This window comes from Neolamprologus brichardi, chromosome 16 (genome assembly GCF_056152115.1).
Source record: "Neolamprologus brichardi isolate AB-2024 chromosome 16, ASM5615211v1, whole genome shotgun sequence".
Lineage (NCBI taxonomy): Eukaryota > Metazoa > Chordata > Actinopteri > Cichliformes > Cichlidae > Neolamprologus > Neolamprologus brichardi.
Window position 1 is genome coordinate 36,579,201 of NC_142119.1, and position 144,179 is coordinate 36,723,379.

The window sequence follows — 144,179 nt, forward strand, 5'->3', positions numbered from 1 at the left end:
AGTTTTAATAAAGCTCTCATTTCCATGTGCTCTATAAATTACCTATAGGCTTCTCTTGAAGAAGCTGAAGGCTTCTGCTTAAATACCCTTGGATGTTCTAATAGGGTGATATGGTACTACAAGGTCATTAAGATAAGATGGGGCCTGATTATTTAAGACCTTGTATGTGAGGAGCAGGATTTTGAATTCTGGATTTAACAGGAAGCCAAAACAGGAGAAATCTGCTCTCTCTTTCTAGTCCCTGTCAGGACTCTTGCTGCAGCATTTTGGATTAGCTGAAGGCTTTTCAGTGAGTTTTTTGGACTTCCTGATAATAATGAATTGCAGTAGTCCAGCCTGGAAGTAATAAATGCATGAACTAGTTTTTCAGCGTCACTCTGAGACAGGATATTTCTAACTTTATGCAGACTGCACAAATTTAAGAAAACCCACATTTGTTTAATATGTGCAATAAAGGACATCTGATCTATGTTGTATGGCATTCAATGCAACTGAAAGTCTGCATCCTCATCGACAGACAAACCCTGAAAAACTCCATTAAAACAGATTTTTCTTCAGACTAATACAACAGCCTTATACATGTGTAGTAGTGACTAACCTGTGCTCTAAAACCCTCAACTGCAAGTTGAAAAAGAGCATTATTCTATTGTTTTTCTCAAAGCGCTAATTAGCCGATGCTCCTGGTAGACACGTCTGTAGCCTAAACAGGGTTAAATCCAGATCTGCTGCAGGTACTTTTTCTGGATACTAATCTGTACTATCAACAAAAACAAACAGAGGAACCGTGCATGTCTCTGTGGTTTATGTCGCACACACATGTGCACAAGACTTCCAGTAGCAACTTTTCAGCAACTGTCAGCAGCTCTAAAATGTTTTCTCATCATTTACAGCTCTAACTAGCACCATCTACAGTCCGAAGCACTATATTACATGCTGTCACACTCTGTCAAAAAATGCTTTCATAATTCTGATTTAACCATTGTGGCAACATGTTATGTAATGAGGTGCTCAAATAAAGGTTCTGGGCTTGTAGCTTCAGCAGAAAATAAATATGCTTTGCACATTTCGTTTGATGTTGAGACAAAACTGAGAGAGTCTCCTTTATTTCAAAAAGTTTCATTTTCATTGTTGTTGTTGTTCTTCTTCTTCTTCTTCTTCTTCTTCTTCTTTTGGCTGCTCTGTGACCAGCTGTGACCATGACAGGCCACCCAAGGATTTTCAGACCACGTTTAAGGGGAAAAAACAGCAAACCTTTATATTTATATGCAGTTTTTATGCACCAATAATTTTGAGAGCCAGCAGCAGACAAACAATATTTCAGTCTTCATCCTAGTGTATCAAGGCTTGGTTGGGCTGTCAAGTGATCAGTGGCGTCCGAAGCTTCAATCAGCACATTGCTGCTGCAGTATTCAGTGGTTTATACAGAAGTGAATCTTTAGTGGGATTTGTGCTGTTGTGGTGATGTTGTGTGAGAGATCGTAAACCCATGTGGGATATACTGAGAGACATGGAGCGAGCAAGAAAGAGAGGATGCTCTGCTGTATAAAAAATAAATAGAATAACCTTAAGTGTTGTTATTATGATATTAAACAGAAGCTGTCATTTCAAGTTGTAGATGCAAGCTGCTCTTCACGCAACTTTTGCTTTTGGCCACAAGATGGCACCAAAGAGGACTAACACAAGCTTCAGTGCTTCAGACGGCTTCATTTGGCCGTCACTAGATGCTGACACTATAGAAATAAACTGGAAATGAACTGAACTGAAAGAGGCAGTTTTACTGCAGTAAGAAAACACTTCAGTGATCTTAAAAGAAACCATGGCTCTGCAATGATTCAGACTATATACTGTAAACACAGAAAAGGGGAGAGAGGACATTCCTGGGGAACACTGCTGACGGATGAGACAGGGGAAGCAAAAATCGTCAGTCAACCTGCATCTTACATGGCCCCCACCTGCCACCCCTGCTGCACATGCAAGCTGTTTTCACCTTGGATCCATTTTTACCTTGTTAGCCTCTTTATTACTGTTGACTCATGACCACTGACCCTAACCGAGGCAGGTGAGGCCTGGAGTTCTTTTATGAAAAGAGATGACTGAAACAAGCTCCATATATCATACATATGATACATACTAAGTCAGCTGATCAAGCCCCAACTTTAAGCTGTATCAAAAAAAAGTTTGAAGCCTAACCTTAAAAGTAAAGAAGGGGCCTGTCTCCCAAACCCAAACTGGGAGCTGGTTCGGCTCTGCCTCCCATTCTACTTTAGGAACAACAACAGGTCAGTAAGCAGGGCTCCAACACCTTTGATGAGCCATAGTTTATGCACTGAGACACATGATAAATATGCTATATGTGTCGTTATTGTCTGTGCCATGTGGACGTCATCTTGTCAGTATTTATCTTCTCTGTTATTTGACATAACAGCAAAGAGCCCATTTGTACACAGCGAGACTTATTCTGACTCTAAAGGACTTTTAGAAAGTCCTGAAAACTATTAAAAAGTGTTTTCCAAAAATGTCTCCTGTTGCAACAACACATATTTATATTTTTCAAATAACAAAAGTACAATTTAAAGTCAAAAAACTTTATTTTGTGTTAATATCCAACATGAATACATGAATATTTGCTTTGCATTACAACAATAACAATAGTTGCAGTAAAAGACAGCTATCATTGTACTCGTTTAATTATCCCAAGCATTGCATTTTAAGTTGCATTTAAGCTGATTTTACATCTAAACTCAATGGAAAATCAAAGCTACAGCTTTTTACCATCATTTGAGTTTACAAGAATGTAAACATTATTTTTTCACTTAAAAAGTAAAATTTTGGTGTTTTTCATCAGTCAAAGAGGTGAAAATGATCATCCCCACCCCGCTCACTACGTAGAAGCAATAATATCATTCGAACGCTTCTAAGCCAAAGAAAACTGCCCCGCACACGACAGCTCCACCACCAACATTCACATGTTACACACGATGTTTTCACACGGACCTGAAGCTCCGTCCACCTTATGAAGCGTGCCCGGCCACGGCCTCAACATTTCTCTCCTCCCCCGTTCACACTGGACAGTCTGAAAATGGAAACCATGCAGAAGTTAATGGAGTGAATAATTATCATTGTATGCAGCAGAGCCTGACAGCTACGTGGAAGGAAAAGATCACATGATTCGTCTGTGACACGAGAGGCTTATGGAAAGATTTGACCTTTAAAGGATAAAGATCTCTGTCAGCCTGACATGTTGTGTTTCTGTTGTTGATCTTGAAGAATCCTTTACACCACTAAGACTTCTAATGATACAGTCTCGTGCCATTAGTACTCTTGGACTGTTAACCATGAATATATGCATAAATATACTACTACTACCGATAAACAGGCTAAAACACTGAGAAGTGGTTGGAAAGAAATAAGTGGAGCAAACTGAGGTCAAGGTTGCTGTGAGGCTGTCAAAGTGGAGAAAAAACCCTACAAAGTGAAAGAGTTCTCTTTACAGTTGTTACAGTATCAACAAGAGAACAACTTTCTGGAAACCAGCTGAGCCTGGACGGCACGTGGAGGATCCAGCACGCAACAGAGTTTCCTGCACAGCCACAATAATCTGTAGCTTGTTAGCTACTTAACATGTTAGAAACAATTTTAGAAACATCAATTTTGTTTGTGCAGAGGGTAGAATACCCCATGGAGAGCCCGAGCACACAGGAAATGATTTTCCTAAATAGCATGGTAGAAAAAAGCTTCCCTGTCTCTGAAACTGTTCTGGACGAGGAGCGAAACATCAGTGACTCGCAGCTGATCAATGCTTCGAGGCTAAAAACACAAAACTGCTTTCAAACAACCCGTGCAACTTCATGGTTCAGTGTTTGCTCTTTCATAAGTGAAACTGCAATATTCCACGTGAAAACCAGTTACCTTCTGCAAGCCAGTTAGCCAATGACTGCTGATTCACACTCTTAGCATCAGAAACAGTTAACTGTGTTGGACTCAGGTCGCTGTAACGCTACTAATCAGAAATAAATACTAATCAAATCCTGATAAAGACAAAATCAATTAATAATGTTCTGACCTGAAAGTAGATGATGATGATTAAGACACAAATGACTGCGATCACCAGGACGACCACAGGAACACTGACAGGTGCCGTGTTATCATCATCTCCCTCCTCTTCACCCTGGTGGTGACTTTGCCTCTGAGCTTCCTGCACGGGGCAGCTGGAGCTGTCTGTGGACGCAGAGAGGAAACGTAAGACTAAAGATTTCAGCTTTGTGGATAAACAGGGCCGTGCGGTCGCCTCACCGAGGACATGAATGAGTGTGCCGTTGCCAATAAGCCGCAGGAACGGTGGCGGGTAGACGATCTGTATTTCACAGCGATACATATCTGTGTCAGTGACATTCAGGCCAGAGAGCGTCACCTCCACAGTGTCGTGCGTGGTCTCAGCAGTGCACTCCACCTGAAACGTACAGGACACCATTGTACCTCAACACTGTGCACAAGTTTTTGTATTTCAGTCTAATGTTTATGCCATTTGTAAGAGTGCAATCTTCAGTTTAATGCATCATATAATGAAGAAAACGAATATTTATGGAGGAAGAAAAATGCATTTATAGGACGGATCTGGATTCTTAATGTTTGAGACCTTATTCACTCATGCATGCAGTTTGCTGAGCACATGAACCCCCTTCATTTGCTAACTGAGGGTGAATTAAGGGTGTAATGAAAGTGGGCTTCTTCAGTTGTGAGCCATGATATAAATATTTTGATATAGCGCTTTTCCACCAATGGATGCATCGGAGGGCAACATGGGGTTTGGTACCTCGCCCAACGATGTTTGGCTGGAACAGAAGGAGGTGGAACCACCAACCTTCCCATTAGTAGGTGACCTGCTCTCCCACCTGAGTTTTTAAGTGTTATGTTGTGTCACTAGCAGGAAAGAACAAGTCGCAGTGGCAGATTCCTGAAGAAAACTCAACCTCAACAGGCAAAAAAGCACAAAAACAATAATTACCTGTTCTTTTTGCTCCATACGTGTCTCTCTCGGGTCCGTGAAGTTAAGGATGGAGAAGCAGAGTTCTTGTTGGCCATGGAGGCCCTTCAGCACAGCGACTCTGACCTCCTCAGGGTATGGGTATCTCAGGCTTTGTGGATGAATAGCACACTGAATCTGTGCCACACCATTGGTGCTGACCACTCTGTAGGGCTGGGTCACTTTCGGAGCTGGCATGAGAAAAGGTATAAGTGACTATTAGTAGCAGCAATGAAGAAGCAAATACTATCAGCTAAAACCATTTACATATCAGAGTCCAGTTCCAGTGGAAGAAAAACAACAACACCAAGTCTCCCAGGCAAACATGCTTAAACTCATTTTCATTGAGCACTCAAAGAAAGAAATGTATATATAGATCTGTTCATATAACGACAAATGAGCTAACACAAGAAAATAATACAATTATGGGAGCAAATTCTTGGTTTTGTAAGCTTTGTATGGATTAAACAGACAGGACACAACTTTGGAAAACCTCACAGGAGCTAAGACACCGATGCTGAGGGTAAAGTGTGGATGAGTGTGGATGAGTGTTTGGATTCTGACTCCTCCAGTTCAAAAGTTATCAGATTTGAATTGTTGTTTCATTGGTTTTCCTCCAAGCCAAGTGTTTGAATGTCTATCGAGCTGATAGTTAGATTCAGCACCTACCTACTGAAGGCCTGCTGAACAGTGTCATTTAATATACCTGAATTGTTTAATCCTACATTTGAAATTCCATTACTCTTTTACGTTTTTCATCAGACGATGGAACGGTTCATGATGTGCTTGTTGAAAATTAATTGGAATACATTAAATTTCCTGGCTAGCACTTTAAAAGCTAAAACCACATTACAATGCCTTATAATACAGTCAGCTGAATTCACAAGGAGCAGTAAACTTCAGCTAAGGACAGCTGAACATCTATCAAAAACAAATATTGCTGAAGATTCATGATCAGTTTTGTCATTCTGGTGGCAAAACGTCTGGATCCATGGGTCACTCCACCTGTCAGATTAATGCTGTGATTACATCCTGCAAACTAAAGGTTTCAGCACTCTTCACATGTATTTCATATTTTCCATGTATCGCGTCTGAAATGATGACTTCTTTTAAATACAGAAAATACCAAGGACATGGTTCTCTCCTCTTCCACCTGACACCTGAAAACCATGTTTGACATCACTGATGCTGGGCTTGGTCCCAGTTTGAAGTCAACAGTAAGTCTTAAACTTGCTCATGTAGGAGCAAAGTTTGTCTACACAGCTCCACCGTTAAATATGGAAATGTAGTCACTGTGGTGCATGGTCCAGCAGCTAGTTAACATATCTTTGGTGTCCCAACTAATCCTGTCAGAGCTGCCCTCAGGCTCTTCAACGGTTTTGCATGACTGTGGCACCATTATCTTTATCTGTAGTTTAATGTGAATCTCATTCGCTTTTCTTGTTCGTAATGAACTTAAAAATAATGGTTTTTAAAGTGTTACAGAAATCATCAGTAAAAGGTTGTTTATACTCACTGCTCCACACAGGCAGGCAGAAGCTAAGAGCTGCCAACACAATCCATCCCATCATACAGTGCGTCAGGAACATCCTGCTGTATTTCACACTGCTCCACAAAGCCACAGGCACTTAAAATGATCTTTACGCCGGCGATCACTCACACTGAGCAAATTTGACCGAAACACATGAAAACGAGTGAAACTCATCTTTATATTTCCTTACGTGCTGTCATGGAAACTGTGTAGCAGCACAGGAAATGATGATGAGGTTTTGCCGGTAAGAGAGATGGCAGCGTGGTTGTGGTTCTGCTGGAACACTGAGAAAAACATGAATTTCATTTTTCTATGATTTTAATGAACTAGTTTAATCTGAGCAGCATCCTCAGAAGAAAAAAGAAGAAGCTGCTCAAAACTCATGAAAAACAAAGAAAGGAGATCGTGGTAAAATATGACAGCAGTCAATTAAAATCTAAAGAAAACTTCAATATTAATGAGACAGAAAAATAAACATGATGCTGTTTATGTTCTTTAAAGGATGTGAAAAGCGTAAGAATGTTCCAGAACAGCTACTAGAAACAAAGTAACACCTGCTGGCTCGGGAATTTTTACATCTTTCAACTCTGTCAATAATTTCAGATCTTTTGCATTTGCTCATACAGCAAGTTAAATAAAAGCAAAAGTCAGTGATTTATTCAAATATACACTAAACTCTCTTCACTGAAGCTTTTGTGTCTAATCCCAAAATCTGATTGTTTTGAGAGTTTTGTTGATTTTACATGAAGCGTGTGAGCGAGTCTCTGAGGCGCAGTCGCTGATCGAGGCTTTGGCAGGTGAAGCTTGGGTGGAAACTAACGTGCACAAATGACTTGTTCGTGTGGAAACTTTTGCTGGGTGAATATTTAGTTTGAATTCCTGTGACTGTTGAATTTTCCTTCCAAGTTTTAGATAACAGTGCAAAATCTGTAAAACATAAAAAACAAACTGTTATTTTTCACTGAACCATTGTTAACATGATTTTCTGTCCATGACTCAAGTTAATGAATATTCCTGAATACTTGTGATTGTTTTTTTGTCTTTAGTTGTAGTTTAACTTCTTTTTATACAATTATCTCCAGTTTGAAACAGGAAAACTGGAGGATCAGAACTTACTGGGCTTCACCTCAGATGGACCATTGTGTCGTTTCTGAAAAACAAAAGCCCGGGGAGTCGCTTGTGAACTTGTGGCATCAAGAGGTTAATTCATCTTTATATGCTTTTAGACAAACAAAAACAAAACAAGGCAGGCTAACCCCAAACAACACAGAACACTGAACGTTGTAGGGGAGTAGAGTGACTACACAAAGCTGTGAGTGGGATGTACAGTAGAAACTGTTTTTGTTTTCCAAAACTGTGTTGCCTCATCACAGCAGGATGGTTTTCTGCAAAAACACACGCAAACGTTAGGCGGGTCCATGCAGATCCAAAATAACACCGTAGTCTAGTCCAGGTTAGCACAAGTATATGTTTACGTTTACTTTTTTAACCTGTGATTGAAGCAGAGATCAACTCTAAACCGTAATAACTCAAAAGCAAACTGTGTCACTAATTTGTCACATTTGTTCCTGTAAAGCTTTTAAAAGACTTTTAAAACAGCATTCAAGTCCTGCTTGCAGTATAATGCAGCGCATGATGCAATCAGCACCCACATGTTGTGTTTTAATTATCGCTGAATTGCTCTTTCTCTCTGGAATATAACAATCATTTTTGTAGTTTCATTTATGCATTCCTCTCAGGCCTGCTGCACCTAATATGCAACGATAAGGTGCAAACAGTGGAAAACAGCTAATTTTGCAAGTGCGTTTTCAGATAGTTCACTGTGAAAGTGCTGATGTTGTGACATTCGGTGGCCTGACGTCACATCTGTTTTGCCTGGAAACACTCTGTGGGGTTAAACCCCGTTTTTGACAAAGCTGACTGAAGTTACAGTCAGCACTACAGTCACCCGGAAAATGGTGGTTTATTTCTGCTGCTGTCATTGTTTCAGGACGGTTTACTATGAAGCGCATGCATGTAATGAGAAGCCGTCAGCCCCTGCATGTGCAAAAAGCTATTGAAAGGAGGTTTCACTGTTTAGTTTTGCAAAAAGGCCAAAGTTGCAAAAGCACGTGCTCATCTGATGTTCCTACTCTGTGCTCAGCTTCAGTAGATTGTGTTGATGCAGCAATTGTAACATGAAGCAAATGCAAAACTATCGAAAGCAGTTTAACAGCTGCAAAATCACATTTGGTTACATTTATCCAGTTTTTCGTTAAATGCACAAACGTCTCAGTGATATAAACAATAAACAGAAAACGTCCTCCTGTCAAAGCTGCAGCCCAAAACTGAGATGCGAGACACGGTTGTGCTTGAAGCTCCAAACTTGCACTTTGCAGCATCTCTGACTGCAACCTTCAACGGTTAAACCGTTCTCTTTCAAATGTAAGAACGTGTTAGCAGCTCAGTCTGTTGCAGCGCTGCTTCTCAAAAGAAAATCTGTTTTTGTTATTCAAGATCTACAGCTGCCATTTGAGTGCATGCATGTATTTCTACTACTTTAGATGTGATTCTACACTTCTCCATCACTATACTTGTTTTATCTTAAACACATATTTGAGATGGTGATGCACTGCTTATCATGACAGCAACATGAATCCAGAGTACAGTGTGTATGTTGGAGAGTTCATTGATCCTGGGTGTGAGAGTGGAGGTAATGTAGCTTGTTTTAAGTGCTTTGAGAGGTAAGTAGAAAATTGATGCCAATAAGTGGGTCTATCCCTGCCTTCCATCTGAAGACATGCGACTGTTTGTTTCAGTTTTTTTGAATTTGTAGAGTTCGTTAACGACTAACGGACGACTGGATCCAAACAAAGAAGCGTACCCAAGCCTCTTTGCCTCCAGCTCTCCACAGCTTTAAATCTTGTGTTCATTTTCACCAGTGTAACAGCTCAGAGTATGCAGTTGCTTTCTCCCTTCTTGTCTTTGATTCCTACCGCCATAGTTATACTTACAGGATATAATATTTGCTCTTCTTGCACCGTGATATGTTTGCATGATTGTACATGAGCGATTTAGAACAGTTTGCACCAAATACAAAAGTGCAGAACTGCTTTGAATGTAAGATAAGATAAGATAAGATAAGATAAGATAAGATGAGATGAGATGAGATGAGATAAGTAGAACTTTATTTATCCCGAGGGAATTTTATTGTCGTACACATGCTCAATGTAGCAGGAGAGACAGAGGAGCAGAGGAATAAGATATACAACATATACAATAAGAATAGTAATATACAGTAATATACAGTAATACAAATATAATATCAAATAACTCTAACAAAGTAACAATATAACTATATCCTGAAAAATAAATAACTTAACTATCAGTGCAGGTGATTCTTGACAGTATTGTGCAGCTGAATAAAAGAGCGTGTGATGGGGAGATGAAACAAACATTCGATGAAATACTGCTGGGTGATGTTGCAGGAGTGCTGGGAGTGGTGCACAACAACCCTGAAGAGGAGAGCTGTTAATTGTACTATGGCTTTGAGTTCAGTAGCAACACAGAGCAACACAGTGCTGCCTCTTGTTGTTTCCTGGTGGCTGATTTGTTTTCCTTAAATGAAGCTGTGACTGATGGAGACAGTCTGTGAGCCAGTTCCAACTGTTGTTGCTCATCCGTCTTTATCTACTGAGCCAAAGAGTGTTTTAGACTTCAGCCCATCAGCATTATTGAGTTGCTTTTTTTTTTTTTTTTTTTTTTTGCCTGTCCCATTTGGTTCTTTAGCCGTCAGAATTGTTGTCTGAAGACCAACAAGGATACCCAATGGATTTATTTTGCCAAATGGATCATCATGGCATTGCCGTATTGGTCCATTTGATCGACCTTTGTTTTTATTTTTTATTTTATTTTATTTTCAGTTGTTACAGACGGGACAGACATGAGTGAGGGATAGGAAAGGGAGAAAGAAAGAGGAAGGAGAAGAAAAACAGAAGGGGAGAGGGACAGTGAGAAAGGGGGAAAAATCTCCTGGATCACCTGTTGAGAGAAAAAGAAGAGAAAACAAGCAAAAAAAAACAAAGCAACATACTAAACAACACCATCACGTTAATCTAGCTAAGTGTAAACAGCAGTAAATACTAAATATTGAATGTTGTTGTGCAGCACGCAGGACAGACAGCGCACAATGTGCTTTGAAGTAGCAGCCAAGAAAGGTGTGATTTAAGTCTACAAACAGTGAACACCTGTGTGCACACCTGTGTGGATCAGCACGCTTGTATTCAAATGGTTTCCCCATGTAATGGTCTGCAAGAGGATGTAGAGAGCCATAGCCCCGCCCCCCAGGGAATGAAGCAGGCATGGAGGAGATCCAGGCCCCAGACATCCAGAGGCCCCAGAGTGCAAGAGCCCAAGGAGGACCACCGGAGGGGCATCCGTGCCACCTTCATGGGAAGGGCTGAGGATCCCCAGACGAGGGGTCACCCAGTAGCCACCGGGCAGAAGCTAGAGGGGGCTGCACCGGCGTGCCCGCCGGCTCCGCCGGCAGCCAGCTGTGCCTGAGTGAACCGAGCCGCAGGCCCAGAGGCCGGAGGCCCGAGGGCCCTCCGCGCCCCGGAAGAGGCCTGACTGAGCAACAGTTGCTTTACTTTTTAAATAGATGTCTGCAATGAGAGAGAGAAATTCTAAATTACTGTACAGAAACATTTTTAGGTGAGACCCATGGAACATGACGATGTTTTCATAGGTTTCCATTAAATACCAATCAGTTCTTTTAGAGTCTCATAGAGAATGTAAAATATAATTATCTGATGATGATAATAATAATAATAATAATAACAATAACAATAATAATAATAATAATAATAATAATAATAATAATAACAATAATAATAATAATAATAATAATAATAATATGCCTTGCTATGTGGTGAGTCCGTGATCTGGTGAGTGAATGAGGTGATATCTGTGATTACCTTTTGGATGAGCTGCAGTGTGATCTGAGTGTGTCCACTCTGGATAATGAAATGTTATAAAACTGGAAGAGGAACAAAGGGAAGACATGAGAGCTCCACACACAGAGCTATAGCTATCTAACCACGTAACACTGTGGCTTTTATATATTCTGTCTTTCCCAAACATAATGAAAATTAAACCGTGGTTTACGACATCTCAATATGCCTGTGACCCAGTTAGAGCCGCCTCCGTGCTGTGGAAGACTGATCTCAGAAGTATGAATCAAATTTTCGATTCTCTCTTTGCGACTATTAGTTGACGTTATGAGAACTTGGGAAACTAAAAATGGATCTAAAAAGATGCGAAACTGCTTTATTTTCAGTGAAATTAGAACCTTTGATTCCTTTATGACAGAAAAAGTACTCGTATAACCGTCTGTGTGTAATGCATCCTTGTATTGCAGCTTGTATTGGAGAGGAAAATATAAAAGCAAGAGACAACATAGTAATTGTTACTCCTAATTATGATTGTATTGAACTGTATGTCTCACACGTTGTTTTAAAGATCAGTCTTCTGAGAGCACTTCTTATGTTCTTGCTACCTGCAGGTCATCTGATTTCTCATAAACCTGGGAAGAATAGGAAACATTTAAAAATACTTGTTCACCTGTTAGAAACAGCTGAAACTAAGCTGCACTGTGATTATTGTGCCTTTCACTCGGTTCTCTGAGCAGAGGAACTAAGTTAATTGCTACTCTGAGCAACAAGCAACTTATTCAGCGACCCTGCAGACTGTATAGAAAAGATGGACACAGTCATCAATCCCAGTGGGACTGATGACTGTGTCCTGTTTCAAAGTACCGAGCTCAGCGTGTTTGTGCTGCGATGGCCTTTTGAAACTGGTTGTGAAGATGGAGTGAGGAGTGAATCTTGTCAGTCACGAGCTAGTCCCAGCCTAAACCTGCTCTGACATTTGTGATTATTACAAAGCAGACATCCTGTTGTATTCATTAAGACTCGACAGAGCTCATCAGGACTGTCTTTTCTTGAAGCTGGGGGTCATTTTTTATTCAGAAGTAAGAAATCTGGGCCCCTTTTGAAAGCAGTGAGGTCGCCCCCTGCTGGCTCTTGCAAAGAATGCAGGCTGAAGGTCTGTGTCTGCCTGTGTCTGCCTGTATCTGTGTTTCATGTTTGTTGTTCTGTAAAACACTTCAGGTAAACTGGTGCTTTGCTAAGTTAGACATTTAAAGCCTAAATGTAATAATTACTTTAGATTTTGTTTGAATGGGATACTGGATCTGTACGTGTGTTTAAGGTTTCTGGATGTTTCTAAATATTGTTATAAAGCAGATGAAGTGATGACGGCTCCATGCTATTCAAAGTTTATACTGGGCAGTAAGTGCAGGCTAGGCTGGGTAGTTAGTCTACCATGATAAACTATAGTGCCGTGAAGACTTCAACCCTTTCTCAGTGCTGAAAGTTTGATTAAACACATTTTAACATTAGATAAGGATTCTCAAGTAAATGCAATTCTCTTCTTTGAAATTCAGCCACACTGAAAGGCTTTTAGACGTGAACCCTACCAGGGCCGGTTCCCACGCTCAGCTCTCACCTGTCACATTCAGCTGTGTCAGTTTTACAACAGATGCAAGAAACGCAGTCTTTCCAAATGTTCAGCTTTTGTCTTGTTGACCTACAGAATGTTTTCTCTGAAGTCTTGGAGACGATGAAGATGATTTCTAGCTCATCCAGTGCCCTGGAGTAAGTCCACGAAGTGTCGGAGGGGATTTCAGGTCATCACGTGGTTTTAAAGGTAACAGTTGGCAGTTAGATTGTGTGAATACACAGTTTGGGTAATTAGTAATCATACAGTAATAGTGTGTATACCACAGTGAGGTACATGAATTTAAATCTTTGTATATTCAGTCAAATATTCAAGAATTAGTTTTAAGCCTGCTGCCCTCTGCACGTATTCCAGACTTTTCCTGCTTCCTAACAATACTTGCTAATCAACAACAGTCAGATCCAAATATTTATTACTACATATTAATAGAGCAGAATAAATATTTTCAATCTGCCCCAATTTTTCTTCAGTGTTAGGATAACTCAGTGTTTCAGGAGGGTGCTTTATTAGTCCCTAAGGACCCCAAAGCACTTTACACATCCAGTCATCCACACATTCACACACTGGTGATGGCAGCTACATTGTAGCCACAGCCATCCTGGGGCGCACTGACAGAGGCGAGGCTGCCGGACACTGGCGCCACCGGGCCCTCTGACCGCACTGTCTCTGTGAATACAGTGAGACTGGACACAAGTGCAGTGACAGAGATCGCAGTTCTTTCTTGGAGGCTAAGCTAGTGGCAGGAAGCTCTCTGAGGCCGCCTCTGAAACCCGAGGCACACAAACTCAGTCATGATGACATGAGAGAGCGACAGAGGGGAGGGGGGTAGAGGAGAGGGAAAGGGCGAGGGTCCTGCAGGACTGTGACACGCTGCACACTTAATCACTAAAACGAAACGTTTTCGTCTACTTTTTGTGAAACACAGTCAGAAATGTCTCTGTTTTGTCTCTGTTAAAACACATTCCTGCCCAACATGTCAGCTTCCTTCTTGATATACGGCAGCAAGGCACCTTTGTGGTTTTAATGGGTGTTTAAACCTTTTTGCATGTTTTGGTCCATTCACATATAAATACATTTGTTTTCTGTGTTTTTGAATGTTATCGAGTTCCTCATTGATTGTAATTGTGTAATGATGAAGAGTATGTCACCGTTTCCTTTGTTGTCCACAGTGTCCACTGTGGCAGGTGTCTGCTCACTCAGACGTTACACGTGTACAGTCATTATGGATTGGTATAAATAACATACAGTAATACTGCCAAGATGTTGTTGATGAATATGATACAGTTTTTACTGCAATTACTCGTTTAGCCCATTTTTTCAAAGCTGACTATTTGCTGCTTTTTTACTCTCAGTTCTGTCTGAATCTATTCTAACAGCCAAATGTAACAAAACATGTTACAGTATTAATTTGATCATATTCCCAGTAGATACACTGACACAGGCTGATAAACTACATCCCATAATGTCACTAATGGTCAACACCATCTAACCAAGTTATCTGTAATAAACAAGACTTCTGTCTGTTGTATCTCTATGACACGGTTAGCCTTTGTTGCTAACTTTCGAGTGAAACTGGTGTGAAAACTCGTAAAAACATGACCTGGCTGACTGACTGATAGGCTCTGAGCTCATCATGACGTGTATTTTGGACATATCCATCTTTAATCATTCATAATAAAAATATGTTTTATGAAATTCAAAATAAATGCTGTAAATCTTTCCTGGTGTTCTCACACTTTTTGTTGGTTCCACTTAACTAAAGCTCAGAGTCCAGCTGAAAGATTCATTCATTTATTTTCAACAGAGACAAACTAAAAAATAAATGAATTAATAACATTTAAATGTTAGTGAGTGATGAGAAAAATATGCAAGATTATATTGAGACTTGAGACGTGTCGGTTTCCTGCAGAGCCACGAGCGCAGTTATTCTGAGTAATAAGACATTTGTCATCTTCATCAAAGAAAAAAGATGCAGTCACTTCTGAGTAAATCCACACACGCGTGAGGCATCTCTGAACTCACGACAGCGTAATGTAGCTGAATATGAAGGAAAATTACTCATATATCAACCAAACAAGAGGAGGAAATTGATTTTCAGCACATCAGTCCCAGAAGTGAACACAGTCATTACATAATGGCAAAATATTCTAAAAATACACATTCTTTCTATTTTAAAACATCTCATGTTTATAGCAAAGGTGTTTATTGTACAACATGTAATGTACATACAGCAGTGGGACAGACTTTATCATTAATTAAACAACATACAATAATAATAATAATAATAATAATAATAATAATACATAAGAAAAAAGTAAAGATCAAACAAAATGTTTTAAACTGTTCTTAAATATTTAAACTTTTAACAACCACCAGTGCTCTGCTGAACCACTCAGGGTTGCACTTAGCCACATATTAAGCAAAGCCTAGGTAAAGGACAACACTTACATACATTTACACACTTACGTACATTTACACACTTACCTACATTTACACTCTTACGTACATTTACACACTTACCTACATTTACACACTTACGTACATTTACACACTTACGTACATTTACACACTTACGTACATTTACACTCTTACGTACATTTACACACTTACGTACATTTACACTCTTACGTACATTTACACTCTTACGTACATTTACACTCTTACGTACATTTACACACTTACGTACATTTACACTCTTACGTACATTTACACACTTACGTACATTTACACTCTTACGTACATTTACACACTTACGTACATTTACACTCTTACGTACATTTACACTCTTACGTACATTTACACACTTACCTACATTTACACTCTTACGTACATTTACACACTTACCTACATTTACACTCTTACGTACATTTACACTCTTACGTACATTTACACACTTACGTACATTTACACTCTTACGTACATTTACACACTTACGTACATTTACACTCTTACGTACATTTACACTCTTACGTACATTTACACACTTACGTACATTTACACACTTACGTACATTTACACTCTTACGTACATTTACACTCTTACGTACATTTACACTCTTACGTACATTTACACACTTACGTACATTTACACTCTTACGTACATTTACACTCTTACGTACATTTACACACTTACCTACATTTACACTCTTACGTACATTTACACACTTACCTACATTTACACTCTTACGTACATTTACACACTTACCTACATTTACATACTTACGTACTTTTACACTCTTACGTACATTTACACTCTTACGTACATTTACACACTTACGTACATTTACACTCTTACGTACATTTACACACTTACGTACATTTACACTCTTACGTACATTTACACACTTACGTACATTTACACTCTTACGTACATTTACACTCTTACGTACATTTACACACTTACCTACAGTTACACTCTTACGTACATTTACACACTTACCTACATTTACACTCTTACGTACATTTACACTCTTACGTACATTTACACTCTTACGTACATTTACACACTTACGTACATTTACACTCTTACGTACATTTACACACTTACGTACATTTACACTCTTACGTACATTTACACTCTTACGTACATTTACACACTTACCTACATTTACACACTTACGTACATTTACACTCTTACATACATTTACACTCTTACGTACATTTACACTCTTACGTACATTTACACACTTACGTACATTTACACTCTTACGTACATTTACACTCTTACGTACATTTACACACTTACCTACATTTACACTCTTACGTACATTTACACTCTTACGTACATTTACACTCTTACGTACATTTACACACTTACGTACATTTACACTCTTACGTACATTTACACACTTACGTACATTTACACTCTTACGTACATTTACACACTTACGTACATTTACACTCTTACGTACATTTACACACTTACGTACATTTACACTCTTACGTACATTTACACTCTTACGTACATTTACACACTTACATACATTTACACTCTTACGTACATTTACACTCTTACGTACATTTACACACTTACGTACATTTACACTCTTACGTACATTTACACTCTTACGTACATTTATACACTTACATACATTTACACTCTTACATACATTTACACTCTTACGTACATTTACACACTTGCGTACATTTACACACTTACGTACATTTACACACTTACATACATTTACACACTTACGTACATTTATACACTTACGTACATTTACACTCTTACGTACATTTACACACTTACAGGATATTCATCAAACTGCCAATAAAATCCACAGAAATGTCCACACTTTTAACACAAGTTAAAATGATGCAATGAGACTGAGTCAGTGGATACCATTAAATGTGTTGTGCATGTCTACGCCGTTTAGACTAACCATCAGAAAACATACAAACAACATCAAAAAACAACTTGGTAAAGACCCCAACAGGCGAACCTTTTCCATACCTACGCAGTAGTCCTCTGACTTGTACTAAAAGGTGTTGGCAGCATTCGTAGGTTTAATACTCGTGATATTTATGGATGAGTGCCATAAGCAGCAGTTAAAGTTTGGGAGATTTCCTGGGTCTGGTGTTTTCATACACAACACTTTCCATCTCTTCTTTCTTCTGCTTTTTCTAAGGACAGACACATTGTTGTTGTGTGTTTTTAGATGAATACAGAACACTATACACAGAGTTGCTGCCATGGGTGGCTTATTAGATATTTGCATCAACAGGCAGCTTAACAGGTGTACCTTAAAAAGCGTATAGACACACCTACCCTCTGTGGTTACTTTGATATGAATGGCTCTTATTTACTGCATGACTCCTAATTATTATACACAAATTATTGTAATTATTGTATTGTAAATCATTATTATCAGGATGTCCAAAAAACTCACTGAAAAGCCTTCAGCTAATCCAAAATGCTGCAGCAAGAGTCCTGACAGGGACTAGAAAGAGAGAGCATATTTCTCCTGTTTTGGCTTCCCTTCATTGGCTTCCTGTTAAATCCAGAATTGAATTCAAAATCCTGCTCCTCACATACAAGGTCTTAAATAATCAGGCCCCATCTTATCTTAATGACCTTGTAGTACCATATCACCCTATTAGAGCACTTCGCTCCCGCTCTGCAGGCCTACTTGTTGTTCCTAGAGTATTTAAAAGTAGAATGGGAGGGAGAGCCTTCAGTTTTCAGGCCCCTCTTCTGTGGAACCAGCTTCCAGTTTGGATTCGGGAGACAGACACTATCTCTACTTTTAAGATTAGGCTTAAAACTTTCCTTTTTGCTAAAGCATATAGTTAGGGCTGGACCAGGTGACCCTGAATCCTCCCTTAGTTATGCTGCAATAGATGTAGGCTGCCGGGGGATTCCCATGATGCATTGAGTTTTTCCTTTCCAGTCACCTTTCTCACTCACTATGTGTTAACAGACCTCTCTGCATTGAATCATATCTGTTATTAACCTCTGTCTCTCTTCCACAGCATGTCTTTATCATGTCTTCCTTCTTTCACCCCAACCAATCACAGCAGATGGCCCCGCCCCTCCCTGAGCCTGGTTCTGCCGGAGGTTTCTTCCTGTTAAAAGGGAGTTTTTCCTTCCCACTGTCGCCAAAGTGCTTGCTCATAGGGGGTCATATGATTGTTGGGCTTTTCTCTGTATCTATGAAGCGCCTTGAGGCGACATTTGTTGTGATTTGGCGCTATATAAATAAAATTGAATTGAATTGAATTGAAATTACACACTGTTAGCAGAAATCATAGACAGTATAAAACATGGATGTAGCTCCTGATTTGGAAAAATGAAGTCAGTGAAGTGGCTTAAAGCTGCATTCTATCTGAAGACCACCAGGGGGCCGTAGCTGTGGTTGCAAACAGACTTCCAGTCCTGTGGAGGAACAGCTGACCTCTGTAAACACTTTCCTGCTGAGCTTCTGGGCCCACTCGATCTGGGTCATGTCTGCTTGTAGATATTATTAATATTATGTTTGAAAGTGGAGGGTTGTCTTTGGTGTGCACCTAGAGCTACACGCTGTCAGTCTCATCAGTGTGCAGTTTCATCATGACCGTTTTTTGTGACCAAATGGAAATGACAGAAATCCTCACATCAAGGCTTCATGTGCTGTTTTTACACGAGGAAGAAGGGGGTGGGTTATCTCACACTGAGTGTGCTATACAAAAAACCTCAACCGCATAAAAACTGCTTTGGTTTAGTTGTTTTGCGAGCATCAGCTATCTCAGTCATATTTCAGTGAATTAGCATCTACAAACTGATATCAGCTGAAAATGTCTGAACTGATAAAATCAGCTACGTCTGCTAAAAACCCAGCGAGAAAGCTTTCCGTCTTCTTGGTAATGCATCTGGTTTCTTCTTCATTACCTCTACCGTTGATGAGTTAAAGCTGATGAGCTCGCTATTTTGAATATTACTGCCTGCAAACATGTGCAGAGAGACACGGTGTCGTTTGCAGATAGATTTGACCTCTGCACAGGAGCTGAGGTTCAGCTAATGGCTCTTACAGAATGATGCTCAAAGTTCACTGAAGTTAACAAGAACCAGTGTTGGTCAAGTTACTTGAAAAAAGTAATCAGTAATTAATTACTGATTACTTCCCCAAAAAAGTAATCCCGTTACTTTACTGATTACTTATTTTCAAAAGTAATTAATTACTTAGTTACTTAGTTACTTAGTTACTTTTTAAAAACATGATTTACAACCTGAATAGGTGATAAAGCGATAGATCTTTCAGCCCAATTCTACTTTTTCTACATAATCCATCATACAAAATGTAATCAAATGGAAAAGTCTCTTTTTAAAACTTGTTTTGTTAGTTTTAATCTTTTAACTTTATGCATGAAGCAAAATTTTAATTATATGCACCATTCTCTGACTGGAAGAAATTAGTTCAACATTTAAACCTATTTTCTGCACATTCCAGCACATAAAATATATATATATATATATATATATATATATATATATATATATATATATATATTTGTGTGTGTGTTTACACTCACTCTTTCTGATGCAAATAAAACACAGCAGAAAATAAATAAAGTCAAAGACTAGCGGTCCTTTTGCTCTATTTTCACCTGTAAAGCAGGAGTAGAGTAGGCGGAGGTTTATCCTGGTGCAGGTGTGCCGCAGCGGTCAGTGGAAGGATACCGCAGTTTCTCTGTGAGTTTCTCTTTACGTCGTAGCTACTCGGTGCTTGCTTGGAAGTTTAGGGGGGGGGGTTTTCGCTGTAAAAAGAAGTTTTCTTCCCACGCACGGCGGACACTAATGTTTTTGTCACTTTTTACGGAATCAAACTCAAAATAAGGTCAGTACTTCCACGCTTTAAACGCTGCACGCTCATACTCTCTCCCGCACTCGATATATGATCCATTGTTGATCTGCACACAGCTGTTGTCACTAACATCGCACTCGCTTACGTCACTGTCATGAGACATTCTCGCAAGAAAATCACGGTTTTAGTAACGCAGTAACGCAGCGTTCCTACGGGAAAGTAACGGTAATCTAATTACCGTTTTTGCAATAGTAATCCCTTACTTTACTCGTTACTTGAAAAAAGTAATCGGATTACAGTAACGCGTTACAAGTAACACGTTACTGCCCATCTCTGACAAGAACTAATATCTGTACTACACCACTGAATTTTGCATTCAAGCCCAATAGAGTGATTTGTATTCATGTATACTGAGATAAAATTAAAAATGCTCTTTCCCCAGACAACTCACAACTGCTGAGCTGAGAATGTTCAATTATAGCTTACAATGTCTGTGAAGGTTCTCAGTCATCCAGGTCATCGTAGTCGAAGGAGCTTGCAAAGAAAAGCGTCTGGACTTCTTTAAGTTACTTGAAGACGTTTCACCTCTCATCCGAGAGGCTTCTTCAGTTCTGTTCGGATCAGAACTGAAGAAGCCTCTCGGTGGCATCATTGTCACATTTTGTTACATTTTATAACTTACTTAGTTTTAAGAGTTTCAATCATTGGTGTTATCTTAAATTAGTTTTTAAATGTATAAATAGGATGGCCCCAGAGTGTCTCAATAGATACATTCAGAGACAAGACAGTAATCGTGTTACTAGGAGTAAGGTGAACGGCAACTGCAAGATATTATATCACAGATCTACATTCAGTCAGTCAGCTTTTTCCATACAGGCCTGACGTCTGTGGAACTTCCAACCGATATCAAACTGATCACAGACATTAGATCGTTTACATTGAAGGTTAAAGTTTGGTTAAAGGGAAACCAAAGTTGTAGTCATTTTATCTGATGATTTAAATTTTATTTTAAATTATTGTCTATCAATTGTAATATGTATTTATTTAGATTGTAAGCCCAACAAGGGACAATTGTTGAAAATTAGCAGTAGCTATAAACCTGTGCGGTACATCAGTCTCATGTCTTGCACTTGAACTATGTTTAACTGCACTGTCCCTTTTAAATAAATAAATTCACAATTCAAAATTCAATCAGACACATATGGACAGTAAACTGTGTCTAATTTTCATCCCTAATGCCGTCTGCAGTTTATGAAGTTTCTCGTGACTCCAGCTGTGACATGAAGCTGTCGGACATGATGTGACAATTTGGTTTTAAAATGTTGAATTAATGATATGAAACAAACTTATGAGGAAAGTAACCCCCTGAACCAGATCAGTGATGAGAATAAAAAGGCAGAAACCATCTTTCTGAAGTGAATTCCTGATCCAGTAACGTGGATAACCTCACCGTGTTTTCTACTGTCAGTCACATATAACTCTGAAGTGAATGTTCTCCATTTCTATTTTGTGTCGTATGTTTTCTACTTTCACTAACACTGAACGAGAGAAGCAGGCCCAGGAGGCGGATCTCTATGGTTACCCTACTTTGATCCTTTTACCTGCTTTGGCTACTTTTATGTGGACAAATGAGGGAAATCCATCTTTTTATTCTTACCCATAGAGCAATGGTTATGCAGGTGATTGTCAGGCTGTAGACCAATAAAGCACAAGATCCCGCCCACATCACCACCTCTGGGATTAATGGAGGATTGCATGGACAGTCCTTAACAGGTATGATGCTGTCGTTGATCGATGTCAAAGTCTTCCCATCTGAAATTCCATAAGAGTACAGTTTATATCATTATTATTAAATATTATATTTCACATTCATGTGGGAAAAGTACCTCTGAAATCCTTGATGTCCCCACCTAAACCTCACTGTTGGTGTGGTACTTTGTGACCTCCAAACATGGCATGCATGATGGCATCCAAAGAGTTTTCCAGTTTTCATCTGACACGACTACATTTCCCAGTATTGCACAGGCTTGTCTAAATGTTGTTCAGCAAACTTTAAATTCACTTTAACATGTTTGTTTTAGAGTCTGAATATGGGTTAGGGTTAGAGTGCATTACTTATTGTTTTCAAAGGAGCTTGCAAAGAAAAGCATCTGGACTTCTTTGAGTTGCTTGAAGACGTTTCACCTCTCATCCAAGAAGCTTCTTCAGTTCATGTTTTCTTTGAAACGATCATACCTGCTGATCACAGGTCAGATGCTCCTTGGCTCTCCTCATCATTCTGTTCCTTCTGTTTATGTTTATGGTGAAATTATGTTCTTTCCACTTGCAGATTATGGCTCCAACAATGCTCACTGGACCCTTCAGTGTTTTAGGAAGCAACAACAACTGCTGGGGAGCAGCAGGGAGTGGGCTAAGTAGCAGGGCTGCTTTCACATGACTGGTTTCAGCTGTCGTGACATCCCATGCCTTTCACACCTCCGTTTCTGCATGTGTTCAAAACTTTTTCAATGTCATTTCTGATTATTCCTCATAATCTCATTTGTGAGCATCTATGGTTTCATTTGTTTGTTTGTGTGGAGATGTGGTCAGAATTCAAAGTTAGCATTAAATTAGCACCTTTAGAAATATATGTACTTAAAACTGGGGACGTGTTTCATATTTACTTTACCCGCTGTGAACCTGGTCCTATCTAGGTGCGATCTACCAGCTGCAGGGACTCTGCATATGATCGAATAACCTAATTAAGCAGGGAGTCAAAGACTGAGAGTGAAAAAGTCTCTTTATCTGAGTGATGTGCAAAGAGCTTAACCAGACTCCAGGAGGCTGCAACTCACCAGCACTTGTTTTTTTAAGCTTTGTGAGACTCTGCAAGAGGTATTTTAAAGGTTTTTGGATGCATTCCTCATTCAGCCTCACATAATTCTATGTGGTTGTATGTAGATAATAAACAGAACACGTAAATTATTGAAACACCAGGTTCATAACTGCTGGATTCATTTTTACTGTTTTTTGCACTTAATGTCACTATTTGGCATGTGTGGTAGGTGGAAGGTGTACCCGAACGCAGCAAACTCGGTCATATAAGAAACTAGACATGGAACAAACAGAGCGCACAGCATCAGGTGATCACACGACACTGAGGAAAACTGACATACATGAGGTGAAAGGACAGAGAAGAGACACCTGGGTAACACACAGACTGAGACATACAAACATAGAGAAAAGGTCAAACACAGAATGGAAAGGAATGGTTTGTGTGTAGGAGTTTTACCGGTCACATTGACTTGGATTCTCTGGCAGCTCCGTTTGTATGGTGGAGGATAAATCTTCTCAGTGATGCAGGAGTACACCCCACTCTCACTCACTGTGACTTCAAACTGTGCAGTATGGTTCTGTATAAAGAAAACAAGCAATCATTCACCATCATTTCAACTGAATTCATTGAATGCAGTGAGTCCAGGTGTTTCCGGCATCTGGCTGGGATGTCACTCAGGCCGAGGAGGCATGTCCTACCACGTGGAGACCCTGAGGCCCTGAGGAACGTCCAGGAGATGATTTTTTGGCCAGCTTGGGAACACCGCAGTGTCCCACCAGCAGTGTTGGTCAAGTTACTTGAAAAAAGTAATCAGTAATTAATTACTGATTACTTCCCCAAAAAAGTAATCCTGTTTCTTTACTGATTACTTATTTTCAAAAGTAATTAGTTACTTAGTTACTTTTTAAAACATGATTTAGCCCCTAAATAGGCGATAACGTCTTGGATCTTTCAGCCCAGTTCTACTTTTTCTGCATAATCATCATACAAAATGTAATCAAATGGAAAAGTCTCTTTTTAAAACTTGTTTTATTAGTTTTAATCTTTTAACTTTATGCATCAAGCAAACATTTAATTATCTGCAACATTCTCTGACTGGAAGAAATTAGTTTAACATTTAAACCTATTTTCTGCACATTCCAGCACATAAAATAAAATATTTTTTGTGTTTACACTCAGTCTTTCAAATAGATGCAAGTAAAACACAGCAGAAAATAAATAAAGTCAAAGACTAGCGGTCCTGTTGCTCTATTTTCACCTGTAAAGCAGGAGTGGGGTAGGCGGAGGGTTACCCTTTTTATATGTGTTTAATTCAAAGGAGCAAGTTTGAAAGAAGCAGAGCTCATTAAGGTTCACACATGGATTAAACATAGATGTTGTCATGTCCAAACCATCTCAGCCTCGCCTCTCCAAACTGCTCAACCTGAACCTGCGATGTTCTCATTTCTAATCCATTCTGGACTCTCCCAGTGAAAATCTTGAAAACTCTGCCACTTCCAGTCCAGTATCCTGTCTCTTTTGTCAATGCCCCCATCTCCAAACCATACATCAAAGCTGGTCTCACTAACATCTGGTAAACCTCCCCTTTCACTCTTGCTACTATTGTTCTGTCACCCTGCCTGCTCTCTCCTCTTCACCACTCTTGTGCACTGTCCTGGATGGCTGACTTCAGGTATGTAAACTCATCTACCACATGTCTCATTTATCAGGCTTTACACAGGCTTTTTCCAAAATATTAGAGAAAATACAAGAGGAAAGAGTAATCAATAATTACTGCAGTTTGCATTAAGTATATATATATATAGATATATAGATATAGATATATAGATATTAGGGGTGCAACGATACTCGTATCGATATTGAACCGTTCGATACAGTGCTTTCGGTTCGGTACGCATATGTATCGAACAATACAACATTTTTAATTTATTTTATCAACTTTTCTTCTGACGATGCTGTCTGTGCTGAGCGCTCAGTGGATCTGCGTTCGACTTCTCCGCCTAGGCTGCACTGTCGAGTGCAGATTCACTGAGTGCAGCGCAAGCTAGCAAGACAGAAGCTAAGCTCGTTGCAACATGGCAAATTGAACCTCCCCCACCCTCATTCAGATCTGGCGTTTGGAACTATTTTGGTCTTCATGTGTCGTATGACCCTGAAGGTAAGCGCGTCATGGACTAAAGTAAAACAGTATGTTGGATGTGCCAGCAATGCTCAATTACATTGGTGGGAACTAGTGTGTTAGCTCGTTAGCGCAGTTAGCTCGTTAGCGCAGTTAGCTCATTAACGTGTTGGCCGTTCAGCCCCACGCACGGGGCAATCCGCGGTTGCTCGTTAACGGAGATTTGCCGTGTTGTGGCGTTAACGTCATTTCAGATTAACGCTGACAGCACTAGTGGGAACACAACGAATATGACTGCACATTTACTCCGACATCATCCTCGTGCAAAGACAAGTGGAAGCAGACAAAAACAACAAGCAGGCATGCTACAAACTTTACCCGAGTCATTTAGACAGCCGTTAGCACATGATTCTCCTTATGGGGACCTGATATGTTTAATATGCTGCTGAGAATATAGCCCAGAAGAAGCGTATAGTAGAGCTTTTATTTTGGAAAGAGACGTTTCTCTGTAATAAACTCTCTTTTCCAAAGATAAGTGATTTCTCCATCAGATTTATTTTTTATTACTTTGTTGTTTCAGCAACATCAAATTTAAAAACTGTACTTTTGAGTTAAAATATCTATTTATAATTTTAATAAATGACAAATTAAAAAGGCATGAACATTTTTTTTTGTATCGAAAAAATATCGAACCGTGACACCAAAGTATCGAACCGAACCATAAATTTGTGTATTGTTGCACCTCTAATGTATATATAGATAGATATAATATTGTGACACATTAATGAAATAAAATTAAATTTAATGTAAAACGTTACTTAAATGTCTTTCTGCCCATACTGTTGTGGATCTTTTGCATGAATTTTCAGATGTTTTTTTCAAACTGGTTACATCAATCAGTTGAATTTGAAGCTCATATGTGGTTTTGGGGGTCTGTGGGGGAGGTATGATGTGAAGCAACCACATAAATCGGTTTAACAGTCAGTGAAACTGTAATACAGCTTTCTAAAGAAGTCAGCCTGACATTTAGTTAAAGGAATATTATACCAACAGCCACTGATTCATCCATATGCTGACATATGATGTCAGCAAGAGCCTTTGACTCTCAACATGAAATAGTAACCAAACACAGGTGCAGCTTCTCCCTCCTCATTTTGTAATTTCCCATCATTTCTTTCAGGATTAATAAAGTATTTCTGATTTTGATTCTTTTCACTTGCACTGAACTTGCATACAGTTGTCATTGTTCTTAAAACACAATGACAATAAAGATTGTGATGCTAAGGCCATCACAGTCCCCAGATCTGAGCCCAGCTCATACACCTATGGGACAAGTCTTAGACAGAGCTCTCGATTTCTGTCATCAAAACTCCAAATGACAAAGTGTCTTTTTGAAGAACGACCAAAGATGTTCTGCACAAAGTAATACCTTACAAAAACAGATATAGATCCATGCAGCAATTTTAATTGTCAGCTTGCCATCACATGTCGATGTCATGGCCTTGATTGCTCACAGCTTTCTAAATTCAGTGCATCTGCTTTGTGATACTGCACACTGTGAACAGATAGAAACCAACTTGCATGGACTCTCAGTGCAGAGGTGAGCCTGTGGTTTCCCCGTGTGGCAGAGATCAGCAGGTCTTGCAATCTGACTTTCATTTCATCAGTTTTCTCTGAGACATAAAAGCAGAATGAATACTACGACTTCAACATAAACTGTTTACATAACTGTGGTGCATACTGGCTAGGTGTACTGCACTGTACTCCAGTGCCTATGACACAGAAATTCAACATATTTGAATGATACAAAAATCTATACTGAAAGTTTTTTAATGAATGTCCTTAGTAAGGAAACAGCTAAAGAAAGCTACAAGCTCACACACTGACCTTATCCAGTCTGACTTTACTGATGGGTTTGTCATTGAAGATTAATTGATATTTCATCTCTGAGGCTTGGATACGTGGACATGGAAACATCACTTTACTGGATTCGGTCACTGAGACGACAGGTCCACCTGATGGACAAAAACAGAGTCCAAGCAACAAAGGATGAGCTTGTGCAGAGGCTACCTGTATAATCGACAAACAGCAATGCTCAGCGTGGTGCACGCTCCCAGGACCTGGAAGACTGTAAATCTGAATACATGTAAGCAGTACATTTAACCCATGCCAACGTGAACTGTTGCACTTTTCTCTGCTTTTATGAAATGTTCTGCTCAAAGTTAGTATGAACACAAAACAAATAGTCAGTCAAAATATTTATGAAGCACTTTTAGGCACAGCTTTCACTGACACAGCTCTACTGTGCAAAGTACACCCCACTACTTCAGTATTCACCAGTAAACAGCTGTATCCTGGCAACAACAGCCAGAGAACAGCAGGTTACTAATGTAGGTATAGTGAATTATAGTAACACACACAGGGGAGGTCCTAAAGATAAGGCTGCATCGGTCCAGAGCTGTGTCCTTAAAGACTCCCAGTGTTCAGGATGAGCCACAATCAGCGGTCACTTCAAAGATTTAAAGTGTTTTTGTTCCTGGTGTAGAAATAAAACTCCTGGAATGAAAATGAACAAAACAGAGCATTCAGCCTTCTTTGATGTTATTGACACAACCTGTAGTATTATCACTGGTTCTGCTGCTTTTACTACCAAAGAGCATCTGCAGACGTGCTGGAACATGCTGCTCTGACACAATGCTGATGGCCAGCTTAGGTTTGCCGCTCCAGGCTCAAATCCATCCCTGCAGGCACACTCTGATCTGTGGTCGGACTGGGATTTCTGTCAGTTGTTGTCAAACATGAACTGAAACATGAACCAAAACATTTTCAGCTGCTTACCTGGAATGCCCCAGTTTACAATTTTTCAGTCAACAAGTAAAATATGATCCAGAAAATCAGGGTTAACACAAGAGCATAAACTCCAAACTGCTGAGATGGATCCTTCTGATGGAAGCTGGACTGTTTGGACTGCCTCCACCAGTGTGTGAATGAATAGTGGAATTGTAAAGCGCTTTTAGGGGACTAGTAAAAGCGCTATACAAATACAGGCCATTTACCAAAAAGTCGATCTCATTGAATCGTTAGTTGTGGCCGCTCGTCACTAGAGAGGTCGTGCTGCTGTACCCCTGACAGACACTTTTTCACACCACTGTATTTTCTTTTAAACTGTGAGTCCTGGACATCAGACTTGATCCTCTCATGACTGTTTTTAACCTAAATATGACGGCACATGGAGCTTCTATCCACGGTGTTAACCTCAGTGTCTTTATACTGTTGGAAGAAACCAGACAGCCCAGCATGGAAAGGGCAACCAGGAATGGAAGAAACCAGAAAATTGAAGCACCACTGACACACTGAATGAAACGTGTCAGAATGTGTAAAAAGGCTCTTTGATTGAAACCTACGAGTATAATCCTGTTGTTACCAAGTTTGTTTTCTTTATTTGTCCAAACGCAGATTGTACTGGGATCACTCAGCAGCCAGTTTCTTAGGTACGCTTCATTAGCACTGGTTGGACTTGACTTGATTCTTTGTTGGATTCAACAAGCTGCTGGAAACAGTCCTTGGAGATTTTGGTCCATATTCCCGTGATCACATCGTGCAGTTGCAGCTGCAGGTTTATCAGCTGTGCATCTGTCATACAAAGCTCCCATTTCAGCAAAGGTTCACCAGGCTGACACCTGGTGACTGTGAAGGCCATCTGAGTCATTTCTACAGTGTACATACACATCAGTGCAAGAATCACTGATTTATCCATGTTTTCAAATCTGAATTTGTTCTTTAAGTGCTGCTGACATCATCATCATTATTATTATTATTTAAGTGTTTATGATTTGTCACACTCTTGTGACCATAAAAGAAGAATCTTCTGTTTATTATTAAGAGCTTTTCAACAGTTTTCTTTGTGTTGTATGAAACAATAAAGTAAATGTTGGATGCCGTCATTCACAGTCAGGGTGTTCTTGGTTTACTCTTCTTTGTTGCTAGCATCTCTGGTTTTGTATTCTGGACGGTCTTTGTTTTAAGAAAGGATTTCTGTTCATATGTTTATCTGTTTGTGCTTCAGTCCTTCGCCCTGCTGTGCTGATTGTACTTTTCTTCGTTACCTTTTGTCTCCATGTCTGCTCTCAGTCAGGTTTCTGCTTTAAATAGCTCGAACATGTCTGACATTCTCCTCTAAACTCTCAAATTAAAAAGGCAATGTCGCCCAGAGATATTGTCTCATTTTCAGGGCTGTTCTTTCTGTGGTGCAGCACAGTGTAAAAGTGTAGTTATTCACAGTTTTACTGCTATTAAAACCGGCGTTCCTGTGATTGTGTGTGTGGCATAACATGACCAACCCAAAGCATTAATGTTGATAAACATCTGGGTCATTCATTCTGTCATTAACTGAGGTTATGTACCTCACATCTGGTTTATTTAGTATCATGTCAAAGAGCTGCACTGAAGAATAACTCACTCTTTAGTTTTTCTCATTTTTTGAGCGGGTCAGTTTGCATAGTTTTCCGAGTCAAGCCAGCTTCTCAGACTTTCCCGTGTGAGTGTTTATGTCAGTGTAGATTCTCAGAGTGTACATATTGTGTACTAAAAGTTATTTGTGAGCCATGTATTAGTATTTAATTTGTTGTCCCACAGTATGCAGTACCACGAAACTGCTACCAGCACACAAGAAAGAACATTTTGAGGACTGTCCTTAACAAACTCACTTTATACCTGCTGCAAAGTCAAAGCACAAGAATCCGACAGGCGACAGCTCTGTCATTCTGAAAGTCGCCACATTGATTAATACACTCACTCATACAAATTCACTGGTCTTACCGAAGCATTCTGTGGCTTCTCCATCACTGAAGCACACCATCACCACCATCCACAGAGCCCTCAGCCTCATGTTGCTCCCCTCTGAAGCGAAGCTGCCCGTGTTTGATGCTGTGATGAGGACGGATTTTGTTTCCTGTACGGTGTGAGGGGGTGATCACAGTCCTCACTACGTGAAAGCTCTCTGCCACGTGCTAACAAACACCACGTTCAGTAAAGAGAAGTGTGTGACTGTCAGAGAGGAACATTTCCTGTGTGAAGCTATGAAACCATAGAAAACGAATACCCACGTGTCCCCCCCCCCCCCACACACACACACAGTTTACAGGTAAGTCTGCAGCAACATGTACACCCATATAAACAAACATATCCAGTCTGAAAATGTGCATTTGCACATACAATGGATTTTTCACACACACGCGTGCGAGACAAACAAAACACACATGCAGTCAGTGGGAGAACTACAGACCACACAGATGGGTGAAAGTGGATCAAAAGTCTCTGTTTTGTTCTTTTTTGTTACTCTGTGAATAAAAGCTGACTGACGCCCAGATGTTTATACGTACAACAACAAACTGCAGGTTTAGTTTCAGTGCCCAACAAAAGCAACTGTAACTGGTCAAAATTCAAGAAGAGTTTACGTGTGTGTGTGTGTGTGTGTGTGTGTGTGTGTGTGTGTGTGTAGAAGAGTTTTGAGGGTGTTCACATGTTTCACTTTCACACATTTTTTTCATTCTTTCCAAAGAAGAAATTAAAATAAAGTGGAAAATCTGTGGGTTTTGAAAACCAGCTTCAATGAAAGGTGGTAAATTAATGAAACTGACACAAATGAAAAGGGTGGCCCATATGAATCTATCTCTCTCACCCTCTGTGATAGATAGATAGATAGATAGATAGATAGATAGATAGATAGATAGATAGATAGATAGATAGATAGATAGATAGATAGATAGATAGATAGATAGATAGAGTCACGGCTGGGGTGGCAGTCGTGTGGAGGGTGAGACAGGAGGATCCAATGGCAGACAATGGTGGAGGTGCAAGTGGGTTTTATTTACAGTGCAAATAACAGAAGTGAGGGCAGGACAGAACATAAACCTAAACTGGGTGAAACTAACAAACAAACCTGGAACATAAGGTCAGCGGGAGAAACTCGGAGATAGCAGATGAGGACGGCAGAACAGAGAGACGTAGAGAAACATAGGGAATGAACACAGACGACGCGACGAGAAGCACAGGCAGACACCAACTATAAATACACACACCAGGTAATCAGGAAATGGCACACAGGAGGGGACACAGCTGGAACTAATGGGCATAACGAGACACAGACCTACAAAGTAAAACAGGAAACACACAGACTGTTTTACAACACAAAACTCGGGGACCTGTACAGAGCACAAGGGAGACACAGGTAGGGAAAATAAACACTACAAACCCCAACCACCAATACAAAAACAGAATAAACTAGAAAATACTAATAACAAACTCAAAGCGCTGGGTCACCGACCCAGGACCATGACAGATAGATAGATGGATGGATGGATGGATGGATGGATAGATGGATAGATGGATGGATGGATGGATGGATGGATATATGGATGGATGGATGGATAGATGGATGGATGGATGGATATATGGATGGATGGATGGATAGATGGATGGATGGATGGATGGATATATGGATGGATGGATGGATGGATGGATGGATATATGGATGGATGGATGGATAGATGGATAGATGGATGGATGGATGGATGGATGGATATATGGATGGATGGATGGATAGATGGATGGATGGATGGATATATGGATGGATGGATGGATAGATGGATGGATGGATATATGGATGGATGGATGGATAGATATATGGATGGATGGATATATGGATGGATGGATGGATAGATGGATGGATGGATGGATGGATATATGGATGGATGGATGGATGGATGGATGGATGGATGGATGGATAGATGGATGGATAGATGGATGGATATATGGATGGATGGATGGATAGATGGATGGATGATGGATGGATGGATGGATGGATGGATGGATAGATGGATGGATAGATGGATGGATATATGGATGGATGGATGGATAGATGGATGGATGGATGGATGGATGGATGGATAGATAGATAGATAGATCCCATTCAGCTGACTCCTCAGGACTTTCCTTACTCTGTGCAGATATTTGGAGGTTGCAGCTTTGCTTGTGGACTCTTCATGGTCGCCCAGGTACTTGCAGCTGCCCTCAGTGTCTGCAATGCTGGCTTCTGGTAGTCTCAGTTCTGACTATCTTTGTCTCTTTGTTGCCATCCAGCTCTCCAGTCCCATTGACATTCCTGTGACACTGAGCTAATAGTTGTTTTGCTGTTGGTTTAGATGCAGAGTATCAAAACCTCCATCGGTCTCACATCCTTTTTATGTAACCCCTTCCACTGGGATTACTCGCGTAGTAGTATCAACAACCTGCCAGCCTCTCACGTGATCTGGACATGGAAGCCCTCATGATCCTTTATGAGGAACTGGAAAACACAGCATCTGGAACAGCCCACACACAGCAGCTTAGCTTTGGATAGATATGGATGGATTGATCAATGCATTTAAAAATATGTTGATTATCTTTAAAACTGCTCAAATCAACACTTCTAAAAGCTAACGTTTGGTGCACCGATGACACATACATTATCCTGGAAGGATGTGCTTCTGCTTTTGTGCTGCTATAACTACAGACTTTTTCGTTAGTTTTCATGTGAACGACGAGTTCTTTCTCATGCCACGCTGTTTGGACGAGCAGTTCTCAGGAAAGCTTCAACCCACATCTGCCACAATTCTGAGCAGCTGCACACAGCATAATCTTCCTCGTGCTCTCACACACACTTTCAGTGACACATCCTTACAGAAACAGTAAGCTATTAACAGGTTTCATGGCACAGGAGATACTGGTATATTTACAACAAAACAGAAGCATCTCTTACTGTGACAGACCCACAAACTCCCCTTTAAACATTTCCCAGTTTCTCCTTTGCTGGCCACAGCGGCTGTAACATGCGCTCACAAATCTTTACATTTGTGTTATAAGACAGACACACATATACAATGTAAGATTCTGACTAGACAAACATACACACTATAAAAACACACAAAAGTGCTCCATAAAACACCAATCAGCTTTGATAACATAAAATTTGCACATATACAATGTTTTGAATTCATGTTACCATTTTTAACAGTCAGACCAAATGAATAATGTTTTAGTTGTTGTATTTGTAGCTGTACTGGTAACAAAGTCTGTACACAACTGTGCTTTTGATTGAGCTGTTCTTGCTCTGCCGGTCTAATCTTCATGTCTATACACACTGAAAAACAATTTCTTATGCAACACGATTGGTGTCTTTGTGACAATAATATTTCTAATAAATACAAGTAAAGGATAAGTCAGTTTATAATTAACAATGAACCAGTTAAGACGTTATATCCACAACAGTGAAATCCATTTGGTGAGCAGTTGGCCTTTATGTTAGTGCATGGTAACTTCCTGTACTAACATACATGTCTGTAAGGGTGTAACAAAGTTACCTCGTGAAGAATTAACACATAATGTTAAAACATTCAGAATTTACATGAATGTTTAAGTAATGTGGATTCAGTTCAGCTACATAAATTCACACTGTGCCAGTTTACAGCAAGACTCACTTCAACAGGCTTTGTTGAGTCGGATCCCTGAGCAAGCACCACCCGCAGGTGTGGGGAGGAAGATGTCTGCTCTGTGGAAAGGTTAATATTGTGGTTATGCTTCCATTTCATGTGTTGAGTTGATATTTAAAATATGCATCTTCATAGACACACACGCACACACACACACACTGTGTGTACATGTGCAGCCATTAACCTTCCCTTGGTCCTCCAGTGACGAGCTCACAGCTTTGTGCAAGAGGATGAAAATAAAATGTCCCGACATTTCAAACGAGCAGCGTGGGCTGTGAGTTGGAAAGCTCGTCAAAGTACTGAGATACGTAATGCACATTTAAAAAATATACATATATGTAATAAGTGGGTGGAAATCTTTGATTGCTTTTTCCATTGTCTTTCTATTATAAGTCAACAGAGGAAGCCAGCAGGGGACGTCCCGCTCCCGCTGAGCGCACCGCCAGGTTAACGTTCCACTGCCTGCTTGTCTCTGTTTGTCTGCGGCTCTTTGTTGGTTCTGGCTTTGGAAAATTGGTGTTCTTGTTTGGCATGCAGTCTCTTTGCACCCCACAAGTGCAGGGTTGAGCTCTAAAGTTTGAGCAACAATAAAAAAGTTAACCCCATCAGAGATTTATAGCAATGGCTCTCTACAACTGTGCCAAACACAGCATGCAAGTCTGTGGCTTAGAGCTGCAGCTTGTACCTCCTCCTCTTCCTTCCTCTCTGCAGCAGCCCCAAGTGTTCTGCTGTAAAAGAAAAATCAACAGTCTTATTGAACCCATCAGCTTTCCCATTTAAAATGGTTTAATTCCATTATTGTAACACTGACAGGTGGATTCTTGGGATTAGACAAAGTTTCATTAGAAAATGAAATACAGCTGCTACATTGTTAAACTCGGTGTGTGTGTGTGTGTGTGTGTGTGTGAGAGAGAGAGAGAGAGAGAGAGAAAAGCTAATTTAGCATCTTTTCCCCAGCTCGAGATCACAGCATAGTCGTGTCCGACCAGTTCTAATGTTCAGCTGGGCAGCACTTTTTTTTGGGTGCAGTGATGATAATAGTCCAGATGTGACTTTGTGTTCACAGGTTTCTTCGTGAGGCGCAATGAGGACATTTTCACTGTCCACTGGTTGGACCTGGCTGAAGCTCAGGAGGTAGAGTGGGTCATCCATTGACTGGAAGACTGGTGGATTGATCCCTGGCTGCTCCAGTTTGCATACCAAATATGCAAATATCAATGGACAAGAATCCTCTTAAGCACAGGAAAACATGCGGCCTGTTGTATAAAGTGCTCTGTGTGCTCCGGGAGAAAAGAAAACCATCAGTATATAACAATCAGTCCATTTAACGTTCAAGTCATGTGTGAGGGCGCTCATAAGGGACAGGTGTGCGAGTCTTTCCCATCGTCTCGTGGACCATAACTATGATTTGACATATCACATGGAGAAGGTTGTGCTCTTTGAAGCAAGCTGGTAGCTAGAAAATAATAATAATACTAGTAATATTTTCATATTGGCTCTTGATGGGACTTAGCTGATAGTCCATTGTGAAAAATGCACCATGTTTGACTATGATGATGATGCTTGGCAGTACAAACAGAAAAAATAGTAACTAATAACTTTCTGTCACACATTGTCAGAGTCAAAAGGAAGAGTAGACTGTGATACAGGTGTTACAGCACCCTCTGCACTCTGGCCTTTCTTTACTTTTCACACAGATCTTTGAATTTTGCTGCGCAGAACGACGTGTCAGCGCAGTCTGACAGTCTGACACTAGAGGGAACTCTCTGGAAACTCATTTCACTCAATGCTGACGTACGTCCTGCGGACCATGCTTTGAAGAAAGCATAATATTTTTTCTTTTGTACATATAATGATTGATTATAAGAGTGTGCTAGGTGTTAGACGCTTTAAAATAACAACAACAACAACAATAATAATAATAATAATAATAATAATAATAATAATAATAATAATTGTTGGGTTGTGTTAATATGAGCTACCAGACACACTTGCTTTTATTTATAGACAAAACAAAACAAACAAACAAAAATATAACGTATTATATTTGATCCTGTCGGGGTCTCCTTTTAGTAAATTAAAATATGAAGCTTGTGTGGATGTGGATACATCACTGCGTGCACACATGCACACAGTGATGTATCCAAGTCTGACCACGTGGTCAGACTTGGATGTAAAAATCGGACCAGGTGCCTATTTTGTGTGTGTGTGGTACATATTGGCCCATTATATTATATTATATTATATTATATTATATTATATTATATTATATTATATTATATTATAAACCTTTCACACAGATGACATGAGGATAGAATAGAATAGAATAGAATAGAATGAACTCATCAGCACCGATTGGTTAAGGCTGATTTAAGGGTTGGGCAGGACAGGAAATGAGACACCGGGAACGCGCAGGGTGAGGATACGCGCTCCCACAAGTTTTTTTGGGATCCGGTGTAGCGTCAAGTCAAACTGCAGGATACCGGAAGTGAGGCGTTTTCGGCTTCACAGTAAAAGCTTAATTCCTATTTGTATGGTCCTTGTATGCACTTTATTCTCAATCCTTAAATCTAAAATTTGATATACAGAGAAAAAACAAAAACTTGCTTTTTTATATAATATACACTGGTCTGTGTGGGGTATGGAACTGGATTATTTCCCTCAGTTTAACTTGTACAATGACAAAAATAAAATAAAAAATCCAATCTAAATTGAGATAAATAAAAAATAGAACCTAAAAGTGTTTAATATTGTGTAGCCTAGCCAAATAAACATGAGAAATGGCATTCTCAAATGTCAGTACTAATAATAATGCTTTTTTTTTTCTTAAGGCAAATGAGCTACAATTAAAATACAAGAGAGTAGCCTGCTACCACAAAGTTATCATTATAATGCAAACACGACATAAATATGTTATCATCATTTATTGTCCGTTATTAAATAATAATAATAATAATAATAATAATAATAATAATAATAATAAAATAAGGCTCATCTTTCTAGTTTTATTGTGAAAGTCACGCCGGAAGTGATCCGAGTGCCAGCCTCCAGTATCAGCAGCGCTGTTGGGATTCAGTGTGGCAGCAAGGGAAATCAGTGGAATCTGGGCTATCTGGGAAAAGGGCAGTCGGTGAAAACCGGCACTAAACCGGCAAGAATCCCGGCGAAGTGTCCACCGTGACGCCGCAGAAGCTCCCGGCGGACTCCTCGGTCCCGTCTCCCGCTGCTGGCTGCGGTTTTTCCTCCCTGGATCCGCACAGTAAGTAGCCCGATTCCTCGCTCACCTAAACGCATCTTCATCACACCGCATTCACCCTTTTTCTCTCTCTCGGTAACCTTTGTGGATCAAGCACTAAAGCTGCTGAAACACCGGAGCTTTTTCGTTTTGTGACAAATGCATCACGATTTCCATTCGCTAACATCCGCTGCAATAAAAGCTAATTAATTCCGTTAGAAGCTGCATGTGTGTGCAAAGAAAGGAGGATGTGAGGGGGGGGGGGGGGGGGGGGGTGACAGAAAAAAGGCACTGGGTGTCTGCATGTGCACACACGGGCTCGCTGCTCGTAGTGTCAGACTGCGCAGCGGCCTGCAGCGCACACACCCGGCCTGTATGCGCAGGGTCGCCGGGGAGCAGCAGCCGGCTTGCATCGCCTTTCCAGGCGGAATATCGGCGCAGCTCCGAGGCCAGGCATGCCGGGCTGACACGAGCTAGGCGTGGCCTTCATATAGCATTACACAGATATGGGCGTGTCCCCCGCAGCTGCCTCACAACTCACTGCTGTCCGGTTAAATCACATCCACGTATTACGCGCATTGATGTGATTTGAGCATCAGTTTCCATTTTCGTGATGTTTGGTGTAATAAGCTGACGAAGGCTCGTCCCGAGGCTTCTTTAAAAGTCCTTTCAGATGCAGCATTATTAGACATGCAGGCCTGCCATCTGTCTGTCTGTCCTCCCGTCAGGGTCTAACTTCCTCTGTGTCTGTCTGTCCTGCTCACACTCCTGTCCGTCTACATTGACGGACCCCAGCAGGGTTAGAAGTGGTGGTCAGCCATTTTTATGTGTGCTGCTGTAAGCTGTCAGGTGTTTAAATGACGTGATTCCACTGTGTATATACACAACATATTTATAAACATTATATTTCTTTGATGCCATCCATTTGTTTTGATGCCTCAGTGTTGGTGGTTACGTGTGTGCAGTGTTGTTGGTTTCTGAGTCCATAGAGATGTGCAGTGCTATTAGGAAATGCTAGCAGGGCGGTTAGCTGAACCCTGAACTGTACAACACACAGATTCACAACCGAAGCCTGTCCTACACAGCCAGCTGTATTATTAACACTAAATATGGGGGCGTGGTTTAGTTGTGTTACAGCCATTAGAGGTGTGGCTTAGCAGGCGCTGCTGTGACACAGCTCCCAACAGGCCATGTTAATAACAATGCTAAAATTACACAAAATTATCTTATTTTTTAATATAATATGCAGACACACAATATTTCTGCCAAACCACAGTTATTGTGATTAGTTCATTGTTGTTTTTATAACCAAGAAGAATATCATCAGTACTTCTTATCACGTGCTGGTGTTACTATTTGAATCGTATGTTCCACGCTGCTGTGCATGGGTGAATGCGTGTCGTATAAAGTGCTGTGAGTGCTCAGGTAGAATAAAGTGCTGTATATGAACAGTCTGTTTATCATGACCACTTCAAAAAGCAGTAAGATGGCAATGACGAAAAATCTTCCTTTTGAAGGCTCCAATGGTTATGTCCGTCTTTTATATACAGTCTATGAGAGAGAGAAGTTTCTCACATGATTAACGTGGTTACAGTTCATCTTAAACACCTGAGTGAAAACCAGACCGAACAGGCAAACCTGCAGCTCCACATGGGAGATTGTTCCAGGAGCTTTGCTGGGAAGATTTCAGGTATGAACATCCTGACGCGTTCACTTGCCGTGCTCGTCTCTAAGCTTCTTCGACAGGCTTCCTCCTTGCGTTTCAGAGCGTCCGTGTCGAAGCATGTTGGTTTTTGCTGCTCATGTCTCAGTGGACCTGCTGCTACAGCTGCACACGTCTTTATCATCAAGTCTCTCCACAACTACAAGATCTAAACTTCTCACTCACCATCGTAGTAACAGGAAGGCTATCACAGAACTGTGGCACACTGAAGATGACTGAAGATGTAGGAGCAGTGTAGTGTGTTTGTCTCTGCTAGCATACTGATGTAAGTGTACTGATGTAAGTGTACTGATGTAGTGCAACATGAAGTTGATTTTGTGGGACTGAGACTGTGATCACAAACTCTTCTTTAGTTAAGGAGTTAATCGCGTCCACTGGTGACATAAGACAGGAAATGATATATAAAGTATTCAGAATGATTTCACCACACTAACAGTTTTAAACGTTTCATTCAAATGTGTGATGCCTCATTTCCACCGAATGTTCTTAAAACCACTCTTAAAGGCGTAAACGTCTGTAACTGGGCTCGTCAGAGCTCCAGTCTAATCGTTCTGGCAGTTTTGAGAAGTCCCGCCTCGATAACGCGGTCGCGTGCGGCAAAGTGGGGCAGGATCCCGTGTCTCGGGGTAGTGCTGAGAGTGAACTGGAGTATAAAAATCTCAGATGCCCTAATTCCACTCAAGGCTTCCCCAGCTATGTGTGACCAGCCCCTGGACTACACTGTCCACTGTGCCCTCACTAACATGCTGATTTAGTCGCCTTTAAACAGCGTGACACCATTTTTGATGGTTGTAGCATTGATGCAGTACGAGTTGCTGCTTATTGCTGGCAAGGTGTGGATTACATGTTTAAGTTGTTTAAATATTAAATTCAATTCAATTCAATTTTATTTATATAGCGCCAAATCACAACAAAAGTCGCCTCAAGGAGCTTCATAGATACAGAGAAAAACCCAACAATCATATGACCCCCTATGAGCAGCACTTTGGCGACAGTGGGAAGGAAAAACTCCCTTTTAACAGGAAGAAACCTCCAGCAGAACCAGGCTCAGGGAGGGGCGGGGCCATCTGCTGTGATTGGTTGGGGTGAGAGAAGGAAGACAGGATAAATTGACAGGATAAATATTGTGAACATCATTTGGCCAACCATTGCAGTTAAACTCACCTAATGACCAAGCGCATCAACATTATAAACAATAATATATTGTTGAGTAATCATTGCTGCTAACAAGTATACTGGTTGCTTTCCTTGGCGAACCAGAACATGAACAGGCTTCAGACGGTTCGCTGATTTGGTGAAAGGAGCGTTTTGCATAAAGCACTTAATGCTGAGCTCACACTGAGCGATTTTTGGCCCATTTTGAGCCGATTTTTGAGTCGTGCGACCGTTTTGGTGATCAGTCCGATTTTGGCCTTCACCAGGCTTCTTGGGACATTGGCTGCCTTACCCACCTCAGCTCACCAAGGCAGTACAGGCACTGCCTTTTAACCCAGCCCTTGTACCCATGAGTCATCCAAGCATAAAACACCTAACTAGGGGCGATCATGGCTCAAGAGTTGGGAGTTCGCCTTGTAATCGGAAGGTTGCCGGTTCGAGCCCCGGCTTGGACAGTCTCGGTCGTTGTGTCCTTGGGCAAGACACTTCACCTGTTGCCTATTGGTGGTGGTCAGAGGGCCCGGTGGCGCCAGTGTCCGGCAGCCTCGCCTCTGTCAGTGCGCCCCAGGGTGGCTGTGGCTACATTGTAGCTGCCATCACCAGTGTGTGAATGTGTGTGTGAATGGGTGGATGACTGGATATGTAAAGCGCTTTGGGGTCCTTAGGGACTAGTAAAGCGCTGTATAAATACAGGCCATTTAACTAGAGAGAGGTGAGTTAGTGTTGTGACTTAGCAGTTGTGCCATTAGCTTGATTTTGTTCCCATTTCTGTAGTTAAATCCATGAAAAATGCTCCAATGGAGACACTTTGGAAAACTGCACCTCTTCCTCCTGTAACTATATACACTATATATCTATGTGCACTCAACAGATATATTTGAACTTTCATGTAGAGTCTTAAGCACAAGACATTTTGCTTCACCGAGGTTTATTAAGGTTTTACAGTAACAGGGCAGTTAATGCTGCTGAGAGCTCGCCTGAATAATTTACTCTCCGGTAACTAACCTCCTCCAACACACACTCAACGCCTTTCATGCAGCACAACCAAAACAGTAACATTGTAACAGAGAGCCCTCAGCCAGAGCCCTGCCCGTACCCTGGCCTGTACCTGACCCCTGCAGCTGTGTTTGGACGGGTGGGAAAGTTACCCAGCAGCAGGGGGCAGGGATACTGATCCCTATATATTAGGGGACCAGAGGACACCCCCAGCACTTTTTCCCCTCTGCTGTTGCTCTGCTGTCTGTGCGTAAGGCTGTACACCCTGGGGTTTTGCTTTGCTTGCTTTCTGCTATGTAATTCTCTTGCTAAATGTCTGTATGTATTTTTCCTGCTGTTCATATGATTCAGTGTATTAAACTCTGTTCCAGAGCATCTTTTTGAGTGTCTTGATTTTAATTGGGATTTAGTTGGTGGGAGAAGGTTATCAGGATGGCTTCAAAATTTGCAACCACAACCTCAGACACCTATTTCTACTGTTAGGTGTAGAGGTGATGGCCTCTCTTTTACACCAGCGTCACTACAGTAATGGGGGTGGGGCAGAATGCAGATGGTATGTAAACTGTATGGAGATCCTGTTAGACTGTCGGTTCGAATGAATCAGAACAAAACAGTCCGGTGCAAACTGCAGCAGATGTTAGTAAATGAGGTCCAACGATCTCAAACATGCTGCCAATGCAGTAAAACATACATGGGTTGAAAATAGGGCTGCCGTGATTAGTCGACTATCAAAATCGTCGACGACTGATTTAATAGTCGACGCGTCGTTTGAAGCTTTGTAAGATCACAAAAGACGCAGGAATAAGTAGTAGGATTTAAGAGTGCAATAACGGACTGAAACAGAAGATGGCAGCACTGCATGTACAAGGATGCCAGCTGCCGTTAAACCCAGAAGAAGAAGCTGTGTCCAAATTCAGGAACCGCATCCTCCTGAGCCCGCATTTGTAGGCCGATTACATTACGGCGGCACGACAAAGACTGTCCAAATTCGAAGACTCCTCCAAATGTGGCCTTAGCCGTGTAAACTTCAAATATCTGTTCGGTTTATCAAGACATCACATATTTGCAAGAGCGCTCCGACGTTTTCGGAGACGTGTGTTACCCACCAGCTTGATAGTGAAGTTCAAGGCTCAGCGAGAACAGCGGACTCCCCGCATCATTTTCAACCCCCCGCGGCCTTTGGCTACTCAGGTTAAACATGATATATAAGTCACTTAGATAACTTAAAAATGTTATTGTTTGGCTTTTTTCTGTATTTTATTTGTTCCTGAGTAAATCGGTTTGGCTGAGATTAAAGTTATAGTTTTTACACAGCTGAATAAACATCAAGCAGACAGCTGATTATCAGAAGTGTGAGATGCTCCAGAATTTACTCCGGTGTCCTGTTATATTTTAGATAGCAAGGAGTTTATTAAACTTCACCGAAACAATCTGCAAATTTCATTAAAATTTAACAAACTATCATCTTGTCTTTATTTTTAGTTAGCACATACCTGAAACACTTAAAGCTGTAAGCTAATGATAGTCACTGTTGGTCAAGTTTCTTGAAAAAAGTAATCAGTTACTAATTACTGATTACTTCCCCAAAAACGTAATCCTCTTACTTTACTGATTACTTATTTTCAAAAGTAATTAATTACTTAGTTACTTAGTTACTTTTTAAAAACACGATTTACAACCTGAATAGGTGATAAAGTGATAGATCTTTCAGCCCAATTCTACTTTTTCTGCATCATCATCATACAAAATGTAATCAAATGGAAAAGTCTCTTTTTAAAACTTGTTTTATTAGTTTTAATCTTTTAACTTTATGCATCAAGCAAAAATTTAATTATCTGCAACATTCTCTGACTGGAAGAAATTAGTTTAACATTTAAACCTATTTTCTGCACATTCCAGCACATAAAATAAAATATTTTTTGTGTTTACACTCAGTCTTTCAAATAGATGCAAGTAAAACACAGCAGAAAATAAATAAAGTCAAAGACTAGCGGTCCTGTTGCTCTATTTTCACCTGTAAAGCAGGAGTGGGGCAGGCGGAGGTTTACCCTGGTGCAGGTGCGCCGCGGTCAGTGGAAGAATCCGCGAGTTTCTCTGTGAGTTTCCCATTATGTCGTAGCTACTCGGTGCTTGCTCGGAAGTTTAGGGTTTTTTTCGCTGTAAAAAGAAGTTTTCTTCCCACGCACAACGGACACTAATGTTTTTGTCACTTTTTATGGAATCAAACTCAAAGTAAGGTCAGTACTTCCACGCTTTAAACGCTGCACGCTCATACTCTCTCTGCACTCGATATATGATCCATTGTTGATCTGCACACAGCTGTTGTCACGAACGTCGCACTCGCTTACGTCACTGTCATGAGACATTCTCGCAAAAAATCACGGTTTTAGTAACGCAGTAACGCAGCGTTCCTACGGGAAAGTAACGGTAATCTAATTACCTTTTTTGCAATAGTAATCCCTTACTTTACTCGTTACTTGAAAAAAGTAATCGGATTAACGCGTTACTGCCCATCTCTGCTGATAGTTATATAAGAGCAGATGCATGCTGGTGCAATAAGCCGTATGTTTTACATGATCTGACTAGTTGACTATCAAAACATTAGGGGTGCAACGATACACAAAATTCACGGTTCAATATTTTTTCGATACAAAAAAATGTTCATGCTTTTTTAATTTGTCATTTATTAAAATTATAAATTTATATTTTAACTCAAAAGTACAGTTTTTAAATTTAATGTTGCTGAAACAACAAAGTAATAAAAAATAAATCTATCTGATGGAGAAATCACTCATCTTTGGAAAAGAGAGTTTATTACAGAGAAATGGCTCTTTTCAAAATAAAAGCTATACTATACGCTTCTTCTGGGCTATATTCTCAGCAGCATATTAAACATATCAGGTCCCCATAAGGAGAATCATGTGCTAACGGCTGTCTAAATGACTCGGGTAAAGTTTGTAGCATGCGTGCTTGTTGTTTTTGTCTGCTTCCACTTGTCTTTGCACTAGGATGATGTCGGAGTAAATGTGCAGTCATATTCGTTGTGTTCCCACTAGTGCTGTCAGCGTTAATCTGAAATGATGTTAATGCCACAACATGGCAAATCTCCATTAACGAGCTACCGCGGATCGCCCCGTGCATGGGGTTGGGCAGCGTCAACATGCTAACGAGCTAACTGCGCTAACGAGCTAACTGCGCTAACACACTAGTTCCCACCCATGTAATTGAGCATTGCGTGGCACATCCAACATACTGTTTTACTTTAGTCCATGACGCGCTTACCTTCAGGGTCATACGTCACATGAAGACCAAAATAGTTCCAAACGCCAGATCTGAATGAGGGTGGGGGAGGTTGAGTTAGTCATGTTGCAACAAGCTTAGCTTCTGTCTTGCTAGCTTGCGCTGTGCTCAGTGAGCGCTCAACACAGACAGCATCGTCAGAAGAAAAGTTGAAAAAATAAATAAAAAATTTTGTATTGTTCGATACATATGTGAACCGAACCGAAAGCGCTGTATCAAACGGTTCAACATCGATACGAGTATCGTTGCACAACTACAAAATAGTCGTTTGTGGCCTAGTTGAAAAACCAAAGTGCAGCTGTGTCATTCATGGTCTCCTCTGCAATCTAACAAAACAAAAAGCAGCTGACATCCAAAGAAGAGCTTTGGAGCGCCCCTCAAAAAGCTTAGAGATTATTTCTCAAGACTATTTAAGAAATAACTGGAAAGCCTTAGAGTTCAGGCTGTATGGACGAATGAAGGTGGTCAAATATTGACTGTCAAGCTCAGCTGTTTTATACTTGATATTTCCATGGATGTCTGCACATGTTTCAGTAACTGCACCTTTTTCCCATTTTCCTAAAAAATCAAAAGAAATGTGGGAAGACTTTTGCACAGCACCGTAGCACCAACAATAAACTATAATACACATAATAACTGTAAAATGATGTGGTACATAGATTATAATGTAACATGTAATGAGGGTAAATGATGAATGATCTCAAAGCTGATGATCTAAACAGTTATGTTTTGATTGGCTGTTCCACACTTGTATCCACTGTGTAACATGCATTTACAGCATGACGGGCCGTGCACCGCACAAACAGAAAAAGGCACTAGACTTAAGTCAATCAAACCATGGCTTTGGGATGTCGTGGACAATTACACGTTACAAACATGTTTGTACAAAGATGACGTTAGTTTAGTTCATTCACGAGGCTTTCCAAACACACGGCCATATCATTAGGCGCACGCTGACAGTTCTGAGGAAATTACATTTTCACCATGAGTAGAAGTTTGCAGCATGCAGCGAGGACACATTGAGTTATTTCTGCTGCCTTGAGGCCTTTGCCCTCGCACCTTCAAAATAAAAGAAGGATCTGCTGTAATGTATCGACACAATGGAAGGAGCAGGTTGTTGTTCGATTAATAACACAGACGATGAGTTTGTTTCTTTAGCTCTCTCCTGTCGTCTGCTTCCACTGTGCGCTCTCATGTTGTTCCAGTTGGACATGCATTTGATAGGAATCTTTATTTTGATGATCCGGAGCTTTCAGTGACTGTGAGGCTCTGCTTTGTTGCTCAGCAGCACTTAGACCTCTGTTATGGGAATTAGCCCATCTGCGTTTCCGAGCAGCGCAGAGGCCTGCGAGCACAGCGTCGACGTTTGGCCTCGTGTGCTTCCTCTGGCATCTGTATCAGCTGCTCTGCTGCAGTTTGTCAGTATATTGCCACTGGAGGCTAAGAGAGGTCAAACTAGGTCACCATCTGATGTTTTTGGGGTTTTTCTTTTGCATGTCTGTCGTCCTCTAGCCAAGTGTATGGAAAAGTCATCCCTCCTTCTCTCAGGAAATTCCATCTCATCCCAGGGGTGAGACAGACGGAGGGTGTGAAGGAGCAGCACGTCAGCAGGGACACTCTTTCTTTTCCAGCACATTGAACTGTTTGTGTTTAGACATTAAAGAGTTTACCCTGGACTAAGGGAGTAAGAACTACAGTTTGATTCTTCTATCGTTTCTAACCTAATTTTATAAATTATTAAATAAAATATACCATTAACCCTTTAAAGCCGGTCAGAGCAGCACGCTCTGTTTTGCGTAACTATTTTTAAATCCCCGTAGCTCTGCAACCACGTGAGCTAGCGCAATAATTTTTTTTGCATATGAAACCGGAGGAGTTGCACTTACATCTTATGCCATCAGCTTGTCCTCGGTCACAGTTTCCTTCCACATATAGCTTTGCAAAAACTGCATAAAAAGCAGCAACAAAAACATAATATTCCAGAAACACGCTTTGCTGATCCGATCAGCTGTTTGTAACACTTCCTACGTTGGAATAGACTCAGCGCGAACTTTTGCATGTCCGCCATGACCTGCCCGAAACCAGAAGTGACGTCATTTTTGCGGAAAATGTCGTTTTTTGTTTTACCATCAGGGTCTCATGAGCCTATACTGGTGTTTTTATGTTTAAGTTATCTTTGACTTTCTGACTTTCTGTGTCGTTTCTGGGATGCTTAGGACTCATATTGCACTGCTGGAAATAGTTTATTTTGATGCATATGCTGCTTTTTTGCAAATTTGCATTATAATATTTATTTTTGTTTTTCCTGCAGTATATAAAAATTGGTGTATTTCAAAAATAAAACTATGAAGGCACTCAAAATAAATTTCCTGTGGTGGGAAACTATTTTGTGCAACTTTTTTGTATTTACAGTTTTGAGGGATAAGCCTCTTAAATTTCTCTAACTAGAAATATATGTTAAAAAAACAAAAACGATTTTCAATTTTTCTGTAGTTTATTGCACTTTTTTGCAATTTATGTAATTACTATGCACTTAATGCAGACATATTATTAAAATCTGGGCTGTAATGGTTGTATTGATGTATAGCAACTTGAAATGCTCCCAAAAATGGCTCCACAGCATGTAAACATATAATATAAGCTCTGGCGGACTTGGTTCTATGGTAGGTCTTAACTTTATGCAAGAGAAAATAAAGTATAAAAAAATTATAATTTTCACAAAGAAACTCCGTCTTGTGGTTTTGCGACATGGTGCTGCTTTACGGTAACTCAGAACGATGGACGTGTGACAGGTTGCAGTTTCATGCCCGGACATGCAACAGGCAGAGACAGGCAGCCCAAGAAGAAGCACTTTTACCGAAAGAGGGGGTACGTCTGCGATTTGGTAACATTTTGGGTTCAACAGCACCAACACGGAGCAGAAGATGCAAGCTATGCTATAAAACTATTCCTGCACCCGATGGCAACACAACAAATCTCTTCTATCACCTACAGAAGGTCCACGAAGAAGAAAACTCAAGAATCTAGAGAACCCGAGCTAAACCAAGTTGTGTAACGACGGGAGCAAGTTGGGAAAAGAAAAACTATACCAGCTGAAGATACAGCAGCCTTTCACACAAGGCACGTATGAGAAAACGTCCCGGCGCCATAAACGAATCACAGGAGCCGTCTCGCGTTACATTTATAAAGGCATGGCCCAGTTTATGTAGTTGAGAAGGACAGCTTTCGTGACCTCGTCAAAGTCCTTGATCCGAGGTACGTTATGCCCGGTCGTTAGTAAAGTCGAGTTGCCTCGCGTATATGACGCATGCCAAAGTGGAGCAGGATGTTTGCAGTGTCGTGCATTAAGCTGCTGACCTGTGGACGAGCAGAGATACGCAGCCCTACATGAGCGTAACCATCCACTTCATTAACAAAGACTCTTCGCTCGCTGTTTACGGACTGCGTACTTTCCAGATGACCACAGGTCAGGTGGTATATCGTGATATATATCACGATATATATCGTGATATATATCGTTATCGTGATAAATATTGTTTCCATATCGACCAGCACTATGTGGGATGGATCTCAGCCATGAAGTTCTTTGCTTTAAAGAGGAGAAATAACAAAAATATGATTGTGTATCATGTTAGCCCTTTGATGTGCCACTATGACAGCCAAGGACCTGCAGTCCTAAGCAGCTCCATAATTCTTTAACCTTAAAACTGTCACCAGACTACAGCGGGTTACTCCTGTCGTCAACCCAACCGGAGCTCTGACGACAGTAATAAAAATGTCGCTCAAACCAAGATATTGTTCATAAAACAAAGGTCACATGGTTGGAAACCTCAGAGCGGGACTAAAGTGGACATGAACACCACCCCTCAGACGCCGCGGTGCACATGCAGATGTTTCACCTTTAACAAAGACATGACTTCATGCTAAAGCCACATACTTCAGCTGTTTGAAGTCGGATTGGAAACGTCCTTGTGTGCACACACCGTGAGCTGCAGGGTAGTGTTACACACCACCTGTGCGTGGTGCTGTGTCAGTGCGAAGCCTGCAGCCACGCATTATCACACAGTGGGATTATGCTACATGCTACATGCTACATGTCTGCTCGGTCACAGCTCGGTGGAAGCAGCTTTCCACTGGTTGTCAACAGCAGGTCTAAAAGTAGACATCGGTCCACTGATGGTATCTGCCCCAATGTTACGCCCACACCCACTGGTGATTGTGCGTGTTGTTGGTTGATATTGTTTCAAACCCACACACGGCGTTTCCGAGTTAACCCCTGATAAGAGCTCGTTAACTGCTCGTTAACTTTGAGGTTTAAGACGAGGGTTGGACGACCGAGTGTTTAAGCGCTGAACATGTGGATTTATGAAGGCGGTGATGAAGTTGGACGTGCGTGTGTGTGTGCGCACACTGGTAGAAGTAAATGGTTTTTACTGGTTGTTGTTGAAACAGGCAGCTGAATGCCATGACTCAGCCTGTGTGTGTCTGTTTTTGTGTGTTTCTCTGCCTCCCACATAGACACAGTATTAATGGAGTATCCAGATGAGTAGCAGCACTCTGGTCTCCAGTGTCTCCCCTTAGTGGACGTCTTTGCAAAGAAAACACGCAGCGGGTAAATCAGAGACTGGTACAATGATCCTTCCTGTACTTGTTAGCAAATCTCAGTGGTTTTACTGGATTGTGCGTAAGGGAAACACGTACACGCCACTCAAGGTTCAGAGGTCAGGGATGCTGTTGGTCTGAGACACATTCCTGTCATAGTTTCAGTGGCTGAACGACTTCTGGAGAAGAAACAGACTCACACAAATCAAAGTAGAATTGAGACAAATAAGGTTCAAACACTGCATCAGTCTCTAACGTGACAACTAGAAATGTGTTTTTGTAAAACCCAAAGACGTCCACATATAACTGAGCAGTGAAATGGTATCAAACACCTGACACAGGAAGCTCAGGACACGTTGCTGTGGAAAGCAGTGGTTACAGGGCTCGCACAATTTCAAAATCCCTGGTAGCCCTTCGGGCAGGGACTCAGTTTTTTTCAGTTTTTGGTAGCCCAAAATAAATTTAAGTAGCCCGAATAAAAAAGAGAGCAATTTTTTGTTTCCTGTTTTGTTTCCGTTACAATATTATACATTAAAGTATAATATTGTAACGGAAACAAAACAATACTCAAAAAAATTGTTGAAACACAAATTACAACATTGTATAAAATTACAATCATCAACTCAAATACTTGGTTCTCATTGAACAGAAATTTCTATGAACGTGTAAGAACTGTGTAGGACATGAATCAGTCTGTGTCAGATCCTGAATCTGAAAATTCCACTGAAGTCACGGGTAAGAGCAAGTGGAACCAAGATCGAGGCCATTTGCTTTTTGAAGTTTGCAAAGACTGCTACATTGTGCCAGTGGTAGTTCACTCTTTGCGACATAGTAGCTGTTCTAAACAGATCTTTCAGGTTTATTTTTAGTTTGTTATTTGCAATTGGTGTTTGATCTGGGAAAGATATTGCAGACTGAGCTATTCTTGCATTTCTTGCATTTCTCATGGGTTCTAATGGGGGCCTTTCTTGGCAAAATCGCTAGCCCCGGGACGTCGGGCTAGCGATTTTGCGAGCCCTGGGTTAGCTATCTGAGGTATCTTAGCAAGAACGTGAAGCTGCAGCAGCTGCTGGGTTTCCAAAAGGTTTCAGTATCTGTGACAGTGACAACGACTCCGCTGGTCTTTATCCACCGTGTTGCTGCCATCAGCCACAGATGTCAACAAATCCAACACGAGCATCAAGAACAAAAATGCTTTAACCCTTTAAAGCTGGTCAGAGCAGCACGCTTTGTTTTGCGCAACTATTTTAAATCCCGGTAGCTCTGCAACCACGTGAGCTAGCGCAATAATTTTTTTTGCATATGAAACCGGAGGAGTTGTACTTACATCTTATGCCATCAGCTTGTCCTCGGTCACAGTTTCCTTCCACATATAACTTTGCAAAAACTGCATAAAAAGCACTTGCAGCAACAAAAACATAATATTCCAGAAACACGCTTTGCCGATCCGATCAGCTGTTTGTAACACTTCCTACGTCCATCAGCGCGAACTATCGCATGTCCTCCATGACCTGCCCGAAACCGGAAGTGACATCATTTCGCGGAAATGTAGTTTTTCACCATCAGGGCCTCATGAGCCTATACTGGTGTTTTTAAAAGTTATGTTTGACTTTATGACTTTCTGTGTGGTTTCTGGGATGCTTAGGACTCATATTGCACTGCTGGAAATAGTTTATTTTGATGCATATGCTGCTTTTTTGCAAATTTGCATTATAATATTTATTTTCGTTTTTCCTGCAGTGTATAAAAATTGGTGTATTTCAAAAATAAAACTATGAAGACACTCAAAATAAATTTCCTGTGGTGGGAAACTATTTTGTGCAACTTTTTTGTATTTACAGTTTTGAGGGATAAGCCTCTTAAATTTCTCTAACTAGAAATATATGTTAAAAAAACAAAAACGATTTTCAATTTTTCTGTAGTTTATTGCACTTTTTTGCAATTTATGTAATTACTATGCACTTAATGCAGACATATTATTAAAATCTGGGCTGTAATGGTTGTATTGATGTATAGCAACTTAAAATGCTCCCAAAAATGGCTCCACAGCATGTAAACATATAATATAAGCTCTGGCAGACTTGGTTCTATGGTAGGTCTTAAAGGGTTAAATGGTTTCACTTCCAACCCCTGCATCTGACAGCTCGGTGGTTATTTATGATAAAGCTGTAGCTTCTAAATAATAATAATGGATTGGATTTATACAGCGCTTTACAGTTCTACTATTCATCTACACACTGGTGGAGGCAGCTACAGTTGTAGCCACAGCTGCCCTGCAGACTGACAGAAGCTGCCATATCGCGCCATCGGCCCCTCTGGTCAACACCAGTAGGCAGTAGGGTAAAGTGTCTTACCCAAGGACACAACAACCAGGACAGAGAGAGCAGGGGGATCGAACCGGCAACCTGAACTATGGTTGGCCCACAGCAGTACAGCACAGCAGCATGTCCTGTACTGTCCTATAATGTGAGACGCGTGGACAGCGAAGTGTTGGTATGGATGTGTGTGGCAGGACGTTTGCAGATGTGTTCATCTCCAGCACCGCTGTGTCTCTTTAATTCCACACAGATGTGCAGACAGATGCAGGCTGTTGTCGCTGCGTTACTGCACAGCCCTCATTCTTGGAAAATTGAAAGTGATTTCTTCTTCTCTCCTCTTTTTCCTTCCATGTTTATCCCCTGAGCTGCACGACTCTGCCAAGCCACTCACTCTCTCTCTGTTTCCGTCTTTGTGCGTCTGTGTCGACCCTCGCGGAGGTCCAGGGGCCGGCTGTGCAGCTGGGGATCAGGACTATCCTGATTGCACTGAGTGGAGCCTGACATTGTTTCCTTCTTTTTAAAGCTCGCCCGGGGAACAGTGCAAGAAGCATTCAAATGCTTTACGTCAGATTCAAATTCAAGAAAATGCTCATGGCCCTCACGAGGAGGCGGAGTCTGACGCGCAGTAAAAACAGGAGCGGCGTTAAACCAGTCGGTGCTTTCTGCAGGCAAACACAACAAGTTTTAACTAAATGCATGTAAACGTGTGCCTGTAAAGTCATTTCCAGCACAGAAATCTCTGCAGTGACTCAGTTCTTTATTTTTACAAATGTCCAAACTCAGTGGAGCGTCATTTATATTTATTATTCTTGTTTATAATGTAAAGACATGCTGACCCTGACGTTTTTGAACGCCTTTGTTTTTGTGGGTTTTTGTTGCCCTATCACAACAAAAAACCAGTTTCACTCTTTAGTTTAAAACCATTCAAACTAGCAGTTACAATATTGGCTGCAGAGCGGCTCAGCCTAACCTGCTTTAGTCGAGGAGCGTGCAGCTGTAAAGCTCACAGGGTTGATGTAGAAGGCCGCCTTTGTCTCGGTGCAGGACCACCTGATGTCCTTTTGCTGTGGGCACCAAGCACGTCTGCTGAGGCGTGTGGGAGTGCTGATGCTGGGGGTCGCTTCACCACTGTGCAGGCAGACGTGCGAGACAAAAAAAAACACCTCATTGCTGCTTAGCTCATGGACTACAATGTGCTGCAGGTAGGTCAAATCCCTGAAGTGCACATGTGTCCGTGTGAAGACGGTGAATGTGGCCTGCAGAGTGGTCCAGTCTTAGCACCTCCTGCTCCACCTCCCATCTTTTCAGCAGTCCCACTGACTCCAAACTAGAGATGCACAAAGCAGTATTTATATATATATATTTATATATACCAGTATATCCACAGCATGTCTTTATCCTGTCTTCCTTCTCTCACCCCAACCAATCACAGCAGATGGCCCCGCCCCTCCCTGAGCCTGGTTCTGCTGGAGGTTTCTTCCTGTTAAAAGGGAGTTTTTCCTTCCCACTGTCGCCAAAGTGCTGCTCATAGGGGGTCATATGATTGTTGGGTTTTTCTCTGTATCTATGAAGCGCCTTGAGGCGACTTTTGTTGTGATTTGGTGCTATATAAATAAAATTGATGCTGTTAGTTTGAAACTCTGTGAACATGTTTTCACTCATTCACTGAAAATGATCAGAAGCTGCTGTCAAAGGAAATGCATCAAGCTGTCCTGCTGAGTAGGCTACACGACCCACTGGATACCAGTACACCCAGTGGACCACCTGCATAAGCTTGGTTTGACCTCCCACATCATAGCTGGTCTCGTCGTGTAAATCTTTCCTTTCACTCTTTCTAACAGCCGTCTCTGCCCACTTCACCCTGGCTCCGCCCCCGTCTTGTGTGCGGTCAATGCTTTTAGATACCAGCGGTGTTTAAGCTCGCTACACACACACACACACACACACACACACACACACACATGTATGATGATGGCGTGATTACAGACTGAGGTTAACTCCTCACATACTTTGTTGCAGCAGCGAGTGGTGAACCGGTGCAGCGTGTTTGTGCCCCGTAGCTTCATGTCTGAAGACGTTGGAGAGCACGTGTGTGTGTTTGCTGCCTGTTTTCCGTACAGGAAGCAGTGAAGCTTTTGTGTGTTATGGCTCGCGGTCCTGGAACAGCCACTGTTTTTCTATCACACGTGGAAACACAGTCGTCCAAACCAAACCGCAGCTACCTTTTTATATCCCAGCAGCTCTCCGGGACACATGGAAAGTATGTGAGTCCTCCTGTCTCTGTGCGGATCCCAAACACTGGAGCGATGCTCAGACCGATGCTGCTCGTGGCATCAGCCAACTTGGATTTGATAATTATGGACTTGGAAACAGAAACTAAATCCGAGAGTTAAGTCTGGCTGCTGGAAGCTCAAATCCTGCGCTCGGTTTGGAAAAATGTGTGGATGGAAAGAATGAAAGAGGAGTGTGTTCACCTCCTCTGTAGGTGTCTCCAGGAACTTCTTAACGATGTTAAAAACAGATTCATGCACTCTTTTGCTGTCAAGCACATCTTTATTCTTCTGATGCAGAGGGGCTCAGCATGGAGCACTGGTGCTGTGCTGGTCCATGATATTCCCATCAGCTCCAGTGGTAACATTGAGCTTGTCTTTATGATGGTTTAGTCAGTGCGTACTGGTCTTCTCCATAATCATAAGTACTTGGGTCATTATCAAAAGGCCTTTGGTTCTGGTTAGGGTTAACATGTCAGGTTAAAGTTGATGTTGGAAGCAGCACTCGGGTTTGTGTGATCGTGTTTTCCCTGCGTGTCAGGCTGTAGGCTGGATTCCAGGTTAAGAGGTTGGGTGGAAAGTGTCACCAGTATTCTAATTCCCTTTTTATAATACAGTGTGATATAATGCTACACAGACTCGGGTATTTTGGTGATTGCCACTGTGGGCTTAGGGGCAGGAAGAAGGGGAAAGGAGCAGGGGTGACTGTGTGGTCTTTGCGTTGCTGTTGTGGCGAGGACCGCGGTCAGGATCAGACCGATCAGCTGATCTCCACCAGGCTGGGATTCGAGCTCGGCTATTGTCGCATTAACATCAGGGTCAGGGTCGTCACCTCATAGGGTTTAAAACAGTTCACTTCACTTATTAATCGTCATTTCTAATAATTGCTCTCAGCTCAGGTCTGCACTGGCAGACAGCGGTGTGGGGCTCATCGCTTACGGCGAGTCACGGGAAGTCAACAGCCCTCGGTGGGGGTCCAGGTGACCCCGAGCAATGCAGAGGCAATCACATATTTAGTGAACAACACGTTTGGAGGAAACAGGCAAGACCATCATCTGGCCTAACGCATTTCTTTAGGTGTCATCATGCTCCAGTGACAGTGCAGCTATTATCCCTCACTGGTCTGTTTAAAGCGTCCAGATGACCTGTTACAAGAAATGAAGGAAACCTCTGCTCTGGCTTCCTCTCGTACTTTAAAGACGTCTGTAAATCAGTCAGTGGTTACCGTGGGTGTGGGTGAAGTGGGCAGGATCATCCTAATCCTGTATGAATATGTCTGAAAAGTCTGCTTTAATCTAAAGCACTTTAAGTGTTCATGATTATATTCTATAATATTACATTTCTACATTTCAATGAGTCACATTTTCCAACAAAACAGAGAGAAATGGGGGCTCAAGACTTTTGCATGGTACTGGGTCACTGGGATAGTGGAGCGGGGCCTGTCGGTGAACTTGTTGGAGCTGGACCCGCTCTGGTAGATTCAGCTGAGTCAGGTTCGGTGTCTGCTTTGTTAATTACACGATAATCTGCAGGAATCTGTAGAAGCGTCGTTTCTGTGTTTGTATGTGTCTGAGCACGTTTTTCACTTGGTCAGTATGGCTTCCCTTTCCCTGTTTGTACTTGTGTGTGTGTGTGTGTGTGTGTGTGTGTGTGTGTGTGTGTGTGTGTTCTTTGTACAGTCTCAAAAAGAGACAGAAAGTAAAAACCCACTCTGCTGTGGTCATGGTGTTGAGGAGGTTGTCTTTGGTTCCTAGTTGTTGTTTCTGGCAGGAATCATTTCAGCTGAGGACCGAAGTGGAAAGTTTTCTTGTACGTTGAGCTCGTGTGTCACAGTAACATGTAGAAGCAACGTTTTTAAACTCTGTAAGGTAAAAGGAGCTGAAATGATCTGTTTTTGCAGTCTTGGCTGTCAGCACAGCTGTGGAACCGTCACTCTGACCGTGGGATACTTTACACTGTATCAGTCCAGCATTATTCTGGGATGTTGTTAATGAAGGTTTTAAGAGCTAACACGAGTGTGTGCGTGGGTGTGAGGCCGTCTTCATTCTGTGAAGTAACATTTCTGTTCTCCAAAAGAAGAAGCTGAGACGTTGTTAAAGTTTCATCTTCATGGTTCAGACGCTGCTTATTTAACTGATGAGTGAGGCTACGTTCACTCTGCAGGTCTTAATGCTCAATTTTTTTTGTCTGCTCGTTCACACTACAAATAAAATGTGACAGCAAACGAGCTCTAGTGTGAAAATATCGTTCACACTGCAGGTGAAAGTGCATCAAATCCAACTTCTTTGACCCTGTGCGAACCATATCCCATCATGGTTTGACAGTGTGAACGGCACAAATCAGATTATTTTAATCCGATCTGGGTCACCTTTGTATGTGGTGCTGAATCTGATACATATCTGATGTTTTAGAAAGCGACTGCTGTTTGAGAAGACATCGCGAACGCTTCCTGACCATCCAGTGAAACTGTTGGGAAGACAACGTTGGAGAAACGTGAACATTTTATTTGTACTGTATAATCTGCAGATTCTGACAGAAACTATCCTTTGAAGCAGCGCTCCTCTAAAACAGCAATAAGGATCATTATTAGGTTATTTACATTATTATGTAAATAACAAAATAACTTAAAGCAAAATTGGGAAACGTAAAGTCCGAAGTCTTTATATTAATGACCATCAGTCAAACAATACTGTTGCTCTGGGTCTAAACAGAGCGCGTTGTGTGTGACGTCTTCTTTTGCCGCTTTGAGCGTTCACACTAGAGCGCGTTTGCTGTCACGTTTTATTTGTAGTGTGAACGAGCAGACAAAAAAATCGGATTTGATCAAAAAATCTGAATTGAGCATCAAGACCTGCAGAGTGAACGTAGCCTCATATCGCCTCGAATGTAAGAACTACACCACATAGAGCTGAAAGTATATAAGCTGGGGTAGCTAACCTGATCGTCCGGAGCAGACAGGCCTTTGTTTTCTTTATTTTCTTCAGGTTTGTTTCCTTCACTCTGTAATCCTGACACTCTGTCACGTCACAAGCTTCTGTGTGGTTTTCCTGTTCAGTCTAAAAATAATGTTTTTTAAAGCAGCTGCATAAGAAAGTCGTGCAGGGTTGCACCAGTGAGGTGTAGTGGTGCTTCACCTTCACCTTGATGTTTCTAAAATTGTTTTGTGTGCAGTTTTGCTTTTTTTTTTTTAAAGCGCATTGTGTTTTGTGTCCTGATTGGCTGTAAACCCTCGTCGATCACTCTCCTCCGTGCTGTGTCTCCTGTACAGGATGTGTTCAGCGTGTCAAACATAAATCTTTGATCACCAGCAGCGTGACTCTGAAGTGCTGCATGTTTGTACGTTTTCACCCCAACAAACAACGTCGACAAAACGTCGTCACCTGCGGTGCCTTTGGTTTCATTCTGTAACACTGGGCTTATTTTTCTACGAAGGTTTGAACTAAATGAGAGAAACGTGTGAAAATGTTCATGCCTGTCTGAGAAAAGTGTATAAAGTGTGTAGTGAGGAGTTTTAAACATCTATAATAATTGAAAAAAGACGCGGATTTCATGTATCGCAGATTATTTTTAGAAGGAAACTCCAGCGATCAATGAGGGGCCGCTGTGCTGACATTATTAGCTTTGTATTTTTCATTGTTCTTAATAATTCTGTGAGCTGCTGATGACTTCTACAGTCAAACTGCAGCAAACAGTTGGAGAGGACATCGAGGCCAAAACGATTGCAGTGAACTTACTGTGACCAGAATACAACCAGCCAGTTAATACTGTCTGATGGCAGTCTGTCTGTCTGTCTGTAAGTTAGTCAGCAGTTATTTACAGAGTGATTGCAGTTAGTCTGAGACTATGTGGCAGACGGCACCACTGGACAGTCGCCGTGGGTTTGAAAGTTGTCGCCCCGAGGTTATGGGTGTCGCCTGCTCAGGCTACGTGTAGGGCTGGGCCATATCATACCGTTCATATAACCTCTTTTAAGTGTTGTGGATATTATACATGGTTATGCTGCGGATGTGTCGGCCAGTTTCCACTGGAAATGCCTTTTGGTTAAACTGTCAGCGAGTTACACTGTTACAATTTTATATAACTTTAATAAAACAGCTGCTTGTTTAAGTGAAAATACATTGATGGTTTTTTGCACTAATAAAGTTGTGGAGTTGTAAAGTATTTTGTCAATTATATCGTCAGTTATATCGTTATCACAAATTTTCAAATGTATATCGTGATAATATTTTTATATCTCTATGCTCTAGCTACGTCCACATTAGCCCGGATAGATGTGAAAACGGCGTTTTCGTCTGAGAACGCTCCGCGTCCACACTAGCGTTTTCAGTCGTTTTCACAGAGTTGTGCGTCCACATTGCAATGGCCGGAAACGTTTACGTTCCAGTCCTGCGCAAAAGCGAGTGAGAATGAAAGAATTTGAAGAAAAGCTATCTGGTCATCTACAAACTGATATTAATCCTTTTTAGGGTCAAACTTGAGAGCAATCAAAACAACCGCTGTATAACGCCCTCCGCTATCTTTGTTTAATTGGTCACATGACTGCATCACATGACAAAAATGCGTCATCGTTTTAGAAAGTCTGCGTTTTCGAGAGCGTTTTCAAAACACGGCGTTTTTCCTTGAGGCAAACGCCGCCTCAGTGTGGACAGGAGGCCAAAACGGAGAGAAAACGATGCGTTTTCAAACAAAAACACATTAGTGTGTAGCCTGAGTGTCTTGGCAACTAGTTAGTCGCTGCAGCTGCTTTCAGTCGATCTCTGACTGCAAAAATAAAATCAAAGGTCCAACATGAGCCGAATCCTTTCTTCCTGTTGTGGAGCAGTCTCCTCAGGCAGGTTTGCTGACCTCCTTCTTTGCTCCTCTTCCTCCGAGCAGCAGTTTAACCCAGTAGCTCAGTGACGTTGCATTAAGTGCCTGAGGTGTTGCCTCTGTTTGCAGCACAGGCGAGTGCTGTGAATCTCCCGGACAGTTCTGCAGTGTGACCACTGCAGCATCACTGTAGGAGTTTCTGAACAGTGCTCTGTTGCTAAATCTAAAACCGTTCAGCTCGGCATCAGCAGGCTGTCACAGTCAGCAGCCGGCCTTCAGATTGCAGCGCCTGGACGTACACTGAGGTGGTGTTAAAGGTGCCACTTGGCTCTGTCCTCCGTGCAGGGGGGGTTACCGCACGCGTGAGTGAAAACTGTGATTTGGGACAAACTTTTCTGTCCTCGTTCAAACTGCCGACACAGATTCTAGTTAATAAAGTGCCCGCTGGAATATTTCAGACTTGATATGACAGCTAGCTAAAATAGCAACAGATGCTGCGCTTGTGCCGATGGTCACCAGTGGAGAAATGACCCTGTGGCGCTGAGGAAGTACTGTGTTTGCTGTGTCAGCAGCCATATTGGATGCAGAGGAAATAATACCCTGACACATGAACAGCGTTTCAGTGCAGGTGTCGGCTTACTTCCAGGAATCTTGATATTTTGCAACAGTTAGAAAATCAGGAAGTAAATCCACGTGTGTCATTTTAATCCAGAGCTAAAATGATTTTTCATCCATGTTTAAAAGAACTGGAGTTTCCAGTTTCATTCTGTCTGATTGGCTGTGCCCTCTGGCAGCGCGCAGCTGAATAACAATTTAAGGAAAAAAATGTCTGCGTCTGCGCGCTCGTCTGAGCGCTCGTCTGCGCGCTCGTCTGCGTGCTCGTCTGCGCGCTCGTCTGCGCGCTCGTCTGCACGCTCGTCTGCGCGCTCTCGTCTGCGCGCTCTCGTCTGCGCGCTCTCGTCTGCGCGCGCTCGTCTGCGCGCTCGTCTGCGCGCTCGTCTGCGCGCTCGTCTGCGCGCTCGTCTGCATGCTCGTCTGCGCACTTGTCTGCGTGCCAGCTCAGTAGTTGGTATAAAAGGATAGTAACGTCTAATAATGATCCTGTGTAGTCTCCTGCAGCTGCTGTGGACTGAGCAGTGCTGACGGTGCTGTGGTCTAAATAGGTGCGTTGGGGGTTCCTACCAGCCCAGCTTCTCACTTTCAAACATGTCACACTGGTGTTTTTATAGCTACGAGGACGCTCGCTGACACCCCCGAGTCCCTGAACCCAGAGCAGGGATTATTCTTGGTTGGACACCAACAGCTGCACGCGTCAGCTGTCATTGTGTTTGACTTCTTTGAAGTGTGTAGCACGGCATCTTTGTGGAGCATTGACATAGAGCCACTGTCTAATGACACATGTTAGGCCCTTGCAGGTCCCTGTGAGTCAGAGCTTTGAATCATAAAGGCCTAATGAAGTCTAAGCTCCACAGCTGGACTAGTTAAAACTTGCACTAGCGTTAGCGTCTGTGTGTCAGGGATTTTCTGAGGAACGGCACACGATGATCGACCTGCACAATGTGTTTGTTAGCTTTGCTCTTATTTTATCCCGTTCTTTTTGTGAGGAATTTATAAGTCATGCATTTCACTGCATGAAATGATTAGATGTGGAGTCAGAGTGAACATTTACCAGCTCGCTTTTTCCTCTGGTTTCACATTTTTGTGTTGTCCGTCTGTCCCTTTGCCACAATGTCTCAGAACTGCTCCGACTGCTTGGACGAAGTTTCCTTTCCTTATAAATGAGTTTAAACGTTTTTCTTCTTCACACAGATTTAAACGTGAACAGAGAGATTTCTACATTCAGCACAGTGTCAAAGTTCGCTCCAAGATTAATGTAATCAGTTTAGTATTCAAACAAATGTCACAATCTCTGAGAGCATTAGCAGCCTGGCAGCCGCTGGCTCTCAGCTGACCTCTGGGATTTCAAATCTGTCTGCTTGTATTTGTAGCTCAGTGTGTTTGACATCCTTCAACAAACTCAGATCAGCTTTATCGATGCATCCTGACCATGAGACGGTCGCCCAGCTACCACAAAACTCCTGAACCTGCAGCAACTCTAATAACAGCGTTGTTATGTTGATTCATGTGACTCACTAATGGGTCACGTACAAACATGCTGCATCATCAGAATCCAGTGGGCGGAGCCTCAGCCCTGAGGATGTTTGAGGAAGAAGTCCTGCATTAGGAGTGTTTCAGTCCCTCAAACATCGAACTATTAAGTCCTCTTAAAGTAATAAGGTTTATAATAAAGTCTTATTATGACTGAAGCAGCAGGATGGTAACGCCTTTGTTTCCAGACAGCTTAAAGCCTCTGCCATGTTTCATAAGACTTGTTAATGGGGCCCGTTTGGCAGCCGGGAATAACCAATCAGGAGAGGCAGAGCGTTAATATTACAAACATTAGCAATCCCTTCACGGCCAAAGGTCGGGGAGGTAACAGTGTTGTTTAAGCTTTGCCTCTGCACCTGTCAGTGTGTTGAAGTCCCCAACACAAGAATGTCAGGTATGTACGTCAGGGAGGTCGTCATGAGGCTGAAAAACACGACGTAACAGACGAATCACAGTGAGGGCAGGAACGCCAACATATACTTTACATCTGTGGACGGATGAATCTGGAAAAACACCAACGATGTTCGGCTGTTGGTGGGGATGGACCGGTGTTGGACGATGCAAAGAAATGTGACAAACTATTCAAGCCAAAGTATAAATAACTGAGTAACAGAATGATGAGTGGAAAAACAAACTGTTGAAATCAGCTGGAGCGGCGGCAGAGCGTTACAAAGACGACTTGATCAACCACGAGCTGTGTTGAAACACTGTTATTGGCTAATACTTTCTAATGCTTTCCAGTTGCAACACAGCAGGATGGGGAACTGTTTTAAATGACACATCAGTTTTTAATTCCTGGAAGATATGAATGCCAAGTGATACGACACACACATGCTGAGGTCACTTTAAGGACACAAAAGCCAAAGGTCATCCAGACTGTGACCTGTTTGATTTGTTGAACCCTTTAAACAGGCCCACACCAGTGAGCTGTACTTTCATGGGTTTACACAGTGGGTTACATGTCATGTTGGAGTGTATCATCTACAATGTCACACAGCTAACAGCTAACACTTCCTGTTAGATGTTCCCCAGTATAACAAACGTGGCTGAATGTGGTGTTTTGAGGATGGTGGCAGAGAGCACTGCTGTAGGACATCATAAACATGCTTTTCATCAGAACATTTGAACATTTTCCTCCAGAGATCCTTCTCATCCGCAGAGAAGTGTTTAAATCCGGGATAAAAGTCGTCTCGACTTCCGATCGACTCCCTGTGACTGTTGTGCTCCACAAACAACCTTGTGGTTGTTTCATGGTGAGGAGGTTACTGACCTGCAGATGAGATGGAAGTTACCGACTCGTCTGCGAGCGCTCGATGAGTAACGTAGACGATAATCTGCTGGTGACCGGAGCAGCTGTGAGGAGGTGTTTGGTGTACTTTGGTTAGTAGACCTCTTTTTAGGGCTGCTCAATTAATCAAATTTTAATCTCGATTACGATCTGGGCTTTCAACGATCATTAAAAATGACTGAGCCGATTATTAGCCCCTCCCTCGTGCTTTACTCCCGCGCTGCTCCGTGTGGCGAATCGAGCGCACCTCTCTGCATTTCGAACACGTGTCACAACAATTAAGAGCAGCGGTCTCCAACCTTTTTTGCGCCACGGACCGGTTTATGCCCGACAGTATTTTTACGGACCGGCCTTTAAGGTGTCGCGGATAAATACAACAAAATAAAACTAGTACCGGTACCGAAAAAAAGAAGATTTATTCATAACACACGTGAAAAGACCCAGGAAAACCGAGTTAACATAAAAACGATAACAAAATAACGCTGAAAACCGATAAAAACCCTGAAAACTATACATTTCACACCTGAGCCTCAACTCTCGCGGCCCGGTACCAAACGACTCACGGATCGGTACCGGTCCGAGGCCCGGGGGTTGGGGACCGCTGATTAAGAGGACCCGAGGGAAGCTCGGAAAGCTCAGCAGAAGTTATTTGGAGAGGAGAGTGATGCTGTTGGTTGAAGAGAGGTAAAAAAACCTTCAGTGTGGAAACATTATGGGTTCATGAGTCAGACGTGGATCAAGTCGACACAGTGTGTAAACTTTGCTACAGTGTCGTAGCTGCACCACAGAGCAACACTGCAAACTTCACTAAACATAGATGTTTACATTTTTCATTTATTTTTTATATTGCAAACATTTGCACTGTTATCAGTATTTGCACTGTTTTATATTATTGTTTAAAGTCATTATTCAACACATTGTTATTGTTAAATAAATATCGTCAAATAATCGTGATTATCATTGTTGCCATAATCGAGCAGCCCTACCTCTTTTAAGTCAGTTTCACCTAGAAACTGCGAGCAGCTTACCACAGTCAATACTTGACAACCGGTCAGGCAACACGTTTACTGGTGACCAGTGGTAACTATTTGCAGGCTAACTGGTCTCTAGGTCGATGTGACTGGTGGAGGATGTGCACCTCTGCTGATGGGGAGACATTGTTGAGCGTTAGTAAAGGGCTCCTCCTCATAGCGTACAGTTAGCACAGAGTTACTTTACCCTACAGGGGCAGGGGGAGGGTCTTAACATTTACCCGGTCACCAGCAGCCCATCTGGGGTGAGCAGCAGGTTGAGCTCAGCGTAACCAAATGTAACAGCTGACATGAGCCTGAGATTGATGAGGTTAATAAACAAGCTGGAACGGTCCAGATGTGACAAACTGAACTATAGACGCTGATTTTAAACTGTTTGTTCCTGTTTATGAGCTGCTTTGTTAGTAACCGTGCCAACAGCACTAAAATCAGACGCTCCACAGCTTCCCAGGGAGCAGTTGCTGGGTTGAATGCCGCCGATGTGCCCGTGAGCACTGTGCTGCTCTTTGTTCAACAACAGCCTGCTTGTTGTTTCAGCTTCCAGCTCCTGATCACATGAGAGCTGCTAATGATCTTATAGCACGATCGCAGCGTCGCTGTGACGTTTTTATACATGTGTCCACTCAGTTTGTGGACACACACACATGGTTTCACACGTTGTGTTTGTGTGTGAGGCCTGATTGCAGCATGGTCGGGTCTGAGCGGATGATGCAGTGATGCTGATTCAGCAGGTGAGGCTCACAGGGTGGAGATGGAGGCCACAGCGTGGGCGGAGCCTGCAGCAGCGTCTTTAAACGTTGGGCCTGTCAGTTATTTTTAGGTCACACACTCAGCACGGTAGATGCGCACACCAGCGCCACCTGCTGGCAACATATCTGGTGTGTAGACGGCCACATGTAGCGGAGCTGCTCTCCTCTGCACCACATCAGGCTGTAAGCAGGTCGCACACACCAACAAGCAGCTGTGAGAGGACCGGCGTGCTGTCAACAACATGTGAGTCCATCTGAAGTCTGCTCTTGTACTTGATGCCTTTTCTGTGTGTGTCTGCAGGCTGATTGGATCATCACTGTGTGCTGCGCTCCAGCTGGACTGAGCTGTTAGCAGACCAAAGGTAATTGGCCTTAAAGCACATGAGCCCTTTAAATCGCACGGACACGTGTGTGTGACTTGTTTGAATGGGTTCACTTCACACAGCTGTGTGCCAGTTACCCACAGCCAGTTCTGAGTGCTGGTGTTAGGGCTGTGCGATATGACCAACATCTCATCTCCCGATATAAAACATCTATCGTCCGATAACGATATAAATCACAAAAATGTAACATTTTCTGTAACTTCTGTGAATCTCGGGCAGCTCGACTTGCGTGAAGTGTTTCCAGCTGTGCGTCATGTAGCTGGAGTCGAGTGTTTTAACCGATGCATGAAACGATACATTTTTAGACATAAGTTGTAACGGCGCCGTTTTCTTTGTGAGTATTTATTACACGGCGTGCTGCGGGGAAAAGCCTGTTCTAACGTTTGAGTCTAAGGTTTATTTTTTAGCACCTGGCGTCTTTTTTGCTTCTCATCCGTAAATAATCTGCTCTTTCACGTGATTCAGTTTATTTTGAAAAGTCTCAACAGGATCTTGAGCTTTATTGTGAAAGGTTTATGTGGAACATAAACAAGCGGACACGCGATGCTGTTACCGTCGTTGTTGCTAACGACAACTCATAAAAACAGGCGCTTGTCCATCCGTAGTGTGGTTATATTAAATATAAGAGAAAGAGAGAACTTTAAGAAATTAATAATAACTACAGTGACATCAGAACATGAAAAAATATTGCTGTAAACAGTTTATTTTGCGACACCACGAAACAAACGATGGCGTAAAATGAAACGATAGATGTTTTTATATCGTCATCTGATATATATCGTTATATTGAGCAGCCCTAGCTGGTGGTATAAATCTGTGAACTCCTTCCTCGAGCATGAGCCACGTGTGTGTGCGCAGTGTAGGAGCCCTGAGATCACAGCGTGTTCATTATGAGGCTGCTGCTCTGACATCTTTAGTTTCACACAGTTCAAATGAACCCACTGCTGCACACAACACACCATGTGTACCACACTGGTGACGTATCAAAGTGTCGAATGACCCACACACAGTGTGTGGTTTGTGTCAAAATACATGAGTGAAGTTAGATCAATAGTGTTTATTTAAGTTATTTTTAATATAGATGTGAACTAGCATATGTAAAGTATGAATCCAATGCACTGGCAGTAAATGCATCTGTGCACATGTGATGACTGTTTACAAACATCAGCTGTGACTGATCACATGATCACACGTTAGCAAAGCTCTGCATGTCATCTTCTACAAGGCACCGTTCATATGCACGAAGGCGTTTTACAGTCACTCCATAACTAATAAGTCTTTCAAAGTCAAGTTGTTAGGAAATCTTGTGACTGCTGTAACTAAAGGTGTGTTTTTAAATTCTCCTCTTTTTTGTTTCTCAAACCACAAATATTTAGAAAACTCAAAGGTAGACAACACCCAACACAACATTAACTGTGAAATATTCAGCTGGATGCAGGTTCGTCAGACCCTACAGCATCCTGAATATAACAAGTGTAACTATAAAGGTCACCGTGTGGTGTCTGACGTACAAACGTCTCTCCACGTACGGTCGGTGAAAGCATGCAAGAGTAAAAGTTTCTTCATGTTTTCGTCCTGTTGTGAGTTCTTTAAGCCAAAAACAATCAACTACAATGAACACAGCTTTGTGTCTTTGTTGGTCATGTTGTTGTAGCGTCACTGTATTCTCACCTCAGCCTTCAGCTTGTGTCGTACAGTAGAATCAACTTCCTGCTGCCTCCTGTTTGTTTCTATGGGAGCAAAAATAGATCTCATTTGTTCTTTGTGTGTGTGTGTGTGTGTGTGTGTGCGTGCGTGCGTGCGTGCGTGTGTGTGTGTGTGTGTGTGCAGTATCATGCTACATGGCTGCAGCCCTGTTGGGGATCTGCTGGGTCTTGAGGTTCAGATAGACACTCACCATCCACCACACACATGCACACGTGTTTGCTTTCTGTGACAGGGTTTGTCCTCCACGCCTGCAGACACAGTAACCTGTACTATAGTCAGTGGCTGTGATGAGCAGTGTGAGCCAGCAGCAAACAGCAGCACTCGCTCTCTCTCCACCTCCCACTCTCCCCTCCTTCAGAAACAGAAGCAGGTGTCGATACGAAGCAGGGAAACAGAAAGGAAATGATGTAATGCCTGCTGTGGTCTCAGGGGAAGTGATATCATTGTGCTGGATCAGCAGGCGGCCCCCCCGCTCGTCCTCCGCTTCCTCTGCCTCCCACCGTTCGTCTTCCTGTGTGACATGAGCGAAACTGTATTCACGTGAAATCTGCTGATGTAATCTGCTGCTGCTAAGAGAATCAAACAATGTGTGTTATGTTGTTAGTGACCTTTTTACAAAGCACAGGAAGTACAGGATGGCCTTTTTGGTCTTTTTCCTGCATCCTGTTCGAGCTGGTGATGATGTAACAAAGATGGCTGAATGAGGGGAATGACATCGCTGATGGACGGATGGCCTTTCCTGCTGAAACTGAGATAAAAACGTAACCTACAAATACACCCTGACCAAAGCTGCTCACACCAGCTTTTTATTGTTTCTAACATTTGTAGCTCAGTTTGTATTTATTCAGCTCAGAGTCTGGTTGAGATGAGAGACCAAGAGGAGAGCAGAGGTTAAAGTAGGAAACTGGGGTGCACTGGTGTAGAGGCAAGGCTGAGGTTGCAGCTGGAGACACAGATTCTCTTCTGGGGTTGTGTCAGAAACCCTTCGGCCTCATGCAGATAGCAGCTGGTGTCGTCTGCATAGCAACAAAGACGTCTTATCTGATATTAGCTGGATTGATGGAAAAACAACGTCTGTGGGTGGACGTGGCCATCGATGATACCCCCACACCAGCAGCATGGACGGGATGAATCCATGCTGGTCTTACTGGACAAACGGCAGAAATTCAGACGCATCACACCAGGAAACATTTTCTTCTGTTGTCCAGTTTTGATGAGTCTGTGAATTTTTAGCTATTCTGGTTTGTCGACGTGCTGCGCGTTCAGACAGGCTCTTCTTCTTTGGTCGTAGTGAGTGTTAAAGCTACTTCCTGTTAGCTCAGACCTGCTGTTCACTGTAAACCCCACAGGTGCTCGAGTGAGACCATCAACACCAACAACGATGTTTGTTGATTAGATATTTGTTTACATGTTGTCATGGTAGAGTTTTAAAATGACCTCCGAGCTGTGAGGGAGCTTTTGAAAGGAGAGCGAGGCGAGTAATCATCATTCATGTCGCCTCACCGCTGCTCGAGTGTTGTGAACTAATGACTCTGAGTGTGCTTCCTGTGCTGTTAGCTGCAGATGACTCACCATCACAACGATGCACGTAGAACCAAAGTAAACAGAAAGCATCTTCCCCACACTCGGGGGTAAAGATCAAACCCATCAAACTGGAAGCTCTTGTATGGGGGGAACTATTTAAGCCACCGTAGCCCAGGGGCTCTCTAACGGTTAGGGGCCAGGGACCCCACGCTGGGATAAAGGCTTCCCCAGGACCACCCGCCCCGCTGATACAACTCTTCAATCATCGTCCTGATAGAAGCCAAACTCGAGGAAACTGTTTCTAATTTAGCTGGTTTGGTTTTTGCATTGCTTGATTAAAATATTTGTCCAGTGTCCTGATTGGCTCAACCCTGGATGATGGACAATCTATGACTCGCGGACCGCCGGAGGTCCGGGGACCGCCGGAGGTCCGGGGACCGCCGGAGGTCCGGGGACCGCCGGAGGTCCGGGGACCGCCGGAGGTCCGGGGACCGCGGTTTCAGACGTGTGTCTTCTCCTGACCGACCTGCTCTGACTGAAATATCTGAAGAAAAAGTCAACTGTGCTTGTAAGTGTGGTAATCAGACAGCGCTGTGCGTTTGCAGCTGTTGGAGCCTTTTAGTGCGAGCGCACCATCAGCACCACAGAGGAACGAGTCCCACCCGGATTTACTTGCTGCTGCTTTTCTCTGATTTATAGCTTCGCTTCACAAAAACCCAACAAACCCAACAAGCAGGCCTAAAAATACCGTCCTGTGTGTGTGTTTGATGTCCTGATATAGAGCCGTGGGAACGAGCCACATTGAGCTGTGGGGTCTGTAAAGGCTTTTCTGTTGTTGCGCTGCCACAGTTGGAACTGGTCAGTACAGATGCAGCATTTTGCTCGAGGGCACTAAGGCAGCAGATGTTGGTGAAGTCATGAAGGACTGGAACCTTCATCCCCTCTGTCTCCTCTTCCCTTCTTTTGAACTCGTCTCCTCTCGTTGCTCTCTTGATTTCATTTCTTTTCCTCCTTTTTTCCACTTTCAGTTTCCTCTCCACGGATTTTATGTCTTTTGTCATATCCCTGTTTACTCACCTCCTCTTCACTCATTTCTAGGGATGGGTTTTATCTGATACCAGTACCAAACCGGTACTTTTGAAACGGTGCCGGTGCTTAAACGGTGCTCAAACGGTGCTCAAACCGGTGCTTAAAGAATGGAGAACACAAACTTTGTCCAAAAACCTCTCATGTTCAGCTGTTTTTTGTAAAAAGATAACAATGTTAGCCTTTTCTGCAGCTATGGGGCATATATGGTTTCACTCTTGGCTGGAAGCAGCTTAAACAATGGAAAAAACACAAACTTTGTCCAAAAACCTCTCATGTTTAACTGTTTTCCACTTTTTCTTTGGTCATTTTAGCCTTTTTGTCCAGGGTGAAGGGAGTATCTGCCATCAAACAAGAAGACAGCCGCATGTAGCTATGATGGTGTTTGCTAGTTCACCTTACATGCATTAATGTAATAACGTGGTTAGCCTACTCAACGTAAATTACACACGAACAACATTAAGCTACTCACGCAGAGAAGAACGGCTGCTGCTGCATCATCATCCTCATCATTTCTGCTACACTGGCAGGGCTAGGGGCCAGGACTCTCCTCTTCGGGTTTTTGGGGGATGTTGCTAACTCCGGGTCGATAACAGGCACCACACCCGCAGTAGATGTGCTCGGTGTGAGGTCTCGCAGCAAGCTATCAAATACGGCGCATTTCTCTGCTTTTAAAAAAACGCTATGCGTCGCCAGGTGTTTCATCAGATTTGAGGTGTTACCTCCTTTGACAGTATCACAGTATCAGCTTAAAGCACTTGTTGCAGCTGCTGAGTTTGCATCTTTTGCTGTGAAGTACAGCCAGACTTTTGACCGCTTCGCCTTGGGCGTTTTTAATCTGTAGCTCTGCTCTAAAAGAACGTACGTACCTGGACCCGCCTACTATCCTCGGAAACGTAAAATGATTGGCTAGAATCTAAAGTGTATCACAGCTCAGGGAAAAAAGCACCGAAATGTGCGCTGCTTTTCAGTCTGGTTACTACCGTTTATGTTAGAACCCGGTACCCATCCCTATTCACTCATTTCCTTGTCTCCTTCCTCCTTGCCTCATTTCCACTTATCTCTTCTCACTTTGTGTCGTTCTCCACTTGTTCCCTTTCTCTCTGCCTCTATCCTTCTGGTGTCCTCACCTCCCTCCTCCTTTCCTTCCCTCTCTTTAGTCCTAGTGTGCTTATGAGTTGTTAAGAGCGCTCAGACTCTGCATTGTTGCTGCATGGTGTAATTCAATCACAGAAAACTGGAGGGCAACAGACGTCCAGAAGCAGCCTGACGCCCTGGTGCGTCCTAGATGGGCCTTTGTGTCCTCAGCCTGAACACTGGCTCTACACTTTCAGGTCTATGTTAGCGTTAGCAAGTCCTCTTTCTGCTCTTGTCTGTTATTAAACGCTGTGGGGGAGAGGTTTAGCCCCTCCCATCTGTAATGATTTGTAGTGTTTGCCAGCTGGTTACAGGGCGTGGCGTCGTTGGAGCTGGAAACAAGATAAAAGCTCTCAGAGGTCGTTGTGCTGCGTGTGCTCATCTCACAGCATCTTTGGTCTAAAAAATGTCAGTTTTATTGCGTCCAAAGACGTGCAGTAGAGCGCTGAACGCAAACCCAACATGGCTGACCTCAGCTCGCTAATATGCTGAATGATCCGATGCAGCTTTCTGCTTTCTGTCTTCATTGGCTGTAGCTCAGGTGGTAGAGCAGGTCACCTGCTGATCGGAAGGTTGGTGGTTCGATTCCTGGCTTCCCCTAGTCTGCCAAATATCCTTGGGCAAGATACTAACCCCAAATCTCCGATGCATCGAAGTATGAATGTGTGTGAATGTTAGCTATGAAGCACTTACAAAGATGTGCTTGTGTGAATGGGTGAATGCACAAGTTGTGTAAAGCTCTTTATAAGAACCAGTCCATTTACTATCTTCATGAAGACACTTTGTTGGTCTGCGTTGTGCTGAGAGCCAGAACGTTGATACAGACTAGTGGACTCTAGCTAGCATTAGCTTTGAAATAGCAACTCTCCGTGAGTACAGTTATAATAAGAACGGGCACAGTTCCTCCCAGGTCGTTAGAGACGACCCAGGGTGAGCAGCGTTCTCAGCACCAATTCAATTCAATTTTATTTATATAGCGCCAACAACAAAAGTCGCCTCAAGGCGCTTCATAGATACAGAGAAAAACCCAACAATCATATGACCCCCTATGAGCAGCACTTTGGTGACAGTGGGAAGGAAAAACTCCCTTTGAACAGGAAGAAACCTCCAGCAGAACCAGGCTCAGGGAGGGGCGGGGCCATCTGCTGTGATTGGTTGGGGTGAGAGAAGGAAGACGGTGCTTAGACACCTACAACCTTCACACTGCAGCGCCGTCCTGCTCATGTCACGCTGTCGTCTCTACAGGATATCGAGAAACACTGTCTCACTCCCTCTGAGTAACCTGTGACAGACAAGTGGGAGAGGAGGGGGGGGGGGAGCGAGGGGGGGGGGACAATAAACGAGGGAGAGAAATGAAGAAGGGAGGTAGGAAGGATGGGGGATGATTGCATGGTTTCATTGTGACACACAGGAGGAGTGTGGCTACAGCAGAGTAATTACTGTTTACTTTGGACACACACTCACACACACTCACACACTCACACACTCACACACTCACACACACACACACACTCACAGACACACACACACACAGACACAGACACACACACACACACACACACACAGACACACACACACACAGACACAGACACACACACACACACAGACACACACACACACAGACACACACACACACACACACACAGACACACACACACACACACACACACACACACAGACACACACACACACACACACACTCACAGACACACACACTCACAGACACACACACACACACACACACACACACACTCACACACACACAGCCCATCACAGTGAGTTGCTGTCTCAGCTGTTTGACTCCACCTGAAGGTGCATTGGACAGCATGCTGGAGGGTGGAGGCTGGAGGGTGGAGCGAGTACAGCTGAGCTGGACGCTAACATGTAGCCGTGCAGTCAAACCTCCTTCATGATGTGATGACAGATAAAAAAGGCACCAGCTGTTTGCTCTTTTAAACCAGTCCCAGTGTCCTGCTGTACTGGTGCACAGCAGGACACTGGTGATGTGTTTCGATTTGTCCCTGTGAATCTGCTGACTCACTGGCTAACAACTGGTCAGAACCGAAGCAACAATGAAATGTACAAAACGAACTGAAAACAAGCGAGAAACACCCAGGCTACGCTGCAAGCCCCTCTGAGACCCCACGGCCTCACCTGACATCATGTCACACGTCAGGTGTTTCCATCTGAATTCATCTGTGTTAATAATGATCAGTGTCTCAGGATAAAGAGTCATCAGATCGAGAAATGTCAGCACATTTGTGGAGTGAGAAAGATGTTTGCCACCGAAATACTGGAGGGGAAAAATATCAGGTTTTTATTTGTTTCTATCAGCCGACACAGGAAACGAGCCACAGAGTGATGAAGACAAAAGCATGAGCAGGAACGACGCCGTCGGCCTGTGTGGGTGACACAGATTCACCAGTGGACTCATATATATATTTACTCAGTGGTTTCCTTCTGCTTTTTACAAACGGTGCTGCCAGAACGAGCTGTAGTGGGCGACCAGTAGCCTCACACAGCTCAGCCTGCTGCTCCTTTGAAGCTAAGCTAACAGTTCATTAAGCTAACGTGCTCGTCTGATCCCAGAATGAATTTGGAGACTCTCAGGAAAGAGGCCGATACACGTGGTGGTCAAATAAGTGCTTTGTACATGCAGCTGTTCTCTACAAGCATGAAGCACGGTGACAGTCCGCCTGTTATCTCTGTAACTAATAATCTAATTGGTGTGAATCCGACCTCCTGCTGGAACGTGGATCCACTGATGCCGTCAGGTTACATCATCACGTCACAGACAAAGCTCCTGCTACACTTCGGCTCGGCTGAGCTGCCGTTTTTATCAGACTTGCACATTTCACGTTTCTGCCCTTAGCAACCTGGTCACCATGTCTTCAGTTTTTGAGTGTCAGAGAAAAATAATTGTCTTGCTTTCAAAGTAATTTAAGACTTTTGACGAATGAACTCTTTGTGCAGAAATACCTGATGATTCATCCTTAAAACTATCCTGACACAGTTTCAATGTACGGCAACAGCGTTGTGTGACAGTGTGGTCTCATGTCGTCTTCCTCCATTTAAAATGTGGTGCAGTGACCAGATGTCAGAGCATCAGACGAGCTGAAGCCGAGCTGAGTCAGAGCTGATGAGGAGACGGTCGAACCTTTGGCTGCAGGGAAACAGCAGATTGTTGTAGAAGAGTGCAGCTGTGAGAGCAGCGCTGCTCTGGTCCCTCAGCAGCCCCCAAACCACACACACACACACACACACACACACACACACACACACACACACACACACACACACACACACACACACACACACGTCTAAATGACAGACCTTGCTAACCACAGGGATCTAATTGTAGCAGCGCTCCTCGTGTGTGTGTGTGTTGGTTGGCTGTATATCTCCATAAAGGGGGCAGAGTGGTGACGAGTAAGCAGCGCTCCAGGAATAGCATCCTGTGCCCTGGGCAGCACTGTGGGCTTGTCTGGGTGGAGAGTGGAGGAGCTGCTTATAGGAGGCCTACAACACTGTCACTGTTGAGCACAACTCGATGAGCTGTGATGTGCAGCTTCACTTCACAGCTAATCTTTACCAAAAGACAGTTTTTCACATGTACTGGAAAAGAGAAGAATAGTGTGTAATATCAACTATGATGATTTGCTTTCATCTACCTTCAGTGTGACGTTAGAAACGGCAGAGTCGAGATCACTGCAGTCAAAATAAGACTATTTTCCTTCGCATTGATGTTCAATTTACAACAGTCGTGTCAAGGCGCTTTATGTTTGCGTGTTGATCTTCTGCCCTGCTATGAGCTGGTCTTAGACGTGTGATGTAGGGAGAGACTGACTCCTGCATGCATAGCCAGAGGTGGGAGAACAGCTGCACAGCAGTTAGGCTGGCAGTGGGTTGCAAAGCAGCTTGTAGATGCAGTTTGAAGTTTCTCTTGCTGAAAGATTCACGAGCTTCCCTGAATAAAATGTTGTCTGAGCAAGTGCTGCTCTAAAATGCACCAGCTGCCAACTCCATAGGCACTGATGCCCCCCCCCACCGTACTATCAGACCTCAGGCTGATGACAATCCCGACGGTCCGGCTCCTCTTTAGTCCGGAGGACACGGCATTCATGTTTTTTCCTGAAAAGAATTTTACATTTTGATTTGTCTGACCTCAGAAGTTTCCTGCTTTTCTTTGGTCCACCTTAAACGAGCATTGGCCCTGATGAAAGGATCTGGATCAGGTTCCTCTTTGTATGACATTTGACTCGTGGACGGCACGATGACCTGTGTTCACAGATGCAATGATTCGATGATTGAATCATGTTTTTAATGCAGTGCTGCCAGAAGGACCAAAGATCATCGACATCCAATATGGAGTTTAGGCCTCGTCGCTTCCACACAAACATTTTTTCAGATTCGCCGCACTGAGCAGTCGTGCTGCTGACGTGTGACCAGTTACAGTTACATACAAAATGGTAAATGGTCTGTATTTATATAGCGCTTTACTAGGACCCCAAAGCGCTTTACACATCCAGTCATCCACACATTCACACACTGGTGATGGCAGCTACATTGTAGCCACAGCCACCCTGGGGCGTACTGACAGAGGCGAGGCTGCTGGACACTGGCGCCACCGGCCCCTCTGACCACCACCAGTAGGCAACGGGTGAAGCGTCTTGCCCAAGGACACAACGACCGAGACTGTCCAAGCCGGGGCTCGAACCGGCAACCTTCCGATTACGAGACAAACTCCCAACTCTTGAGCCACGATCGAGACAAACGTTCCTCCAGCTGATTTCAGCACCACTTACTTTCCGTCCTTCTGCTTCGCTCCAAACTTTTTTTGAGCCGACTTCAAAATCATCATATTTTCAATGAAATAATAAAACGTCAGTTTGAACATTTCCTGTTGTTTTATGAAATAAATGTGGATTTCTGAGAGCTGCACATCATTACTTTCTGTCTCCATTGGGTTGATATCACATCATGTAGCCAGACAGTCTTTGACGTTAGCGGGTCCACCATGAGACGCATCGCTAGGTTAGCTGTATTCATGGTCTGAGGGCTTTCCCATATTCTATATATGCTGTGTTAATATGGGTGTCGTGAGTGTCAGTGCAAATAAAACAAGCTAAGATTATTTTAATGTATCACCTTTCTACTATTGTTACTGTGTTTTTATGCTAGCTATTTTATGCTAGCTATTTTAGAACATTTCCTGTTGTTTTATGAAATAAATGTGGGTTTTTGAGAGCTGCACATCATTTCTTTCTCTTTTCATTTTACACAACTTTCCCGTTTTTCCTGCATTGGGTTGATATCACATCATGTAGCCAGACAGTCTTTGACGTTTGCGGGTCCACCATGAGACGCATCGCTAGGTTAGCTGTATTCATGGTCTGAGGGCTTTCCCATATTCTATATATGCTGTGTTAATATGGGTGTCAGTGCAAATAAAACAAGCTAAGGTTATTTTAATGTGTCACCTTTCTACTATTGTTACTGTGTTTTTATGCTAGCTATCTTCTTACTATTAGCTTCTGACATAAATGCTCATGTGATGCTTGTGTAACTCTGGCGAATAAAAGTATATTTGCAATTATTTCTTCAAAGTTAAGCGATTCATTCAGCTAAACTGTTGTCAGCAGTGTTTTTATTTACCAAAGACATTAGCTTGTAGCTGGAATTAGCCTGTTGACTAAATCGATGTTTGGTTGCAGTTCATGGTTTTACTTTGATGAACCGTTGGAGCGTTGGTTTCATTACAATAGGATGTGTTTGCTGCTGGTTGTCAGCAAAGTATTTAACAGCTGCTGTGTCTCTGATCTGTTTCTCAGTATATTTAAATAACTCTGACGTTAATCAAAGCAACGCTCCCTCGCTCTGTCTGGGTACACAGACAGTTAACCTCTCTTAACCTTTCCCCTCTATCTTCATTTCTGGCTTCTCTTTAGCTCTGTGGAAACAAACCACTCCAACTCTTCCTGTGAATCAGACTCAAAGGGGTCGAGAAATTAAAAAGTTATCTTTATGTCATTTATAGAAAATGTTGTTTTTGACCACAATGTCAAAAATATCGAGACTGAAGGTCAAAGGACCAAACAGCGTAACAGCTGATGACTTGTCTTATCGCCTTATCATTTAAACTTGAGTCCATTTACTGGTTATGGAGGGTCACTAACCATCATTTGGGCTTATTAAAGGTGTGCATCTTAATAATTCCAATCTGAGAGATTATCAGACTACAAATATATTCTGAGCAGCTTCTAATGTGCATTTGAATTGTTGGAAAATCCCAAAGGAGACGATGAACATCTCGGGGACGTCAGAGTCCATCCTGTCTACTTTGAAGCCGGAGCCCTGCCCCCCGTCGATTTATTATACGTTAACCACTTGCACTGAATTTGCAGCTTTCACACAACAAGCTTCAGTCAGGGTTTAATACGGGTGTAGTACACACTATTGACCACCAGATGGAGCACAGAGCTCACAGGTTTCCCTGAAGGTGCAGCATTAGTGAGCGTGACTCTTCTTACCCTCAGATGGATCAGTTGTCAGATGAGGAGGTGGAGGTCAGAGAGGAGGAGGAGGAGGAAGAGGAGGACAGTGACAAGGAGGACCAGGACCTGGATAAGATGTTCGGTGCCTGGCTGGGGGAGCTGGACAAACTGACGCAGGTACACAGAGCATGAACAGTCCACGCTTATCTGTGTTAGAAATGCAGCTGCATGTAAACGCTCTTTCTGCTTCTCCTGCCATCCCAGAGCCTGGACGACGGTCGCTCAGAGCGACCGCCTCAGGAGAAGCCTCCGCTCAGACAGGAGACCAACATAGCCAACTTCTCCTACAGGTTCTCCATGTACAACATCAACGGTCAGACATTTTTATTCTTCTTCGTCGTATTTATTTGCCCTGATGTTTGGTTAAAGATAAACTCTGTCGGTACATCTTCAGTTACCATAAAGCGTCATGCTGGTCTATAATGAACGACCTTCTCCGTACAGATCGCTGACCTTTCTACTGTTCTTGCAGCCATGCCTGCTTCCTCCTCTCTGTTCCTGCCTCACATCCTTCTGTCTCTGCAGAGGCCTTGAATCAGAGGGAGAACGTGGACCTTGATGCTCTCATGGCCGACCTCTGCTCCATCGAACAGGAACTCAGCACCGTCAACGCCAAACCGAACAGCTCTGGTAGCATGGCCCGTCTGGGCATAACCGACACCAAGGTACGCACAATCATCCCTCTGGTCGCTGGCTGTACGTTTGCCGACTGTGCCTCGGTAACGCTTTCTTTTTCCTCGTCTCTCCAGGTTCGCCAGAAGCCCCCAGCTGGGCGCAGCAGCAGGCAGCAGCCAGCAGGGGGCAGCGGCGGCGCTGCCGGCAGCGGTAGTAACAGCGTTAGCGGTGGGGGTGGCAGCAGCGGGGCGAGCAGCAGCAGCAGCAGCACCAGGGCGTCACCGGCCGGCACCATCAGAGCTCCCGCTGGGCAGCACGGGCGACCGGCCCTGGCTTCTAACTTCAGCCTGGATGACATCACAGCGCAGCTGGAGAAGGTGACAGTAAAAAGGACACGTTTGATTTTATGTCGGGACTCAACTTAACCCTAACTTCCAGATGCTTCCTAGTTAGTTTTGTGCAGATGTTGGGCCTGAACATGTGACACAGCCCTGATATTAGTGGGTAAAACCTTCATCAAGCACCACCTGCACCACCTGTCACTGATGACACATCCACAGCACCACCGACGCGCTCCCTTCCTGCAGACGTACTCGGTCTGTCCTTTATCTCATTTCTTCTGTTTGCGTCTCCTTCAGGCGTCGCTCAGTATGGACGAAGCTGCTCGTCAGAGCTCCTCCCACTCTCTCAGCTCCGCCTCCTCCTTCGCATCCTCAGCCACGATGCGAAGGCCCGGATCCTCTCAGAGGCAGCATCGCCGCACAGGGTCGGTGGGCACGGTCAGCGAGCATGAGGTAAGAGCAGAGCTTGTGCTTCATCACAACAACAAGCAGCTTGTTAGTAGTTAAACAGCAAACTGCTGTCTGAGCATCATCTCAGCGTTTTATTATCTCTGCTCGTCCAGCGTTTGTGTCCAGTCTGAAGATGACAGCGCCTCTCTCCTTCTTATTTCTCCTGCTTTGCCACTTTAGGCGCGTTCGATCGTCCACTCGTCACGCTCCTCCGTCACCTCAGCATCCGGAGTTTCCGTTAACTCGGCTTCTTCCATGGACTCGCTGGACAGCGTCCTGTGCGCTGACTCAGACGGCCAGCAGGTGGCGCCCCCGGCAGAAGGAGCCGGTCGAGGTCATCCCAACACAGAGGTACACGGCGCTCTGTCTGTGCTGCTTTAGCTGAACGTAACTGTAGATAATGTGATGACGAGTAAACTCACAAACAAGGAGGTCATCTGGTTGGTTAGAGGTTAAAAGTACAGATATTCACTGCCTGGCGTTACACCGCCTTTGTTACAACGAGCCGAGTAAGCACATCACAGTGACGTGTGACGTGCAGCTCAGGAAGTCCAAACATAAATGCACACAAGTTCTGTTCATTTAGTTTATTCCTGCAGTAGGTTGAGGGTGAAAATCCGCTGATAAAGAAACATCTGCATGATGTTATTAATGGATGCATCATTCCAGTGCTGCAGCTGGAGACGAGTGTAAAACGTGTACACTGCAGTTTCCAACAGCATGAACGTTTCCATAGACTGTATGTAAAAGATGGACATCATGACAATAACACAGCCTTAAACAGTCCAGCAGGAGGCAGCATAACTACAGTTGTCCTTACTTCCTGTGTGACTACTGCAGCCTCGTGTCTGTTCAGTAAACTCAGACTGACGATAAATGGATCAGTGACTGTTGTGTAGCTGTCAGTCTGATTCTTCCCTCCCTCCATGGTCAAAACGCATCAGTTCATACGTGTTCTCCTTAAAGACAAAGGAAGCCGAAGCCCTCAGAGCCACACAGTGTGGAAGTGTAGTAGTACTAGTGTGGGTGAGCACTGGGTGAACCCCCACCAATACTAACAACCGGCCCAATCCCAACATACACATATACAAGTGAATAATCAATTTCAGAATTATCATTGGCAGCTGCCGATGGTTCAGATGGGACAGGAGGCTGTGGTTCATGCTGCCTGACAAAGTTTAACGACAGAGATCGTGCTCTCATATTGCACTGCTGGAAATAGTTTATTTTGATGCATATGCTGCTTTTTTGCAAATTTGCATCATAATATTTATTTTCGTTTTTCCTGCAGTGTATAAAAATTGGTGTATTTCAAAAATAAAACTATGAAGACACTCAAAATAAATTTCCTGTGGTGGGAAACTATTTTGTGCAACTTTTTTGTATTTACAGTTTTGAGGGATAAGCCTCTTAAATTTCTCTAACTAGAAATATATGTTAAAAAAACAAAAACGATTTTACATTTTTTTGTAGTTTATTGCACTTTTTTGCAATTTATGTAATTACTATGCACTTAATGCAGACATATTATTAAAATTTAGGCTGTAATGGTTGTATTGATGTATAGCAACTTGAAATGCTCCCAAAAATGGCTCCACAGCATGTAAACATATAATATAAGCTCTGGCGGACTTGGTTCTATGGTAGGTCTTAAAGGGTTAACCCCCAACGAGTAACTGTAGCCGTCTTTTCCCATGAGACTCAGTGTTTGGGACCAACGATGCAACGTCACACTGTTTCCTCTCCAACAACCTTGTCGGCTGTTTGTTACTGGTGTGCTTCTTCTTCTTCTTCCTTGCTGAGGAAGTGGAACCTCAAACCTTGTTTAACAAAAACCAACGAGCTCCACTCAAACGAACAGGGCCACTGCTCCAGTTTGTCTGAGAGAGCAGAGAAGAAGGAATATTAGAATAATGGAAGAAGCGAGAGTGAGTCAGCGTGTGAGACATGTTAGCAACACAAAACATGCAAATACTGAGAGGGCTGAGGAAGAAAGACTCACAGAGGAGGAAGAGGAGAAGTGCTGTGTTTGCTGGAGCATTTCTCCCACGAGCTCATTAGAAAGTGGGACTCGTGCAGTCTGAATCACCGAAGCTCTCACTCTGACCGCGGGCAGCAAAAATAACCTCGTCTCAGTAAATTGAACTTTCTAGTTACGGACGCACAAAGGTTTAGTCAGACATGAGCTCTGAGTCAGTGGGAGCCTGATTGTGGTTCAGTTTTCTCTGTCAGCACACAGCAGAGATATGTTGATGTTGGATGTTTGAAAGTCTGATCGTAGAAACACAGTTTCGTCAGTATCAGTGACGCATCATCAGCTTTGATAGGAAACTGTGATGGAAGCACACGAGCTGCAGGAATCGAACTTAAGCATGAATATAAGGAATGTTTCAATACTTGGATGAAATCCTTCAGTCGTTGCCATGAAAACAGTCACATGTTGTGCTTCATCATGCTAACAGCAGCTTTAAATGTTAGCGTGTTTCAGTACAGAAGATTTATTTGTGGTGAAATTAAAAACATTTTAACTAAGTGACGTCACGTTACTTTAGATAAAAAATCAACTGTCAGCATTTACATGCTAGCAAGTCTGTAGTGTAACGCATGGAGTTGTTAACAGTGTTGTAACTGGTGTGTATGACAATCAGACACCTTTGGCTTCACCACGCACTCTGGTTAGATTACGCTGAGTTAGTAGTTATGATTATTATTATTAGTCTATTATTGTCTTGTAAACACATTGAGCTGCTCTAAAGGGCACCAACAGTGTCATAATTCCCGAGAGCGTTCCATTCAGAATATTTAGTATCCCAGTCGTGTTTCCAGCCTCGCCTTCCTACATGCGACAGGACACGTAGCAGCTCTTTTCATCACACACACTGTGCACGGGTCAGTTATGTGTGTCTGACCTAAATATTATTTTTAATCTGCGGCTGTTACAGCAGACCTAATGCTTTCTATAAAATAGTTTCTAGAGATTGAAGCAAATGTGCAGTGATCAGATTATTGAAGAGGATGGTTCAGCATCAGATTTTAACATCAGCCCCAAAACAGCAGGTCAGATGAAAGAAGCTGTGTCATTGTTTAAAGTGCCTCATGTGTGTTTGGTCAGAGTTCACTGTAGAGACACACTCAGTGATGCCACAGACTCGTCTGCAGTTTCTTTAGCTTTGCCTTTAACTTTGAGTAAACTGTACATTTAGTGAATCAGTCGTAAACACTGTGTTTTACCGTAGAGCTGCTGAGACTCACTGTGCTCGTTTCTGTTTACATGATTTAGCCGTGACGTCATGTTTCCCACATTATTACCCAAACTGCAAACTAAACAGTTTGTCCTTGAATCCATTCAGCATGTTTGGCACCATTTTCCTTTATGGAAAACTGCACAGGAACAGTCTCGTTGTGCTCCTGTATTTATTGTGGTTTTCAGAGAATATTTGCATTTGCAGAGACGTATAAAACCTGAAAGTCTCCACTGTGACACCGACTGCCTGACACTAAGTGCTCTTTGCCATCACCGTCGTGGTCCTGCGAACCCACAGCGTCTCCGTGATTATTATTTATATAGCACATTTAAAAACCCGAAGGCACAAAGTGCTTCACAGTAATATGCAGAGTCAACATAAGTCAATAACAGGGTACAAGCACAGACAGGATAGAGGCACTAAGGGTAGCATATACAAAGAGAACAATAAAGGGCCCAGTACAGACCCCTGGGGCACACCACAGCAGAGAAGGATCTATCTGTGAGGTAAGAATTAAACCAGTTAAGGGCAGAACCCTTGATGCCTCCTCAAGTATATTATGATCAACCAGGTCAAAGGCTGAACACAGATCCAATAAAACTAAAACGGCAGAGTCAGCAAATACAAGAAGATCATTATAAGTAAGAGACACACTGGTTTGTATTAGCTAGTGTTGGAGCCCATTCGTGGACGTCTGCTTGTGCTGCCTCCTGCTGACTATTTGAGAGAATGCAGGTTTAATGCTTTCAAATCCAGAAATGACGACACGGATCTTTTACAAACATCAGCCCAAAGTCCTCAATTAACTGGTGTCTTTGCACTTTGTGGTCATGTGACTGTTTTGTAGTTTATTTTAAACCCCTCAAACTTCACCCAGGGTCCAACATGATGACATGATTGTGTTAGTAGAGTCGGCTCAGTCTGGTCTCTGCAGACGATGTTTTTACAAACTGTTGAGCCGTATCAGTGAACTGAACTGAACTTGTGCAGGTATCCGTGGGCAGTGTGGGTTGTTTTTATGAAAACAGGTTTTTGCATATGACTGTCTAATGATCTGTGTCTTAATCTCTTGACATCAGCAGTAAGTTTGCATTTGTGCTACATGCCACACATAAACAGGTTGCAGTCAGGCTTAACCTCACGTGGGTCACTGGGATGTAACATCCTTCCATTAAGAGCTGATGAGCTTTAACGTGTTTGCTGTGTGTGCAGTTCTCCTTCACAGGTGTCTGTCTCTGATCTCTGAGCTTTCTGCTAAACTACCACGTTCAACCAATCAGCAGCAGATCGATTCACCGCCACTCTCTCTTTCTCTTTCAAGCACTCGTACTTGGACAGGGAAACCTCGCTGATTTTGAGAAACATAGCGGGAAAACCTTCTCACCTACTGACCAAGGTGACCCCCCACATACTTCTGCACACTGCCCTCACACGTCAGCATCCATCCTCTCCTCCACCTTCTTCTACAGAAGTCAAATAAACATGCATGTGCACGATAAAACAAGAGTTAACTCTGTTCAGCTCTTTGCCTTCCTTTTCTAACTGTGCTTGAACCTTGTTTTGCTTTGTGTGTGCGTCTCACTCAGCACCTGCTCGCTTTGTGTTTACAGTGATGCAAAAGCTGGTTTGCCTTCAGTCGTACCTGCAGCCAACTGCAGAGACGCTTTTGAATTAAGGTTTGCTTCATGTGTGAGTGAAGGCAAATGCTGCTTCACTGCACGTGCACGACGTGTGGCATATTTTCACTGGTGTACCAAGTCTTTGAAGGTTAAGACCACACAGGAAACAGTTGGCATAAACTCAGTCTGTACCTGCTAATGTGTCATTATTTCTGTGTGCATGTTGAGTTATGAAACCTCGCCTGGAGCACACCCACCTGTGTGGTTTTCTTTGTGCCCTGTTTGCCTGTAACTGTAAAATCTGATGTAGGATGACTTCTGATAACGAGAAGCACAGGTAAGCAGGTGTGACAGCCAACTCTTCTGTGTCTACCAGCTCAAACCAGCTCAGCTGGTGTTGGACGCTGCATTCCAGTAAAAAAGACGAAATGTGTGTGATAATATTTCATATTGTGGCATAACTCGGGCTGAATGTGACCGCTCTCCTGGACAGTTTAGGTTAGCTGCTCTGTTAGCAGAAACCCCGGTCCATAGGCTGTTCTCTGTGCTAACGAGCGTTTGGTATTGATGATGGGACCAGCTACCCGCCATATATGATAGTTACTGGGATCAGCATCCCGGCTGCTGGTGGAGATCAGCCGTTCCCGGTTTATTTTCAATAATTTTTTTATTCTTTTTTAAACTCGTTGTTATTTTTTCCCAACATTTTCATGTCTTATGTGTTTTACTGTTTATTTTGAACCGTCACTAACTGCAGTGGGAGTATTAACACTTAGCGTGGACGTCCGTGGACTCGTAGCTGTCGGAGAATCTGTGGTTCTTAAACTGCAGGTTTTATTTGTGTATTAGGAAGGCCAGCTTAAAAACCAAGTGAGTAAGAAGGCTTTATCCTGATTGGATCGGCAATGACATGATTTCATTGGAAGAAAAAAGCAACTGTGGCACTTTGATTGGATGTTACGGGAATGTGCCAAATTTGCAGGCGTAATCTCCTTTGGAGGACAGAGACGGTGATTCCCGTCCTCGGAGCATCAAACGTAGACACGTGCACACAGCGCAGCCAGCTGCCCGCGAGCTCTCGCTGGGAGGTCTTGGCATCAGCCGTCTTTGTAATAGCAGCTCATCAAACAGTGTTTAAAGCTGGACTTTTACATAGTCCTGAATGATCAAATTATACTTTCTAACGATGCAGCATTTCATTGCAGAGTATTTGTACTGTTGCTGGCTCCTGTGTCTAAAAATTCAGTGAATATACTCGAACAAATACCAGTTTTCTCACACCGCTGTGGGTCACACCGTCTTGCTGCTGCCTCCCTGCACTATTCCTGACTCTGACTCACACAACATGCTCGAGCTGTTTCTGGGAAAATGGAAACAGTCCGTGTTTTCTTTTCATTTGTGTCCCAGATTAGAGGACTCATAACGGCCCGACCATCCAGGCAGATTATGAGCTTCTGGGCCAGTCTAATTCCTGCAGCAGTGATTACACTGCGGGCGTAATTATCTGCAGTCATTAGACTGTGTGTGTGTGTGTGTGTGTGTGTGTGTGTGTGTGTGTGGATGCAGCAGGTCTGCATACTGTTTTTGTGTCAGTGTTACACTCAGTCCACCCACACTCTTGTTCACACACTGCTGGCCCAGTTGTGCGTTTCATCTGCTGTGTTTCGAGCTGCAGCACAGAGGGGACTCATCCTAGAAAACTTCAAAGGCAGAAGATCTCTCCCTGAGTACACACTCGTTTTAGTTGCTTCATAATGTAGGCCAGCTGAGTATGTGTGAGACGGAGACGATGATCATGCTGCGAGATGGAAAACAGTGATGTCAGAGGTCGGGCGTGTTCAAGTATTCAAAAATGAAACTTTTTTTAATAACACTGAATCATATTTTACTAACAGTCTTTATGGTAAATGGCCTGTATTTGTATAGCGCTTTACATATCCAGTCATCCACCCATTCACGCACTGGTGATGGCAGCTACATTGTAGCCACAGCCACCCTGGGGCAGAGGCTGCCGGACACTGGCGCCACCGGGCCGTCTGACCACCACCAGTAGGCAACCTGTGAAGTGTCTTGCCCAAGGACACAACGACCGAGACTGTCCAAGCCGGGGCTCGAACCGGCAACTTTCCGATTACAAGACGAACTCCCAACTCTTGAGCCACGATCGCCTACTTTAAGCTAACCATAGCCATCTCTCTCGGAAACGTCATCATTCATCACGATTTATCACCATTTATTAAATCAGCCTCAGTCCTGTGCCTGAGCAGCCCCTTACATCTTTAATACGTGGTGTTGGGCAGCAGCTCTCTGGGCTTTCTTTGGGCGTTAGCTGTTGTTTGTCTGACGTTCAGTCAAGCCATCGCATCAGCCCGTTAGAGCCACTTGACCCTCTCTGAGTTAATCAAGCATCAAAACGGCCCCAACTGAAAGGATAGTTTTAAAGATGTCCAGAGACACTTTGTTACTAACAGCCCATCGCAAAAACATTTGTTTCACTGGCTTTAGTCAAGTCCTGCTAAAGGTTTGACAGGAGCCCTAAAACTGATCCACCAGCAGTGAAGACATGGTCTCAGTGGAATCGGTTCAATCTGTGCACATTTGGTTTCATCACATTTTTTTCTAGGCAAAACATAAAGAAATGAAGGGTGGCTCAAAACTTTTGCACAGTGCTGTCCCTCTGAATGATTGTCTGCTTCCATATATGTTTGTTCACGACAGTTAACTGGGACCAAGTAGAATAATTAAGGTCAGTCAAGTATGGGCTCTGGATTATGAAGCTATTTATGAGCTTAGGCTGCTCGCCTCAGTGCTGCTTGGAGAATTTGGTGCGTGCGCGAATGTGTGTGTTCATCCTTCGGTGTGTTTGGGGGTGGGGGAGGGGAATGAGGGAAAGTGGCTGCTAATCTCCTCACTCACCACATGTGGCTGCTGTTTTCATGCACCTGACAGCAGAGCGCCTCCATACTTCGTGTCAGACCCCTTAAAACTGGATCCAACTCAAAGAGAATTTGAGAGGTAGAGAGGTGAGGACAGGAGAAAAGTGAACGAGGAGAGCACAGCAGGAGTCTGTGAGGAGGGGGCATGAGAGCCCGAGATAAAGAGATCAAGCTTGCACAGCAACAATGCCCCTCCCCCCAGCTGGGTGCATCTCTCCCTCCGTCTCCTCCTCTCAGTCCCTCTGTCTCGCTTGGCCGGGAGGACGTGACAGGACAGGGTCGCATCTTTCACTCTGGGATTGATACACGCGTCTGTTAGTCTGCAGATCAGCTGACGGTTGCATCAGCCTGAGCGTAAGCGTTCAGTCTGTTTGATCGTAGGTCTTGTGCCGTCGTCCTCCTCCACTCCTTCCTCTTCCTTGTTTTGACGTGATGAAGTGGCGTCTGTAGTAGCTGCGAGCGCTCCGTTTGGATAATCCAACAGCCGTGCATTAATCCAGTCTCATTTTCCTGCGCTGTCCAATAACGCGCTGATGGCGATGATTAAAATGAAGAGACGCAGGAGGAGAGGCGCGCTTGCCAGCCAAACTCTTCCCGTGGTTCCTCGTGGTTTGGGCTCCCTGAGCAGCGGCTCTCTGTGGTGGCGCTAACCTGTTCGGCTCTTTCTACATCAGCGCATCCAAAGCGTGGCGAGACGGGAAGCTGGCACACAGCCAGCTGGGAATGCATCGATCCTACCCAAACATTAAACGCCGGCATTTTCTGGAGTTGGACTTTTCTTTAATTAAACCTCGCAAATATTATTTGACATCAAGCAGACACAGAAGAGTTGGCTGTGAAATAAACGATGAACTCATGTTGGAGGAATCAGGTAGGTGACGGGCTTGATGTGAGTGACTGCTGTTTGCTTTGACTGACCGGTGTGTGTGTCTGCAGGAGGAGCAGGCTGCCAAACTGAAGGCAGAGAACATCCGACTGGCCCTCGAGAAGATCAAGGAGGCCCAGGTGAAGAAGGTGAGCCACGCGTTGTCTGGTAGCTGCGTCTGTGGCACGTGCTCGCCGCACTTTATTTTCTGGGTCAGGTCAGTGTTATTCCACACTGAGAGCTCTGGTCAGTAACAGCTGGGGTCAACACACATGCACACACACACTGAGCACTCTACATAATGACCGCTGCAAGTTAAGTTCCAATCCCAGAGAGAGGAGGGATTACCAACCTGGATTTACCCCACACACACACACACACACACACACAGCTACCTGTGTGTGTGTGTGTTGAATCATCTGTATGTTGATCCTGCACAAAGCTCCAGAAAAGTGATCTTTTGCAGCACCCTGTCTGTAAAAGCCCCCATTAGAGAAAGAGGCAGATGTGTGAACAGCTGTGTGCACAAAGCCCATAAAATCACACTCGACCCATCGCTCACGTTTTTAATAATACAAGAATGAACACTTACTGGCTGCATAGAACTGGCTCTAAAGGAAAGTGTGATATAAGGTGACTTTTGAGATGAGGTTGTTAAAAATGTAATCATGTATGTGGCAGCGCTGCCCCACCACAGAGACCAGCTCACGTTTCTGCTTTGAAATCTTTACTTTGACTCAAACGCACTGCTATCACTGCTGATTGGTGGCGATTAACACAAAGAGAACCAATCACAACAGGCCGTAATTCAACCTGACAGCAGCTGGACTTTACCAAAGCCTGCAGGAGCTGTGCTCACTCCAGCTTCTGCCAATATGAGTGTCAGATTCTACGTGCAAGCTTTCTTACTGACAACAGTGTATTCAGATGTTTTCTAACATTTGAATTCAGTTCATGATGCACTGACTTCGGTTCCCTGACATCACTGCGTAGATCAGGGCAACTCCAGGCCTCGAGGGCCAGTGTCCCTGCAGGTTTTAGATGTGTCCTTGAACCAACACAGCTGATTTAAATGGTTAAATAGATCCTCAACGTGTCCTGAAGTTCTCCAGAGGCTGGTAATGAACTAATCATGGTATTCAGGTGTGTTGACCCAAGGTGAGATATAAAACCTGCAGGACACCGGCCCTCGAGGCTGGAGTTGCCCACCCCTGGTGTAGATGATGGTAAACCTGAAGAGTCTAGAAGGTTTGCACTGTTTCGCAGCATACAGAATGACGTACACCGTACTAGGAGATGGGAGAAATATTCATATAGCAACATATTTTATCATTTTCAAAACAATGAACAAGCCTATACTATGCTAACCAATCAATGAACAAGTACTGTAAATATAAAGTAATCACGTTTGTAACTTTCTTTCAAGAAAGGCTTCAATAAAACGAGTGTAGCTCAGCATTGGTTTTAGTGTCGGAGATTTAATTAAAAACAAACAATAAATTGTGAAAACAAGAAGCTGAAAACAACGATACTATTAGCTTATATAAAACATTGTGTTAGCCATTCCTCAACCCATGAAAAGCTAACATTAGCCGGTGCGCTAGCCTAAATTAATTCAAAACAAACAATAAATTGTGGAAACAAGAAGCTGAAAACAACGATACTATTAGCTTATATAAAACATTGTGTTAGCCATTCCTCAACCCATGAAAAGCTAACATTAGCCAGTGCGCTAGCCTAAATTAATTCAAAACAAACAATAAATTGTGAAAATAAGAAGCTGAAAACAACGATACTATTAGCTTATATAAAACATTGTGTTAGCCATTCCTCAACCCATGAAAAGCTAACATTAGCCAGTGCGCTAGCCTAAATTAATTCAAAACAAACAATAAATTGTGAAAACAAGAAGCTGAAAACAACGATACTATTAGCTTATATAAAACATTGTGTTAGCCATTCCTCAACCCATGAAAAGCTAACATTAGCCAGTGCGCTAGCCTAAAGTAATTAAAAACAAACAATAAATTGTGAAAACAAGAAGCTGAAAACAACGATACTATTAGCTTATATAAAACATTGTGTTAGCCATTCCTCAACCCATGAAAAGCTAACATTAGCCAGTGCGCTAGCCTAAAGTTATTAAAAACAAACAATAAATTGTGAAAACAAGAAGCTGAAAAGAACGATACTATTAGCTTATATAAAACATTGTGTTAGCCATTACCCATGAAAAGCTAACATTAGCCAGTGCGCTAGCCTAAAAAGGAAACGCTAGTTGCTAGCAACATTAGCCTGACTAAGGTTAGCCTTACGAGATGTTAGCAGCTCACATTTAGCCGTGTTACGTACTCTGCTCTCTCCTCCTGCTCACAGCTGGTGATTCGTGTTCATCTGTCAGACGAGAGCTCAAAGACCATGATGGTGGATGAACGACAAACGGTCAGACAGGTACGGCTCCTGCTGCTCGGTGTAGCCATGCAGTTAGTTTAAAAAGCAGTAGAGTATGAGCACAGCGCTAATCTCACAGTATGTCCCTGTCTTTAGGTTCTGGACAGTTTGCTGGAAAAATCTCACTGTGGCTACAGTGCGGACTGGTCACTGGTGGAAACCATCAGCGAGTTGCAGATGGGTGAGTGCACGTGCACACAGAGGCTCCTCTGTCTGCTCATGACGTCATGTGTACTCCTTTTTCCTGAAAGCAAACACAGGGAGAGAAGTTACTAAAAAATTATATAATATGTTGGGTTTATAATGTGCAGCACTGCTAAAAGTTCGTGTTGAGGGTCCCTGATGTGTACAGACTAATGCAAACCCTTCACACAGCACACAGAGAGGTTTCCACCACAAACGCGTTCCAGTTCAGTCCTCCAAAATCCCAAATACACGTCCGTCTGACCAGTGGGCCAGAAATGGGAAGGGAAAGAGGAGCATAAAAATAAACACACACACTCAGCAGCATATTAAACATATCAGGTCCCCATAAGGAGAATCATGTGCTAACGGCTGTCTAAATGACTCGGGTAAAGTTTGTAGCATGCGTGCTTGTTGTTTTTGTCTGCTTCCACTTGTCTTTGCACTAGGATGATGTCGGAGTAAATGTGCAGTTATATTCGTTGTGTTCCCACTAGTGCTGTCAGCGTTAATCTGAAATGACGTTAACGCCACAACACGCCAAATCTCCGTTAACGAGCTACCGCGGATCGCCCTGTGCGTGGGGCTGGACGGCCAACACGTTAACGAGCTAACAGCGCTAACTGCGCTAACGAGCTAACTGCGCTAACGAGCTAACTGCGCTAACACACTAGTTCCCACCCATGTAATTGAGCACTGCTGGCACATCCGACATACAGTTTTACTTTAGTCCATGACACGCTTACCTTCAGGGTCATACGTCACATGAAAACCAAAATAGTTCCAAAGGCCAGATCTGAATGAGGGTGGGGGAGGTTCAATTTGCCATGTTGCAACGAGCTTAGCTTCTGTCTCGCTAGCTTGCTCTGCTCTCAGTGGATCTGCGTTCGACTACTCCGCCTAGGCTGCACTGTCGAGCGCAGATCCACTGAGTTCTCAACACAGACAGCATCGTCAGAAGGAAAGTTGATAAAATAAATTAAACATTTGTATTGTTCGATACATATGCGTACCGAACCGAAAGCACTGTATCGAACGGTTCAATATCGATACGAGTATCGTTGCACCCCTAATATACATATATATATATCACAGATGGCAAATGCAGTATGAAAGTACAGCTGGTGGCTGCAGTGGACGCTTAGATGACCTCATGCCTAAACACCAGCTGCTGTGATCCACACTCAGAGCCTGAGTCATACTTTTCTAAACTGTTCCCATATTTACACATGGACACTATGTGACGTGCCTTCTTTTTGACGTCCCACGCTGCTGCACGTACTTCCAGTCATACAGTCTTTGTCTCCAAAAGTTGATTCTGTTCATCTGGACGTAGCGTTTTGTGGGAGAAACGTTTCATCATCATCAGGTGACTTCTTCAGTCTCAGCTGACTGCAGGTTTCAATCTTATAAACAGTACATTTGCATAATGACTGAAACCAGCCCAATGAAGGAACAATGGGCTGGGAGGTCAGTTCCTTAATCGTAATTATGCAAATTCTCATTGATCAACAACCACTGATCAATGGCCATGAGTCCCATTCACAGAGAGTTGGGGAATGGCTGCAATCATACAGTCTTTGGGAAAACATCTTCCAGGTGAAATTATAGGCTCAGGCACTTATTTTGGGACAAAAATATGGAGCATTGTTTTGATCAGATATGGCTGATGAGCAGTGGTTGACAGATGTTACGGTTCGGCCCGTCACTGTCACATCTGGTTTAGCATCACTGTAGCTCCGTGTTCAATGTGAGCTCTTAGAAACTGAACCTGGTTTTATGGTCATCAATCAACAAGAGGGTTCTTTTAAAAATCTCACACTGTTCATTCAGTGAGTTTAACCAAACTAGTGAAGCTCAGCTCTGGTGTTTAGCTTAGATGTGTAATTGTATTTAGTGATGTTTCGCCATCAGTGACAGCACAGATATTCAGCTGCAAACACACTTCCTTTGGGGGTTGTTGCGTGTATGTAGCACACACTGTACTACAAGCTTCGCCTCAGTGTAACAGACTTTGACACACACACACACACACACAGTCTGTTTGTAGGTCCGGTGCAGTGATGCGTGTGATCTAACCTACATCTTCAGGGCTTCTGCTGAATTGCGGTCAGCAGTGTTATGAAAGAGAGGGACGTCAAAGTGTGTTTGATCACATTGAGCTAAAGCTTCCTCGTTTACACAAATCCACACGTCTCTAAAAGCTCTGCTTACAACCACAATCTGGGTTAGATTTAAATCAAGCTGCACTAATTAATCAAGTAAGTGATGCTTTCCACGTCGATTTCCACACCGCCACCAGCACCCTGCTGGGCACCAGCAATAAATTGACTTCCTGTTTGAGACCTGAAGCTGATGTCACTGCACAGTAGGAATAGTCTGCTTCTGCCGATTGAAGGAAAGCTGACGTGTATCAACAAACACGCCTCTTTAATCACACGTTAGCATTCATAAACTGGTCAAAAAACTCACATCAGAACATTTTTGGGTTGTTATTGTAAGAAAATAAAAAGTCTCCTGTTGTGAGATTTTAAACGTGGACGTACGGAAAGCTGAAAGGGCAGCGGTGACATTTCCAGATCTTTAGCTCGTGTGAAACATCTGTTTGAAAGTGTTAGCGGTGGACTAGCAGTGATTTTAACGCTGCGGTCTGGACTTTGACTGTATGCAGAGCGGATCTTTGAGGATCACGAGAACCTCGTGGAGAACCTGCTGAACTGGACCCGAGACAGCCAGAACCGCCTGATGTTCACTGAGCGTATCGAGAAGTATGCTCTGTTCAAAAACCCCCAGGTGAGGCACATGCACATGTAAAGCACCCTGCAATGATGACCCCATGTTCAAAAGTTCAGCAATCGGCTCATAAGAATCGTTTGGGTGTCCTCCAGTTTGTCAGAACTCAAGTTTTCTGTCAGAGGAGGTGCAGAAGCTTCCAGGCAAATCTTGTAAATGGTAACAGGTAATGAGCAAGGTGGGGAAGTGGCGTGTTGTCACTCACAGCGCCGCAGGACACCGCTCTCATTCATGGGGACGGATTTGCATGTTGCACCAGCTTGGAGGGTTCCCAGTGGAGCCTCAGATCTCCACATGCAGCATAGTGCAGGTCACAGCAGGACTTTTTCCTGAACATTAGGGTCGACCTTAAACCAGAAGTTGGACAATAATGAGCCGATTGCTGCGACTTCTCGACCGAACCTTCTCTTGGACTTCCTGCTCCTCACCTCGCCCTTCTTTCTCATGCTCACTGTCTCCTGCAGAACTACTTGTTGGGGAGGAAGGAGACATGCGAGATGGCCGAGAGGAACAAGGAGGCTCTGTTAGAGGTCGGTCTCTTTCCTCATCAGATTCCCTTCTGTTGGATCCTGACATGAAATGCTGGCTAAACATGTAGAACGAGACTGTACGTGATGGTTTTAATTTTTGTATGTCAGGAGTGTTTCGGGGGCAGCTCCGTGTCCGTCCCTGAGATGGAGGGCGTCTTATGGCTGAAGGAGGATGGCAAAAAGTCCTGGAAGAAGCGCTACTTTCTGCTGAGGGCTTCGGGCATCTACTACGTTCCCAAGGGCAAGGCCAAGGTGTGTAATGGAGGCGGCACGTTGTCATACAGCCAGAAGTGTTTGGTGCAAAGTTGTGAGATGTGTGTGTTTGTGTAGGCATCCAGAGACCTGGCGTGTTTCCTGCAGCTGGATCATGTTAATGTCTACCTTGGTCAGGACTACAAGAGCAAGTACAAGGCTCCCACAGACTACTGCATGGTGCTGAAGGTAGGTGGGCATGATCCTCCACTGCCATCTAGTGGTGAGAAACTGTAGTGACGCTTGGATGGGTCTAATAGTATCCAGTGAGTTAATGCAGTGTGTTTTTGTAGCACCCTCAGATCCAGAAGAAGTCCCAGTACATCAAATATCTCTGCTGTGATGATGTCAGAACCCTGCAGCAGTGGGTCAACAGTATCCGCATCGCTAAGGTAACCGTTTCACACAGTCTCCCTGTCACATCACACCACGGCGCTAATTTGAGATGATTCACTCGTAGTGTATGATGTTGGTGCGGCTCACAGACTGGGACACAGGGCCATGCTGGAGCACCATGAAAAACTGGGAAACTGTTCTGGATATGAAAACGAGTATAAATTGAAGAGTTTGCCAGTGTTTAGGATGTTGTTGTTTATTTAAAAACAAACAACAACAACTCCTGTTTTTACATGTCTTTATCCTGTCTTCCTTCTCTCACCCCAACCAATCACAGCAGATGGCCCCGCCCCTCCCTGAGCCTGGTTCTGCTGGAGGTTTCTTCCTGTTAAAAGGGAGTTTTTCCTTCCCACTGTCGCCAAAGTGCTTGTTCATAGGGGGTCATATGATTGTTGGGTTTTTCTCTGTATCTATGAAGCGCCTTGAGGCGACTTTTGTTGTGATTTGGCGCTATATAAATAAAATTGAATTGAATTGAATTGTTAAATTATGTGTTTTAGCTCTAATTCTTTTCCCTGTACCAGCTAACTTTGCCAAACGTTAAGCGCTCTGATTGCCTGTGTGCTCCTTTTCTCAGCCCACCTGTTTATCAGAGTGTGTAACCTGTGACTTGACTTGCTGAAGCTGCCTTTCTTCTGTAAAGTGTCACCTGTGTATGTGTCCATCAGTACGGGAAGCAGCTGTACATCAACTTCCAGGAAGCGATGAGGAGGTCGGAGGCAGCCTATGATTGGTCCTCCCTGTCTTCGTCTTCCATCAAGTCTGGATCCAGCTCCTCCAGCCTTCCAGGTCCGTGTGCCTCCTTTGGTTGAGATCATTCACTGGCTGGTAGGGCGGGGCCATATCATCCCGTTCATGGTAATACGGTGTAATGTTGGGCAACCATAAGAAAATGAAATATCACGATAGAATATGGGTAAAACGCGCATGCGCAGTGCCTTTGTTTACATACGCACATGGCAGCAACGCAGAATGAAAAGAGTGAAAGTGGATCGTTCAATGAAACGGATGACCCACAACTGGTTTGTAAAAATGCTGCAGCTTCACTGGTGTGGAACTGGTTTAGCTTTCGTCAGATACACAACAAAGCACGATTTTTGGTAGCGCATGCTAGCGGGCCGTCGTTATTACCGTGTTGTTTGGAAAATACGGCGCACTTAAAATCATCCTTTGATTTTTCTGAAAGTCGACAGAGCCCCTTATAATCCCGTGTGCCTTATGTATGAATTCTGGTTGTGTTTACTGACCTCGAGACGATTTTATGTGCACGGCGCTCGAAAATCTGTCAGATGTTTCAGTACGACTTTGCTAAGCTACGAAGCCGCACCGCTTGATGGATTGTTGGAGCGTTACGGCATCGTAGGCGCTCACATGAGCTCATCTGTTCTCTCACGTCAGGGCCTCCAAGTAGACACACTGTCATCAGTTTTTCAATGTTTTCTTAACCCTCCAGAATCCCAGTCCAACCACTCGAGCCAGTCAGACAGTGGTGTATCAGAGATGACATCATCGGGCCACACCCGCTCCCAGAGTGTCGTCAGCTCCATTTTCTCCGATGCTTGGAGGAGAGGAACGCAAGGAGAGGTGCGGTCATGCTCACAGCGTGTCCCTTCATCATCTGTTTGCTTGTGTTCTTCGCCCACGTTTCCCCTCTGCTTTCCTACCAGCGATCAAAGATGAAGGGACGTATGCCAGTTCCACTTTGTGCAGGAGGAGGGAGTGGAGGTTAGACAGGAAGTGATGTAACCGGCATGTCAACAGCTTGGCTGCAATCTTTAAAACACTGGTTTTATTTGAAGTGACACTTGAGCTGCAGTTGTATAACAATCATGACATTGAACAGTTGAGTAAATCTGGTAGATGTAGATGTTTTCCTCGACTTTAGGCCCACGCTGCTTCCTCCAGCATTTCTGTGCATCAGTTTGAAGGTGAAAATACCCCAAACTGTACGAGTCTTTAAAAAGCTACAGTAAAAACAAGCAAATGTAGATATTGCAGATGTATAGTTAGGATTCAGGACTCTTCGTTGGTCGTCAGAAAGCCAGTAGCTGCGAACACAAAGCTAAATCCTTCAGTGTTTGCAAGTCAGGGTTTTACAAGATGTAATGTAACACAGGCTTGTTATCATTACTGTACGTGGAGTGGTCACGCTCACGGTGACCCCAGTGAGGTTAGAGTCAGGACCATCCCGCCAGCTTGTCTCTATGGCAACATGTATATGTTGGTTTTCACCTGTTTTAAACGGCTGCAGCCAACCTGTTGGATTTTCTTCCTAACCTCGTGGTGTGAGTGCCCTGACTAGCAAACATTTAATAATGTTTAACTAAAGCTAACCAGACATGTTTGAGTCCGGTTCACGATGAACATCGTTCAGATCAGAGGCCAAACAAAGAGTTTATAAAGAAAGCTGGAACTAACGTGGAGCAGCAGCTAAACCACAAACTGCCTCAGAGGAACCTGACACCTGTCCAGAATATAAAACGTGTTAATAACATTGAACTCTAATAATAATGTTGAAATATGCATCGTTTGCTAACTATGACTTGAGCATACAGTGATTCAGCAGTGTGTTGATTTAATGAGAAGGTTTCCACTGTTCATTGCTCGTATACTGACAGCCTGCTGCTGGCCTTAAGTGCCCCTCTGCACGAAAACATTAACTTTATAGTAACTTCAGAATCAGAGAAACTTTATGAATCCCAGATGGAAATCCCAGCAAATACACAACAAACAACAAGAAGTCGTATTAAATTAGTTTAGGAACAAAGTTACGATAGATAAATATAGAGATATAGGAATAAATATACATATGAATATAAAAGGACAACTTGTAACATTTTATACGAGATAAAGTCAGTTTGGGGGATTTAACAATAAACTATGTTGATACAACTGTAACAAATTAAAAAACAAGGCATGTTTTCAGTTTTATTGATATAAATCACAACAACGACGTGCTTTATATATAAGACGCTCCAATAAAACAGAGACAATCCCAACAACCAGACAAAGCCAGCATGAGCCTGCATTGGGCGACAGTGGCAAGAAAAACTCTTTTTAAAGGAAGAAACCTTTAGCAGGGAGGAAGACAGGAAACGGAGGAGGAGACTGTTAATGATTAAATACAAACTGGTGTATAAACACATTTAATAACAAACACATTCAGTACCTTTGTATATAAGGCATGTTAAGACCTCACACGGTTGGAGTTTGTAACGACGCTTCAGTAAATGTTTGTGTGTGTTCTCTGCACTCGTTTGATGTCTCGCCTTCATGTGGAGTTTTTGAGTCGGGTGTCTTCAGCTTGCGGTCATTTTTTCTTTTTCCCCTCCTTTCTCACCACGTCTTGATCCTGCACCCCCTCCCCGCTCTGATCTCTCTCTGCAGATGATGAAGATCGACCCGATCAGTAGACCCATCCCTGTGCAGATACCCAGCCTCTCCCCCCAGCCGCTCCCTCTCTCTCAGCCTCAGACTCCCCCATCCCGGACCAGCTTCACCGACAGCCTTGTTCCATCTGAGGATTCCTCCCCGTCGCCGCCGTCGCCTCCTGCACCGCCCCCTGTAGCGAGCGTGGCCCATCAGCCGGCGCCTCCCGCCTCATACGTGAAGTACAGCACGCTGGCTCGCCTGCAGAGCCAGAACCAATCCAGAACGCAGCAGGCGGGTGCCCCCCCACCCTCACCTTCCAACTACAACACCCTTCCAGCTGCCTACAGCACCCCCCCTCAGCTACCACCGTCTCCTCCCCCTCCTCCTCCACCCACGGCACCAGCGCCGGGCTCAGCCATGGCAGCATTGAAATTTGGCCCTCCGAGCCCATCCGCTCTTCCTCCACCACCCCCGCTGGAGGAGGAGCCCCCCTATCTCCCACCCCCTCCTCCCCCTGAGAGCCCGGATGCCAATGGGTTGCCACCTCCACCACCTCCAGAGCCCATCCCTGGCGCGTGCACTCAACTCTCCAACACGGGCCTCCAACAGTTCCTGGCACAGAAGTTTCCCAACATGGTGTATGACTTCAGCCCAGCAGTGCCTGATGAAAACTCTCCCAAACCTCCACCTCCACCTCCCACTGAGCTGTCTCCTCCAACCTCCCTGCAAGGTCTCCGACCTCTGTCACCCAACGCACCCCCTCCTGCACCTCCCAAAACCTTCACTGGAGGATTTCCCCCTCTCACTGCTCCCAAACCCTCCGGCCCCTCTTCCCTTCCCATCGCACTCTCACCCGTGTCTCCAACGCAGCCACAAGTTGGACACGGATCATTTAAAAAGCAGCAGAGTTTCTCCACGGGACACTCCCCAAATCAGCCACCTCCCACTCTGCCAAAGCAGCACAGCCTTTCCTCCAAAAATCTCGCCATCTCTCCCTCTTCCACCTCCTCTTCCGTCTCCATTGCAGCTGCTACCTCCTCTTTGGTCAAACAAATTGTCAATCAGTTCCCAGGAAACCCCGCCCCTAACTCCAGCATGGAGGGATCCAAGATCGCCGCCCCTTTGTCTCCTCCAGCAGTTAAGGCCAAACCAAAGTGGCAACCTGGCAGCGTCGTGGCTCCACAATCCCCAGAGTTCCCGCCACCTCCTACCGACAGCTCCCTGGGAGAGTTCCCCCCTCCTCCCTCTTCTTCTTCGTCCTCTAAGACAAGTTCGCCCATAAAGAGGTCGCCTTCCTCCTCGTCCACGGGATCCTCCAAACGGGGCCCTCCACCCACGCCTCAGAGAGCCTCCTCAATCCGCTCCAGTTCGTCAGGAGAGACCCAGGAGGAGAGGCCCAAGACGGTTGAGAGCCTGGTTAGCAAATTTGGCCAAGCTCCTCAAATGGGCACCTCGTCGAGCTCCTCGTCCGCGACGGGGTCACCTTCTAAAGACTCTTCCTCACTTCCTGCTCCGCTACCCAAACCGGGGAAACTGAACCTGGCGAACCTGCCGCTGGCGCTCCAGGGACTGCAGACCGGGCAGCACCACCAGCCGGCTGACTTCCAGTGTCCTCTGCCCCCACCTCCTCCTTCCCAGCCTGCTCACCTCGATTCGTCCCCAGACTACTTCCCACCTCCCCCCAGTGACTCTGAGCTCTTTCCTCCTCCTCCTCCTTCCCACCCATCAGATTTTCACCAACCCCCAAAGGTGGCAGTGGTGAACCCCCAGCCCCAGATGCCGTCACACCAACACCCGGCAACCTCCTCCTTATCCTCGTCCTCATGGAAACAAGGGTCGCTGAAAAAGGGGGCGGTCCTTCCTCCAACACTGAACCGGCGAATGAGCAACACGGCGCAGTACGATAATACAACTTCAATGCCCCTCTCACCACCCCCTCTATCTCAGACCCCACCCCCATCACTGTCTTCCTATTCCTCCTCACCTGTTCCCCCCACCTCCCCCAAATCCGTTGCTCCAGGCTCCCTGGCACTAAAATCTCACTTCCTGGAAGACCTAAACCGAACCCTTAAGAGGAAGTCCGTGTCTCGCCACGGCTCGCTTACCTCCTCCCACCTCATATCCTCCTCCAAGATGGAGCTTGTGGGCACCATGGACGACATGGCGCTCCTCCCCCCTCCTCCGCCTGAGCTCCTGCAGCAACAGCAGCAGCAGGGAGTCCGAGGACACTCTCAGACTTTATCTCGCCACCACGCGCACTCCCACTCCGCCAAACACGCCAACATCTCAGGCTATGCAACGCTGCGGCGAGGCCCGCCTCCTGCCCCGCCGAAACGGGACCAAAGCACCAAACTGACCAGTGAGTGGTAGGGGAAGGAGGACGCTGTGGGTGGAGCTTAAAGAACTGAACTCAACAATTTGGTGTAATTGTTCCTGAAGAGAAAATAATTAATGTCTCCTTATCCGTCTCGCTCCATCCTAAACCATCCACCCTCGGACTCTGAGGAAGTAGCAAGTGTCCTACTCTTGATCTCAGACCCTGTTAATATTAGCCTCATTACTCTTATCATTAACAATACATGTTTAATCCAATAAGTATGAAATATGTATATATCTGTATACAAGCGAAGCAGAAAAGTCACCTATCGAGCTTTTTTCACAACGTCTGTGCAGCTTAATTGAAACGCGACAAGAGACAAAGACTTTAACGGCAACAGAGACCGTTTGCTGCGAAACAACAGGTACTGCATGGAGCAGTGGCAGTGATGTTACTGATCAAGGGAAGGAGGATAAGTGAAGGACGGCACAGTGTGTAAATGTGTATTGTGAACTGAAGGGGGGAGGCAGGCGGGGAGCCCTTAGAGGGAGGTTTGCCATTTATTTCCAACTGTTTTTGTGTGTTTTTATATAAGATTATTTAATACTGGAAAGATATTGTTGTTATAGTTATTTTAAGATTTTAAGACGTGTCCGGAGTGAATGAGTTTGACTGGGGATGGGTCCGCCTTCTTCTCTAAAGATCTGGGCTACAGCCAGTTCCTCTGGGTTTATATTTGGGTCATTTCTAAAGAAGTCTCTTTTGTTCCACTCTTAACAAACCGCCAAGTAACTAGCAAACTGTTTAGGGTTAGGTTGCATTTTAGCCACGTGTCAAACAAGCCGAGTTGGAGAAACGAGAAGATGCTACTTTGGAAATCAAGTCCATGGAAAGGAGCAGATGTGAGATTCATGTTACGCAGGTTCACTGGTGTTAAGAGATTGGCAGCTTCGTGGCTAATTGGTTTCTGACTCCCAGGGCGTAAAACCAATTGGTTGAATATCTGCTGATTGAAAACATGTTGGATGTCAGGTAGACATTCAACCAGGGATGCTGGGCACAGATTATAAACAAATTAGGACTGAAATTACATCACACGAGTATATTTGCGCCTGTTGTTTTCTCGTCTTCCCTCTGTGGAGGCCATCGGGATGGACCTGGACTTCTTTTCTCTCAGCTGTCTGTATTTAAGTGTTACAATGAGTCAGCTTTCGTGCTCCAATATCAAAGACGTCACCACATCGTTGTTGATGGGCCTCCTTCAACGTTGTAGAGGTCTTCCTGTTAAAAGGAAGGTCATCCCCCCCGCTGTCACCACACTGTCCTCACAGAATCTCATCACACTGTAACAGCCCGTTCTCACTCCCGAGGCGTAACATGCCGACGTTTTGTCACGTCCCGCGGCGTTCCTGAGGAACGCGAAAGGAGACCTTCGGCGTTCTTATGGTACGCGGCGGGTTATGGCTGAAATCCAGTGCAATGACGCTCCCGCGGTAATAGACGTTCCAGCCCTGTATTCCAGCCCTAAACCTAACCTTATCCCTAGCCCTAACCATAACCTTTTTCCTGAGCTTAACCAGGACTTTAATGATGTTAAATAGCGTGTTTCTAAGCGATTTGAAGAAAAAGAGCGAACATGTGTAGATTGAGTCCATACGGTTCTCATATTTCCTCATTTTTCCAAGGTCGTCATTTAGGAACGTGGTGGGTAGCCGAAAACGTAATATGTTGACGATTTGTCACCTAGCGTAAAATGTTACGCTTTGGGAGTGAGAACGTGTTGGCTGTAACGTCTTTGCCCGCACTAGTACGAGGAGCTCAGCCACTCGTTTTGGTCCTATTGAATAAAAAGTTCATTCATTAAGTTCATTATGTAAATCCTTGTCATGCTGTGTTTATCAGGTATACTGGTATAGCCGAAGAGTGTTTCACAGTCAGACCTGCCTGTCTTCAGCCAGCTTCAATGGAAATGGGTTAAATTATAATGTAAACTGATGCAGCAATCTCAAAGTAAGAAAACCACCCTGCGTGTGACTGATGTGTGAAGTCCAGCACCAGCTGATGCTTCCATGTGTAAGCTGTGTCAGTAATTAGTTTTTTTCTGGGTCATGGCTGAGTGAAATTTACATGATACTTTCTCACTGTGCAAGCTGGGGTCAGGGTGGGGGCGAGATGCAAAGTACATGGTAAAATATGACAAAGATGCTGCCCAAGCCTAAAGTCCACCAATGAAAGAAGACTGTACGAGTGTGTGTTTTAACTATTCAGTCACTTTGTTAGTTAGCGAAAGTGTGCGACCACTGAAGTAATCAAACACTAAAGGATATGCTGGGAACAAGTGCCTGAAAAGCAACATGCTCAAACTGTTAAAAGCATTGTGTTTACATCACGCCCTGACCTAAAGTCTGGTGTGATCTGTGACATGCTCACTAGCATCTTTGTGTGACGATGTAGCCAAAAAACACTCATCTCGAGCTTTAATGGGGCAACAACCTGATAGGATGACCGAGAGTAGCCCAGCTCTCTGTTGGCCTTAATGTCCCATTGCTGGAACGTGCTTTTGAAACATAACAACAGCTTCTATTAGGACAGGTTCAGGTGCAGTTAACTCATAGAACCATGAAATGCACAATTTCACTTTTCTATTTACTTTTGCGCCCCCTGGTGGTGTTTTTTTTAAAGACTAGATGGGGCTTCAGTCAACTGCAGGTCTTTTGAGCCCTGTTTAAACACTGAGCTCTGAAACATCCATCTTACCCTGATGTTAACCTTTGGAGTTGAAATATCTGTCAGATTAAGGTGACAGCTCTGTGAACTGTTCACCTACAGGATTCACTGGTTGCAGGATCCCACCCACATGTACAAACATTTAGGGTTAACGTTTGGTTAAAATAATATTTTGGGGGCTGTGATTGCGGATATTTTTCAGCACTGCCTGACACGAGGAAAGAGCACCCTGTTAAAAGAATACACTTCTCTGGTGCTAAGAGTGGATACAACCATGACACTGTCAGCTATCGTAGTTAGCCTTTGTAAGTCAGTAGATAAAGTCACACATGAATGATTCTGTTTTAGCAACATGTCTTCTGATAGTAGTCAGAGGGAACATGTGGTTAGAGTAGCCAGCAGGACGCTTCAGCTCAGTCGAGTAGTTCGTCTGATGCTTCCACTCCTATAGTTACTGAAACTTGCTCTGTCATTTTTGATAAAGTTTTTAAATCCATGTTCTGATCTTTCTTTCCTATTTTATGTGCCGCTTAACCTCACTCTGTCTCTACCTTCCAGTTTTTAATCCCGAATGATGAAAATCCTCTGCATGACATGTCACCACCACTGCACCAGCACAGATGCCAAATATATGATATTCCTGCCCCAGTTTGGCAATCATCTCAGCTTCCAGTTGTTTTTTCCGCTCCGGTTTGTAATTATGGTGAGAAAATGGTTTAAGTTCGTTTTAACATTTCAACCACCTGTTTGGTGATGTTGTTGGGGAGGTTGGAGGGATTCACCTGAGAGAAATACTTCCTATAACCCACTGCCCTGCAGGAAAGTACTCACTTGGTGTGTTTCAGCGACGCTCGAGGTACAGTTTGACGCTGATTGATGTCTTGAAAATGTCTTGCTCGAGGACGCCCAGCAGAGCACATGGCTGTTTGGTGTCACGACTGCTGTTGCATTTAAAATAAAGGAGAAATGATTCAAACGTGTGCACATCTGAACGTTTGTATACACGTCTGTAAAACATGTCAGTGCGTGGATCCATGTTTCTGGCAAGCTAGCAGAACTCCATCATGAGCATGCCTGTTAGCGGGTAAACTGATGCAACAAAATGCACACAGTGATGTGTATATATATGTAGTCTTTGTTTATAAAACATCCACAAAATGAGTTGATCAAACCAATAACCACAGCAAAAAGTGCCGTTTGTCTATAGCAGGGGTGGGAAACTCCAGGCCTCGAGTGCCGGGGTCCTGCTCATATTAAAACAAGTCAAGGAAACAGACCAGAATTGTAACAATTTACATTATAAAGATGGTGAAGCAAGTCATCATAACTTTACAGGCAGAAAATAAAAGTTTCTAGGGTAAAATAATAAGGAACATTAGAATAGCAAGTACTTTGTGATTTTACAGCATAGTCTTTTTATTCATATTTGAAATAAACAGAGTAAACAGAGGAGAGGCATCTTCCACTTACATGAATGAATAAAATACGTACACAGCACTATTACAAAACTGACAACATCTGAGATTTCAGAGTCCAGAGTGTCCATAAAGTAAAGAACATCCTTAGATGTGAAGGAAGGTATATTGGAAATTCTGAGTGAAACCCAACAGAGTATTTCAAACCAAAAAGCATCAACATACTGACATTTGAAAAATAGATGCTCTAGTGTTTCTGGATCGGAAGAACAGAAAAGAGTCAGACTCAAACTTAAACCTTTTATACAGAATTTCTCCAACTGGATAAATGTCAGAAATGATTCTGAAGTGTTTCTTTCATTTTAGGAGCAGGTGGCTATTTTAGGTAAGAAAATGACTTTTCTTTCAACGTGTTATCAAGGTCATGTCTGACATTGACATAGTTACAGAATACTGTTTGCTTACAGGTATTAGAGATTAACTTATTATTAAATTGTTTGTCCTTTATTGAGGTATTACCGTCAGTGAAGGTAAGCATGTTCTTATTAGTGAATACTTTAAAGTGTTTACGATGGTGTGGGTAGTGCTTTACAAACCTTATTATAATTATTAAATGAAACGTGTATTTTATATTTATCAATAAATTCTTCGTAAGATAGCAAGTTTCCCTTTTTATCAAGCAGATCAAAAACAAAACACCGCTATCATACCAGTCTGATTTAAATAAGGACTCTTATTGATGACTCTGACCCTGTTATTCCACAACACAGAATTGTGGGTGAAAATGAGTTTCCCAACATTCAAAGCTTGCTTATAGAAACTAGACAACTTGAGAGGAATCTCAGATATTTTAAAATCACATTTGAGCATAAAATCTAAACCCCGAGCTTATTAAAGAGTTTGTTTTAATATGGTACCACATAGATTGAGGGAAATGCAGTCGTTCATCCATCTGAGCCTGAACGCAGCAATAATGGATTCAAAGTCTAAAGCTTTCATAGTCTTTAACTGTGATTTGCGTATATAATGTGTTTTTAATTTTTCCAGATAAAGCTGAAAATAATAGAATTGGACAGTTTAATCATTTTAGGAGATGTAAAAATTGAATAACAAGGGTTATAGTCCTTCTGCTTTAGACAGTATGATACGACCTAATATGGATAAATCACGTGTTAGCCAATGATTAAATATTTTTTAAATATTTAACTACATTTAATCTAGAAGTTATGTTATTATTCTCTCCATCATTAATATTTTTACTGATTATTAAACCAAGGTATTTTACCTCCTCTTTTACTGGAATATTGTTAACAGTACTTTGATTACAGCTGTGCACAGCTAAGATTTCACATTTTTCAAGGTTTAGTGTTAAGACGGATGCTTTTGAGAATGAAAGGATTTTAGACCATATTTACATTCTTTAGAAATAAGGCAGTGTTGTCAACAAATTTTAAATTCTTTATCAAGAATGTTTATGCCTTCCAGATCTGAAGGCATTCACATACACTATAATACATCTATACACACTGTCGCAGATGTTTTTGAATGAAGATTTAAGGTGACAGGAAATATAAATAACTGCAACTTGAATCTTTACTGAAGTGTTTGACAGAGTTCAAGTTCACTGCTGTAATAACTAATAATGATTAATATAATAACTGTAATATTAGCCATATTATATTTACATTACCAAAGTAAGATGCCTTAGATACTTATTAAATCACAAAAAGCTCATATAGAAACAAACAAACAAATGAACAAACGATGTTTTCCTTCATTTCTGTCAAACAAAGCTGTATGAAATGTTTCCAGCGGTTAGTATCATGGTTGCTAGGCAACCTGGGCAGCGCGACGGAGGCTAGACCGTCCCATTTCACAAGCCTCACACTTCCAGCCTTAGCGGTGTAGGAGTACGCAGCCCTTGTGGACCGTTAAGGCTGCAGACCCTGAATTGGGATACAGCCTTCAAGACATATTGAGGAGGTATTTTACCCATTTAAAATCAGCTGTGGTGGATCAAGGACGCATCTAAAACCTGCAGGACACCAGCCCTCAAGGCCTGGAGTTGCCCACCCCTGGTCTAGAGGCCAAAAACATCCCAGGCTTTCTTTGAAAGAAGTAAATAATTATTCAGAAGCTCAGCAGGGTCGGGCTTGAATGGGAGACCACCTGGAATCACCATGTGTTGTAAGCAAGCGCACAGCCATAGTGCCCCGAACACCTCCAGTCTCATCTGATTGTGTGTTTATGAATGTGTGTGACTGGGTGAACGAGGCCTTTCCTGAACCACTATATAAGAACCAGTTCATTTGTCTTGGTATAAAAAATAATTGGTTTTGGCGCCCATATCCATGTCAGCTGTGTGTTTGTGACTTGTTAGATAATTTCACTTAAGATTGAAGTGTTGAGGTGCTTTGTAAAATGTAAATAAAAATAGAATGAAATAGAATTTTGCTCATAAGAGAACACAGACAATAAACCAAATGTCAGTTGCTATGGGCTCAAATTGTGGTCATAAATATTTTGTGCTTGGAAATCAGGATTTGTATGAGTAAAGTGAATTTGTGTGTGGAATACGTGTGAAACTCTGCACTCAAGTTTCAAGTTACAAGTACAAATTTTGACCCTATTTTTCTTCCTTTCATCTGATTGGCCAATGTCAATCACAAATTTAACTATCCAATCAGAGAACAGGTGGGTTTGGCTGTCGGAGGGGTGCATTATGGAGCTTCAGGTCCTTGAAGGGAATAAAAGCCCTTTTACATGCCAGCCCAACGTTTTCCTTCATCACCACGAAGGAAAACAGTCTGTGGTCGTCTGAGTTTGGTGATTTTTGTGTCACAGGTTTACGTGCTTAATGCAGGGACCTCCAGAGCCTTTTCAACAGCGCTGCGGACCGCGGGGAGGGGCAGTGCTGTGGAAATGACACAGTCTTCACTAGTGGGGATAGTTACAAAGCTTTCTTTGTTATGAATTAGCGACACATGTTGAACATTTGAAGATAAAAAACAGAAACTCTTGTAGAGGACATAAAGTCAGAGATAGAAACGACAAGGAGCAGGTGCAGCTAGTGCAGGTAGAGCTGCTGCAAAAACCCACAGAGCTCAGCAGCCAGCGCAACAAATTCTGTATCCTTGGCTTTTTAGTTAGCAGTTAGCATTAGCAGCACATGCTGCGTCTGACGTGAAAGGACCTTTATGCTGCGCACTGTGACTCACAGCAATGCTCCCGGGTCAGCCCTGACTTTGTGTTAAACTAATCCTAAAGTAATGATGGTATTTCTAACCACTGATATAACTTTACCCTTTCAACAGCTGCTGAAAGTTAGGGGACCTAGCTGCTATCGGATATTTATACAGAGATCCTCCAGCTTCAAACTGTATCACCCTTCAAGGACCTGCAGTTCAAAATAGCACCCCTCTGACAGAAAACCCATCTGTTATCTGATTGGATAGTTAAATCTGTGATTGACATGACATTGACCAATCAGATGAAAGGAAGAAAAATAGGGTCAAAATTCGTACTTGTAACTTGAAACTTGAGCGCAGAGTTTCACACGTATTATTTGGCCACACACAAATTCATTTTACACACACAAATCCTGATTTACAAGTACAAAATATTTATGACCACAATTTGAGCCCATAAGTTCCTTTTGAATTTGATGGCACCAACACAAAACATTGAGAAGAGCCGTGTTCAGCACAGTGCAGGACCCACCCGTCTTTAACACCTGAGAACAGCCGTCGCCTGGTGTTTGATGATGTAGACAGTTTTTTGCAGCCAATCTTTCTCTCTGAGAAACTCTGTACGCTCAGTCACGTTACTGACAGAAACGCTGTGGGGATGTGGTCCATCAGAAGCCAGCAAAGAAAGCTGAAGACAGGCAAGCAAAAGAAACTATTTCCATGTTTTGCAGTTTTTTGGACATTTCCTTGTTAAGAGAGTGTAACCAGGTTAGTTTTACAAATCTCACCTCAACGTGACAATCATAAGTTTGATAAGGCTGTGTATGTAGGTGTGGCTGCAGCTCAGGTGGCAGAGCAGGTTGTTAATCACAGCAAACAAACAAGCATGTTCACAACAAGGTAAGACAAAGTATTTGTTTTTATTGACCTCTTTGTAGGAGGCGGATCACTGCAGCACCACAAGAAAGAAACACTTTCCTTTTGGTTATGATGAAGACTTGTTTAAGTGCTTTTAAATGATGCATGCATAAATCATCCGTTGAGACAAAAGACAGGCAAAGCTTCCAGGTGTGGAAAGGCAAACGATACAGGAACATTATTTTAAGTGACTTCTGTTTGTGTCTGTGAGGAAATGAGCCTCCTTACTCCTCAGGAGAGTCACACAGTACAGTCCTGATGACGTTATGCTTTCAGTTGTCAGATCTTATCAAATATAACATGTAAACTTTGTAAATGTTAGAAATGCTGCAGGGGTGATCCCGAGGATGTTCAGTGACCAACAGTCTGAGATGGACAATTAGACATCGCCAACTTGGTGGTGGAAAAAACCTTTCAGCTCGAGCTTTCACAAAAGGACATTTCTAGGTCATATTAGAGTGGTCACATAAATCCAGGGATGCTTGTAAATGTTAGAGGAGCTGCTCAGACGCTTCTCGCTGCTAATGGACAGCTGAGGTTGGAGGTCTGGTTCAGCTTCAGTATGCCGTCAGTGTCGGGGATCCTGCTGCTCCATGCAGGGAAAACACACAGAAGAGAAGACACTGTGACTGTTAATAAAAATAAAAGAATAATCATAATCAATAATGATTTAAAGCTTCAGTATGTGAAGAAACACTCAAATCGTCTGTTTGTGTGGAGAGAGAGCAACACACAGACTCTTGATTAAACATCAGACAGTTGTGTATTGTGTGTTTCCATTCGATTGTCGCTGTGTGTTACCAATACGTTGATCCACTGAGACTCGGCGTAGATATACAGAGCCTTTTTGTCCGTGCGAAGCACCACCACGTTCTCCACCCGCAGCCTTCTCATCGCTTTCTCTCCATCAGCAACAAACACCTGCAGAGTGACACACGAGCCTGCTGAGGTCAAAAGAGTTTGTTTACACAGTGGTACAAAGTCCAGGTCTCCAGCTGTTTCCTCTTCAACTGCACGTGGGGTGAAAACATTTATAGCTCCTGTGTTTGGACCGAGGATTTAGTGCCCCTTTGATTGACAACTGTCACAACACGAGCAGTCACACAAGAACTGCTTTGTTTACAAATTAGAAATTCGATTACAGCATAACTGAACATGTAACTGAACGAGCACATGAACCTCATGCAGAACTATTCTGTGACTTATTTAAAGCTTACTGGTGGCAGTGGTTCCAGAGCTGCTGGGTCATCATAGCTAGAATCATGGTCTATGGTAAGCTAGCATGTGTGAATTCTGGTCCATTTGTCGGTGTTACTGTGGGTGTGCTGCTCCACACTCTTTCAGATCCAATACAACAAAAGTCTTGCTTTAAAAAATGCACTGGAGTGAGATGGCGTAAAGATTACTCCCCAGCAGAGTAAACAGTTTAACCAGTGTGACACTGACCGTGTGCACTCCGTCCACCAATCGTTGTGGGCTCTGAACCTGTGAACAGTTGCATGTGGCTGGAGGACCTGGGTTTCCTGTCTCTCCCTCCATGCCTGGTAGGATATACACTAAGAAAACACAAAGCGTAATCAGCTTTCTGCAACAAGTTTATATTTGAAGTTGTTCCAACAAGGCCATCAGGTCACAGCTTCATCCTTTCTGGGTATGTATGACTGCTCCATGCCTGCGTCGTTGGCCTGAACCACATTGCCCTATTAAATAATGTGTAAGTAAGTAAAACTTTATTTATATCGCACCTTTCTAGATAAAAGATCAAAAGGTGCTCGACACAAGGATGACAAAGTATAAAACAGAAACAGACAAAATGCAGTTCTAAAAAGTAGTGATGTGCGGATCGATCCTGAAATATCGATTCCTCCGATACCAATCATTTATGTTCTAGAATCGATTCTCACATTAAAATATCAATATTTTAGTAATTTAGGGTAAATTTGTAGTTTATCATTAACAGGAACACAGTGGAAAGAAACTATAACATCTGGATTGTCTACATTCAAAGGAACTACTTCTTCTTCCGCCTTTCATAGTCATGTGTGAAATACGGCTGTATAAATGTCTCGCAGCGCACTCACAACATAACTCATGATTGGAGTCATGTGCGAACGTGTTTTACCTCCACAAACAGCTGAGATTTGGTTTGCGATACATGTGGCAAAAAAGTGAGGTTTTGCTACAACACCACAAATTTGTCAAACACCTCAGAGTAAATCATATCACAGAATATGACGAGCGTATGTTGAGGTGAACTGAAGAGGAGGAGAGGGACAGGTGCTGCTAGGGCGAGACAGACATCTCTCACAGAGTCCTTTAGTGCTGCAGGCAACGTGTTCAGTTTTTTTTATTTCTATATGATGAATTCTGCATTATTAAGTGATAAGAACAAGTAATCTTATGTCCTGTAATCATTATGATGCTATAATTTGAGATACAATAAATAAAATAAGTTTTTGTACAAAGTATCAGATCAGTATCATACCACCCTGAATATTACTTGGTATCGGATCGGAAAGGAAATCAGTGGTATCGCACATCACTACTAAAAAGATGTTTTTAGTTGTTTTTTGAAAAAAACTACCGAGTCCACACATCTTACGCTCAGTGGGAGAGAGCTCCACAGTCTGGGAGCCACAGGGGCCAAAGCTCTGTCTCCCTCAGTTCTCAGCCTTGTACGCTAAATAACAAGTAGGCCCTGATCACATGACCTCAGGGAGCTGCTAGGCACACAGGGCTGCAGAAGTTTAATGATGTAAGCTGGTGCTTGTCCATGAAGAGCTCTGAAGGTCAGAACCAGAATCTTGACATGGACTCGATGGGGAGCCAGTGCAGCTGTATCAGCAGCGGTGTCACGTGTGTGAATACTTCGATGTTTCGGTCAGAAGCCTCGCTGCAGTGTTTTGGTTTAAACACGTAAACAGTGAATTACAGTAGTCTAGTCGTGATGAAATGAAGTGTGAACTAAAGTGTGGTTTTATACCGATTATTATGCTGCATGAAAGGATTATTACAGGTTATATAAACCTGCAGCATTAAAATGCTTCTTTAGTGGTTCTTTAGTGGTTGTGCAAACATCTGGAAAAAACACTGTCACACAATAAGTCGTGATCAAACAGAAAGTAATTATATACATTTTTATACAGTGTAGAGATGTAGATGGGAGTGTTCTCTGTAATATAAATAATTACATTACAGAACATAGTTTCTTTAGCACAGTTTCATGCCTCCCTGACGCCGTCACTGTCTAAAAAGAAGTTCCTAACCTCAATCAGACTTCTGTGGTGAAACGAAATTTAAATACAACTTTATAAACCTTCATCTTCTGCACCAATATCATGACTGTATATTTATATGCACTATAAAGTAGATCAAAACTGATAAACGTGTTGTCACAAACCTTGTCCAGGAAGTCCAGGTTCTCCAGTCTGACCGTGACGCCCCGCGTGACCAAGATGACCTTGAAACCCTTTGAGCCCACGAGATCCCTTCGGGCCCTGCACACAGTGATCACGCCGTTCATTTGGTTTGCATGCAGCAGACAAACTGAGGTACAAAAAAGTCGGTGTCCTCTTCGGCCCCATTTTATCTGGTTACCCTGGTAGCAGGTTCAGTCAGCTGTTAGCCTGGTAACGTGTTGGCTAGCCTGCAAGTACCTCGTTAACTCCGTCAGTCCAATATCCTGTATCAAAGTTGTAATCCAGACAGGGTTGTACCAAAAGTACCAAAGATTTGAGCAGTCTTTGCTCCAGAAATTGATGGCCAAAATTTCAAAAATCCACAGGACACGACCAAAACACAACTTTCAAACAAATGGCAAACAGGAAGTGACACAATTCACAGTGATTGATTGCACAGTCGTAGTTTTTTTGCTCCAAGGCTACATCCTATTAAAGGTAACCAAGCAGCAAATGTCTGTGGACAGTGAGAGGTAAGACGTTGCTGTTTCACATCAACAAAATGATATTTAGAAAATAGGTGCCTTTTTAAATATATGAATCTACTAACAGCTTTTCAGATCTAGAATTCATATAAACAGGTGTGTGTGTGTCGAAGGCTGAAGCCGGTACAAAACTTCACGTTTAGACGCCTACCTCACAGCTTTAAACAAAAAGGCATAAATGCAATGGGAACAATATCTCACACACACACACACACTGCAGGGTTTTCCACCATGCACACACTCTGTGTTTCATTCTTCGTGCCTACCGTGCTCCCCCTGTCCCCAGGCTTTCCTCTGGATCCCTCCTCCCCCCTTTTCCCCGCAGCGCCCCATTGGCCCGGGTCTCCCTGCAGCAGCACAACAGAAAGGCCTTAACACACTGCACAGCCAGAGATGTTCACTGAACGTGTCTCAGCTTCACCTTCTGTCCTGGGTATCCAGGGATGCCACGCTCCCCCTGCAGAGACGCACACATTCATCAGTCACATAATGTCAAACAGGAACAAATGCAGAAATGTTTTTCCTTCTTTTGATTTCTTCACCTTCACTCCCTCCAGGCCTGTTTTTCCTTTGACACCTTTATCACCCTGAACGATAAAAATAGCAAGTGTCATCGGAACATATGTGTAAATGTATGACAGTAAAAAAGTAAAAACACTTACACTGAATCCCCTCAGCCCCTTATTGCCCTACATAAACACACAAAGGAACTTCGTATCAGTAGTATTCAAACAAAATACAAATGGGAAACTGTCAGGATGAGTGTGAATAACATACATGTCTACATGTGGGCAGGACAAACTCTAGCCTTTAATGTCGTTTATGGGATGTGTCCTAAATCAGGTAGTATATACTATGGCTGCTGGCCTTTAATGTACCTTCATCATCCCAGGAGTTCCTATGTCTCCATACAGGCCCCTCCAGCCTCGGTCTCCCTTCTCTCCCTGTGGAAACATCGACTCATATCAGCTCATATTTCACTGTGTAAACATTTAGATTTATACATTATTTCAATAAAGGGAACACTGATGATGTCTATCACATCTAATATTCTTAAAACCTATAACAATGGCAAAAGGAAACTAAATACTGATGACATCTGGCTTTGGATGGAAAGGCGACTGATACACCTGAGAAATCGAGTTAGTGAGATGTTTTCTGTGCTCGGTGTTTCCTGTAAAAACATGAAACTGTGGCGGGGGCGTGGTTTGCTGGCCTGCTGCAGAGGAGGGGTGACACAGTGAACTGTCTGGGCGGCATGGAGGCGGGGAGGCAACAGGTGTACAGGATTTAATTTGTTAATGAGGGAGATGTCTTGTGTGCCCACATGAGATGGAGCAGATGATGCTGGGAGGGAGTGGCTCGGTCCGAGGCGGGTGCCAAAGATTATTTCCAAAATAAAAGGACACTAAGCATAACCTGTGTGTGTGTGTGTGTGTGGGTCCTGTGTCACAATGACCTAAACTGTATAAGATGAGTCTTTATACTTATTGAAAGATCTTGGTGTGCACAAGGAATAACAGGTAGCACAAGCATTACAACCATGATTAATAACAAACCCTGGCAGCCAACAGCAAACCAAGAACAGATGCCCCCACCCTGTATGTCCGTGAATGAAGCAGAACTTTATTTTCATTGGGACCTCGGGCCAAAGAAAAAACCTGAAGTGCCTCAGTGTCACGTGCAGGGTGCAATGTGAATTGTATTGGGTCAATTGTCATTGTCAGTCCATCTGCGCTGTAACTGCAATAATTTAATCAACTGATTCGCACTACAACCTGGTTTGCCTCTTATCTGTAGCTATTTTTATTTAATTTAATAACTGTACAGTACTCTGTTTATAGTAACCACTGTCCTTAATGTAAATATGTAAGCAGCAGCCTCGCCTCTGTCAGTGCGCCCCAGGGTGGCTGTGGCTACAATGTAGCTGCATCACCAGTTTGTGAATGGATGTGTAAAGCGCTTTGGGGTCCTTAGGGACGAGTAAGGCGCTTTATAAATACAGACCATTTACCGTTTATTAGTCATAGCTTTACAAATACAGGATGTGACTTTATTATTGCATAAACGCAAACCTCAGAGTTCTTAGTCACACAGTCGCATTACTGTAAACATGAACTTTGTGTTACACAAAGAGTTTCTTTTTCATTTTTTCACCACTGTTTCAATTCTCTGCAATTCTTTATTTTACATGTTAGGTCTCTTTAACCATTACTTTTACACTCCTGACAGTTCAGTTCAGTTTTATTTACACAGCGCCAAATCACAACAACAGTCACCTCAAGGCGTTTTATATAGACCCTACAATAATACATACAGAGAAAAACCCAACAATCTTATGACCCCCTATGAGCAGCGCTTTGGCAACAGTGGGAAGGAAAAACTCCCTTTTAACAGGAAGAACATTAGTAGTTCTTTTTAGTTCTTAAATTAAATGGTAATTTCTGTTTTTATTTGATCAGAGCAAGTCTTCCCTTGTTACCCCCCAGATGACCATGCAGTCAGTGTTGTGGTGTACGTCTGTATAACCTTTTGACCTGGCTGGCCCATGGCTCCTTGCACTCCACCTTCTCCCTCTGGACCGAACACACCAAGCTGCCCCTGAAATACACTCACAGTTAGCTTTTGCTTTTATGACGTCTTACATGCAATATTTATGAGCCTGAAAAGATGGGATAACCGTCTCACACTGTACCTTCGGTCCTCTGGCTCCCCTACAGCCCTGCAACAGTAACAGTACTATTACTGTAACAGTACAAAGGGGGTGGGGGGGGGGGGGGGGAATTAAATATGTAAAAAGATGGTCCTGCATACTTTTTCTCCTTTAGGTCCTGTGATGTGTTCTGTTACGTCAACCTGGAGAGTTACAGAGACATTAAAGGGTGCTAAAGGTTGGGCTAAAGGCTAAAGGGTGTGAAACATTTATCCCTGAAGAAAGTCTCAAAGGAATCATTTTAAAACAAAGCTAATTTGTGGGTAACCGAGAGGAGGGAGATCATCACCATTAGCTCTGCTTTCCATTTGATTGGAGGAAACATAGGTGGTGGAAGAGGAGGAGTGATGAAGACTTCACATTTTGAAACTGACCACCTGCTGCCTCTGCTGGATGGGAATCCTGCACAGAACAAACATCATGTTAATTACTGTGTTCCCTGTGCATTCTGGGAAAGGAGGGCACTGAGATCAATCAGATCTATAATCATGACATAGTGAAGGTTTTAGGCAGTATGTGAAGGGAAAAACAAAGAAGGTCATGAACACTTTCTAAAACAAATTACATCCTGTGTTTTGATTTTACGCACCATCCATGACATCATGTTATCCAGAGTGATCCTATGATCGAGGCTCTGTGGCTCAGACGTTAAATATTGTGGGGCATTGATTGTTGATTTGTATATTTCACTGTCTGACGTGTCTGCACAGCAGTCATGCTGCTGCATGTGCAGTCACCAAACACCTTTCCACTCTTTATTCTCTTCATAGCAGCCCACACTTCATCCTCGCTAATGCCCTGCACAAGTGTGGGCCACTATGAAGAGAATGAAGAGTGACTGCAGGTTTCAATCTTATAAACAGTACATTTGCATAATGACTGAAACCAGCACTACTGAATGAACAATGGGCTGGGAGGTCAGTTCGTTGATTATTAAAATGTAATGTCAGTCAGCTGAGACTGAAGAAGTCACCTGGATGATGACGAAACATTTGCTGCATCCAGGTGAACAGAATCAACTTTCGGGGTTTACTTACCTGGATGACTGAGCATGCATCAAGACACTGGTGCTGATGTTCAAGAGCAAGGGTGATATGCAGAGCTCTAGTAACTACACAGGGATAAAGTTAATGACCCAAACTATGAAGATAGGCTGAGAAGAGAGGTGACAATCAGTGAGCAGCAGTGTGGCTCCCTATCAAGAAAGAGCTCTATGTGATGTTTGCTTTGAGAGTGTTGATGGAGAAGAATGGAGAAGGTCAGAAAGAGTTGCACTGACTCTTTGTGGCTCTCAAGAGAGGAACTGAGGTGCTGCATGAGGAACTCAGAGTATGTGAGACACACACAGGACAGGACACGTACAAGGATAGCGAGATAGTGGTGAGGTATACGGCAGGAGTTACAGATAAATTCAAGGTAGGGGTGGGATTATATCAGGGAACAGCTCTGAGCCCCTTCTTGTTTGCTGTGAGATGGACAGGCTGACAGATGAGGTCATGCAGGAGTCTCTGTGGATGTGATGACATCGTGATCTGTAGTAAGAGCCGGCAGAAGGCGGAAGAGACCCTGGAGAGGTGGAGGTATGCAGTGGAGAGGAATGAAAGTGAAGCGAGGCAGAATACATATGTGTGAGTTAGGGATGGACCGATCCGGTATTCCGTATCGGTCCGATACCGACCTAAATTACTGGATCGGATATCGGAGAGAAATAAAAAATGTAATCTGATCCATTAAATATCACGAAAGCACCTCACAGAACTTGCCACATGGCGTAACCCACATCTGAGCAGTGTGCATCACGTGATAGAGCGGCTGTGGCGTGCGAGACCTGTCGGCGGTCTGGTTGAGCATTTGGAGCCTGCATTTCATCTCCGAGGAAGTTTTCCCAGAGAGAAGTAAAGCAAGTGTGTAAGTTCATCTCTGAATGTCTGTAAAGCATTCCAGCGTTAAGCTTAACAACCGATATATGGAGCGACTGCCTCTTCTTGCTGCTACTTCAATCGTGAAACTGATCAATGATCAGCTGATCGGCTCTTCTGTCGCGACTCCGTCTCTCTTGTTTGTTTTTGGCCCACTTTACACCAGAAATAGGAAACCAGCGGATAAACAATTAAAAAACACACTATATCGGATTCATATTGGTATCGGCAGATATCTAAATTTACGATATCGGTATCGGACATAAAAAAGTGGTATCGTGCCGTCTCTAGTGTGAATGAGAGGGAGACAGGTGGAAAGGTGGACATGGAAGGAAGAGAGGTAATAAGGATAGATGAGTTTACATACCTGAAGTCAGCCATCTGAGGCAATAGACAGTGCACAAGAGTGGTCAAGAAGAGAGAGCAGGCAGGGTGGAGTGGGTGGAGATGAGTGTCAGGGGCGATTTGTGACAGAACAATAGCAGCAAGAGTGAAAGGGGAGGTTTACAAGATCTTAGTGAGACCTGCTATGATGCATCGTCTGGAGATGGTACAGAAGGCAGAGCATAAGATGTTAGGATTTTCAGAGTGAGCAGGATGGACAGGGTTAAATATGAGTGTGGAGGGGCGTGGTCTGCGGTGCCGTGCAGGGTTATGAGTGGTCTCGTGGTGCGATGTGCGGCTGGCAGCTCAGTGCTGCAGCCGGTGTAAATAAATGGCTCAAAATTACAATTTGTGGTCCCGCCATGCCTCATTCACGCCACAATGAGTTCATCACAAGTTCTGCCTGAGCAGTTTGGAAACAAAGGGGCAAGGCTGAGATGGTTTGGACATGTACAAAGTTGCACAGGTCGTTCAACATGGAGCTGCCAGGTAGGGGAAATGCTCATTAGACAGTTACTTCAATATTTTGGGTTAATTTGGCATCTCCGGCCCCAACTCAGCTCTCTCCTTCACCAGGTCAACACAGAAGTGTTTTCAGCCTCTCTCCGTGCACAGATATATCACGTTGACCTGTGTGGCCCCTCCCTTGTTTGACCACACCACCGCTACTTGTCATATGACCACGAAGGGCCCTTGCCATTTAAAGTATCAGTCACATCTTAATGGTTTAATCTGAGACTCACTGAGGTGGGTGCTTTACCTTAGGAGGCAAGAAAGTGTTAGTGTTTATGGACTTAACTGTTATCCAGTGTTATTGTTTGACTCACTTGTTGTAATAGAGGAAGCAGCCGACAGGAGACTGCTTAGCAACGCAGTCCATCCTAGGATCAGTTGAGTCAGCATCTCAACACTTCCTGCAACCACAAATCATGACCACTAAGGAAAGTACTGTTTCCCTCTGTGGTCATTTAAATATGGCTTCATGTCTCTCCTTCCGAACCAACACCCACCCTCTTTTAGCAGAAAGATCCATGAAACCATCAGTGATGACAGATATGTAATTAATAGTTCAGACACAGCATGAAAGAAGGGTTTTCGATGGGTTGCAAAGCGGCTTGGAGATCCACACCAACGTCAGGCAACGGATGTGTGTGGGCCCAGATCAGATATTTTAGGACAGATGGCATGAATATAATTTGTTTAAGTTGACCTAATATGAGACAACAGTTTAAGCTATAAGAATGTGAGGAACGCTCAGACACTTCGAGATCAGGCGGACACCCTCCCGCGCTCATCTCCCATCCGGATGGTTTATGCTCAAAAGTGTTGAATTGTATGGAATAAAATGATTGAGCTTTTATACACCGAGTATTGTCCTTCCTTCAGCCCAACAATCAAAAGCATTGGGAGGATTTAACAGTGTGCACGAGAGGCAGATTTAGAACTTGTTCGTGTCACGCTTAAAATAATTCACCCTTCGCAGTTGTGACTCTTCCAGCTCACAGTGGAACTTAAGTTTTCTTACCCTGGACTCGGCTGCAATGCCAAACACAGATTACAAACTTGAAGTTAAATAATCTGAAAGACCTCCAATGCAGGACCATAGTCCCTCCACTGAAACTCTAAATTAATAAATGGAATTTATTATTGTTCTTGTGCTGTTCATAAAACCCATTAAATAATGGAGAAGAACTTTTCCCCTAATATGTAATTAAGTATAAGAGCTCAGGTATGTTCATGCATTATAGTCAGTGTAGCGTGTCTTACCTCAGTGCTGTTTCCTGCTCAGTGCCTGGCAAAGCTCTAGTCCTGTACCGGAGATGTCTGTTGGAGCTGCATCTCTTCCTGGTCATGATCCAGCAGAACTGCAGCCCAATCTGCTATGCTTGCACGTTCAGTCTTAATCTCAATCAACTGTGGAAATGCAATGCAGCTTCTGGCACTGCTTCACAGGAATAATCAGATAATTACTTTAACACTGAGCCAAAGAGGAGCCTGCTGATCAGGACACATGCTGTGGAGGATGAAACTTTGAAAGCGGTCTGTAGCACTTTCTCTCATAATATATTACATGAGTATATCAGAGCCCCATCAGTGCTGTTCATCCTGCATTGCAGCAATGGTCATAGTGGGTAACTGAAATAGTTTAAGCACTTTTTACCCTGTAGAAATCAGCTGATCTTTAGTGAGCCCTTTGGATAAATGGGACTCATGGCCGTTGATCAGTGGTTGTTGATCAATGGTCATGAGAATTTGAATAATTATGATGAAGAAACTGACCTCCCAGCCCATTGTTCCTTCAGTGGGCTGGTTTCAGTCATTGTGCAAATGTGCTGTTTATAAGTTTGGGGAAATCTGCAGTCAGCTGAGACTTAAGACGTCACTTGGACGAGTGACAAAACGTTTCTCCCGTTGAAAACGCTGCATCCAGACGAACAGAATCAACTTTTGGAGGTTTACTTTCCTGGATGATTGAGCATGCATCAACACATCTGAAATAAAGCTGATCCATCTCTGTCCTCACACACTCGGGATCTGAAGTTCTACTTTTACATTTTTCAGTTCTACAGTTCTGCTGACATATGAGCTGTTTCTTTGTGAACATACCTCATTAACAATTATTCAGACAGTGTTTTTAAGCTGAATATTTGCAACAAAAAAAAACCCACAGTCAGTACTAAAAAATGAATCAGTGGAAAAATTAAACACACGTTTACTTACGCTGCCAAGTGGGAGTAGTTGGTTTCAGTACATAAATATTGGGCTTTGGTATTTAATCCGTAGTTATTGGTGTGACTATGGTGTGATTATCAATCACTGTATTCAAAAGTGAGTAGAGGGACAGGGTGGCTTGCTTGGCTCCTTTGGGTGGCGCTGTCACTTGGTGTTAACTCGCTCTGCGGTAGAGTACCACATCCTGTTCCTGCTCAAACACAGTGGTGTTTCTGAGTAGCTTATCTGCTTAGCAATTTAATTAACAACTTTTAAATACATTCTTTTTTCAGAGTATAATCTTCACGTGCTTCATCCGAAGCACACTTTCTGTGTACTCACTACCTAATTTATAGCCAAAGTATTCACTCACTGTCTCTGTACTGTTTCGCTAGCTTAGCTTAGCTCATAGCCGACCCGTTAGCACCATGGCTACTTCACCTGTCCCTCCTGCACTTTCTTGCTCATTGTGTCAGATGTTTAGTTACTCCTCGGCCTCCTTTAGCAGTAATGATATCTATAACAAATGTAGCATATTTGCAGCTCTGGAGGCCAGGATCACTGAATTGGAGACTCGGCTTCGCACCCTTCATTCACCCGTAGCTAGCCAGGCCCCTGTAGTTGGTGCAGCCGAAGATAGCGTAGGCCCCGCTAGCTGTTCCCCGGCAGACCCCAAGCAGCTGGGGAAAGAGGGCGGCTGGGTGACGGTGAGGAGGAAGCATAGTCCTAAACAGAAGCCCCAGGTGCACCACCAACCCGTTCATGTGTCTAACAGTTTTTCCCCACTCGGCGACAAACCCGCCGGGGGTCAAACTCTGGTAATTGGTGATGCTCAGACATGTGAAGCTAGAGACACCGGCAACCATAGTCAATTGTCTTCCAGGGGCCAGAGCAGGCGACATTGAAGGAAATTTAAAACTGCTGGCTAAGGGTAAACGTAAATTCAGTAAAATCATAATTCACGTCGGCAGTAATGACACCCGGTTACGCCAATCGGAGGTCACTAAAATCAATATTGGTGTGTAACTTTGCCAAAACAATGTCGGACTCTGTAGTTTTCTCTGGTCCCCTCCCCAATCAGACCAGGAATGACATAATAATAATAATAATGGATTGCATTTACAGTGGGGCAAAAAAGTATTTAGTCAGCCACCGATTGTGCAAGTTCCCCCACTTAAAATGATGACAGAGGTCAGTAATTTGCACCAGAGGTACACTTCAACTGTGAGAGACAGAATGTGAAAAAAAAATCCATGAATTCACATGGTAGGATTTGTAAAGAATTTATTCGTAAATCAGGGTGGAAAATAAGTAACTGATTAGATGCAAACTGTATTTTGTTACCCTGTATTTAGACATGTGGAATGACCAGTGATGGGAATAACGGCGTTAAAAGTAATGGGGTTACAAACGACGTTACTTTTTTCAGTAACGAGTAATCTAACTAATTACTTTTCCTGTCGTTACAACGCCATTACCGTTACTAACAAGAAAATGTGATCCGTTACTATTTTTCAACAAACAGACAGTTGAAGCTGTGTCCAGGTTGCCGCATCTTATATCAGCTGCAGGAAGTAGCTGTAAGTAATCTGGACGCTACAGCTTTATGACCTGCAGTCTGTCTTTCCTTTAAACAAGGAAAGTTTTAGGAGTAACGGCGAGAGAGAAAGAGAGAGAGAGTTTTGAGATGTGAGAGATTTGTGACGTTTAGCGTGTTTGGAGTGTGTAGTTAGTGTGTTGTCTTGTGTAGTTAGTGTGTTGTGGAAAGTTTTGTGTTGTGTGTCAGAACAATGAGGCGACTGTTGTCTCCAGGGAGAAACAGGAGTGACACACCTGCTGCTGTCAGACCTGCAGGTATCAGCTGTGATGTTCTCACAGTGGCACAAATAATTTGTGGCATCTTATTGAAGAACAGCTGATTGTTCTGTAAATAGTTTGAAATGGTTATTTAAAAAATCAAGGTCAAAGGTAAATGGATGCAAATAACTTTGACAATTTATATTTGCATTTAAAGTTATGAAATATGATCAATAAACATGTTTGTGGTTGTTACAGTAAAATATAACTTTTTCTGCTCTGATTTTATGTTTTTTGTCTGATTTTAGATCAATTGTGTTAATACATTCTGTCAAAATGAAAACATGACTGTAGATTCAGACACGTGAGGTTGTGCTGAAAACAACGATACCAAACAAAGTAAATAGTTTTTAAAGGTGAAATGTGGAGGAAACATCAAAAGTAGTTAAAATGGCCAATTATACCATGGAGGGTTAAACATTTTTTTAAAGTAATGCAATAGTTACTTTTCAAGTAATTAATTACTTTTAGAATATTGTAACTCAGTTACTAACTCAGTTACTTTTTTGAAGAAGTAACTGGTAACTAAAATTAATTACTTTTTCAAAGTAACTTGCCCAACACTGGTAATGACAGTAAAGTTGAATCCTAAACATCTAAACAAAAGCTGCTACAGGAGAAGTTTTAGAAGGCCAGTAAAGAGAGCGTGGAGGCAGATGGAGGATGCCAAGTCCACTGAATCTACACACTTCCTGTTTCCACCTCATCCTTCCAGTGCTTTACAATGGCTGTATCCCAACTCAGGGTCTGCAGCCTTAAAGGCCGCATTTTAAGGCCGATTATGTCACAGCGACGCGACGAAGGCTGTCCCAATTCAAAGGCAGCTCGAAATGCGGCCCTAAAATGCATCCTTCATTTCCTTAAATTTTAAGGATGTGGCGGTGTAGACTTCGTGGCCCAACATATCCCAGAATGCATAGCGCAAAAAACGGCGGAAGAGGGGTGGCCGAAGAGTAAACTGTTAAAAGTAAGTACTGAATATTATGTCACTTATTTATGTGCAAATGTTTAATAATGAGGAACATTAAAACATTCCTGTTGGCCACATGTCGGCAAAGTCATGTGACATTAGTGACGTTTGTACTAACTTGGTTTTAAAGCCTTTACTTTAAAATATACGCCGTTCAATAGCTGAGCTTAATCAGAGAATGTGATGATTTTATTTTTAAAGTAAGCACTGAGACAAATTTAGTAATGCAAACATATTAAAAGAACAATATTTCTCTCTTATATATAACACAGTTATATATTAGACACTGGCTGCCAGACACTCGCTTCTGTCAGTGTCGCCCCAGGGCGGCTGTGGCTACACTGTAGCTGCCATCACCAGTGTGATGATTGTGTAAAGCGCTTTGGGGTCCTTAGGACCAAGTAAAGCTATACAAATATAGACCATTTACCATTTATATACACAGAGAAGATTAATAACTAATGTTATGTAATAACTAATAATGATTGAAATGATAACTTTTTATATTGGCCATATTGTATTTACATTACCAAAGTAAGATGACTTTAGTCTCATGAACAACATGAGCTAATTGTTATTTACGAGCTAATCTTAAAATAACTGTTCAGCACAGAAATGAAGCCCAACAATCATGTTTCACAGTCCTGTGGTCTCAGCCTCAGATACTTATTAAATCAAAGCTCGTGTAGAAACAAACAAAATATTTTCTTCATTTCTGTCAAACAAAGCTGTATGAAACGTTTCCAGCTGTTAGTGTCATGGTTGCTAGGCAACCTGGGCAGCGCGACGAAGGCTAGGCCGTCCCATTTCAGAAGCCTCGCACTTCCGGCCTCAGTGGTCTTTGAGTACGCGGCCCTTGTGGACCGTTAAGGCTGCAGACCCTGAATTGGGACACAGCCTATACTCCCTGCTCTCTCTACCACAGCTGCCTTTGAACTTGCCTGGGCCAGGTCCGAGTCCAGCTTTGCCAGGTCACATGACACAGGGGTTTGCTCTGATGTCAGCAGGCAGGTCAGTGGAGCCCTCTGGTGATGGATTTATGCCAGTGAAGCAGGAGGAGGCCTGAGAACAGACAGCAGGCTTAACTAGCAGGACAAAGTAGCATGTAGTACTTGAAGGAGTCATCACAGCCAATCAGCTCTCAGGAAAATGGAACATCACATAAATATTTTCTTTGATTTTCATCAATGTATTTGCTTTGATATATTTTCTGTCAATACTTCTGCCTGATTAGAAGCTCATAGGCAGTTCCTGTCACTCTACAATAAAACAATGTAAAGGCTGCCCTCTCTGCCCTCCCACTAGCTGACACAAGTAAACTGTGCTACGATGCCCTACATGGACTGAGGTTCTTGGCCACATACATGTAGATTTGTGTGGCTGTAGAAATCATGCCATGAAGCTCCCAGCGCACATTTTTGATGCTTCTGTCTGTGGCAGAGGAGGTTTGGAGCTCTGCAGAGCCTTGGTGACTTTTACTGACTATGCACCCCTACCCATTTATTATGAACTAACAGCACAACTGTTTCTGCTTTTTTCTATAATACACATGTATGATTTAGATTTGTACTTATGTGGCAGCTGTTCACTGACCTGACAAAGTTATTTTCCATGAAAACTAAAAGTGGTGAAATTCTCAGAAAATGAATGAGACGTGCATGTAATTTGACATATTTTGTTGTTTTGTGTGTGTGTTTGTCTGTGTGAAGTTTTGATGTGTATCTGAAAAACACAAATTTGAAAACACTGGGAAAAGACCTCAAGACATGTTTTCCTTTACTTTCTATGAAACAAAAATCCCCACCAAAGCTTTTCAGTGTGAAATTTAGTGTATAGAAAATACCTGTGCCGGGTTGGCTCCATCTAGTGGTGAACATGGCCTCACCACTACATCAGGTGAGCTTTTCACTGTGCACAGTGACACAAAAGTCATTTAACAATTAAAAAAAAAAACAATGTTACAGATTCAGTAAGAACTGAAGTTTATCATAATCCTTCAAGTTTCACTCAGTAACAGCAGCTTTTTAATATTATTTACTATATTTTAGAGTCACATTTATATGAAATGTCAAACAATCACAGAGTGACACTGAACTAAACAATCAATGCCATGTGAGTTGTTCTTGTTTGTTCTTTATATTGGATTTATTGTCAGCAGCGGGAGTAAAAGCTAAAGAAAAAATAGTAAAGATATGAATGAATCTCTGCTCTTACAGCTTTTATTGTGCCATAACATCAGCTTTGAAACTGTCCTCTTGCTCGTCTTTTGGATGCTCACCTCTTCTTCACCTTTCCTGTTCCTTTCACCAAACTGCTGCACTCTCGTTCTCTGCTCTCGCCTCCTGTTCTGGTTATAATTAGAATGCAGTCAGCATGTGCCAAACAAACTCCCCCAAATCTATCATGTTTGATATGATGATAACGTTTTTAACATCTTATTTATGCACTTGTTGGGTGGGAAAGAGTAAACAAAGATGGGGCATAGAAGCAGAACTGAGCCCTACGTGTGGAGGGACAGTAACTGTGTGTGTATATGTGAGCATTTAAACACTGCAGACAGTCAAATTAACAGTAACACTATTTTGTCTAAGTCCGCTATTGTAGAAATTCATTTCACCAAAACAATAACATGGAGCATAATGTGACAACAAACGTATAAAACACCAATTCTTACCTAGCAGGAGAATAAATAACGAGTATTTTAAGGCTACTGCATGTACAGATGTCACTGCTGGCTCACATGCAGGGCTGGACTGGGACAAAAAATTGGCCCGGGCGTTTTGACTAGAGACCGGCCCCCCAGGTATTATAGGAAAAACCATAAAGCCTTTGAATGAAAACAAACACTGTTGTGACAGTGATGTACAGTCTTGTTAGTATATGTATGATTTCTATACGCTGTACATCAGATCAAAACTTTGGTTGTAAGATTCAGATAATTATTTGTTAAAAGCGAGACATTTTAAATGAGAATAAGAAAGTATGTCTTTGTGCCCCCCTCTCCCTGTTAATGCCCTACCTGCCCCCCTGGCTAAACTTTGCTAGACCCACCCCTGCACAGTTACCAGCTGTCAGCTACTTAGAAAAGGATCCTGGTGTTATTTGTCTCTCAGAAACAGTTCATAACTTCAACTCATCCATGTCACCTAAAAAGTAAACCTGTTTCTCCATCACCTGTTCAGCTCTGATGATTCAGTAAGGACATCTCCTGGTTTCATCTGCATGTTTCCCTCTCACCACAGATCCAAACCATCATGACCAGCAGCTTTACAGCTGTGGCTCCAGCAAACATCAGCTGATACTAGAAATTAATAATAAATAAATTCTAACAACAGCTGATCAAGCTTAAACGTGCTGCTGTTGTTTAGCGTGACATCCGCTGGTTTCCTCTTTCTGGCACAAAGTGGGCGATAAACAAACAAGAGAGACGATCAGCTGATCATTGATCAGTTTCATGACTGAAGTAGAAAAAGGAGAGAGAGGGGGAGAATGAGAGAAGAGGCAGCTGTGCAGCAAAGACACAGAATAACTCCAGCTTTGTGTCTTTTTCATTGTAGCTGAAGTCCGGGACAAACTGTTCCTTTTCACCTCAATACAAAACACATAATATTTTCTCTGAATGCCGGACATTCTGTTTTTTAGGGGACGGTTGGAAACTCTACTAACTAACCTTATGAATAAAATAAAGTTCACTATCAGAAACATCATAGCACCACCCAGCTGTATAGAAACTCCATCATGCTAGCTAGTACGCAGTACAAGTTATTGTAACTTGAAGGTAAAAAGTCAGCACAATGAAAATAAACTCCACCTAAACTTGGTTTATATCTGACTCAGACAGACTGCAGGTCATAACTTCTTACCTGAAGTTCAGTTCACCTGACGCTCGGACTGGCGGCCGCCTCGGGTCTCTGCTCCTGCCTCCACTTTCCCTCATCCACCCGCTGGCCTCCACCACTTGCTAATAATGTTACTGAATCTGTGGAAGCTCCGCCATAGCCACCACCAAACAACTGAGTTATTTTTACACACCGGCCAGCATCTGGCCAATTCACCACCTTTCATTGTTTATACTGTTATAAAATAAATAAATAAATTAAAAAAAAATCATCGGCCCATAAAAACGAAAACTCACCATCGGCCCACCCGGCAAATGCCTGGTATGCCCGATGGCCAGTCCAGCTATGCTCACATAAGCTAGCTCTGAGACCCGCCACAGTTTACTCCCCAGTTGACTGTCACGAAAGAGTAAATCAGCGGCATTGTAAAACTTAAAAGGATTCCAGGGCATGTTATAAGAAAACACCCAATAGATGTACTGGAAATTAAACGGTATCAAACGACTAAATGAACACAGGGTTACAATTACATGCTCACATCGTCACATCGAGAGTTTATTCATTAATCAGAGTTCAACAATGTGACATCAAGTTGAAAGCAGCTTCACTAACGCCAGCAAAACAGGCTAACAGTATATAAGAGCACAAAAACAGCCGTGCTGATCGACAGCTCGACATATCCTCAACAACTCACCTCAGCATGGCTGCCATCGGTCACCTTTTTACTCCGTTTTACAGCCTCTTCCAGAAATTGAACGCACTATACACACATGCAGTATATTTATTTTACTTGGTTTTAGAGTTGGAGTATTTATATATTGATCTGAAATATTTTGCTGCTGAGCAGCAGAGCTCCAAAGCGTCCCCCTGTAACCATGGTTACGCAGATGCGATCCGACTGGCGCGTCACAGAGGAGAACCTGTTTCAAACGGACACCTGGATCAACCTGGAATCAGTTTGAAAAGTACCAACTTTTATTGGCACTTTTCTGCTGAGATCCGGAGCTCGAGGCCCTGGCACCCCGGGATAAGATGAGTTGCTGTGTTTTTCACGGAGAAAAACGAATTAACATGATAATTAACTAATTATCATGACATGATAAACACGTCAGTGTTAGATGGAAAAAAAGATGCAAGCAGAAGAGGACAGCAGATTGAGAAGAGATTTCTTCAAACGGTAAGGAGCTTTTATCAAGTCATATCTGATAAGCTTAAAACTTAAATCTAATGTCCAGATTCATGCTAAACTTTTCTGATTACTCGGTGAATCTGTTCATGTTTTTAATCGGGTAATTTCATCGAGAGAAATGTCTTTGACAAAAAAAATGCAGGATTAATTAATAGCTGTATATGACTGCTAGGTTAGGACGTGGTTAGGCGCAAATACTTAAGAGGGAGAGAGAGATATATATATATATATTTTGCTCTGATAGAAATCTTTATTAATATTTATTGGAAATCTTTTCCTCCATGAGATTGTTTGTGGGCAAAGTCAATAAATTGTCTCCTGGCTTTCAGGTCCACCTGAGCCAAATTTACAGTTTTTGCAATTAAGAAAAGAAAAAAAAGATTTAAGGTGAAGCAACTTTTTTCAAGTCACTGAATGATGACATTATCACTCATTCCATATTGTTCCTAAAGTTTGCAGTCTTTTTTTTACTTAAAAGTTAAAGCAGAGCTTGTTTTTTTTTAGCTTCTTTGATAATGTAACTCTGCATATGTGTACATGCATGTGCACTGATGTGTGCATGGGGGGTGATCTGACATTACAGATACTTGAAAAAGTATTCATAGTCCTTGAACTTTTGCACATTTTGTCACCTTACAACCACAAACAAAAGATGTTTTTTATTGACAGTTTCAATGGTAGATTAAGGTGTGAAACAGCTGTGTAGTGCCTTTTGTTTCTGAAGAAGGTATTTAACTGAGAGCCATGTTAGGCTGGTGAGACTCTGCTGACTGTCTGCCCCGCGGTCATGTAGGCTCTCCACAAGCTTGGTTTTCTGTTCTTTGTGTGGTTGGATTAAAGAATGTTAGGTGCCGCTCACCACTCGTCTGCAGGGTTTATTTAAATGGAAAACTTCCACAACAGTGTGCAAGCATTTCCATGTTTGGATTTTTTGCATTTTGTTAATTAGTAGGAGTTTATCTCTGGATTTGTGCAAATGTATGTGCATTCATGTGTGCCTGCATGGAGATCTGAGGTTGGCTGGTAGGGTGGACCTCTGCGCATAATCACATGTGTGTGCAAACATTTCCATGTTTGGATTTCTTGGAATTTGGTGTTCTTTAGTGGAGTTTATCTGTGGATGTGTCCAAATGTATGTGCATTCATGTGTTCTTGCATAGAGATCTGAGGTTAGCTGGTAGGGTAGACCTCTGAGCATAATCACATGTGTGTGCAAACATTTCCATGTTTGGATTTTTTGGATTTCAGTTGATTTTTAGGAGTTTATCTCTGGATGTATACAAATGTATGTGTATTCATGTATGCCTGCGTGGAGATCTGAGGTTGACTGGTAGGGTGGACCTCTGCGCATAATCACATGTGTGCAAACATTTCCATCTTTGAATTTCTTGGAATTAAGTGTCTGAGAGGAAGTTTATCTCTGGATTTGTGCAAATGTATGTGTATTCATGTGTGCCTACTTGGAGATCTGAGTTTGGCTGGTCGGGTGGACCTCTGCGCACAATAACATGCATGTGCAAAGATTTCCATGTTTGGATTTCTTGGAATTTGGTGTTCTGTAGGGGAGTTTATCTGTGGATTTGTGCAAATGTATGAGCATTCATGTGTTCTTGCATGGAGATCTGAGGTTGGCTGGTAGGGTGGACCTCTGCGCATAATCACATGTATGTGCAAACATTTCCATCTTTGGATTTCTTGGAATTTGGTTGATTTGTAGGAGTTTATCTGTGGATGTGTGCACATGTATGTGCATTCATGTGTTCCTGTGTAGAGATCTGAGGTTGGCTGGTAGGGTGGACCTCTGTGCATAATCACATGTGTGTGCAAACATTTCCATCTTTGGATTTCTTGGAATTTGGTGTTCTTTAGTGGAGTTTTTCTGTGGATGTGTGCAAATGTATGTGCATTCATGTGTTCTTGCGTGGAGATCTGAGGTTGGCTGGTAGGGTGGACCTCTGTGCATAATCACATGTGTGTGCAAACATTTCCATGTTTAGATTTCTTTGAATGTGGAATCTTTTGGGTGAGTTTATCTGTGGATGTGTCCAAATATATGTGCATTCATGTGTGCCTACATGTAGATCTGAGGTTGGCTGGTAGGGTGGACCTCTGCGCATAATCACGTGTGTGCAAACATTTCCATGTTTGGATTTCTTGGAATTTGGTTTCTGAGAGGAAGTTTATCTGTGGATTTGTGCAAATGTCTGTTTATTTATGTGTGCTTGCATGGAGATCTGAGGTTGGCTGGTAGGGTGGACCTCTGCGCATAATCACATGTGTGTGCAAACATTTCCATGTTTGGATTTCTTGGAATTTGGTGTTCTTTAGTGGAGTTTATCTGTGGATGTGTCCAAATGTATGTGCATTCATGTGTTCTTGCATAGAGATCTGAGGTTAGCTGGTAGGGTAGACCTCTGAGCATAATCACATGTGTGTGCAAACATTTCCATGTTTGGATTTTTTGGATTTCAGTTGATTTTTAGGAGTTTATCTCTGGATGTATACAAATGTATGTGTATTCATGTGTGCCTGCATGGAGATCTGAGGTTGGCTGGTAGGGTGGACCTCTGCGCATAATCACATGTGTGTGCAAACATTTCCATGTTTGGATTTCTTGGAATTTGGTTGATTTGTAGGAGTTTATCTGTGGATGTGTGCAAATGTATGTGCATTCATGTGTGCCTGAATGGAGATCTGAGGTTGGCTGGTAGGGTGGACCTCTGCGCATAATCACATGTGTGTGCAAACATTTCCATGTTTGGATATCTTGGAATTTGGTGTTCTTTAGGGGAGTTTATCTGTGGATGTGTGCAAATGTATGTGCATTCATGTGTGCCTGCGTGGAGATCTGAGGTTGGCTGGTAGGGTGGACCTCTGTGGATAATCACATGTGTGTGCAAACATTTCCATGTCTGGATATCTTGGAATTTGGTTGTTTTGTAGGAGTTTATATGTGGATGTGTGCAAATGTATTTGCATTCATGTGTCCTTGCGTGGAGATCTGAGGTTGGCTGGTAGGGTGGACCTCTGCGCATAATCACATGTATGTGCAAACATTTCCATGTTTGGATATCTTGGAATTTAGTGTTCTTTAGGGGAGTTTATCTGTGGATATGTGCAAATGTATGTGCATTCATGTGTGCCTGCGTGGAGATCTGAGGTTGGCTGGTAGGGTGGACCTCTGCGCATAATCACATGTGTGTGCAAACATTTCCATGTTTAGATTTCTTGGAATTTGGTGTTCTTTAGTGGAGTTTATCTGTGGATGTGTGCAAATGTATGTGCATTCATGTGTGCCTGCGTGGAGATCTGAGGTTGGCTGGTAGGGTGGACCTCTGCGCATAATCACATGTGTGTGCAAACATTTCCATGTTTGGATATCTTGGAATTTGGTGTTCTTTAGGGGAGTTTATCTGTGGATGTGTGCAAATGTATTTGCATTCATGTGTCCTTGCGTGGAGATCTGAGGTTGGCTGGTAGGGTGGACCTCTGCGCATAATCACATGTTTTATGCAAACATTTCCATGTTTGGATATCTTGGAATTTGGTGTTCTTTAGGGGAGTTTATCTCTGGATTTGTGCAAATGTATGTGCATTCATGTGTGCCTGCGTGGAGATCTGAGGTTGGCTGGTAGGGTGGACCTCTGCGCATAATAACATGTGTGTGCAAACATTTCCATATTTAGATTTCTTGGAATTTGGTGTTCTTTAGTGGAGTTTATCTGTGGATGTGTGCAAATGTATGTGCATTCATGTGTGCCTGCGTGGAGATCTGAGGTTGGCTGGTAGGGTGGACCTCTGCGCATAATCACATGTGTGTGCAAACATTTCCATGTTTGGATATCTTGGAATTTGGTGTTCTTTAGGGGAGTTTATCTCTGGATGTGTGCAAATGTATGTGCATTCATGTGTGCCTGCATGGAGATCTGAGGTTGGCTGGTAGGGTTGACCTCTGCGCATAATCACATGTGTGTGCAAACATTTCCATGTTTGGATTTCTTGGAATTTGGTTGATTTGTAGGAGTTTATCTCTGGACGTGTGCAAATGTATGTGCATTCATGTGTGCCTGCATGGAGATCTGAGGTTGGCTGGTAGGGTGGACCTCTGCGCATAATCACATATGTGTGCAAACATTTCCATGTTTGGATTTCTTGGAATTTGGTTGATTTGTAGGAGTTTATCTGTGGATATGTGCAAATGTATGTGCATTCATGTGTGCCTGCGTGGAGATCTGAGGTTGGCTGGTAGGGTGGACCTCTGCGCATAATCACATGTGTGTGCAAACATTTCCATGTTTGAATATCTTGGAATTTGGTGTTCTTTAGGGGAGTTTATCTGTGGATATGTGAAAATGTATGTGCATTCATGTGTGCCTGCATGGAGATCTGAGGTTGGCTGGTAGGGTGGACCTCCGCGCATAATCACATGTGTGTGCAAACATTTCCATGTTTGGATATCTTGGAATTTGGTGTACTTTAGGGGAGTTTATCTCTGGATGTGTGCAAATGTATGTGCATTCATGTGTGCCTGCGTGGAGATCTGAGGTTGGCTGGTAGGGTGGACCTCTGCGGATAATCACATGTGTGTGCAAACATTTCCATGTTTGGATATCTTGGAATTTGGTGTTCTTTAGGGGAGTTTATCTCTGGATGTGTGCAAATGTATGTGCATTCATGTGTGCCTGCGTGGAGATCTGAGGTTGGCTGGTAGGGTGGACCTCTGCGCATAATCACATGTGTGTGCAAACATTTCCATGTTTGGATTTCTTGGAATTTGGTTGATTTGTAGGAGTTTATCTGTGGATGTGTGCAAATGTATGTGCATTCATTTGTGCCTGCGTGGAGATCTGAGGTTGGCTGGTAGGGTGGACCTCTGCGCATAATCACATGTGTGTGCAAACATTTCCATGTTTGGATATCTTGGAATTTGGTGTTCTTTAGGGGAGTTTATCTGTGGATGTGTGCAAATGTATGTGCATTCATGTGTGCCTGCGTGGAGATCTGAGGTTGGCTGGTAGGGTGGACCTCTGCGCATAATCACATGTGTGTGCAAACATTTCCATATTTAGATTTCTTGGAATTTGGTGTTCTTTAGGGGAGTTTATCTGTGGATGTGTTCAAATGTATGTGCATTCATGTGTGCCTGCGTGGAGATCTGAGGTTGGCTGGTAGGGTGGACGTCTGCGCATAATCACATGTGTGTGCAAACATTTCCATGTTTGGATACCTTGGAATTTGGTGTTCTTTAGGGGAGTTTATCTGTGGATGTGTGAAAATGTATGTGCATTCATGTGTGCCTGCATGGAGATCTGAGGTTGGCTGGTAGGGTGGACCTCTGCGCATAATCACATGTGTGTGCAAACATTTCCATGTTTGGATATCTTGGAATTTGGTGTTCTTTAGGGGAGTTTATCTCTGGATGTGTGCAAATGTATGTGCATTCATGTGTGCCTGCATGGAGATCTGAGGTTGGCTGGTAGGGTGGACCTCTGCGCATAATCACATGTGTGTGCAAACATTTCCATGTTTGGATTTCTTGGAATTTAGTTGATTTGTAGGAGTTTATCTGTGGATGTGTGAAAATGTATGTGCATTCATTTGTGCCTGCGTGGAGATCTGAGGTTGGCTGGTAGGGTGGACCTCTGCGCATAATCACATGTGTGTGCAAACATTTCCATGTTTGGATATCTTGGAATTTGGTGTTCTTTAGGGGAGTTTATCTGTGGATGTGTTCAAATGTATGTGCATTCATGTGTGCCTGCGTGGAGATCTGAGGTTGGCTGGTAGGGTGGACCTCTGCGCATAATCACATGTGTGTGCAAACATTTCCATGTTTGGATTTCTTGGAATTTGGTTGATTTGTAGGAGTTTATCTGTGGATGTGTTCAAATGTATGTGCATTCATGTGTGCCTGCGTGGAGATCTGAGGTTGGCTGGTAGGGTGGACCTCTGCGCATAATCACATGTGTGTGCAAACATTTCCATGTTTGGATATCTTGGAATTTGGTGTTCTTTAGGGGAGTTTATCTCTGGATGTGTGCAAATGTATGTGCATTCATGTGTGCCTGCGTGGAGATCTGAGGTTGGCTGGTAGGGTTGACCTCTGCGCATAATCACATGTGTGTGCAAACATTTCCATGTTTGGATTTCTTGGAATTTGGTTGATTTGTAGGAGTTTATCTCTGGACGTGTGCAAATGTATGTGCATTCATGTGTGCCTGCATGGAGATCTGAGGTTGGCTGGTAGGGTGGACCTCTGCGCATAATCACATATGTGTGCAAACATTTCCATGTTTGGATTTCTTGGAATTTGGTTGATTTGTAGGAGTTTATCTGTGGATATGTGCAAATGTATGTGCATTTATGTGTGCCTGCGTGGAGATCTGAGGTTGGCTGGTAGGGTGGACCTCTGTGCATAATCACATGTGTGTGCAAACATTTCCATGTTTGGATATCTTGGAATTTGGTGTTCTTTAGGGGAGTTTATCTGTGGATATGTGAAAATGTATGTGCATTCATGTGTGCCTGCATGGAGATCTGAGGTTGGCTGGTAGGGTGGACCTCTGCGCATAATCACATGTGTGTGCAAACATTTCCATGTTTGGATATCTTGGAATTTGGTGTACTTTAGGGGAGTTTATCTCTGGATGTGTGCAAATGTATGTGCATTCATGTGTGCCTGCGTGGAGATCTGAGGTTGGCTGGTAGGGTGGACCTCTGCGGATAATCACCTGTGTGTGCAAACATTTCCATGTTTGGATATCTTGGAATTTGGTGTTCTTTAGGGGAGTTTATCTGTGGATGTGTGCAAATGTATGTGCATTCATGTGTGCCTGCGTGGAGATCTGAGGTTGGCTGGTAGGGTGGACCTCTGCGCATAATCACATGTGTGTGCAAACATTTCCATGTTTGGATTTCTTGGAATTTGGTTGATTTGTAGGAGTTTATCTGTGGATGTGTTCAAATGTATGTGCATTCATGTGTGCCTGCGTGGAGATCTGAGGTTGGCTGGTAGGGTGGACCTCTGCGCATAATCACATGTGTGTGCAAACATTTCCATGTTTGGATACCTTGGAATTTGGTGTTCTTTAGGGGAGTTTATCTGTGGATGTGTGAAAATGTATGTGCATTCATGTGTGCCTGCATGGAGATCTGAGGTTGGCTGGTAGGGTGGACCTCTGCGCATAATCACATGTGTGTGCAAACATTTCCATGTTTGGATATCTTGGAATTTGGTGTTCTTTAGGGGAGTTTATCTCTGGATGTGTGCAAATGTATGTGCATTCATGTGTGCCTGCATGGAGATCTGAGGTTGGCTGGTAGGGTGGACCTCTGCGCATAATCACATGTGTGTGCAAACATTTCCATGTTTGGATTTCTTGGAATTTAGTTGATTTGTAGGAGTTTATCTGTGGATGTGTGAAAATGTATGTGCATTCATTTGTGCCTGCGTGGAGATCTGAGGTTGGCTGGTAGGGTGGACCTCTGCGCATAATCACATGTGTGTGCAAACATTTCCATGTTTGGATATCTTGGAATTTGGTGTTCTTTAGGGGAGTTTATCTGTGGATGTGTTCAAATGTATGTGCATTCATGTGTGCCTGCGTGGAGATCTGAGGTTGGCTGGTAGGGTGGACCTCTGCGCATAATCACATGTGTGTGCAAACATTTCCATGTTTGGATTTCTTGGAATTTGGTTGATTTGTAGGAGTTTATCTGTGGATGTGTTCAAATGTATGTGCATTCATGTGTGCCTGCGTGGAGATCTGAGGTTGGCTGGTAGGGTGGACCTCTGCATAATCACATGTGTGTGCAAACATTTCCATGTTTGGATATCTTGGAATTTGGTGTTCTTTAGGGGAGTTTATCTCTGGATGTGTGCAAATGTATGTGCATTCATGTGTGCCTGCGTGGAGATCTGAGGTTGGCTGGTAGGGTGGACCTCTGCGCATAATCACATGTGTGTGCAAACATTTCCATGTTTGGATTTCTTGGAATTTGGTTGATTTGTAGGAGTTTATCTATGGATGTGTTCAAATGTATGTGCATTCATGTGTGCCTGCGTGGAGATCTGAGGTTGGCTGGTAGGGTGGACCTCTGCGCATAATCACATGTGTGTGCAAACATTTCCATGTTTGGATACCTTGGAATTTGGTGTTCTTTAGGGGAGTTTATCTGTGGATGTGTGAAAATGTATGTGCATTCATGTGTGCCTGCATGGAGATCTGAGGTTGGCTGGTAGGGTGGACCTCTGCGCATAATCACATGTGTGTGCAAACATTTCCATGTTTGGATATCTTGGAATTTGGTGTTCTTTAGGGGAGTTTATCTCTGGATGTGTGCAAATGTATGTGCATTCATGTGTGCCTGCATGGAGATCTGAGGTTGGCTGGTAGGGTGGACCTCTGCGCATAATCACATGTGTGTGCAAACATTTCCATGTTTGGATTTCTTGGAATTTAGTTGATTTGTAGGAGTTTATCTGTGGATGTGTGAAAATGTATGTGCATTCATTTGTGCCTGCGTGGAGATCTGAGGTTGGCTGGTAGGGTGGACCTCTGCGCATAATCACATGTGTGTGCAAACATTTCCATGTTTGGATATCTTGGAATTTGGTGTTCTTTAGGGGAGTTTATCTGTGGATGTGTTCAAATGTATGTGCATTCATGTGTGCCTGCGTGGAGATCTGAGGTTGGCTGGTAGGGTGGACCTCTGCGCATAATCACATGTGTGTGCAAACATTTCCATGTTTGGATTTCTTGGAATTTGGTTGATTTGTAGGAGTTTATCTGTGGATGTGTTCAAATGTATGTGCATTCATGTGTGCCTGCGTGGAGATCTGAGGTTGGCTGGTAGGGTGGACCTCTGCATAATCACATGTGTGTGCAAACATTTCCATGTTTGGATACCTTGGAATTTGGTGTTCTTTAGGGGAGTTTATCTGTGGATGTGTGAAAATGTATGTGCATTCATGTGTGCCTGCATGGAGATCTGAGGTTGGCTGGTAGGGTGGACCTCTGCGCATAATCACATGTGTGTGCAAACATTTCCATGTTTGGATATCTTGGAATTTGGTGTTCTTTAGGGGAGTTTATCTCTGGATGTGTGCAAATGTATGTGCATTCATGTGTGCCTGCATGGAGATCTGAGGTTGGCTGGTAGGGTGGACCTCTGCGCATAATCACATGTGTGTGCAAACATTTCCATGTTTGGATTTCTTGGAATTTAGTTGATTTGTAGGAGTTTATCTGTGGATGTGTGAAAATGTATGTGCATTCATTTGTGCCTGCGTGGAGATCTGAGGTTGGCTGGTAGGGTGGACCTCTGCGCATAATCACATGTGTGTGCAAACATTTCCATGTTTGGATATCTTGGAATTTGGTGTTCTTTAGGGGAGTTTATCTGTGGATGTGTTCAAATGTATGTGCATTCATGTGTGCCTGCGTGGAGATCTGAGGTTGGCTGGTAGGGTGGACCTCTGCGCATAATCACATGTGTGTGCAAACATTTCCATGTTTGGATTTCTTGGAATTTGGTTGATTTGTAGGAGTTTATCTGTGGATGTGTTCAAATGTATGTGCATTCATGTGTGCCTGCGTGGAGATCTGAGGTTGGCTGGTAGGGTGGACCTCTGCATAATCACATGTGTGTGCAAACATTTCCATGTTTGGATACCTTGGAATTTGGTGTTCTTTAGGGGAGTTTATCTGTGGATGTGTGAAAATGTATGTGCATTCATGTGTGCCTGCATGGAGATCTGAGGTTGGCTGGTAGGGTGGACCTCTGCGCATAATCACATGTGTGTGCAAACATTTCCATGTTTTGATATCTTGGAATTTGGTGTTCTTTAGGGGAGTTTATCTCTGGATGTGTGCAAATGTATGTGCATTCATGTGTGGCTGCATGGAGATCTGAGGTTGGCTGGTAGGGTGGACCTCTGCGCATAATCACATGTGTGTGCAAATAATTTCCATGTTTGGATTTCTTGGAATTTGGTTGATTTGTAGGAGTTTATCTGTGGATGTGTGAAAATGTATGTGCATTCATTTGTGCCTGCGTGGAGATCTGAGGTTGGCTGGTAGGGTGGACCTCTGCGCATAATCACATGTGTGTGCAAACATTTCCATGTTTGGATATCTTGGAATTTGGTGTTCTTTAGGGGAGTTTATCTGTGGATGTGTTCAAATGTATGTGCATTCATGTGTGCCTGCGTGGAGATCTGAGGTTGGCTGGTAGGGTGGACCTCTGCGCATAATCACATGTGTGTGCAAACATTTCCATGTTTGGATTTCTTGGAATTTCGTTGATTTGTAGGAGTTTATCTGTGGATGTGTTCAAATGTATGTGCATTCATGTGTGCCTGCGTGGAGATCTGAGGTTGGCTGGTAGGGTGGACCTCTGCGCATAATCACATGTGTGTGCAAACATTTCCATGTTTGGATACCTTGGAATTTGGTGTTCTTTAGGGGAGTTTATCTGTGGATGTGTGAAAATGTATGTGCATTCATGTGTGCCTGCATGGAGATCTGAGGTTGGCTGGTAGGGTGGACCTCTGCGCATAATCACATGTGTGTGCAAACATTTCCATGTTTGGATTTCTTGGAATTTGGTTGATTTGTAGGAGTTCATCTGTGGATATGTGCAAATGTATTTGCATTCATGTGTCCTTGCGTGGAGATCTGAGGTTGGCTGGTAGGGTGGACCTCTGCGCATAATCACATGTGTGTGCAAAGATTTCCATGTTTGGATATCTTGGAATTTAGTGTTCTTTAGGGGAGTTTATCTGTGGATGTGTGCAAATGTATGTGCATTCATGTGTGCCTGCGTGGAGATCTGAGGTTGGCTGGTAGGGTGGACCTCTGCGGATAATCACATGTGTGTGCAAACATTTCCATGTCTGGATATCTTGGAATTTGGTTGTTTTGTAGGAGTTTATATGTGGATGTGTGCAAATGTATTTGCATTCATGTGTCCTTGCCTGGAGATCTGAGGTTGGCTGGTAGGGTGGACCTCTGCGCATAATCACATATGTGTGAAAACATTTCCATGTTTAGATTTCTTGGAATTTGGTGTTCTTTAGTGGAGTTTATCTGTGGATGTGTGCAAATGTATGTGCATTCATGTGTGCCTGCGTGGAGATCTGAGGTTGGCTGGTAGGGTGGACCTCTGTGCATAATCACATGTGTGTGCAAACATTTCCATGTTTGAATTTCTTGGAATTTGGTTGATTTGTAGGCGTTTATCTGTGGATGTGTGCAAATGTATGTGCATTCATGTGTGCCTGCGTGGAGATCTGAGGTTGGCTGGTAGGGTGGACCTCTGCGGATAATCACATGTGTGTGCAAACATTTCCATGTTTGGATATCTTGGAATTTGGTGTTCTTTAGGGGAGTTTATCTCTGGATGTGTGCAAATGTATGTGCATTCATGTGTGCCTGCGTGGAGATCTGAGGTTGGCTGGTAGGGTGGACCTCTGCGCATAATCACATGTGTGTGCAAACATTTCCATGTTTGGATTTCTTGGAATTTGGTTGATTTGTAGGAGTTTATCTGTGGATGTGTTCAAATGTATGTGCATTCATGTGTGCCTGCGTGGAGATCTGAGGTTGGCTGGTAGGGTGGACCTCTGCGCATAATCACATGTGTGTGCAAACATTTCCATGTTTGGATATCTTGGAATTTGGTGTTCTTTAGGGGAGTTTATCTCTGGATGTGTGCAAATGTATGTGCATTCATGTGTGCCTGCGTGGAGATCTGAGGTTGGCTGGTAGGGTTGACCTCTGCGCATAATCACATGTGTGTGCAAACATTTCCATGTTTGGATTTCTTGGAATTTGGTTGATTTGTAGGAGTTTATCTCTGGACGTGTGCAAATGTATGTGCATTCATGTGTGCCTGCATGGAGATCTGAGGTTGGCTGGTAGGGTGGACCTCTGCGCATAATCACATATGTGTGCAAACATTTCCATGTTTGGATTTCTTGGAATTTGGTTGATTTGTAGGAGTTTATCTGTGGATATGTGCAAATGTATGTGCATTCATGTGTGCCTGCGTGGAGATCTGAGGTTGGCTGGTAGGGTGGACCTCTGCGCATAATCACATGTGTGTGCAAACATTTCCATGTTTGGATTTCTTGGAATTTAGTTGATTTGTAGGAGTTTATCTGTGGATGTGTGAAAATGTATGTGCATTCATTTGTGCCTGCGTGGAGATCTGAGGTTGGCTGGTAGGGTGGACCTCTGCGCATAATCACATGTGTGTGCAAACATTTCCATGTTTTGATATCTTGGAATTTGGTGTTCTTTAGGGGAGTTTATCTCTGGATGTGTGCAAATGTATGTGCATTCATGTGTGGCTGCATGGAGATCTGAGGTTGGCTGGTAGGGTGGACCTCTGCGCATAATCACATGTGTGTGCAAATAATTTCCATGTTTGGATTTCTTGGAATTTGGTTGATTTGTAGGAGTTTATCTGTGGATGTGTGAAAATGTATGTGCATTCATTTGTGCCTGCGTGGAGATCTGAGGTTGGCTGGTAGGGTGGACCTCTGCGCATAATCACATGTGTGTGCAAACATTTCCATGTTTGGATATCTTGGAATTTGGTGTTCTTTAGGGGAGTTTATCTGTGGATGTGTTCAAATGTATGTGCATTCATGTGTGCCTGCGTGGAGATCTGAGGTTGGCTGGTAGGGTGGACCTCTGCGCATAATCACATGTGTGTGCAAACATTTCCATGTTTGGATTTCTTGGAATTTCGTTGATTTGTAGGAGTTTATCTGTGGATGTGTTCAAATGTATGTGCATTCATGTGTGCCTGCGTGGAGATCTGAGGTTGGCTGGTAGGGTGGACCTCTGCGCATAATCACATGTGTGTGCAAACATTTCCATGTTTGGATACCTTGGAATTTGGTGTTCTTTAGGGGAGTTTATCTGTGGATGTGTGAAAATGTATGTGCATTCATGTGTGCCTGCATGGAGATCTGAGGTTGGCTGGTAGGGTGGACCTCTGCGCATAATCACATGTGTGTGCAAACATTTCCATGTCTGGATATCTTGGAATTTGGTTGTTTTGTAGGAGTTTATATGTGGATGTGTGCAAATGTATTTGCATTCATGTGTCCTTGCCTGGAGATCTGAGGTTGGCTGGTAGGGTGGACCTCTGCGCATAATCACATGTGTGTGAAAACATTTCCATGTTTAGATTTCTTGGAATTTGGTGTTCTTTAGTGGAGTTTATCTGTGGATGTGTGCAAATGTATGTGCATTCATGTGTGCCTGCGTGGAGATCTGAGGTTGGCTGGTAGGGTGGACCTCTGTGCATAATCACATGTGTGTGCAAACATTTCCATGTTTGAATTTCTTGGAATTTGGTTGATTTGTAGGCGTTTATCTGTGGATGTGTGCAAATGTATGTGCATTCATGTGTGCCTGCGTGGAGATCTGAGGTTGGCTGGTAGGGTGGACCTCTGCGGATAATCACATGTGTGTGCAAACATTTCCATGTTTGGATATCTTGGAATTTGGTGTTCTTTAGGGGAGTTTATCTCTGGATGTGTGCAAATGTATGTGCATTCATGTGTGCCTGCGTGGAGATCTGAGGTTGGCTGGTAGGGTGGACCTCTGCGCATAATCACATGTGTGTGCAAACATTTCCATGTTTGGATTTCTTGGAATTTGGTTGATTTGTAGGAGTTTATCTGTGGATGTGTGCAAATGTATGTGCATTCATTTGTGCCTGCGTGGAGATCTGAGGTTGGCTGGTAGGGTGGACCTCTGCGCATAATCACATGTGTGTGCAAACATTTCCATGTTTGGATATCTTGGAATTTGGTGTTCTTTAGGGGAGTTTATCTGTGGATGTGTGCAAATGTATGTGCATTCATGTGTGCCTGCGTGGAGATCTGAGGTTGGCTGGTAGGGTGGACCTCTGCGCATAATCACATGTGTGTGCAAACATTTCCATATTTAGATTTCTTGGAATTTGGTGTTCTTTAGGGGAGTTTATCTGTGGATGTGTTCAAATGTATGTGCATTCATGTGTGCCTGCGTGGAGATCTGAGGTTGGCTGGTAGGGTGGACCTCTGCGCATAATCACATGTGTGTGCAAACATTTCCATGTTTGGATTTCTTGGAATTTGGTTGATTTGTAGGAGTTTATCTGTGGATGTGTTCAAATGTATGTGCATTCATGTGTGCCTGCGTGGAGATCTGAGGTTGGCTGGTAGGGTGGACCTCTGCGCATAATCACATGTGTGTGCAAACATTTCCATGTTTGGATACCTTGGAATTTGGTGTTCTTTAGGGGAGTTTATCTGTGGATGTGTGAAAATGTATGTGCATTCATGTGTGCCTGCATGGAGATCTGAGGTTGGCTGGTAGGGTGGACCTCTGCGCATAATCACATGTGTGTGCAAAGATTTCCATGTTTGGATATCTTGGAATTTGGTGTTCTTTAGGGGAGTTTATCTGTGGATGTGTTCAAATGTATGTGCATTCATGTGTGCCTGCATGGAGATCTGAGGTTGGCTGGTAGGGTGGACCTCTGCGCATAATCACATGTGTGTGCAAACATTTCCATGTTTGGATTTCTTGGAATTTAGTTGATTTGTAGGAGTTTATCTGTGGATGTGTGAAAATGTATGTGCATTCATTTGTGCCTGCGTGGAGATCTGAGGTTGGCTGGTAGGGTGGACCTCTGCGCATAATCACATGTGTGTGCAAACATTTCCATGTTTGGATATCTTGGAATTTGGTGTTCTTTAGGGGAGTTTATCTCTGGATGTGTGCAAATGTATGTGCATTCATGTGTGCCTGCGTGGAGATCTGAGGTTGGCTGGTAGGGTGGACCTCTGCGCATAATCACATGTGTGTGCAAACATTTCCATATTTAGATTTCTTGGAATTTGGTGTTCTTTAGGGGAGTTTATCTGTGGATGTGTTCAAATGTATGTGCATTCATGTGTGCCTGCGTGGAGATCTGAGGTTGGCTGGTAGGGTGGACCTCTGCGCATAATCACATGTGTGTGCAAACATTTCCATGTTTGGATTTCTTGGAATTTGGTTGATTTGTAGGAGTTTATCTGTGGATGTGTTCAAATGTATGTGCATTCATGTGTGCCTGCGTGGAGATCTGAGGTTGGCTGGTAGGGTGGACCTCTGCGCATAATCACATGTGTGTGCAAACATTTCCATGTTTGGATACCTTGGAATTTGGTGTTCTTTAGGGGAGTTTATCTGTGGATGTGTGAAAATGTATGTGCATTCATGTGTGCCTGCATGGAGATCTGAGGTTGGCTGGTAGGGTGGACCTCTGCGCATAATCACATGTGTGTGCAAACATTTCCATGTTTGGATATCTTGGAATTTGGTGTTCTTTAGGGGAGTTTATCTCTGGATGTGTGCAAATGTATGTGCATTCATGTGTGCCTGCATGGAGATCTGAGGTTGGCTGGTAGGGTGGACCTCTGCGCATAATCACATGTGTGTGCAAACATTTCCATGTTTGGATTTCTTGGAATTTGGTTGATTTGTAGGAGTTTATCTGTGGATGTGTGCAAATGTATGTGCATTCATTTGTGCCTGCGTGGAGATCTGAGGTTGGCTGGTAGGGTGGACCTCTGCGCATAATCACATGTGTGTGCAAACATTTCCATGTTTGGATATCTTGGAATTTGGTGTTCTTTAGGGGAGTTTATCTGTGGATGTGTGCAAATGTATGTGCATTCATGTGTGCCTGCGTGGAGATCTGAGGTTGGCTGGTAGGGTGGACCTCTGCGCATAATCACATGTGTGTGCAAACATTTCCATATTTAGATTTCTTGGAATTTGGTGTTCTTTAGGGGAGTTTATCTGTGGATGTGTTCAAATGTATGTGCATTCATGTGTGCCTGCGTGGAGATCTGAGGTTGGCTGGTAGGGTGGACCTCTGCGCATAATCACATGTGTGTGCAAACATTTCCATGTTTGGATTTCTTGGAATTTGGTTGATTTGTAGGAGTTTATCTGTGGATGTGTTCAAATGTATGTGCATTCATGTGTGCCTGCGTGGAGATCTGAGGTTGGCTGGTAGGGTGGACCTCTGCGCATAATCACATGTGTGTGCAAACATTTCCATGTTTGGATACCTTGGAATTTTGTGTTCTTTAGGGGAGTTTATCTGTGGATGTGTGAAAATGTATGTGCATTCATGTGTGCCTGCATGGAGATCTGAGGTTGGCTGGTAGGGTGGACCTCTGCGCATAATCACATGTGTGTGCAAACATTTCCATGTTTGGATATCTTGGAATTTGGTGTTCTTTAGGGGAGTTTATCTCTGGATGTGTGCAAATGTATGTGCATTCATGTGTGCCTGCATGGAGATCTGAGGTTGGCTGGTAGGGTGGACCTCTGCGCATAATCACATGTGTGTGCAAACATTTCCATGTTTGGATTTCTTGGAATTTAGTTGATTTGTAGGAGTTTATCTGTGGATGTGTGAAAATGTATGTGCATTCATTTGTGCCTGCGTGGAGATCTGAGGTTGGCTGGTAGGGTGGACCTCTGCGCATAATCACATGTGTGTGCAAACATTTCCATGTTTGGATATCTTGGAATTTGGTGTTCTTTAGGGGAGTTTATCTCTGGATGTGTGCAAATGTATGTGCATTCATGTGTGCCTGCGTGGAGATCTGAGGTTGGCTGGTAGGGTGGACCTCTGCGCATAATCACATGTGTGTGCAAACATTTCCATATTTAGATTTCTTGGAATTTGGTGTTCTTTAGGGGAGTTTATCTGTGGATGTGTTCAAATGTATGTGCATTCATGTGTGCCTGCGTGGAGATCTGAGGTTGGCTGGTAGGGTGGACCTCTGCGCATAATCACATGTGTGTGCAAACATTTCCATGTTTGGATTTCTTGGAATTTGGTTGATTTGTAGGAGTTTATCTGTGGATGTGTTCAAATGTATGTGCATTCATGTGTGCCTGCGTGGAGATCTGAGGTTGGCTGGTAGGGTGGACCTCTGCGCATAATCACATGTGTGTGCAAACATTTCCATGTTTGGATACCTTGGAATTTGGTGTTCTTTAGGGGAGTTTATCTGTGGATGTGTGAAAATGTATGTGCATTCATGTGTGCCTGCATGGAGATCTGAGGTTGGCTGGTAGGGTGGACCTCTGCGCATAATCACATGTGTGTGCAAACATTTCCATGTTTGGATATCTTGGAATTTGGTGTTCTTTAGGGGAGTTTATCTCTGGATGTGTGCAAATGTATGTGCATTCATGTGTGCCTGCATGGAGATCTGAGGTTGGCTGGTAGGGTGGACCTCTGCGCATAATCACATGTGTGTGCAAACATTTCCATGTTTGGATTTCTTGGAATTTGGTTGATTTGTAGGAGTTTATCTGTGGATGTGTTCAAATGTATGTGCATTCATGTGTGCCTGCGTGGAGATCTGAGGTTGGCTGGTAGGGTGGACCTCTGCGCATAATCACATGTGTGTGCAAACATTTCCATGTTTGGATATCTTGGAATTTGGTGTTCTTTAGGGGAGTTTATCTCTGGATGTGTGCAAATGTATGTGCATTCATGTGTTCCTGCGTGGAGATCTGAGGTTGGCTGGTAGGGTTGACCTCTGCGCATAATCACATGTGTGTGCAAACATTTCCATGTTTGGATTTCTTGGAATTTGGTTGATTTGTAGGAGTTTATCTCTGGACGTGTGCAAATGTATGTGCATTCATGTGTGCCTGCATGGAGATCTGAGGTTGGCTGGTAGGGTGGACCTCTGCGCATAATCACATATGTGTGCAAACATTTCCATGTTTGGATTTCTTGGAATTTGGTTGATTTGTAGGAGTTTATCTGTGAATATGTGCAAATGTATGTGCATTCATGTGTGCCTGCGTGGAGATCTGAGGTTGGCTGGTAGGGTGGACCTCTGTGCATAATCACATGTGTGTGCAAACATTTCCATGTTTGGATATCTTGGAATTTGGTGTTCTTTAGGGGAGTTTATCTGTGGATATGTGAAAATGTATGTGCATTCATGTGTGCCTGCATGGAGATCTGAGGTTGGCTGGTAGGGTGGACCTCTGCGCATAATCACATGTGTGTGCAAACATTTCCATGTTTGGATATCTTGGAATTTGGTGTACTTTAGGGGAGTTTATCTCTGGATGTGTGCAAA

The 144,179-nt window shown here is 43.1% G+C and overlaps 4 protein-coding genes across 6 annotated transcripts; 1 reads left to right on the forward strand and 3 right to left on the reverse strand.

The window, feature by feature from the left end:
- Positions 1–2,838: 2,838 nt before the first annotated feature.
- cd28 (CD28 molecule) lies at positions 2,839–6,612 on the reverse strand. The gene is made up of 5 exons (XM_035914744.2): positions 6,540–6,612; positions 5,006–5,214; positions 4,294–4,450; positions 4,064–4,218; positions 2,839–3,073 (listed from the first exon to the last, which is right to left on the reverse strand). Exons 1-5 carry the CDS (start codon positions 6,610–6,612, stop codon positions 2,963–2,965), a joined length of 705 nt encoding a protein of 234 aa, XP_035770637.1. The 3' UTR covers positions 2,839–2,962.
- Positions 6,613–17,478: 10,866 nt separating this feature from the next.
- Positions 17,479–30,213, reverse strand: LOC148098363 (uncharacterized). Its single transcript, XM_087852943.1, has 5 exons — positions 30,144–30,213; positions 27,213–27,340; positions 23,663–23,783; positions 22,049–22,203; positions 17,479–17,734 (listed from the first exon to the last, which is right to left on the reverse strand). The coding sequence occupies exons 1-5, from the start codon at positions 30,211–30,213 to the stop codon at positions 17,660–17,662; spliced, it is 549 nt and encodes a 182-aa protein (XP_087709069.1). The 3' UTR covers positions 17,479–17,659.
- Positions 30,214–36,902: 6,689 nt separating this feature from the next.
- raph1a (Ras association (RalGDS/AF-6) and pleckstrin homology domains 1a) lies at positions 36,903–101,940 on the forward strand. 2 transcript variants are annotated; one of them, XM_006806636.2, is made up of 20 exons: positions 36,903–37,112; positions 63,779–63,839; positions 75,851–75,985; positions 76,073–76,181; positions 76,394–76,533; positions 76,618–76,860; positions 77,122–77,277; positions 77,455–77,625; positions 81,841–81,915; positions 86,011–86,088; positions 88,316–88,390; positions 88,487–88,571; positions 91,245–91,366; positions 91,831–91,896; positions 92,005–92,148; positions 92,227–92,337; positions 92,442–92,540; positions 93,213–93,333; positions 93,998–94,128; positions 95,932–101,940. In XM_006806636.2, the coding sequence occupies exons 3-20, from the start codon at positions 75,851–75,853 to the stop codon at positions 98,284–98,286; spliced, it is 4,416 nt and encodes a 1,471-aa protein (XP_006806699.2). In that variant the 5' UTR covers positions 36,903–37,112; positions 63,779–63,839; the 3' UTR covers positions 98,287–101,940. The 2 variants fall into 2 exon arrangements, with proteins under 2 accessions (XP_006806699.2, XP_087709111.1); XM_087852985.1 differs by lacking the exon at positions 63,779–63,839.
- A 4,535-nt stretch (positions 101,941–106,475) lies between these two features.
- On the reverse strand, positions 106,476–118,781 carry LOC102775680 (uncharacterized). Of its 2 annotated transcripts, XM_006806633.2 has the most exons (13): positions 116,268–118,781; positions 113,427–113,539; positions 113,239–113,280; positions 113,120–113,146; positions 112,954–113,025; positions 111,303–111,368; positions 111,087–111,113; positions 110,967–111,011; positions 110,846–110,881; positions 110,691–110,771; positions 109,882–109,978; positions 107,928–108,037; positions 106,476–107,402 (listed from the first exon to the last, which is right to left on the reverse strand). In XM_006806633.2, exons 1-13 carry the CDS (start codon positions 116,341–116,343, stop codon positions 107,226–107,228), a joined length of 969 nt encoding a protein of 322 aa, XP_006806696.2. In that variant the 5' UTR covers positions 116,344–118,781; the 3' UTR covers positions 106,476–107,225. The 2 variants fall into 2 exon arrangements, with proteins under 2 accessions (XP_006806696.2, XP_087686142.1); XM_087830016.1 differs by having other exon boundaries at positions 110,967–111,113.
- Positions 118,782–144,179: the final 25,398 nt, after the last annotated feature.

What these genes read in the sequence shown, in the direction of transcription:
- cd28 (XM_035914744.2), bottom strand. Translation starts at nt 6,612, where the DNA reads ATGTTCCTGACGCACTGTATGATGGGATGGATTGTGTTGGCAGCTCTT. An exon ending in CTGCCTGCCTGTGTGGAGCA is followed by an intron (nt 5,215 to 6,539) that starts GTGAGTATAAAC and finishes TTCTCATGCCAG; the next exon opens with CTCCGAAAGTGACCCAGCCC. An exon ending in TCATCATCATCTACTTTCAG is followed by an intron (nt 3,074 to 4,063) that starts GTCAGAACATTA and finishes TTCCATTTTCAG; the next exon opens with ACTGTCCAGTGTGAACGGGG.
- LOC148098363 (XM_087852943.1), bottom strand. Translation starts at nt 30,213, where the DNA reads ATGAGGCTGAGGGCTCTGTGGATGGTGGTGATGGTGTGCTTCAGTGAT. An exon ending in AGAAGCCACAGAATGCTTCG is followed by an intron (nt 27,341 to 30,143) that starts GTAAGACCAGTG and finishes TTTGTCCATCAG; the next exon opens with GTGGACCTGTCGTCTCAGTG. An exon ending in GCATAACCATTGCTCTATGG is followed by an intron (nt 17,735 to 22,048) that starts GTAAGAATAAAA and finishes GTCTGTCCTTAG; the next exon opens with AAAAAGCAGAAGAAAGAAGA.
- raph1a (XM_006806636.2), top strand. Translation starts at nt 75,851, where the DNA reads ATGGATCAGTTGTCAGATGAGGAGGTGGAGGTCAGAGAGGAGGAGGAG. An exon ending in AGGAGGCCCAGGTGAAGAAG is followed by an intron (nt 86,089 to 88,315) that starts GTGAGCCACGCG and finishes TCCTGCTCACAG; the next exon opens with CTGGTGATTCGTGTTCATCT. An exon ending in ACTACTGCATGGTGCTGAAG is followed by an intron (nt 92,338 to 92,441) that starts GTAGGTGGGCAT and finishes GTGTTTTTGTAG; the next exon opens with CACCCTCAGATCCAGAAGAA.
- LOC102775680 (XM_087830016.1), bottom strand. Translation starts at nt 116,343, where the DNA reads ATGCTGACTCAACTGATCCTAGGATGGACTGCGTTGCTAAGCAGTCTC. An exon ending in AATGGAAAGCAGAGCTAATG is followed by an intron (nt 113,281 to 113,426) that starts GTGATGATCTCC and finishes GTAACTCTCCAG; the next exon opens with GTTGACGTAACAGAACACAT. An exon ending in CTGGGGACAGGGGGAGCACG is followed by an intron (nt 109,979 to 110,690) that starts GTAGGCACGAAG and finishes CACTGTGTGCAG; the next exon opens with GGCCCGAAGGGATCTCGTGG.